Raw genomic sequence first — 144,179 nt, 5'->3', positions numbered from 1 at the left:
GTCCAGTGCTACATGCTTAACTTTCCCATAGACATAAATTGGAACTAAAATGCTGTACTTTGATTCCATCATGACAATGACATGAAATGAAGTTAATTATACATAGAGTCCCTTCTGCAAAATCAGTGTGTTGAGTTCTGCCAACAATGACTTTAATGTATGATTCCCATTTTTGCCCCAACCTTCTGCATTTTAACTTATTAGGTGACTACTTTGGAAGTTTCTGTTAATATCTGTACACAGTAAAAGAAATATGTCCAAAAAAGACTGGCTGGATTCCAGTCAACAGTTTTTAAGATAACTGAAAACAGTCACTGACATCCAGACTAACAAAGCACCAGTGTAGCAACAGTGCTTCTGAAGGGCTCCAGACTAATGCTGTACTGGTGCTTGTGTTTGTGTGTGCGTGCATGAATTTCAAAGACCTCCCCTTCCCCAGGAAGCCTTCTATGGCACCCAAAAATATGTCCCTGAGGTCAGCACAATCCTCAGGGACATATTTTTGGGTGGCACAGAGGGCTTACTGGGGAAGTAAGCAATGTGTTTAACATCTACACAAAACCACTGGGAGAGATCATCAGGAGATTTGGTGCAGGGTGTTATCAGTATGCTGATGACACCCACATCTTTTTCTCCAAGTCAACATCATCAGGAGAAGGCATAACCTCCCTAAATGCCTGCCTGGAGGCAGTGATGGGCTGGATGCGAGGTAACAGGCTGAGGCTGAATCCAGAAAAGACGGATCTAGATTGTGCAGAGTCAGAACTCAGGAGATGATTTTGATCTGGATGGGGTCACACTTCCCCAAAAGGAACAGGTATGCAGTCTAGAGGTGCTTCTGGACACAAAACCCTACCTGGTGTCTCAGGTTGAGGCAGTAGCCAGAGGTGCCTTTTATCAGCTTCAGCTGATATGCCAGCTGCGTCCGTTTCTTGAGATAAATGTCCTCAGATCAGTAATACATGTGCTGGTAACCTCTAGGTTGTATTACTGCAATGTGCTTTATGTGGGGCTGCCTGTGTACGTAGTCCGGAAAATGCAGTTAGTCCAGAATGCAGCAGCCAGGGTCATCTCTGAGAGACCATATCACTCCTATCTTAGAAGATCTACACTGGCTGCCGATAAGTTTCTGGGCAAAGTACAAGGCTTTGGTTATAACCTATAAAGCCCTAAGCTGCTTGAGCCCTGGGTATTTAAGAGAACGTCTTATTTGCTATGAACCACACCACCCATTGAGATCATCTGGAGAGGTTTGTCTGCAGTTGCCACCAGCTCATCTGGTGGCTACTCAGGGACAGGCCTTCTCCATTGCTGCCCCAAGGCTTTGGAACACACTTCCTGCTGAAATAAGAGCCTCCCCATCTCTTACAACTTTTAAGTTGTAAGTTTTAGGTGGTATAAAAATATGATAAATAAATAAATAAATAAATAGGCAGTCAAGAAGCATTTGTTCACCCAGGCTTTTAATTAGATATTGTTTTAATTGTGTTTTAATAGTTTTAACATTTAAAATTTTAATTGTTGAAATGTTTTAATCTTTTTATTGGTTATTGTTATTGATTATTGATTGTTTTTGTGGTCTTGTTGTAAACCACCCACAGAACTTGCATTTTGGGAGGTGTAAAAATGTGTTAAAGAAATAAAGAATCCCTATGAGGATTCATTACACACCAAAGAATCTAAACACCTCAAAAATTCCTAAAATATAAACTGAGTACCCAGTGGCTTGTGGGTTGTGGGGTAGTTGGAACATGGGATGCCACTAATCCCCCACCCCCACCTGCAAAGCAGTGGGGTCAAAAAGTTATTATTCACCAAAGAATCCAAACAACTGAAAAATAACGAATGCACATTTTGCTCCATAACTCCACTTCTACAAGCTCCACTTCTACAAGCTCCATAACTCCACTTCTACAAGCTTAGCTTAAAAAAAAAAAGCCGGGGATCTGCTTTAGGGTTAGAATATGGCAACTTCGAATCCCCAATGTTTGCTATGGCGGAAATGTTCAAAATCAGTAAAAACTAAAAAAAAATCAGTTAAAATCAACCAAGTGTCCCACTGCGGGTGGTAGGTGGCACCCATAGGGACCTACCCACCACCCAAATTTGGTGCCCCTAGGACCTTGTTAAGTGGTCCAAATCTGAATCAAAGCAAAGCAAATACAAATTGAATCTAGGGTGATTTGGAGGAGGTGCATTTTTAAAAAATCAATTTGTGGGTCCCTAATAGGAAGTATACTGATGTACCTGTGTGCTATGTAACATGTGCATTACTGTACCTGTATACATATCTGAACCTGGATACACAGTACTCTCATTGTACAAGTGTTGAATGTAACATGTGAATGGGACTCAAGTCCACCAGCAGTTGATGAACCTCATTTCATCATCCTGCAAAAGACAGTACAGGCAGTCCAGGAATGGCAGAATTCCAAGACCTCCAGGAACACTGGGAAATCTCTCAAGCAGCCACACAATTCTCTTCCCCACCCCACCCCCAAACTTTTGATACAAGTCATATGGGACAAACGCATCTTATTCTCCCCATCCCCATTTTCCCCCTCATTCCACTAAAGTGAATACAATGTAATTTGTGGTAAGCAACCAACATGCAAAGGTGTAGGGGTATGCACAGAACCGGCTGGCCCGGTTTGGTTCGAGTCCGGATCAGACTCGAACCTGACCAGGCCAGTTCAGTCCAGCACCCTTTGAACCCCACCCCCCATATCTGTTCCGTTCCAGTGGTTTCATGAATTTTAAAAAAAAATTAAAATAAATTTTTAAAAATTTAAAATTTAAAATAAATTAAAATAAACCTTATGCCCCTTCGGGGGGCTTCCTATATCTATCCATCCATCCATCCATCCATCCATCCATCCATCCATCCATGACAGGGGGGGTCCACAAACATCCCCCTACCCCCCACAAGTCTCTAAAATCACTGCCACGGCATGCCGGAGTGTTATTTTTTTGTCCATTTGGGCCTCCATAAATTGTCACGTTGGCCAATCTGTCGCACATGCGCAGATGGCCTCTGCGAGGCCTGGCATGGCCCAGGACCTTGCAGAGACCATTTATGCATGTGCGATGGCCATTTTTTAAAAAAACGGCACTGATATAAGAGGCCTACAGATGGTGACTTACTTCAGGCCACCCAATGAATTCACAGCTGGGATTTAAACTGGGGGTTGCTTCTTGGTGACATCTGAACCAGGTTCTCGTAACCACAAGGGTGCTTTTTCTCACACTTCCTCTCTTTGTACTTTTTTGGAACACCCAAAGCAGTTCTATGGCCCTAAGTATCAGGAACAAGAAATCCTGGGATCAGTGCAAGTCTGACCACAGTGCTGCTAAGCAGTCATCCCCAAAGTTGTTAGAAATAATTAGAAATGATTAACAGGAACATTTTCACACTTGAGGCTTAAACTGCATTTTAGCCACATCTGTAGTGTAGAGGCATCTGTTGTATGCTGTCTAGTGATCTTTTGTGTTTTGTTTTTGGGAAGTTGTTTGTCCCAATGGGGATCCTGTAGAGCATATGGGGATGGAATCAGAAAGGAAAGGGAGGGGAAGGAGAAGGAAAAAACAGAGTTGTTTCTGAATAAAGCTTAGTTAAACAAACATAAGATTGCTTTGTGTTTATGATGGAAGCAACTATAAAACAGCATCCTTAGTAGAAGAAATATGAGAGCCCTTTGCAATCACTTCATTCCTCCTGAAGAACATAATGACCAACCCACCCCAGGCAAATCTGGTTTTTATAACCAGGTCATTAAAGCACGGTAATCAACAAGGTAGTTTAATATTGATGAGACCACTAATTAGTTTTGAGAGATAATTCAACAGTTTGTGGGAAATTCTGTGGCTGTGGTTGAGGTTCTCCATCCCTTACTTCACGCCTCGTCATCCCCACCATTTATAGGGATGTGCAAACCGGACCAGGGGTCCGGTGGTTTGGGGGGTTCGGAGTCGAACCGACCCCGCCCTTTGGTTCCATCTGGACTGGTACCAAGCCCCCCTGGCTGGCTCACAATTTTTTTTTAATTTAAAAAAAAATACATTTAATTACCTTCTGCCCCTTTGGGGGGCTTCCTATAGGCCCCCCAAAGTGGGTCCGCGAATGTTCACCTCCCGTGCCGCCGGCTTCTAAAATCACTGCCGTGGCCCACCAGAGTGTTATAAATCTTTGTGGTAGCCATTTTGGAGGCTGCACATGTGCAAATGGCTTCTGCAAGACCTGGCATGTCCCAGGCCTCGCAGAGACCATTTGCGCATGCCCAGCAGCCATATGGTTATTTCACATCTGGATGTTTCACCCTAAGTACCGACTCATTTTCTACATTCCTCTGTTACCAGATAAGGGTGGTTGAAGCAGCAATCTGGCTATCTGCTTTGTCAGATTCTGGTCTGGGGAAGGGGAAAAGTATATATGCACTATGCTGAGAGAGAGAGGTGAAATGCAAAATGGGAGGCTCACTAATGGAAGTCCCAAAGGGGCTACAGGAAAGACTGGAGATGGGGCCATAGGTCCACAGTAAAAGGACCTGCTTTGCATGTAGAAGGTCCCAGGTCTAGACAAACCCAGTGATTTGTCCAGCCAATCACCTGTCTGAAACCTTGGAGAGCGGCTGCCAATCAATGTACATAATACTGAGCTACTGTAGATGGACCAGTGATCTGACTCAGTGGAAGGCAGTTACATGTGTTCAGAACTCCTTAATACGGCTGGAGATTGGGCTATGGAAATTGGAGACCAGGGCCTGGCTGCTCATAATCCTGTATTGGATTAAGACTTATCTTTACCCGGCAGGACTTATACCTCATCTCCTTGCCGCTACCCCACAACCCCGTTGGTGTATGATGGTTGAGGAAAGACTCCGGAAGATGGGCTTCTGCCCAGTACAATTGTTAGAACAGGGCAAGTCAACAGCAAGATCCCTAGTCAAACAAAGGCTTAGGGACATAAATTTCCAGGAGGAAAGGGCCTCCGTAAATAGGCCGCTACAATTCCTAAGCACTAAGAAAGACTGGGTCACAGCCTCCTATTTCTATACAATCTATTCACCAAAGCTGCGCTGGGCGTTTACAAGAGCTCGCTTGAATGCTTTACCCTCAGCGATGCTAGTAGGGAAATTTGAGAGAAAACCCTATGAGGAGAGACTATACCTTTGCGGAGCTGCTCCCGAAACACTGACACATTTACTGTTACACTGCCCACTTTATACAGATGAAAGAGATTTATTTTTATCTCAGTATCTGAAAGATCTCCAAAGCCACTCAGTGGAGACAATTCTTATATGCTTATTAGAAGACAGGGACCCAACAATATCCCTGGCGGTTGCTAAATTTTGTTACACGTTGACCAAACTAAGAGAAGCTAGAGCACAGCAATTGGTTACTGTCAAAGATTCCTGATTTTATATATTTGATGACATTTTAGACTTTGTTTCCATTATTTTCTTTTTACTGTGTATATTCTGCATATATTGATGTTTGATCTAAGATCATAAATAAACAAAAATTAAAAAAACATGTGTTCAGACGAGGGAAAGCAAGATTCTTTAGCACTGATATGAATACTCTCCTCAAGAACTGGAAGAACCATTTGATGAGACATGTTGCATTTTAAGGTAGTGGCATGGAGAACACTCAGTGGAAACTGTTGGAAGTGAAGGACTGTGTGCTGTCTCTTGTCTCAATGACATAGAAGGATAGAATATGGAGAAGATTATGGTGAAACATTTGCACCAGTGGTCAAACACACCACAGTAAGGACTCTGTTAAGTATTGCTGGTAGCAAAGGAATGCATGTTGAACACCTAGATGTGAAAACTACATTCTTGCATGGCGAACTAGAAGAGGACATTTACATGCAACAACCACCAGGTTTCTTAGAGAAAGGCAAAGAGGACCTTGTATGCAAACTGCAAAAGAGCATTTATGGTTTAAAACAGGCTGCCAGAGCATGGAACACAAAACTGAATGATATGCTGCTTCAAGCAAACTTCAGAAGAAATGAAGCCAATCTCTGCCTGTACATGAAATGCAGAGATGGCAAATGGACTTACATTTTGTTATATGTTGATGATTTGATTCTTGCCTATGAGGATCCAGATGACAGCAAGGAAATAATGCATCATCTGGACAGAGATGCGGAAGTCAAGCGACTTGGCAACACTGCACACTATTTGGGCATTCAAGTACAAAGAGAGAAAGATGGAAGTTTCCTCATCAATCAAGAACAGAAAATTAAAGACCTGATAAGCCTGCTCAGACTGGAAGATGCGGACCCCTACACCAATTCCAATGGAAGTGAACTACATAAAGCAAGAAGATCAAACTGAGTCACTATCTGACAATCATAGATATTAGCAATAGCAATAGCAATAGCACTTACATTTATATACCGCTCTATAGCCAGAGCTCTCTAAGCGGTTTACAATGATTTAGCATATTGCCCCCAACATTCTGGGTACTCATTTTACCGACCTCGGAAGGATGGAAGGCTGAGTCAACCTTGAGCCCCTGGTCAGAATCAAACTTGTAACCTTCTGGTTACAGGGCAGCAGTTTTACCACTGTGCCACCAGGGGCTCTTATATTGTGAAGCATTGGGTAAGCTTCTATACATTAGTATACTCACTAGGCCAGATATTAGTACAGCAGTTGGCTTACTTTGCAGAAAGACTGTATCACCAACAGTCAAGGACTGGAATGCGATTAAGAGACTTGTTAAGTATCTAAAGGGTACTGCACACTTTAAGCTCAAGCTGCCAGCTAACAGTGAACCAAAACTAGAAGCATACGTAGATGCAGACTGGGGTGGAGACCTAACAGAAAGGAAATCCACCAGCGGTCACATAATTTTCTATGGAGATGGAGCCATAAGCTGGTCAAGCACCACGCAAGACATAACAGCATCATCAACCACTGAAGCGGAATATGTATCTGCTGCACAGGGCAGTCACGAGATACAATGGCTGTGTCAACTACTGAAAGATCTAGGTATAGATGTACCACAGCCCATACCATTGTATGAAGACAACCAAAGCTGCATTCAACTCTCCAAACAAGAAGATGTAAAGAGGAGTACCAAGCATATTGATGTGATGTACCATGTAGTGAGAAAACTACAAAAGGATGGACTAATCAAGCTGATCTACTGACGAAATGCTTGCAGATATACTCACTAAGCCACTACCAAGACCCTGATTCAAAAAGCTGAGAGAGAAAATGAATCTTGTGAACTGAGTCACAAGACATCGAGAGGGGGTGTTGGAAGTGAAGGACTATGCGCTGTCTCTTGTCTCAATGACAGACTAGTGAATCAGAGGGCTACATGGCTACATTGGTCATCCCTTCTCTACTGCTCTGACACTATCCCTTTGATATGTAGATTGCTAATCATAGGGACTTACTTCCTTCCAGCCACTTCCTTCCTTCCTCTTCCCTTCCTTCTACCTTGCAACATGCAAGCTCTTCTCCCCTGCACCATGTGTGCAGAGATGCAGAATCCATCTGCATCCAGCTAGATAGATAGATTAGAGATCCTAACTCCTAACTCCTCACTTTCCTATCCAGAATGGAGTTCTCTAATAAATACCACCTATATTGATTTGAAACTATGAACTGGCTCCAAATTACTTTACTCTCAGCATACACGCATGCCTAACTAAATTCCGCTGTGTTGTGCCTCTGTGCACTCTGCTATAATGAAAAAGTGTTTCTCTTACCAGAGAGAATTCCCAACAGAATTACTGTTAAAAGTCATTTTTATGTGACTTGTAGGAGAATTGAACCTTGTACACTGCAACTATTAGGCTAAGCAGTGTAATTCTATTATTTCTTATTCGAGGCAAACCGATGTAATAACAGTATTTCTGAATGCTCTGATAGTGACTTCTGTAGAATAATGAAGTTTCCATGGAACCGGTTCTGTTCTTTCCAATTTCTTCTCTTGCCTGGTCTCTTAGAACCAGTATAATTACACAGGAGACTACTTTAAAATTCCATGTTAAATTTTAATAAGCTTCAAATTGTTTTAAAATTGCTTCAAAAAATGATTTAAATTTTTTTTAAATGAAATTTCCAGGTTCCTTCCTAGCAGAAATAACTGAGATAGTTTTCAAGGGAAGTCAGATGAGTTTCTATGAATTTCTCAGGAGTTTTCTGCACATCTCTATTATGTGATGTTCTTTCAAGTTGGTTACAGCTCAGACAATGATCAGGTGTTTTTTTTAATGCTAGTAACAGAAATAATTAAGAAATTGATTTCATTGGCATGGTGAAGAACATATCCATCCACTTGGGAATCCTATGCATGTTTAGTCAGAAATACCTGTATAGCCTATTGCATTCAATGCCGCACAATATTCTTACTTGTAGGTGCATGGGATTGCAGTTCTTAACACTTTTATTTGGAAGAAAAACCTGTTGATTTGAAGGAAATCTATTTCCAAGACAGCATGCTCCAGAAACACAAACAAAAGTTTCTTGTTTGCAAATATTTCACTTAAATACATTCCATGTCATGGAATAAGCAGTAAATCAATCCCAATTTGATGTTTCTTCTTCCTTATGCTTAGATTCCCATTGATGGTACAAATCTACCTCCCATTCGAGTTAAAAGAGAATCTCCCACTGATTTTGGTGGAGCTGGACAGCCCCCTTGAGTGACTAAATGAGACTACGACAGTCATTAAAACCATTTATGCTTCAGATGGTAGAAATCTACATACTTCTCAAATTCATGTAAAAAGTCATGTGAAACCTCATGGTAGTTGTTGTTCACCTGGAGGAAGTGTTTGCTCAGAGAAACTTTTAATTCATTTCCTAACCAGCCAGCAGGGTTATTTCACATCTGGATTTCTGCACCACTCATTTAAACAGGAAAACACCAATAATGTACCTTGGGACACAAATACATACAATATCAATTTGCTACAGACATTTATGTTTTGACTGAGATGGGGGGGGGAAGGGTATAGATGAAAATTGCCACAATTTTCTGTGTTGGGGAGCTGAAGCCTAGGTAACTAAAGGTTGCTTTGTAAAAAAAAATTTTCCATTGAGTTGTGTATTCTTGTAGTCATCTCACAGTAGTATTTCAAGAGGATCCAGCACATATTAGGGATATGAATAGACCTGAATTGGCAGCTTTCAAAAACCAGGTTGCACGCTATGTTGCTTCAGAATCCTTGGGCATATTAAGTACTTCCAGTGATTCAATTCCATGTTCAACCCCAACAGAACAGGACTGAAAAATCTCATGCTGGAAAAGTGATTGTGGGAATCTGCCATGAGACTTTATTCAACAGAGGACTGAAGTTCACAAATTTAAGAAGGGTTTTGCAGATCTTGAATGTTTTTGCTCACCTGGATACAATTTACATTTTAATCCTATGAATTTAACTCTGCTTTTATTTCTTATGCTGTTTGGTGTGTGTGGAGAGTCCCCCCCCCCCACCTTCATTATTTCACTTTTTTGAAAGCGAAGAAGAAGGTAACAAATACTTTAAAAAAACACAAATGATTTTATCACATCATGCATTTCTTTTACTAGATGTTATGGAGGTAAATGCACTAATGTAAATATATTACAGAATAAATGCAGGTTATAGGGAAGGGTGTGGCTCACTAGTACAGCACATGATTTTCAGACAGAAGGGCCCAGGTTCAATATCTGGCATCTCCAGGTAGGGGTGGGAAAGGCCCTCATCTGAAACCCTGGAAAACCACTGCCAGTCAGTACAGACTAGATGCACCAATGGTCTCACTCAGTATAATGTTCAGTTTCATATATTCACTACGTTGGTAGCAACCAGGTACCTGCCATAACATCCAAATAGGCTACTATCTGTCATTAAACTAATGTATGCTCTGAATGATCTGAAATTACAACTTTGCATCACAATAGACATTCATCCAGTGGACTAAATGTAAACAATGAGAAGACTGCACTGTTACAAACTGAAATTTAGGGGCCTCCTTGGCATCTTTCAAGGATATCTCATTAACATTCATCAATAAATGCCTTCGGCCTTCAGGACAGAACATTGTGGGGTGGAGGGTTATACATATTCTTATTGTCTGTGCTGCAGGTATTTGTTGCTGTTTGTATTTATATTTTCCCACACTCTTTCTGGTGCCTCAGGGAATAATTTACAGGGTCTAATAATGGTATACATTATTACAGCCTCCTTAATGACTCCCTATGGCACCACAAGAGCCTGGGAAAATGTAAACAGCAACTCCATGATACTAATGCAAGCACTCCATTTTGAGCTAACAAAATTAGGGACATATTAATTATGGGGGGAAACAGAATCGTTAAAAATGCAGGCACTGGCTGACAGACACATCTGTGCAATGTTAGACGAACTGTGTAACAGGAGCCGTGTTGGTTGAAGTCTGACTCTACATCACAGCTGCCCAATATCTTGCACACTGCGGGGAAAGGGAGCTATTTTCTCTGTTCTCTCTTCCCTCCAAAAAGATTTTTGAGCATCAGAAATATGTCCTTGAGAGTTGCGCAGCTCTCAAGGACATACTCCTAAAATCAAACAGTTCTTTTGGAGGAAAGAGAGAGTAGCAAAACTACTTCCCCTCTATGCATGTTTTACTGCTCAGCAATACAGGGGGCAGAAGTGCGATGCAGAGTCTTCCACTGAAGCTGTTCCCGTTATGCAGTTCTAATACTCTGCGGAATGTCAGCGAATGAGCTGAAGTTCATACTGAGTTGGCAGAAGGGAAAACCTGTTTAATAAATCAAATATCCTCTCCGGAGATGTCTGAGCATGGCAGAAAGTGCCGCTCCTTGTGCTGCACTTGATACATCTTTCCTTTTCTCTCCTCTACCAGGAAGCTATTGCTGAGAAGACTATCAACGGCCTGAGACAATTCTCCTTTTTATATACTGTAATATATTTGTTTTAGTAACCCCTGCTAACTTGGCAAAGAGGCACCTTTTAACATGGTGATTCTCTTTATTTAGCAGGGGGAGAGTGACTGGCCCTCTCCACCCACAGCACAGTACCTCCAGTGACTGTTGCTGGTGTCTATCTTGTGTTTCTTTTTAGATTGTGAGCCCTTTGGGGAGAGGGATCCATCTTATTTATTTATTATTTCTCTGTGTAAACTGCCCAGAGCCATTTTTGGAAGGGCAGTATAGAAATCAATCAATCAATCAATCAATCAATCAATCAATCAATCAAATAAATAGTAACCCACCTTTGATGCCTTGGCCAATGCAGAAAAGCATTACATAAATTCAATTTAATTTAATTTAATTTAATTTAATTTAATTATTTAATTATTTATTTTCTATACCGCCCTTCCAAATATGGCTCAGGGCGGTTTACACAGAGGAATAACAAACAAATAAGATGGGTCCTTGACCCCAAAGGGTTCCCAATCTAAAAAGAAACATGATAGATACCAGCAGCAGTCACTGGAGGTACTGTGCTGGGGATAGATAGGGCAGTTACTCTCCCCCTGCTAAATAAAGAGAATCACCATGGTAAAAGGTGCCTCTTTGCCAAGTTAGCAGGGGTTACATGTCCAGTTATTGGGCCTGCTGCAGCCAGTCAGGCATACAGAGAGGAACCGCTATTTTCTTGACCCATGTTTCCTAGTTACCTCGACCACAGGGAGAACTAGGACCAACAGAGGACAAACCATTTCCTAATCCCAGTCTGTAGTGTTGGTTCAGTCCTGCCTCCCCGGAAATGAGGCTTTCTCCTCTTGACATGATAACCAGCTTCTTCATAAGGACTCCAGAAATGACATTTCTGAACACTCAAACTGACGCCTGCAATAAACCACATGTCTCTGTGCTAATCCCAGAAGCAGCAACCGGGGGGAAAAATGCCTGTGTCAGTTGTTTTCCAGTATTTTCGTAGCCGCTGGTACTAGAGGTTATGAATTTCAGATGGAATGTGTTGACTCTGGGCTATGCGAGTGCTAATAGCAGGTGTTCTGGGATTTGTCTGCTCTTTAGTAGTGAACAACAGTAGCTGGTGCAGCTGAGGCACAATTTCACAAAGATGAGACTAGCAGAGAGGAGGGTTGCCTTGGCCTGGTTCTGAGGACAGGGAGAAAATATCACACTTCCTTCGGGATAGCTTTGTCTTGGGCTGTGGAATTTCTTGTCACCACATTTGCAGAAAGAAGTCAAATGAGTCCCCAAAGCTGACTGCAAGCCCAAATCACTGGTCCTGTGGAGAAATAACTCATCTGTGGAGCTGAGTCCCATCAAAATGGGCTGAACTGCAGTGTCAAACTTTTGCATTTACTCTGCCAATGTAATCATTTGGTCCATGGTTATTAAGCACAAATGAGACCAGTGGTGGCTCAAGACCTCAGTGCACCTGAGGCAGGGTGCAAATGCTGCTCGCCCTTATGTGCATGCTCTTCCATGGCAGGAGAGCTGGACTTGTGGTAGCAAGCATGAATTGTCCCTTTTGCTAAGCAGGGCCCACCCTGGTTGCATATGAATGGGAGACTACATGTGTGAGCACTGTAATATATTCCCCTTAGGGGATGGAGCCGCTTTGGGAAGATTTCTAGGTTCCAAGTTCCCTCTCTGGTATCTCCAAGATAGGGCTGAGAAAGACTCCTGCCTGCAATCTTGGAGAAGCCGCTGCCAGTCTGTGTAAACAATACTGAACTAGATGGACCAATGGTCTGCCTTGGTATAGGGCAGCTTCCTATGTTCCTGTGTTCCCCCCTTTCCATTTTAAAAAAGCAGTTCCTGAGGGGGTCTTGCTGCCTTGCTGGTGCCCTAATAATCTGCTGCCTGAGGCAACTGCCTCACCTGATGGAAGGATGGGAGGGACCACCCCTGGAAAAGCCCTTCTGGATCAGAGTGAGAAACGAGCCCTGTTCAGACGTTATGTTGTACGTGCATTCGGGTGTCTATACACAAGTAGACATTTCTGTCTGAATAACTGTACTGCATTCATTTAAAAAGTGAATCTGTGTACAAATCAGGGGTGCAGTCAGAGGGAAAGCTTGAAGAGCAACTCCTCACTTAAATTGGAGTGGGGTGGAAGGGAGAGATGAAAAATACATTTTGGGAGTTGAAGATATGGATTTATAGGTTTAGCGGAGGAAGTTCAGTAAAATGAGGAGAGAACTCCTCAAATTCTTGGAGGGGGGGGATCTGCACCCCTGGTACAGAACCTCTCAAAAGCAGGTGCAGATAAGAAGTGTGTACAGATATGTGTGCAGCTTAACATGTGAATAACTGTGCATGTGTATAAATGTGTACAATGGTTGACTAATTACTCAAGGGAAATCCTATTGAAATTAAGTAATCTTTTAGAGTAAGTTCTAAATAATACTATTGAGTAAATTAGTCTGGATGTCAGTCACTGTATACAGATTGTACATGCAGTTAACATAATGTATGAACAGGGCTAACATCTAGTCCAGCATTATTTCTGCCCAGATGCTTCCAGGAAGCCTACAACCAGGTTATAAAGGGTTAGTTTTTTCATTTTCAGCTTCTAGTTTTCTATTAATAACTTTTAATGCAAAACTTTTAAAATCTGTAATTTAAAATGTAATTTTAGCCTTGGTCTTTTAACTTGTTTAACCTTCATTAATCTTTTACTTAACATTGTATCTGTTTTGCTGATGTTGGAAGCCAGTGATGTACTGGAGGGGCAAGGCATAAATATTTTAAATAAAATAAAATAAAATAAGTCCTCCACATTGTTTGCCATTGAGCAACTGATATCCAGAGGCATATTGCCTCTGAATATGGAAGTTCAATTTATTTATCGTGGCTAATAGCCATTGATAGACCTGTTCACCATTAATTTGTTTAATTCCCTTTTAAAACCATTGAAGGTAGCAATTATCACTGCATGTTGTGGCAGCAGATTTGTTGAATTCAAATTTGTTTGTTTTTGTAATACTGCACTGTTGAATTTGAATTCAAATTTTATTTTTGTTTAACGTGTTGAAAGTTAGTTAATGTGTTGAATCTCAATTCCAATTCAAGCTTGTTGAATGTGGCAATGAATTTGTTGTGGTGGTGGCTATCACTATAATGTGGCAGTAGATTTCCTGAGTTAATTATTAAAAGCAGTATTATTTACTGAGTTGAAAGCAGAGTTGAAAGCAGTATTATTTTATCTCTGTTCTGGATCTACTTCAAAGAAACACGCTTCTGTGCTATTCTGTATCTCACCCCATCTTCATATATGATTTCTTGGCGCTAAAAAAACAACAGAGGAGCCGAAACATCATAAAAGGTCATTGCACCTTTTCAAACTGCAGGTACAGGAAATGAATATCTGAAGTCTCCCTCAAATAAAATCCTCCTCACACATAGCAAAGTAGCATTCAGCAAGACAGGGCAGCATTTTTTCCTCTTCTGTTTTATACATGCCGAGAGCACTTTTGTACATGCAAAGACCATTTATGGAGGACAGTCTCACATTCATTCCCTCACCTGCCATACCACCTGCTTCTCCTGAACATGTAAAGCAGCCCTTGCCCAATTGTTGCCCTAAAACTTGTTTAGATCTTGTACTCTGAAGCTCAAGGATGGTCACCAATGGAAAGAATAAAATATATGATGCTTTTAACAGCTAGTGCTGTTTTCTGTAAGAGGCTGTACAGTGTTATGATCTTCTCAGCCTGCTGCTTCTGCTTTATATCTAGCTGACATTTCTTATTGGAGTGTATGCTATTTTAATACTTTGCTGAAATATACAGTAATGTGACTGCTTGGCTAGTAGTATAAATTTTAGATGCCTGTGCCTCTGTCCAGAACAGCTAGGCCAACCAGAAGGATCCACCCTCAGCAGCAGCACAAGAAGTTCTAGCTGGAGAGTCCAACTACCAGAAGCACAGAAAGCGGCTAAAGAGGGGAAATTAAAAGCACCCTGCATCTTGGTCTACATCAAGTGGCCTGCACCATGCATACACTATTAAACATAATATTGGCACTGTCAGTTTCCATCTCACAGCCACTGCACCCATTGTCAGCATTATGTGACTAGTGGTTGGTGCATCCCCTCAACTGCTCAGCGAGGATTTTTGGAATTGCAAAAAACGGCAAATGGTGTCTGGCAACAAATGATTGAGAAAATGGTCTCAACAGAAATAATATCTGTTCATATCTTTTGTACTTTTAAACAAGATGTGTAACTTCATAGGAACATAGGAAGCTGCCATATACTGAGTCAGACCATTGTCTATCTAGCTCAGTATTTTCTTCACAGACTGGCAGCAGCTTCTCCAAGGTTGCAGGAAGGAATCTTTCTCAGCCCTATCTTGGAGATGTCAGGGAGGGAACTTGGAACCTAGTAGATGCTCTTCCCAGAGCGGTTCCATCCTCTGAGAGGAATATCTTACAGTGCTCACACTTCCTTTCATATGCAACCAGGGCGGACCCTGCTTAGCTAAGGGGACAAGTCATGCTTGCTACCACAAGACCAGCTCTCCTCTTGATCAAGTGTGCATCAGACCACAGCCTGGACATATGAAAACATGCATGTGAAATAGGACTGCCAAGCAGCCAGTAACATTGTGATCAGTTCTGAAAAGAGAATGGAGAACACGCAACCAAATGACTTTCTAGATTCTGCCAAACCTTGCCCAGCACTCTTCTTCACTCATCAAATTCCATTCCGTCTGCAACCTTGACCTGTGCAGAAGCTTAGTGCAAAAATATTTCACTTCTGGATACCAGCGACATATTGCTGGTGGAAGCTGCATGAAAGTTTGGAAGCCACCCAGAAGGCATTCAAACAGCTCAGGTCGAGCAGACAAGTCCCAATGGACTCAATAGGACTCGTGTAAATTTGCAGGTGCATCTTCATAACTTCATGGAGAAGAGGTCTATCATCGGCTACTAGTTGGAGGGCTAAAGGCCACCTCCAGCCTCAAAGGCAGAATGCCTCTGAGTACCAGTTGCAGGGGAGTAACAGGGCATGCCCTCAACTCCTGCCTGTAGGCTTCCAGTGGCATCTGGTAGGCAACTGTGTAAAACAGGATGCTGGACTAGATGGGCCTTGGGCCTGATCCAGCAGGGCTGTTCTTATGTTCATCTTTATGGCAAGGAGTTTAGGAAGCTGCCTTTAACCAAGTCAGGCCAAGTTCATCTAGCTATACCAAGTTATTCAAAGTTCATCTAGCTCAGTATTGTCTACACTGTCTGACAATAGCTTCCCAAGGTTCTGGATCAAAGCCCAAAGAAACCTTGGTAAATAGGCTAGACAGGGTTTCTTAACCTTGGGCTGCCAGATGTTGTTAGACTACAACTCCCAGAATCCCCAGCCACAAAGGCCATGTCTGGGGATTCTGGGAGTTGTAGTCCAACAACATGTGGGGGCCCAAGATTAAGAAACCCTGGTCTAGACCACGGATTCTCAACGTTGGGTCCCCAGATGTTATTGGACTTCAACTCCCATAATCTTCAGCCCCAGTGACCTTTGGTTGGGGATTATGGGAGTTGAAGTCCAGTAACATCTGGGGACCCAACGTTGAGAACCCCTGGTCTAGACAGATCCCGTTCCTGAATCCCAACAAAGATCTCGATGTCTCCCAGGTGCACCACAAACATGCATGTGCATACAACAACTGCCTGCAATATGTAGCTAGTATCTAGAAGTGAAATATTTTGGCCGTACCAGGTGCTAACTTCCTGCAGTAGATGGGACAAATTCCTCCACTACCACCGGGTTTTTCCCTAGTTGTACCTGTGCTGGTTCATCTCCTGGCCCTGCCCAAGAGGGCAATATTTTCAAAATCCAAAGCTGGAAACCCTAGTATGGAAGTATGGATAAACATTATGTAATGTACTATTGTCTGAATCCTAGCTTCTTATGGTGTCCAAGTCTTTCTTTGTTTTCATCTGTTCAGCAGTATCAGTTTGTTACCAAATATTATAGCTCAGTTTTATTGACTCCAGGGACAGCTGTTGGGGAGAAAATTCTTCATTTCAAGCCAAATATGGAGTTCGTGTCTTAGCTCAAGAATTGGATACTACACAAGAATTTGTTAAGGATTCTTTCCCCTTTCTGCTGCAAGATGTCCAAAACCCCCAGCACTTTACAACAATGAAAAGTACACCCAAATGACTTTTTAATATCAATTTGTTCTAAGTGATAATAGCACATTTAAATTTGGGGGTGGTTGTTGTTTTAAACACGTAAAATATGTGCAGCCTACCTTCATTTAAGTCCCACTGGTTTCAAATGGACATGATTAAGTACTACATACTTAAATCTTTCCCATTGAAACTAAAGGGACTTAAAACACTTAACTTTGGCTGGATTGTGTTCTTTGGGATCAACAACACGTTCATCAGCATTTTAAGAAATATACACAAAATATCTAGCTTCATATTTCAAGAATCTATTAATATTTATAACCTGAAATGAATTATAACCCCTTTCCGATGCTTCCCTCCACGTGTTCAGTCATGGAGGAGAGATGGATTGTGTTGGCTGGTCCCACTAGCTGACCTCCAACTGACTGGGACCATCTAGCACATTGTCTGAAAATGTGGAGAAGAGTGTAAGAAGAATGTGTGTTTCTGAAAGAGCTGGAAATGTTATGATGCTTATCGATGCATAACTAGAGCACCTGTCGGTGAGAAGGAGGTACCAGAAGCCTTGGGGTAATCTGCAGATACATTGGTTTCACAAAAATTGGAAGAAAAAAACCCTAAGGGGGGCAAAACAAAAAAAACCACCCCAAAACTCCCTGCTGTAACTCAATGGAGCAGAATGTTTGTGGACTCAGAGGATGGTTAACAGACAACTAGGTGGATAGAACTAATGGAATTCATGGGAATAGGGATGGAAAGAATCCTTGAACAAAAAGAGCAGGACATTTCTTAATTTGAAGAATGCTCCTTCAAAATAGCCACAACGCCTTCTGCTTCTGAGAGAGAAAGGTGCCTAAAACTAATACACAGGATCAGGTAACATATGCACACCAGGGATATTCTGCAACATTACGTTGCAGTTCCATACTTGTTTATTTTTATTTATTGAATTTCTAGGACACTCAGGGTTGTGGAACACACTTCCTGTTGAAATAAAGCTGCTCCATCCCATGACATTTAGAAAAGTATTGAAGACGCACCTGTTCAGCCAGGCTGTTAGTTGAATTTTTATTGATTTATTGCATACCTGCCATCATGTCCCTATTTTCCCATTTACCCAAATGGCGAAATAGGGACATGTTGGCAGGTATGTTACTGTTTTAAATTGTACATACTGTATGTTTTAAATGGCTGAGAAAAACACAATAATAATGTTGCATATTTATGTATTTCTGTAGCAATAGCAATAGCAATAGCACTTACATTTATATACCGCTTTATAGCCGGAGCTCTCTAAGCGGTTTACAATGATTTAGCATATTGCCCCCCAACATTCTGGGTACTCATTTTACCGACCTCGGAAGGATGGAAGGCTGAGTCAACCTTGAGCCCCTGGTCAGGATCGAACTTGTAACCTTCTGGTTACAGGGAGGCAGTTTTACCACTGCGCCACCAGGGTAATCTTGGAGAAATAAATCTGTAATCTTGGAGAAATAAATTAGAATCTACTAATGAATCCAATGACAGTAATTCATTAGCCCTGCTTCTCAAACTTGGGACCCCAGATGTTGGACTACAGCTCCCATGATTTCCAGCCACAATGGGCAAATGTCATTATGGCTGGGAATGATGGGCATTGTAGTCCAACAACATCTGGGGACGGAAATTTGAGAACCCCTGTCATCCTGAAGCCAGCCCCAAGTACTGACAGAATAAAGGCAGAGATAGGCCCAGATATAAGTTGTAGTGAAAAAAATGTTAAGGTCCATAATAGCACTTGCCTCAAGCTTAGCAACACAGAGGATCATTATAGCATAATTGTGTCTGACCTTAGGGAACCTAGAAAATATGTTTACCTAACTGGAGATTTTGATAAATTGAATGTTATTTACAAAGGATTACACAGGCATTGGTATGGTGGAAACGATGACCACACTGAATTTGGGTAACTGGAAGTTTATGTTACATGACATTCAGATAACAGGGATTCAGCTGCATTTGAACTAGGAGTCATGTCTGTTTACAAATAGGAATAATCGGATTTTAACCATGTTTACTCAGAAGTAACTCATTGATTTCAATAGAGTTTACTTACAAGTATGCAGAATTACTTAGAGTTAAGCCCTGTCGAACAAAGTAGAACTTTTAAGCAAAGTGAATGCACAGAAAAGAGCTAAGGGACTATTTAAAACAGATTAAAATAGTCCTGTGCAACTTCATAGGACTTACTTCAAAAGTAAGCTTACATAGAATTGGCCTGTAAAAGCAATCTGGAAAAGGGGCGATTCTGAAGGAAATAGGGCTTCTTGAAGTGGGGTTGAGGGAAGAGAATTTATGTCTTTATTATTATTAAATAAACAGCCGGTTATGCTTCTCCTAATTAGATTTGTAGATGTTTGTTACTTTGGGGGGCTACATCTCCATGCATTCTTACTTAGGAATAAACTCCATTGGACACAGTGGGATCTACATCTGAGTAAATATCCACGGGGTAAATAATTCAGAAACTAGCAGCATGAGCCTAAGCATGTTTACTCAGAAATAGGTCCCACTGAATTCAGTGGGACTCAATCCCTAGTAGGTGGGTTTATTTTTATTTATTTATTATTATTTATGTATTTAAAATATTTCTGTACTGCCCAAAACCTGTTTCTCTGGGAGGTTTACAATTAAAATCATTTAAAACATCAAATCAATTAACAATTAAAATCATTGAAAACATTGAAAACCCAATATTAAAAATATTAAAACTATAAATCTAATTAAAACCCTGGGTGAATTAGTGTGTTTTAAGTGCCTTTTTAAAGTTGCCAGAGTCTGAGATAGGGAGGCTCTTATTTCAACAAAGAGCGCATTCCAAAGTCCAGGGGCAGCAACGGAGAAGGCCCATTCGCAAGTAGCCGCCAAACGAGTTGGCGGCAACCACAGAAGGACCTCTCCAGATGATCTTAACAGGCAGTGGGCCTCATGGCGAAGACGCCGTTCTCTTAAATACCCAGGGCCTAAGCTGTTTAGGGCTTTATAGGTAATAACCAGCACCTTGTATTTTGCCCAGAAACGGCAGCCAGTGTAGTTCCTTCAACACAGGAATAATACGGTCTCTCCTAGATGAACCAGATGCCAACCTGGCTGCCGCATTTTGAACCAACTGCAGTTTCTGGACTGCGTACAAAGGCAGTCCCACATACAGCACATTGCAGTAATCCAGCCTAGAGGTTACCAGCATATGTACCACCGTTTTGAGGTCATTTATCTCAAGAAACAGACACAGCTGGCGTATCAGCCAAAGCTGATTTAAAAAGCACCTCTGGCCACTGCCTCAACCTGGGACACCAGGGAGAGGTTCAGATACAGAAGCACACCCAGACTGCATACCTGTTCCTTCCAGGGGAGTGTGACCCCATCCAGAACTGGCAGATCAAAATCATCTCCCGAGTTCTGACCCCACACAATAAGTACCTCCATCTTATCTGGATTGCTGCCAAAAGATTCCAAGTAAGAACGGATTGGGGCTAATCATGTAATGAGACCCAAGTGTTACAATTTAAATTTTCCCTACTGAGCCATTTCCAATGCTTTCTGTTTCACACTGGATCAATAAGAACTCGGGGCATTTAATATTTAGGTGTGTGTGCAGAAGTGTTAGGATTTTCAAATATCTGATTCAAGACACTCCAGATGTCTTGAATCAGACACTCCAACTCAAGGATTGCCTCTTCCTCACAATATTCATTCATTCATTCATGACACTTCTATACCACCCCATCCACTGGGCAGTGCACAACAGGTAAAATACTACAACAAACAGCATTTAAAACAAACCGGTTAACACAATATAAAAACAAAATTAAAACAGTTCAGAGCAATTTAAAACCAATTAAAAATTCTTAAACACAATTTTAAAACCTTGGATGGCCAGGCCAAACAAGTAAGTCTGTTTTAAACAAGTAAGTGCAATACATGCACTGCTGCTGCTTTCTTGCATCATCCCATCTGAATGACATTACCCTTGGCACAATGTCCATCGCTGAGCCCAGTAATTTTGTCAAGTGTCTGTCACAGAACAAAGTGAAGGGGAGCTCTGGTTAAAGGGTGAAAATACCATTTGCCCTGTCTCTAGTCTATCCTTTTGATCAACTAGAAAATACAGCATGATTTCAACAGGTAGGTTGAGACCCACAAGTGGGTGGCACTATGCACCAGTGGCACCCCCATTATTTTCTTTCTATAGGTTTCTTTTTAAAGAGAAGACAGAGTAAGAAAAATGGTGCGGGAGAGGTAAACGTGTTCAGATGCAAAAGAGTTTTTTTTAAAAAAAAACCTTTAACAGGTGTGTAGAAGATTGTTTATTTAATTGCACCTTAATTTTTCTTAATTTTCTTAATTTATTTAATGTTTTATTTACATCCATTTTAATTTTTCTAGGCACTGTACATAGATTTAAAAATGCCACAGGACCTGCCTACAGGATATTAGACATGCTACAAAAATGGGGGAAGGGATGGAGAGAGAACAAGGTAAACAGGATAATGGAGTGGCTGTTGCTGTTGTCTATGTTGTGTTTCTGTTTAGATTGTGAGTGCCCTTTGAGGACAGAGAACCATCTTATTATTATTTTTTTTCCTATGTAAACCTCTTTGAGAACGTTTTTGTTGAAAATTGGTGTAGTGATGGTGGTGGTGTTAGGTGATGATGATGATGACAAAATGTGACATAGTTATATAATTCTGCCACAGAGAAGGCAGTTCTGAGAGGGGAGGAACCAGTATGCAGTTGCATGCAGTTGAATCTATGGAGTAGGCTATACCATAGTTTCTCAGCATGTGGGACACATACCCCTGGGGATACGCAGGACATAGGTTGGGTGTCATGCCCAAATCCTCAGTGAAGAGGAAGCTGGCAGTCTGCCAGCAGGTGCAGGAGAACCTGAAGGGCAGAGCCCAGCTGTCAGTCCACAGCAGATACCTGAGGCAGGTCCAGTCGAAGCTTCGGGACAACCGGGACCATCAGAGGTAGCAGAGACAGGGAATGGAGAGCAGAACACTGTAGTAAACAACAAAGTACCTTTGCATCCGTGCAAGAGAAGACTGATGAAACACAGACAACAGGTGGAAGAACTCAGGAGAAGCAGACACCTGCTTTTCAAACCAGATAAATTCAGAATCTGTGTCAGCTGGCTGAAAACAGAGACCAATTAAGCCCGGCTATAAATCAAGTCCAAAGGCTGCAGCTAAATGCTGGAAGCAACAAGTCTCTTTGAGCCTGCAATGGTCAAGCCACTGATTCAGAGGAAACCCCTGCTTTGTGTTGGTCTCTAGAGACCCAGGCTTTTCCTGCTGCTACTCTGCTAACCTAACCAAGTCCTGACAGCTGCCCTAGCTGGAATGCCTTGCACTCCTTTTGCTCTGGAACCATACTATCTGGTGAGCGGACTGAGTTGGGGGGTGGGCTGTCTGAACCTGCTACTTCCAGTAAAGTGTTATCTTCTGTTTTCTTGCAGACTGGGAAGGACTTTTAGGAGCTGTCTTTGACCTTGACAGCAACCTTGACTTGGCTCTTGACACTGGGGTACAGGATGATGGGGAGAGGAGAAAGGAGTTCAATGAGGAGAATGGAGAGAAAAGTGTCTTCTTGCCTTTACTTACTATTTGGTCTTTGCTACTCTTACTACCTAGTCTCTCTCTCACACACTCACACCCTTACATCCTTTTTCTCTAACTTGCCCCTTCTTTCCCTCAAAAAAATGTGGTATGCTGCACAGCACTCTATAGTCCCCAGCAATAATTTGGTGTGCCATGCTTTGCATAGCACTGGGTTCTGCCCTTCTAGCTTTGCCCAGCATCACCTCTAGCCCAGATACACACTTGAGTTGTGCAAAAGATGGCAACCCTAACCCATTTCAGATTGGATATCCATCATATCACAACCCTATATACACAATGTTTCATGCAACATGTTGCACACATTACTGTAAATATAAAATCCACTGGAAAATTTAAGGTACTTCTTGAAATTTTCAGCAGTTAGGGGGCACTTGCTACTCAAAATGTTGGGAAGTACTAAGCCATGTTGTCTCACATTTCCTTATTTTACAGTCAGGAAGCCATTCTTCCTGACTGCAGAACAAGGAAGAGAAAGAACCTTGGGACAAAACAGAAACAAATGGCAGCTGGCCTCATCCAAGGTGTTTTGGTCAGTGCAAGGGTTTCATCCCTGGGTGCAGACATATAGCAATAGTGGATGCAGGCAGTGCAGTGGCAAATGGGCCACTGATGCCTGGGTGGCTGGCCGTCACACACCCCTGCCCCACCAATGGACATGGGACCCACCTGCCTTCACGGGTCTTGCCAAACATCCAGTCACCCATCTGCCCCCTTTGCCGGCTTGTCAGGATGCCATGTTACCTGGATGCTTGGCTGGCCCTGTGGAGTCTGGAGAAGGGTGTGGCATCCCTCCTGTGGGGCTTTCGTTCCCTTCAGGGGGCAGCAGGGATAAGAAGGGTCCAGGCTAGTTAGGTCCCTGTGGGGTTGAGAGGACAAGGCAGGGAGAGCTGCAGGAGACAGCTAGGTTGGGTGTGGCAGGAAACAGGAAGCAAGGTCAGGAAAGGGGTGGGGCTGGAAGCAGGCTTTAAGCCTTGTCAGCTCTGCACTGGGATATTTAATGACAAGGCAGCTGATGAGGAGGAGCTGCTTCTGAGTATGGGAGCCAGGAGTTCTCCAGGAGAGGGAACTGGCTGAATGCAGCAAACCAGGAGGAGGACTCGGGTGACAAGCTAATCTCCTCCCCTGGCTGTTCCTGAGGCTGACCTTTTTGGAGGTTGCTCCAGTCGTTCTAGAGTTTAAGAAGGGCTAGGAGCCCACCTCGTCCCCTGGGAGTCTGACATGGCTCTAACGTAGCCAGCTCACACTGACGTGATGACATCATTAGATTGTATCATAGCCAGCAAAGAAGGCAGATTGGGTGTCCAGGCTGTACATGAATGGTGTGAATGGGGTGAGTGATGCAAACAACACGTGGCAGCAGGGGCCATCCAAAATTTTGCCCCGGGGCCAGCCTCAACATCGCTACATCACTGCCTGTGTAACAATCTGCATTTGAAAGTTTTATTTCTTTTACACAACTATGGAAAATACAGGAGTCCTTCCCTCCTTTACAATCCTCCAAAAGAGAGAAAGAGAAAAATTGTCACAGAATAAAAAAATTAGAATGAAATTCCATGTTGCTGTTTGGGATTAAAGATAGTTCCTGGCTTATGACAGATCAATGCAGTACAATTATACAATAAAATCATGATTAAAGTACATCAACAAGGGAACATTAACTATTCCGATAAAAAAAATATAGATCAGCTATTCAAAACGTCTACTTCAATAAGAAAAGTATTCACTTGTCTTCTGAAGAATGATGATGGATTCTGGTGGGCCTTCATAAGGACAGTTACACAATTGTGGTGGCACAGCTCACAGCACTTTAGAAAAGTTAAAAGCAGAAACACAAGGGATCAGAACTTACCCATAGTTTCTACAATATAAGAGTGGAATGGGAGAAGGTTATACATTGTTCCCTAAAGAACTTTAATCTTAAGCTGTTTGGACCACTGCTCCAAGTCACTGCATTAGGACTGAGACTATTGTTTAGAAATCACTAGATAACAACAAGTTAGCAGGCCTCTTTGCCCTGCTAACTGGGCAAAGAGGCACCTTTTACCGTGGTGGTTCTCTTTATTTAGCAGGGGGAGAGTAACTGGCCCTATCCACCCGCAGCACAGTACCTCCAGTGACTGTTGCTGGTGTCTAGCTTGTGGGGGTTTTTTAGAATATGAGCCCTTTGGTGACAGGGAGCCATCTTCTTTATTTATTATTTATCAGTGTAAACCGCCCTGAGCCATTTTTGGAAGGGCAGTACAGAAATCGAATTGTTATAATAACAACAACAACAACAACACCCAACAACCAGATGATTCCTCCATAGGAAGAGAGCTGGTCTTGTGGTAGCAAGCATGACTTGTCCCCTTAGGTAAGAAGGGTCCACCCTGGTTGCATATGAAAAGGAAGACTAGAATTGTGAGCACTGTAAGATATTCGATGGAGCCGCTCTGGGAAGAGCAGAAAGTTCCAAGTTCCCCTGCTGGCATCTCCAAGATAGGACAAGATTTATTTATTTTTATAGGACAAGATTTTTTTATTGAACCAACAAACTACCAAAGCATACAGTACGTTGCCAAAGCACAATTATATACAAAGTGGTTGTTTGTACATGATATATCTACAAAGATTTACACACAATGATTTGGAAACCCACAAGGTTATGAAGTATATGCAGGTAGTTTCCAATATATTTCCGGGCAAAATACAAAGTGCTGGTTATTACCTTTAAAGCGCTGAACGGCTTGGGTCCAAGATATCTTAGAGAGCGCCCTCTTTTACATGATCCCCACCGCACGTTAAGGTCATCTGGGGAGGTCCGTCTCCAGTTGTCACCGGTTCGTTTGGTGACGACTCAGAGGCGGGCCTTCTCTGTAGCTGTTCCTGGACTGTGGAATGCACTCCCAGTGGAAATTTGTAATCTTGATTCTTTGCTGTCCTTCAAGAGAGCCCTTAAAACCTATCTGTTTGGCCTGGCCTTTCAGGGTTTTTAATCAGTTTTAATTGTTTTAATACCTGGTTTTCAGGGTTTTAATTGTTTTGATAGTTTGTTTTTAAAATTGTTTTAAATTGGTATTTATATTTGTTTCTCTGTTTTAATTGTTTTTAATGTTTTCTGTTTTAATTGTAAACCACCCTGAGCCATTTTGGAAGGGCGGTATATAAATCAAATAAATAAATAAATAATAGTACTGTAACTCGGGGATGGGGGATTTCAAGGCACACCAGGTAATCGGGGGGGGGGTACATCCAACGTCCATTTCCACAATTTGTCCCATTGCTGTTTAGAAGAGATACTCTTGTCTTTTTGCACATAACCATACAAACTTTTCCAGAAGAGATTTACTGTCTCATCTGCGTGAACCTCTTGGTCGCGTCTTCCCTCCCTATTCCTATGCAGGAGCATTGCATAAATGACATACAGGTTTACTAACCTGATTACAAGGAGGGGAACATTCCAATTCCCTAGTATGAGGGCACCCGTTCCATCCCGTTACCTTGAACGTTTCTTTCTGGGACCTCGAAAGGAGGTTCTATCGCTCAAACCCGATGTTAGTTCTTCCCAAGTCTGTTTTTCCAAATCAGGCCACTCTAACAGCTTGCTTACTCCCTGTCACACTCTTTTGGCTACCACACACTCTTTAAAGAAATATGAGTGGGTTTCCCTGAATGTTTTACCTAGCTCACTAGCTTTCTGTTTGCAGGTGATTTTAGGGCACTCTTGCTGGTCCTCTGAGAGCCATGGCTTAGCCGCATTAAGTGGTAGTACTTGATGGTATAAGTGCCACCTTGTTTCCCATAAATGGAAAGGGACTTTTTTCTCCTTAAAGAGAGCGATAGGGTGATTGGGTTGCACCAAGTACTGTGAAGTGCGGTGTTTGTAGCGTTTACGTTCTAAATCAGGTTTTAAGAAACCCACTTCTAGAATCTCTCCATAAATTGTTTTCCTTAGCTACTTAACTGAGGAGGATCCTTTAAATAGATCCAGTTCAACCTTCCATTTTTAAAGTGTGAATAACAAATCTCTCAAGTAGTCCAGGTGTTCTCTTTTTAATCCTTGTGTGATATTACTATTGAAAGATCCTTTCCCCCACCATGCTATGCCCCATGCTGACTTGCGCCAATGCAGAGCGAAAAGCAAGACCCGGGTTTTTTGCAGGAGGTTGGACATATTATGGACATTCATGAAAATCCAGTTTCCAAAATTGTAGGACATGAATTCAGTTACAAAATAGGGTTGCAGGGCAGGTAGGGCTAGGCCTCCCTGCTCAACCTCCTTAAATGCTACCACACAGACCAAAGGGAAGGATGCTGTGTGCCATACTAGATGGAAGATCTGGCTTTCAACTCTCCGAAGGAGATCGAGTGGGGGATGATAGACTACCGCCAGGTTATGCACCGGGGGTATTAGGTAAGTCTGTATGTAAACCGCTTTCTGGTACATGGCGAGGCTCTGTTTTTGCCACATGGTGATTTTAAGCATTACTTTTTCTTCCCAATCTGTACAATTCCCCCCCCCCCAGACTTTTTCCTTAATCCCATATTCAGTCCCCAAAATGTTTACTGTATCTACCCACTTCAGTTTGGACTCTGGGGCCCCTTCGCTTTTACATTCAGAGATGGGTAGGCACGAGAGTTGCTGGCATCCGGGGTCCATTTTAACAAATGCACTTTTGTCAGCATTTAATTCTGAGCCCGAGATCTTGCCATATTCTCAGAAGAGGTCTAGTATTACAGAGATTTCATTTTCATTCGATAACAGTAATGTAACATCATCGGCATGAGCTACAAATTTTACCCTAAACTCAGAGTATAGGGCTGGGAGAGATTCCTGCCTGCAACTTTGAAGCTGCTGCCAGTCTGTATAGACAATACTGAGCAAGATGGACCTATGGTCTGACTCACTATATGGCAGCTTCCTATGTTCCTCTCTCGAATCTGCCAGGCAGTATGATGTCTCTATTTAGTAGGGGGAGAGTAACTGGCCCTATCCATCTCCAGCACAGTACCTCCAGTGACTGCTGCTGGTGTCTATCTTATGTTTCTTTTTAGATTGTGAGCCCTTTGGGGACAGGGTTCCATCTTATTTGTTTGTTATTTCTCTGTGTAAACCGCCCTGAGCCATTTTTGAAAGGGCGGTATAGAAATCGAATAAATAAATAAATAATAAATAATAATGTAGTAGTTTAATATAAATGTTAAATAACAGCACAGCAACACTGACCTTAGCAGACCATTACATCAGTTCCAAATATAAAGCAACAGTAGTGGCCAAGACTTATAAACACCTCGGGCTGGGTACCAATATGTGCCTCCCTCCATGCTTGCACCCACCTCTGCCTCGTCCATGGCTTCTCCTTCATGAAACAATCACCACCACTGCTTGACTTGGTGCACACAATTCCATGACTTCCTCGTGCACTCCTGGCTTGATTAAGATGCTCTGTAAAGCATCTCAGATACTCTATTGCCCTGTCAACCTTTCCTCTTCCTCTCCATTCCCCTTTTCTTAACTGGATGATTAGTGCACACAGGAGGCACAGGAGGAGGAGGAGGAGGACCAGGAGGAGGACCACCATCATTTTGGAGTGACAGTGTGCTCAGGGCAGAAAGGGGGCCTGAGGGGCAAAACAGTGGCCCCTTTTTGCCTGAGGGGCAAAAGCAGTGCCCCTTTGGAATCTGGGTGTCTGCCACAACCCAGATTCCAAAGGAATAGGGCAAAGGGCTCATTTCTTAGGAATTGTTGAAGTTTATGCATCTTTAAGGTTTCCCCCATAGGGAATAATGGAGATTTCAGCAGACCCATAACTCCACCTGGGGGGCACTGGGGTGGCCGGGAGCGAGAGGTGGTGTAGTGCACATAGGGTGCCAACCACCCCCATGAGTTGCTAACCCATGGGGTGCTGGGTTCTGTTGTTTCTGAGCTGTTCTGAGTGTAGATTCTCTGGTAGCATATGAGATTTTTAACGAAAAACCATGAATCCACTCTCATATGCTACCAGAGAATCTACACTCAAAACATCTCAGAAACAACAGAACCCAGTATCACATGATTTAGCAGCCCATGGGGGTGGTTGGAACCCTCTGTACTCTACACCACCACTCACTCTGGGCCACCCCAGTGCCCCCCAAGTGCAGTTATGGGGCTGCTGAAACCTCCATCATTCCCTATGGGGAAGAACTTTAAAGATGCGTAAACTCCATTACATCTTTAAAAATCTGCCCTCTGCTCAATTCTTTTGAAATAATTCTGTCAGATTCCTTGCCCCCACTGGGCACTACCACCCACCCAACTCTGCTCTGGGCCACCCCTCCCCCCCCCACGTGAAGCTATACTTTTGCTGAAACTTCCATTATTCCCTATAGGAAAAATCTTAAACTTCAAAAATTCACCAAAATCAGCCCTTTGCCAAATTCCTCTGATATATAGGTGGTAGCTTCCACCCATTGGGCACTACCATCGCCACCCACTAGTTATGCCCCGGGGCCATTTTTTAAAATCCAAAACATTTCAGATTTGGATTTTGCAATTTTGAACAAAGAATAAAATTGGGGTATTTTGGATTGGCTGATTTCAAACAGAGAACAAAATGGGGGTGTTTCAGATTTGGGCCAAAAACAAAATGGGGGGGAAACCCCACACAACCCTACACTCTAGGCACCCAGCTCTGTGTCTGCTTGGGATGCGTACACACAACCCTGTACCTGGGTAAAAGGGCACACCAACACCAACAGGCAGGTAGGGCTGCCCAAACCTGGGTAGGGCTGCTCGTGTGAACAGCCTCAATGTGTTCCAAAGGAATCTACCAATCCTATAAAATATTTCAGAGCACTCCTCTTGTGCATTCTTCAGAGTTTTGGTCGGTCATTCAGAGTTTTGGTCGGTAATTCATTGCTCCATTGAGCAAGCCGCCTCAATGGAGGCCCCCCACGTTTTTGCACACCTTGCCACTGGAGACTTAATTGGCACCCTCCACACTGGTTTTTAGACATAAACCGAAGACATTTTTTGTTCCAATAGGCTTTTTCCAAATGCCCTTGAATGCCATTAGCTGCTTTTACTCTTACTTGACCCCTTTTTTAGCCTTTTGTATTCACTCTGATGCAGTAGTGGCCAGTGAGGCCTTCTTGTGGGGGGGGGGGTTGATAAGGGTGGGAGAATACAACTCCAAAAGAATCCAAACTTACCCACCACCTTCATCTGGCATCTTTCAGGAAGTGGTGGCGGCCCAACCCAGCATCCCGCAGGGAGGGTGCTTCACCTCTGCTGCTCAGCTGGCCTACATGCATGCACCTCACATCAGTGCTGCCTTGCCCCACAACCTTGGTAGGAGCCAGATCCCTTTCAAAACCAATATTTATAAGCCTTGGATGTGGTTCAGGGGTTGGAGAGGAGGAAAGGATGCTGACAGTCTCCTTTTCCCTCTTTGGGCTTCAAGCATAGTGTTGCCATCTCCCCCGATTTTCTGAGATTTTAAGTATGTCACCTGGATTGCTTAGCCCACCCAGATTCCCCTGGATTTCAGCTTTCTTTCTTTTCTTTTCTTTTTTCTTTTTAAAGCTAAGTTCTAGCCCTTGTAGAAGTGGAGTTATGGAGCAAAACGTACATCCACTATTCTACCCAACTGCTGGACTTAGATTAAGGGAGATAAAGCACAGAAGGCTAGCTGGGAGAGGTTCACAAATATAGTAATCCCATGAGAAGTGTTGTCTTTGTTTTTTATCAGCAGGGGACCTATCGGGCAGTTGAAAGAATAGCTTGCTTTTTATGTAAATCACTACCCGCCTACCAGGCTGTGTATTGTAATGTTTAAGGACTTTGACTTTACATTCTATACATGCCTACTTAAAAGTAAGCATTGTTGGTTTCAATCCCATCTTCTCTCAAGTACATGTGTACAGAATCACAGCCTTAATTGAAAAACAGTGCAATTTTTTTGATCTATTGCTGCTGTTAATATGTCAAGGAAAATAGTCAGGCAAAGCTATCTTCACCAACTATTGTTGGTAGATATAGGGCAATTACAAGTCAACTGGAAAATGCATCTCATAATTTGCCTAATATGCAAATTATTTGCAAGCCAATTTACATAATATGCAAAATAAGGTGCCCAGATTTTTGAGAGCCAGAATATGGCAACCCTATTCTAGTAAGTTTTGCAAAGAGTGTGAGGAGAGGTGCTCCTCACAAAGCTTTCAAAATTCAGATTGGTCCCAAGTGCTGCATCACTGGTGGTAGCAGAGGGAAATTTCATCATCCTGCTGGTGCTCCAATCATCCACTGCCTGAGGTGTCTGCCTCACCTTGCCTCATGAAAGGGCTGCCTCCGAGAATCTCTATTGATTCCTCACCCACCCCTTTCAGAACTACAGATCCAAAAGTTCCTTGGGAAAAGAGAATGACCCTTAAACTAGTTTGCAAGTCTGTGCTCCACTTACTGTTACAAAGAGCAGTTCTTGTAATACCTTCCTCTGATCACAGATTAGGTTTTCATTTCTTGAAATACCTTCCTGCTGGTATTGGAGTTGGACCACTGGAGAAGCTAATAGAAAGCACTGAATTTGCTTACAAGGGAGAGAAAAGATGCAAGTGTTGCTGAAGCTTTTCGAAGGGGTGGGAGGAATCATGTAAACTTTGCTTGTTTGTATTGTGTAAGGGGCCATTTGTTTCTGTAGCAGGAATGATTATGGTGCAAGATTCCCCCTTGGCAGATAAACAGAGTGAACATGCTGGGAAAATGTGTAAACAATGTTTTTGATTCTGTAAAATTAGAAGTAAAACAAGCAGACTTTTCTAAAGGTTAGAACACTCTCACTCACTTTCCCCGGCACGCACATCCACCTCTTCCCCGGAAATCCACACTTGACACTTTCGACCTCGGCAGCCCCTGATTTCATTGTGTAACTGATGGAGTGTGTTGAATGTCAGTGGCAAGAAAACAGGTTGGACAAAAATAACTGCCTATTCAGGTCCTCCTCTCCCCTTCAGAGTGTGGGAAAACGGCTCGTTTTCTCCAGTTTCCTGCAAAATTATTCATCTGCACAGAAGCATTTTTTTTTTTAATGTCAAAGCAAATGAGTGTAATCTAACCGTTCCTTGTTTTGTAACAGAGTGGTTTCTGGGTCAGCAGCATTGCTCAATGTGGTGGAACGCCGGGTTCTTTTAACTGTTTGCATCTGCATTCTGCCCTGCTGACTGAGTCGCAGGGGCAAGCAACCCCAGTGTTCCAGAGCAGCTTTGACGAACGAAAGAGCATCACTAGACACCTCTGAGATATGCACAGTCACATTAACCAGATGCTTCTTCCCAGCCTGCTTCACTCATCCTGGAACTGTGGTACTTGAATTAATAAGTAACAGATATGGACCTGCTACAAGATTCTGTAGCATATCCCACAGGCTCAGATAACACATGTAGTGCATGTGTTTTCTGAGCCTGTGCCTGAGCATGGTAAAAGTTTTAGGCACCCCTCAGCAGCAACAGGAGCTGTGACTTTATTGAGGAAGTATTTTTCAAGATGTAAAATTTCCCAAGTTGTTGTTGTTGTTGAAGCCCTCCTTCCTCTCCATTAAGTTCCATTAGCTCTACCCACCTGGTTATCTGTTTACTGCCCTCCAAATCTGAGAATATTCCATACCATTGTGTTACCATGGGGCATTTGGAGGGGGTGGCCCCCTTAATTTTCTTCTCTCTTCAGGTTTCTATGATACCTACATATCTGTGAGGTTCCCAAGCCTGCTGGTTCTAGCTAAAAAGAACACTGAGCTATCGCTTTAAATTGCCTCCCCACACCTGCGCAGAGGCCATTTAAAGGCTTAGACAGGCAGCCTGGTGTCATTTTGTTGTGAGTGGTCCAGTCACCACCTCCCCACCACTGACAGCTATGCAGTCTAACTACTTCCACCAGGAGCAGTTCAAAGGTGCCTCCACACCTCTTCACCTTAAAAGTAGTGGCCAAGAGCCAGCGTGGTGTAGTGGCTAGAGTGCGGGACTAGGACCGAGGAGACCCGAGTTCAAATCCTCATTCAGCCATGAGACTAGCTGGGTGACTCTGGGCCAGTCACCTCTCTCTCAGCCTGACCTACCTTCACAGGGTTGTTGTGAGGAGGAAGCTAAGTATGTAGTACACCACTCTGGGCTCCTTGGAGGAAGAGCAGGATATAAAATGTAAAATAAAACACCAAAAAATGGCAGCAGTGGGGTGACGGTGCCAGACAGTCAGGCTGTCATCGCCACTGCCTCGCTGCCAGCTCTGCAGGCACCTCCACACCTCTTCCTTGTCAAAAGGGAATGGTGTCGGGTCACTGCCTTCCTCCACAACCCCAGGTGCAGGCTCTGCACATTAAAATTAATGCAGCCCAAGCATTCACACAACCCTGTACCTAGGTAAAAGGGTGCCCTCACACACATTTATCCAAATAAACATGAGGTTAAAATCCCAGGATACCCAGGAAAGCAGCGCCAGGGTCAGCCTAGGTAGGGCTCCTCATTTGAAGAGCTTCATTGTCTAGCAGCAGTTTTCTGTGGTTTCAGACTGAGGACTTTGCCATGCCATGCCCTGCTGCCAGAGAACTTGCAACTGGGAGTGCCCAGGATTTTGGAGCCAATACAAAAAGCCACACACACACACACATCAAATTTTTTATTGTAAATTATTTTTTCCTATGTAAACTGCTTCGAGAACTTCTGTTGAAAAGTGGTGTAGTAGTAGTAGTAGTGATACAAAAATGTTTTTTGAAGCACATTGGGGGAAATTCAAGAATGCTTGAAGGATTTCAAGAGAGGGAACAAAACAGATTTCCGGGGGTGGGAGAAAAATTGCCATAAAAAATTGAGCCTTGATGGTGACAAGGTAGATGATAAATGTCATTTTTATTTTACAGTGCACTCTGCAGTTGTTTAGAGGGTATAGCCGCAGCAGTGAAAGCACTAGGCCTGCTCCCAGAAGGATGTTCCATGTGGCTGCCATTTCCCACTTCGCCCCCGCCCCATCCCCAGAATGTTCCAGGAATGGTACAATTAATGCAGAGGCAGAGAAGGCATCTGCATACAGCGGCAAAATCTGAGGAGCAGTGAAAAACAGAAGCTGTGGGGAGGTGGCGAGAGGAAATTTTTCTCCTTTTACTTTATTTTTTTTTTAAAGCCACGGCGGCAGCAGTAGCTGTAGGGAAGGGGTGAGAGGAAAGTTCCCCCCTTTAATTTTGTTTAAAGCCATGGTGGCAACCGAGCAAGGGGAAGGTTGCCCCCTAAAGATTGCTGGTGGCGGGAATTGGATGGGCCACGGTGGTGGCGGCGGCTGTCTACAGCGAGGGGTGACGAGGAGGGGAGAGTCACAGGGCCCATTTCTGTAACCTCTAAGCCCACTGTGCCGGTGGCAGTGGCAAGTTCCTTCCTCTTCCCCTCCTGCCAGGTGACTGCACGGCTGTTAGATGCTGCAGAATACCAGAAATGGCCTGCAGACAGAGCCCAGAGGCCATGCAGTCATCTGGCAGGAGGGAAGGAAGAAGGAACTTGCCACAGCACTGCCTGAACAGTGGGCTTAGAGGTTAAAAGGGGGGCACTGTGACTCTCCCCTCCTCACCCCTTCATCCCCCCCCCTGCAGCCAGCTGCCGCCACTGTCACACCCCATCTGATTCCTGTCAGCAATCTATAGGGGGCAAGGGGGAACTTTCGCCTCACCAGGTCACACACACCCCCACAGCTATGGCCACCACAGCTTTTTTTAAAAAATAAGTAAAAGGAGGGAACTTTCCTCTCTCCACCCCTCCCCAGATCCTATGGATGGCAAAAAAGTTAATCCACCCCTGGATACATCAGGTTGTAGTGTCAATTCTGAGAGGACGTGCAAGGACAAAATGGCAGCTGGACAGAGCCGCCAGGAAAAGAGCTCTGCTGCCACCCACAGAGAATAGCATAAGATAGTATTTTTTAAAGGGGGCGGGAAGCCCTGTCAGCTAGCCAATGATATGCTCTCTCACAAAATTTCAAGAATTTTGTGCCCCCATTTTTCCACCTGAATATGGGGCACATTTGAATCAGTTCCAATCATGAGCGCTACTAAAGCATAATATTTTAAAAAGCTGTACTCACATACAACTGTTGAAGTGGGGGCTGAAATCCTGCTTGCCTCTGGCATGTCATCCATTCCCCCACACTCCCCCTCCCTGGCTGCTCATAGTTACCATGGTCATTTGAAGAGGCAGCCACCATTAGCATGATGGTGGCTGCTTCTATGATTAGCAGCCTAGCACACCCCAGGGGCTTCTACATACAGCAGGTTTTATTGCGAGTTTACGGGAAGGCTTTACTGAGAACTCGAAATTGTCCTTAAAAACTGCCACAAATAGTGGTGGTTTTTTTACCCCAGATATAAATTAGGCTACACTCTAACACACAGTGAAAAACCTGAATTGTGTGTGTACTGCTGCCCAATAACTCGCAGGGACTTCAGGGTAAATCGATATGTGAATGCACCCCCTCCAATCCGGAGGAGATGCGAGGTAAAGGGCTTCAAAAGCCCCGTGTGAAAAGTTTCCAGGCTGCTGATCACAGAATAGGCCCCATCACGCAGAATGGCCCCCATTACTCTTCAGACAACCATGGTAACCATGCACAACCCTCTGCCTTCTGGAGGGAAGAAGTGGCTGACAAATTTGCCCCCGGATTTTTGTCACCTCTTAGTATGTAGTGCAGAAAATGAGGGGAGGATTTTGGGTCAGCTATAAACTGAATCTATTTTTTACCACTTACTTGTGGACTATCCAGATTAGAGCAACAAAATGCTTCCGTTCAGGCAAATCGCATTCAGAACATAAATAGCAAAGCACCCAGCAGGTGGAGCAATCTCGCGAAAACGAACCACCGAAAAAACAGCAAGCTTTTTATGCCGGACATACGTTTTATCAATAAATCGCAGCGTTTAAATCTGAAACAAGGCATCAGAATGTGAATGGCACCCTGCTATCAGCATAGGGGCGACGGTGTCTCAACACAAGAAGTGTGGAAGCACACTTCAGAGATACACCGTGACCCCATTGCAGAGTCTAATCTGGAAAGCGCCTTGCAAGTTCAGGAGGTAGTTGCATCCCAGCACAAGCCTAATGCATGTTTACTCTGAAATAGGTCTATTATTTATTATTTATTTATTTATTCATTCATTCATTCAATCAATTTCTATACTGCCCTTCCAAAAATGGCTCAGGTGGTTTACACAGAGAAATAATAAATAAATAATATGGATCCCTGTCCCCAAAGGGCTCACAATCTAAAAGAAACATAAGATAGACACCAGCAACAGTCACTGGAGGTACTGTGCTGGTGGTGAATAGGGCCAGTTACTCTCTCCCTGCTAAATAAAGAGAATCACCACATTAAAAGATGCCTCTTTGCCAAGTTAGAGTTTACTCCCAGGTAAGTGTACATAGGACTTCAGTCATCATCTAGTTTCCTCTGAGATTACTCTCATAGGGTTAAACTGTACAGAAGATACATATATGGCTCTGTTGGTATTATCTTTATTTAAAGGCAACTGCGGAGGGCAAGTCCAATTTTGAAAGGAAAAACCGCACTGGGAATGGGTGATTAACCCTTTTCCCCATGCCATTTCCCCCATCTAAATTGTACACCCCAGCCCAAGCTATTTGTCCCACTGAGTAAAAGCATATGATTCTGCAAAATAAGAGGGGTTCTGGAACTTTGTTTAATTAACTTATATATGGCTTCTCTTGGAGCAGAATTTGTATTGCCTAGCCTTACAATTTTAATTATGGTGTGGTTTTGAAATGACTTGAAGTTGCATTTCGATTCTACCCTTCCTCCAAGTAGCCAAGGATGGTGTACATGGTGTCCCCCTGTCCACGTTTTTCCTCAAAACAATCCAGTGAACTAGCTTGTTGATTTTGCAGAGTGCACAGCCTTGGTTAAGCCACCCTTCTATGCACATTTCCAAGCAAACAGATGAAAGTAAGTTACCATGAAATTTGTAGGAAAATCAGCATAAAACAAATACACAATATCCTAGCATTTCCACAGACCACAAGTGTGTACATGAAACATTCTTTTTCTCACATGGCTAATTAAAACAATCAGACCCAGGAAAAGGTTGCCTTTCACAAGGAAAACTGTTTGTAAGCTTTTTTCTCCCTGAATCCTGAAGAGCACTTTTTACCCCAATCTGGCCAAATATATTTGGCTATTAAAACAAAATCGTCATAGGTTTGTATTTAACACTATGCCAGTTGTACGTCACTAACCATGAGCTCAATTTTCCCATTGGTGTCTAAGGCTGCCTCTCATTGATAACATATGCAACCATTTTAGCACAGGGTCATTAATTGCTTGGTCTAAATTAATGAGAAACAGACACAAGGAAGTGAGCTTAAATGGGTACAAGCAAAACTTGTTACATGGAATTTCTTTGCAGAGGGATCTTAAGGGCATTGTTCACTTCAAAAGCTGTCTGTGGTCATCATGTTTGTTGTATTTATATCATACTTCATCTTAAGTTCTTGCACAGCTTACAAAATATTTTATATTTTAAAAAATCACAAAGAAATAGCATTTTCCTAAGTATTCTATGGATGCCTTCATATGCCCTATGTGTAGGTGAAGAATGGCGATTTAGTGCCCAAATAGCAGAGCAAAACCAATTTGTTGAGAAAGCAGCAAAGCAAGAGGTCTTGAGACAGTTCTTTACGACTGAAATAAAACAAGGATATATTTAAAGAAAAGGTTACAGACAAATGTGAAAAAGCCTGCAGCTTATTTCAGCTGTAGCTCATGGCTGAAGAGGGAGACAAAAATGGATACTAACACTGGAAGAACAAAGAGGGGAGGAGTCCAGCACTTTTATCCATGAACCTAACCCCCCACCCCCAGTGGTCACAATGAGACATTGCAGCTGAGAGCTGATGCTGCTAAGCAGAGGTGTGAATGAATCCATTTTTATTTGATTTGTGCCCAAAATCCAATCACCCCTGATTTGTTTTGTGTCCAAATCTGTCCCCCCCGAATCACCACAAATTTGATTTGGATTTTACTCAATTTGATTCAGATCAATTTGTGCCACTTATAAAGGCCCTAGGTGTACCAAATTGGGGTGGTAGGTAGGTCCCCTGGGTGCCAACTACCACCCAAATTTTAAGGCAGTGGGGCACTTTGTTGATTTTTAATTATTATTATTATTTTTTAGTTTTTACTGATTTGGGATATTTCTGCCATAAGAAATAATGGGGATTCAAAGTCACCCTATCCTAACCCTAACATGGATCCCCCATCTTTATTTTTTTTATTTATTTTTAATCAAAGCTCTAGCCCTTGTAGAAGTAGAGTTATGGAGCAACAGGTGCAGTCACTATTTTTCAAATGTTTCGATTCTTTAGTGTATAATAACCTTTCCTCAGGGTTCTAGCTCCAACACTATGATGGTGACTCTGAGAACAGCTAATTCTTACACATGTTCTTGCTGGGAGGGTAGCGGGTTGGGGGTGGATGTGTGTAAAACCAGGGTTGGAGCCTGCAATGACCTGGATGGAAGCTGAGGTAAATAACTTTGGCACTCCAGCTATTGTTGAACTACAACTCCCATTATCCCCAGCCAGAATAAATTGTGGCTGGGGGTGATGGAAGTTGTAGTTATGGAGTGCCAGAATTGCCTACTCCTGGTGTAGGCTAACAAGCTGAGACTTAATCCAGACAAGATAGTGATGATGGTGGTCAGTAGGAGAGCTGATCAGGCCCAACCTGTTCTCAGTGGGGTTGCACACAATCTCTTATGGAACATGTAAGCAGCCTGGGGGTTCTCCTGGACCAAGCCTTGCTCTTGAAGGGTCAGGTGGCAGCTGTGGCTAGGAGTATCTTGGCATAATTTCAGTTAAGTTTACCAACCTTACCACTTTTCCTGCATTGGCAATACAGAGATACTGTAATACTGAGATATCTTACAGGATTACAAGAATTACCAAGATGTAGTATGTGAAGGCTTATGTCTGTGTAGTATGTGAAGCTATGTGAAAACCTGAAATGCACAAAATTTAAAAGTCTGAGCCTAAAGTTCTTTGCTGCTAACTGGGCAAAGAGGCACCTTTTTAAAGTGGTGGTTCTCTTTATTTAGCAGGGAGAGAGCAGCTGGCCCCATCCAGCCCCACCACAGCAGCTCTCCAGTGGCTGTGTTGCTGATGTCTGTCTTGCATTTCTTTTTTTAGATTGTAAGCCCTTTGGAGGACAGGGAGCCATTTTATGTATTTATTTGTTTATATCTATGTAAACCACTCTGGGAACTTTTGTTGAAAAGCTATAGATACATATTGGTCGCATTTGTAGTTGTTGCGAACCTTCAGCTCAAAACTGCAGAAAGATGCCTCTAAACTATCGCCCTGTCTTGTCTTTTTTCACTGCCACCTCCTGTGTTGCAGCAGCAACAGCACTTCTCAAAGTAGCTCATCGTTATTTTTTCTATCCAGAGATCCCCGTCAGCTACCCAGAAAGCCTTGGGGCTGAACTGATCAGTTTCTACTTTGGAAAGTCTGCCCTGGCTGCCTGCCTACATCTTTGTTTACGGTGTTGTGAATTCTAGCCGGTTATTATGGTTCATTATGGTTCATTGTTTGTTTCCTGAGCTGTTGCACTGCTTTTTAACTTTGCTTGCTTGCCTGCCTGCCTATTTTGACATTTGTGTAGCTCAGTGGAAGAACACCTGCTTCGCATGCAGAAGGTCTTAGGTTCAATCTCTGGCAGCATCTGTTGCTAGGGCTGGAAAAGACTCTTGCCTGAAATTCTGGAGACCCCTTGCAGTCAGCATAGACAATACTAAGGTAGCTGGACTAATGGTCTGACTCAGTATAAGGCAGCTTTACAAAATTTAGGCTGAGCCTAAAGTACTTTATTGCTAAGTTAGGCACTTTAGGTTGCCTGACAAGATAAGACAGTATATAAATGTTTCAGAAATCTAACATGTGGGACATAGCTCTCCTGCCCAGAAATGCAAGTTGCCCCTTCTGTGCCCCCCGCTCAAAAAAATGTCTAGTTCCACCACTGCCCTCACACCCCTCTCTCATCCTAGGAGGAGGCCAGCCCTAGAACAGCCAAACAGCCTTCTAAGTGGAGATTTGTTTTCATTTATTATATTATGCTTTTAAACCACCCTGTGTTGAAGATCTCCAATGTAAAACAAATCTAACCACAAAAACCATAATATAGAAAACAATAAATAATTAAGAACGGTGATCAGGCACAGAATAAAGAGGATCAGAATTAAGAGCAGAGAAAGATTCCATTCTTCCGTGCCCAAACGCAACCAAGCAGAACCATCTCTAGTGGTTTACAAAATAGCATGAAGGGAGTACACTGTGTCTCTCTCTTCTGCGAGGGAGCTCCAAGGTATGAGGCAAACACAGAGAAGACCCTGTCCTGAATGCATCACGATCAAGCTTCAGCAGGTGTCAGTATGTGAAGCAAGGCCCTCCCAAAAGATTTCATCAAGTGGGTATTTATGAGGGAGAACTATGGTCCTTCCAGTAATCAGGGTTCTAACGGTAATAACCAGCACCTTGAATTACACCCAGTATAGATCAGCAGCCAATGCAAGTCCTTCTATACAGGGATACTGTGTACGCAGGCAGAAGTCCTAGTTAATAATCTGGCTGCCATATTCTGCACCATCTGGAGTTTCCAAATAATTTTTAAGGGCAGTCCCACACAGAGCACACTGTAGTGATCTAACTGGGACACAACCACGTCCGCTGCTAACTGGGCACCTTTTAAAAGTGGGGATTCACTTTATTTAGCAGGGGAAAAGCAACTGGCCCTATCCATCCCCAGCACAGCATCTCTCCAGTGTCTGTTGCTGGTGGCTGTCTTATATTTGTTTGTTTGTTAGAGACTGTGAGCCCTTTGGGGGACAGGGAGCCATTTTATTTATTTATTTAATATATCTCTATGTAAACCACTTCAGGAACTATTGTTGAAAAGCGGTATATAAATATTCACCATAAGGCAAGGATCACCCATGGCCAGATCTGCCATCTCAAGGAAGCGCTGCAGCTATCACACTAGCTAGAACTGTAGCAACAGTCACCACCTGACCCTCAACAGCAAAGCTGGGTGCAAGAGAATCTCCAGACTGTGCACCTGTTCCTTCAGAGGGAGTGCAATTCTATTCAGAACATGTTCTGAATAGATGGTTTAGATCTGCCTGTTCTGGATGGGGTTACACTCACCCTCACCCTGAAAGATCAGGTACATGGCTTGGGAGTGCTCCAGGATCCAAAATTCTCTCTGGTTTCTCAGGTTGGGCCAGGAGTGCTTTTTATCCGCTCAACTGGTACGTCAGCTATGCCAATTTCTGGAGCTAAATGGCCTTAATCAATGGAACTCCGTCTCCAGGTGTTATAGGGTTCAAACAATAACAATCAGACCAAACAAAGAACCCTAGAAATTATTAAAATACCTGACACAGCTCATTATATATATTAACTATAATATAAACATTTAATAATATCAAAGCAGATATTATTAAAGATAATATCATCCTATATAAGAATGCTGATTCAAACACTGTTGAACATCAGGCATTGATAATGACTTTTTTTACATCAAAACCTTTGCTTTTCTTTACAGAATTTTGTTGGATTAATTTTCTTTTATACTCAGTAAAAAAGAAGGAAGCATCAAAGCAACAAAATTACTATAAACATTCTTATAAACTCAAATATGTCAAATAGAGACCCAAATAGAGATGTCCTTCCCAGATATGGTATCAGATGAAATTCTTCGAGTGAATCTTCAACAGAGAAATTCTTCACACAATGCCAAGTCACATCCCACCATAAATGCGATAAAATACAGTTCTCAGATAAAATGAATGTCTTTTCCAAGTGGAGTGTGAAATGGAATCCAAAAATCTTCATGGGAATACATATACCACATGTCAAGTTGCAGCTCCACCCATTACTGTAAAATCCGATTCTCAAATGAAGTGTGTATGTCCTTCCCAAGTGGAGTGCCAAATGGGATCACATAAGAATCATCTTCATGATAATATTTAAAATGCCAGATGCGTTTTACAATAAGTCTTCCTCAGTGGCATTCCATATATATCATCTATCCAAAAGTACAATACATTGCAAATTATATGCCATTAAAGCCATAAAGACTATAGAGATTGGGTTATACGTAACAACCATAAGTGCTTAAATACATCAAAATATTGTAAACATAGAGCTCGTTATCTACATACTATTTAGATGACCTCAAAACAGTGGTACATCTGCTGGTAACCTCCAGACTGGATTACTGCAATGCACTCTATGTGGGGCTGCCCTTGTACGTAGTCCAGAAACTACAGTTGGTCCAGAATGCGGCAGCCAGGCTGGTCTCTGGGTCATCCAGGAGAGACCATATTACTCCCGTATTGAAGGAGTTACACTGGCTGCCAATATGTTCCCAGGCAAAATACAAGGTGTTGGTCATAACCTATAAAGCCCTAAACAGCTTGGGCCCTGGGTTTTTAAGAAATGTCTTCTTAATTATGAATCCCACCACCCATTGAGATCATCAGGAGAGGTCTGTTTGTGGGATGAAAACTGTCATAGCAAAGAAGAGAATTGACATCTGTTGGTTTTCTGAATAAGTCTGTAGTAATCTTCCTCTTATCTAGATTTACCTCCACATCCAAAAATTGTATCCTTTCTTTATTATGTATTAACTCAATAGATGGAGGCATATCATTTTAAAATGCCACAAAACTGAATAGATCTCCCTCCGATCCTGCCCAAATTATGGATTAATGGGTCAGATCACTTGTGGTAGATGCTCAGTGTGTACGCATTATTTTCAATGTGATGCCTTCAGATCTCAACCTATACCGCAAAAAAAGAAATTAAGACAATTTTTCACATGCTGGTCCAACTCTCCAGTTGCCTCGGGGTTGCTCATGGGATACTCTTTCATTTCACTGTGTACTAACAAATGTATTGGATGAAACAGATTATCAAGACCCATTTCAAATTGGCTTTTGGGCAGGTTATGGGGTGGAGACTGCCTTGGTCAGCTTGATGGATGATCTCCAATTAGAAATTGACAGAGGGAGTGCAATTCTGTTGATCCTTTTTGATCTCTCGGTGGCTTTCAATACCATCAACCATGGTATCCTTCTGGACCATCTGAGGGGTATGGGTGTAGGGGCAACTGTTTTACTGTGGTTCTGCTCATACCACTCGGGCAGATTTCAGGGGGTGTTGCGTAGAGACTGCTGTTCTACAAAGCGAGAGCTTTTATATGGTGTTCCTCAGGGCTCCATTTTGTCTCCAATGCATTTTTAAAAACCAAATAAAAACATTGGGAGAGATCATCAGGGGATTTGGTGCAGGATGCTATCAGTATGCTGATGGCACCAAAATATCTTTCTCCATGTCAGCTTCATCAGGTAATGGCATAACTTCCCTAAATGCCTGCCTGGAGGCAGTAATGGGCTGGATGAGAGATAACAATCTGAGGCTGAATCCAAAAATGATGGAGGTGCTCACAGTAGCAAACCGCAATTCAGGAGATGGGATAGATCTAAAGGTTCTAGATTGAGTTACACCCCCAGAAAGAACAGTTTCACAGCTTGGGAGTACTTCTGGACCCAACTCTCTCTAATATCTCAGGTGGAGGTGGTGGCCAGGAGTGCATTTAATCAGCTTCAGCTGACATGCCAGCTGTGCCCTTTCCTGGAAGAGCATGACCTTAAGAGAGTGGTGCACATGCTGGTTACCCTCCAGGCTTGACTACTGCAATGCACTTTATGTGGGGCTGCCTTTGAATGTAGTCCAGAAACTGCAGTTGGTGCAGAATGCTGCCACCAGGTTGGTCCCTGGGATGTCCCAGACAAACCTTATCACTCCTGTTTTGAAAGAACTACACTGGCTGTCAATAGGTTTCCAGACAAAATACAAAGCACTGGTTATCACCTATAAAACCCTTAACAGCTTGGGCCCAAGTTATTTAAGAGAATGCCTTCTCTTAGACATAGTCTAGATATCCAGACAATCTCCAAGGTGGTTTCATGTAGATACTGAACAACATGGGGGACAAGACTAACCCCTGCAAGTCTCCAAAAGCAAAAGGCCATGGGGCCAAGCAACAGTCTCCCAGTGTTATCTCCCTTCAAGGTAGAACCAGAACCAGTCCAAGACTAAATCTCCCAGCCCCAAGCCCTCCATGTGGTCTAGATTAGAAGGCTACTCTAATCTAGCCAATGATATAAAAAGCCACTGAGAGATCCAGCAGAGATCAATAGGGGTGTACTCCCCCATCTATTTCCTGGTGTAGGATGTCCACCAGGTTTTGGTTTGGGTTTTTTTGTTTTTTTGTTTGTTTTGTTTTACATTTATATCCCGCTCTTCCTCCAAGGAGCCCAGAGCGGTGTACTACATACTTGAGTTTCTCTTTCACAACAACCCTGTGAAGTAGGTTAGGCTGAGAGAGAAGTGACTGGCCCAGTCACCCAGCTAGTTTTTTATGGCTGAATGGGGATTTGAATTCGGGTCTCCCCGGCCCTGGTCCAGCACTCTAACCACTACACCACACTGGTTGACTGGAACACTCTATCCACCATAACACAGTATAATGTAAATAAATATATTACTTACATAAATACTATTACAGAATATTTATCACAGAAATAAATACCAAAAAAGGGCTAATCTACACACAACCTTTCTGCACCCTTCAATTTCTTATTGTTGCTATTTTACTGTGATATTTTAAAAGCCACAGTTTAAATGGGATTTTTTATCTTTTCTTTTAAGAAAAGAAAATATCTTTTTAAAAATATTGTATTTTTTTAAAAAAACAAAACTCTTTGCTTTGAATATGCAAAGCAACTTATGGATAGGTTATACAGGGGACAAGAATGTAGCAGTCCTGGTACTCGCTTCAGACAAGCAGTCCTTTGCCGCTTTCCAGATGCTCAAGAATGCGGTTCTCATAAACTGAGCGTTACTGTCTTTATGCAAAAGGTTCAACTATAAGTTGTTCACTTATAGTTGTTTTTTCTAGCCCTTTCATTCTAAAAATCACATAACTGTTTCTGGCTTGACTCAACTCTGAACAGGCACATCATCTCTACTGCTGCCAGGTTGTTGACATCTCAGGTAGATTTGTGCAGAGTAAGTGACATCCAGTGGCCACTGCAGTTCACTGCTAGCTCTTAAATCTTATTACTGAATAGCAGCCTTCAAGCCAAGCTAAGCCAGTCCTCAGTTTCACAGTATTCTTAATGAAGAACTCACAGGGATTTCAGGAACGAGTTGTATGGAAATTCTAAACATACTATAAAAATCCTCATCTAGATTTCATACCGTCTGAGCTTTTGGCAAATATTCTGCTCTTCAGTCCTCCTATTCAAACACCAAACTTCTGATTAAATCTCCATTCTCTTGTGCTTTTCTTTCTTGTGCTTGTGGCCCCTAATGGTGAAACACTTTCCCTATTGGGCTGGCTTCTTTTGTCCCATGTTAAGAAATGATTGAAAAACTCATCTTTTTGCTCTTGCATTTTCTCCTTGACATTTTATTTAATTTCTTTGATTCCTTTCCCTAGGTTGTTGACTTCAATGTTCCTTCTTTCACAGGATGCTCCATGCAGGTTTACTCAAAGGTAAGTTCTGTTCCTGTCGGGGAAAAGATACAGGGTCTTTCCAGTTGTGGCCCCTTGGTTTTGGAATTCCCTCCCAGATGAGCTTCACCATGCTCCAGGATTTTTAAGGAACACTTAATGACGTATCTTTTTAGAGAAGCATCTTAGTTTTTATTCTTTGTCCATTTCTAGAAGGCTTTTAATTTATAAGTCTGGTTTTAATTGGGTCTTATTTTCAACTAAATTTTATTTTATATTTGCATTAGTTTTATTATCTGTGAGCTGCTCCAGATGTTATTGTATTGGACAAGTGGGATACAAATATTTTAAATAAATATTTAATAAATAAACAAAGAAGCAAACAAGTTACACTGTGTTCAATGGGACTTTAAGGAGTATGTTGCAAAAGTGAGCAACAAGTTTGGCAGAAAAGCTCAAAGACAAATAAGTGATAATGGGGGTGAGTTTACATCAAAGGAAATGGCTAATTACCTAAAGGAACAAGGCACTAAACATGAACGAACAGTTCCTTACACCCCACAACAGAATGGTGTAGCAGAAAGAAAGAATCATTCCCTATTAGAGATGACAAGGTGCATGTTGCAGAATGCAGAACTGACAAGCAAATTTTGGGGAGAAGCAGTTATGACTGCCAGTTATCTATAGAACAGACTGCCAAACAAAGCAACAGATGCAACACCTTTTGAATTATAGCATGGAACAAACCCAACTTAGGAGATACCAGATGTTGTGATCAAAAGTGTATATGTATGTTCCTAAAGAGAAAAGAAATAAACTGAACTGCAAATGCTGTTCTGGTAACTCCAGGTCTTAACACTCACATCAGTTTCGGAGAATGAATACAACTGAAGGAAGCCCAGGCGGGTGCGCGGCTGGAGGAGTCAGTCATGTGACTTGCCTCTGGGGGGCCCTACAAGGCAGTGGGCCCCCAGACAACTGTCTCCCCTTGCCCTATTATAGTTACACCCCTGGTCATGAGATTTGGAAGCACCTGAGCAAAGAAGCAGAAGTGAAAGAACTAGGAAGCCTTATCTATTATCTTGGCATTCATGTAGAAAGATAAGAGGATGGAAGCTACCTTTTCAACCAGGAACAGAAGATAAAGGATCTTCGAGAATGTCTGAAACTGACAGAAGCCAATGAAGTCAGTACAGGTGAAACTCGGAAAATTAGAATATCGTGGAAAAGTCCATTAATTTCAGTAGTGCAAATTAAAAGGTGAAACTGATATATGAGACAGACGCATTACATGCAAAGCGAGATAAGTCAAGCCTTAATTTGTTATAATTGTGATGATCATGGCGTACAGCTCATGAAAACCCCAAATCCACAATCTCAGAAAATTAGAATATTACATGGAACCAAGAACACAAGGATTGAAGAATAGAACAATATCGGACCTCTGAAAAGTATACAGTGTACTGTGCTTGATTGGCCAGCAAACCCGCATGACCTGACCCCATAGAGAATCTATGGGGCATTGCCAAGAGAAGGATGAAAGACATGAGACCAAACAATGCAGAATTGCTGAAGGCCGCTAATGAAGCATCCTGGTCTTCCATAATACCTCATCAGTGCCACAGGCTGATAGCATCCATGCCACGCCACACTGAGGCAGTAATTGCTGCAAAAGGGGCCCAAACCAAGTACTGAATACATATGCATGCTTATACTTTTCAGAGGTCTGATATTGTTCTATTCTTCAATCCTTGTCTTCTTGGTTCCATGTAATATTCTAATTTTCTGAGATTGTGGATTTGGGGTTTTCATGAGCTGTACGCCATGATCATCACAATTATAACAAATTAAGGCTTGACTTAGCTCGCTTTGCATGTAATGCGTCTGTCTCATATATCAGATTCACCTTTTAATTTGCATTACTAAAATTAATGGACTTTTGTACGATATTCTAATTTTCCGAGTTTCACCTGTACACCAATGGAGACAAACTTCCTGAAGCAAATCAGGCCAGTGAGCCATTGCCAGACAACCGTCTATACAGAAGAGCAATTGGGAAACTTCTGTACATAGCAAACAGTCACAAGGCCAGACATAGCTGCAACAGTGGGAATTCTGAGCAGAAGAGTAAGTGCACCAAGAATGATTGCACCACAAACAAAAGGCCAGGAAGATAGCTGAAGGGTACAGCACTTGTGATACCAACAAGCAGCAACTGCAGACTAGTGGGATACATGGACGCGGATTGGGCCGAAGACAGAACTATCACAAGTCCACAAGTGGAAACCTGTTTTTCTGTGGAGGTGGAGCCATCAGTTGGACTAGCTGGAAACAGTCGATTGTTGCACTTTCATCTACAGAAGTGGAGTACATATCAGCTGGCCAAACACATCAAGAAGCCACATGGCTACACAAGTTACTGTTACTTTGGGATTGATAAGCCAAAGCCAACTGAGATGTTTTGAGGACAACCAAGGGTGCATCCAACTCTCTCTGATGGAAAAGATTATGTCTCAAACAAAGCACATAGATGCAAAGCACCACTATGTTCAAGAGGCACAAGAGAATGAGCAAGTTAAACTGAAGTACTGCCCAACTCAAGACATGATCACAGATGGGCTGACCAAGCCGCTACCAAGAGACCAATTCCAGATTCTTCAAGAAAAGACAAATGAAAATGAGAAGGGGTGTCAGAGATGCAGCTCCTGCACAGCGCAAGCAACCCTATTGGCCACTAGGCATAGAGACAGCTAGTAAGGGCATTCCCTCTCTGATCATGCTTTCTCTGCTCTACTTCCCCTTTGTTGGACTGATAGTCTCAGGTTTCATTTTATCACCCGAGAGACTTCCATCTTCTCTCCTTCCTTACTTCCTGTATGAAGCTAGCAACCAAACATTTAGGTCTTAATCTATTTCCCTGATGGATTTCCTAAATGAGCTACTTTATTTAGAACTAACCATGTTTCCAGACAATATTAATTAGCAATATCAATTAACCTTACCTGTGCACTTCTGCTGTAGCTGAGGAAGATTCAGAAATCTCCCCTCCTGAGCTCTAACACAATTAACTTGTTTATTGTAGTTAGCCATACATGGGGGAGGGGCTGTGAATCTTGATTTTACAGCCCTATCCTTTGCATGCTTACCGGGTGGGACTAGTCCTGCAAAGCTGTGCATAAGACTGTGACCTTCAATTGCCTGATGTCTGTTCTGCAGGGATTTTTTTTTTAATTGCTATCTTGTAGTTCAAAAAAATAAATGTGGTTCTAAAAGAACATTTGTGCAGCTCAAAAATTCAAACACCACAAGTTGTATTGTGTTCAATGATATAGAAAGTGGCTGATAACAAGGAGTATAGTGAAAAGTCCAGGCTCCTCTAGAACCAGACCCTGATCACCTATACCCATTTCTCATCTCCCTGCTGAAATCGCTTCCCACAGACTCCACTACTACTCCCCAGTATCTTCACCAATGAATATAAAACCCTTCTGCAACTGTACTGTCAAATTCCCAGTTCTGTGCATTTTCTCCCATTTTGTGTAGGCTTCTGAACATGAACTTTTCTTTAAGCCATAAAGGCTAATAAGGTAAAGGTAAAGTGTGCCGTCAAGTCGGTGTCGTCTCCTGGTGACCACAGAGCCATGTAGTTTCCTTGGGTAGAATACAGGAGGGGTTTCCCATTGCCATCTCCCATACAGTATGAGATGATGCCATTCAGTCTCTTCTTGTATCGCTGTTGCCCAGCATAGGTGTTTCCCAAAGTCTGGGAAACATACCAGCGGGGATTCAAACAGGCAGCCTCTGGCTTGCTAGTCAAGTCATTTCCCCACTGCGCCATTAGGTAGTTTGCTCATAAAAGCTAGTATAGCCCTTGATAAAACTTATCCTCCAGGTATTTGTCCTTTTTAAAGAAAGGCACCTATGCAGATGGCCATCTACACATCTTGTGGAGGTGCATTAATGATGCATCGTGTGAAGTAGTACTTGCCCTTGTCTGTACTTGATCTGCATTAGGTAATCTTGATCACCCAAGATCTCATACCACAAAACCAAATTCCAAGCTCTACAACTTGATTGAACCCACAGCTATCCCCCTCTCTCCTAAACAACAGCAGCAGCCATCTGAATGAGAAACGGGCAAACTTCCACAAAAACAGATTAAGAACTTGAGAATCAAAGACATTCTCCACACAACTGTTGCTTTAAATTAGGACAAATATCTTGGATAACCCAAAGTATACCACCGTTGCAAAATAACTGCTCTGGGTAAAACTGTAGTGGAATTCCAAAGGGGGGAAAGAGACAAATTAGCAGAAACAGTTCATCTAAAGTCTGCATTTTCTTTCTTTTTTTAAAGAGCCTTTGTTTATCTTCCTCATTATCCATCCCATGGAGGAAAACATGCCACTTTAGAAAGGAGTTTGTGATCATTGGCATGGGAAAAAAAGGCCATCCACTAAATTTGAAGATGAAAAATGCATTATGGTTACAAACATACTTTTCACAATTTAATTATCTGTGGGTATATGGGGTGGTAAAGTACGCTGGATGGCTGATTAGCTTCATACCCAGCTGCGATGGTACATTCTGGCCCTCTCATTTAGGAAGGATCACATGCTTGTAGGCTGAAGCTCTAATTAATAGAATTATTTGTTTCTTCCAAGTGACTTCAGACCAGCTGTTTTATACAAGTCACTGCCATGAGAGCAGAGTAATTTTGGTCACCAATCCACAATTTCTGGAAAAGCAGCCAATGAAAACTAGCAGCTCTCAGGAGCTGCATGCTTAAACCCTCTGCCAGTTAACAAGCATTTGAGGCAAGTGCCAATGTACTGCCCTGCCCTGCCCGGCTCCACCCACTGGGCTACAGCTGGTGCTGATGACACCCCATCCCCTGCTGGCCCCACCTCCACACCTCTCATGATCCCAGCCGCTGTCCCCACCCACCCACATTGCCAGAAGGGTTGTGGAATCCCACCATGGCTTGGACACCACATATCCAAGCACCGGCGGCTTCACATGCTGGGATCTCTTCTTGCAACTGAGCTAGAACCAACTCTCTCTCTTCCTCCCTCCTTTCCCTTCCTGCACCAAACTTGTCCAGAGATTAAGCAGACAAGTTGGGTCCTGGAAGGAAGAGACAGTGCAAGACAGAGTATATGAGCTGGCATTAGCACAGCGGCAGGCATGCAAAGCTACTAGGACATGGATACACGCTAACTACTACCTCACGGTGTGGAGCAAGGCTGGTGCACCCCATCTGCCAAGAAGAGGGATGAAGGTCCCTGCGTGGAGGGTGGCCCAAGGGAGCAGAGGCAGGGCAGTGGCAGGAGACAGGGTGACACCCACAGACAGAGACAATATTGTTTAAACTGTTTTAAGAACTTTTTGTTGAAAGGCTGTAGTTAAATTTTTAATTCATGGCAGGATGAAGTGCCTGTGCTTGCCACCTAAGGCAGACACACCTCTCCTGGCCTCATGACAGAGCCGCCCTGTCTGCAAGCGGGTAGCCCCACCATTCCCATCTTCCAACTTCTCTAGTGAAAAAGGTCTGGTAAGTTTGTTCAGTACATGTGCAGGTATGTCAGCAGTAATAAAGGGTTTACTAACTCCTCACACCTGCTTGCTTGAAAGTGTTTTAGCCAAGTGTGGTGCTAGCTAGAGCACCTTTCTTATGAGGCAAGGCTACAACACCTGGGGCTTTTTAGTTTAGAAAAAAGATGACTGCAGGGAGACATGATAGAGGTCTATAAAATCATGCATGGTGTGGAGAAAGTGGATAGAGAGAAATTCTTCTCCCTCTCACACAACACTAGAATCAGGGCTCATCCCATGAAATTGATTGCTGGGAAATTTAGGACCAGCATATGGAATTACTTTTTCACACAACGCATAATCAACTTGTGGAATTATCTGCCACAAGATGTGGTGACAGCCTACAACCTGGATGGCTTTAAGCAGAGTTTGGATAACTTCATGGAGGAGACGTCTATAGGCCGCCTCCAGCCTCAAAGGCAGGATGCCTCTGAGTACCAGTTGCAGGGGAGGAACAGCAGGAGAGAGGACATGCCCTCAACTCCTGCCTGTAGGCTTCCTGTGGCATCTGGTGGGCCACTGTGTGAAAGAGGATGCTGGACTAGATGAGCCTTGGGCCTGATCCAGCAGGGCTGTATTGGTAGCTACCAAGTTCTAGCTATAGGCTACCAAGACTAAAGTGTCAAATCTTTGGGCATTTGTAGATAAGGGGATACTCCATTTGAAAATGGAAGCTGTTTGCAATTACTTCCTCTCTGTCCAGATTACGTAGCTCCCTTTCGTGCTAGGTATTAGCGATTGTAAATGGGTGGTTTAACTTTAGACTGATTACTTCTTCCATGCACTATTATGCAATGCCACCTGCTGGGCATTTGTGGGAAACCCAGGATGAAAATTATTTCTTAAGATTACTTCAAGAGTAGTTTGACTTTTATCACAGATAGAATTTTTTAAAAATTAAATATTAATTTTTCTCCAATACTGAGATTTAGCAATAAACGTCTGCTTGCATTTGAAGCACATACTTGCATTATGTTAACATGCAATAAACAGGACAGTCATTTTGTGGTTGGCTATAATAGAAAGTAAGATGGTAAAAGTTGCTGAAGTATGTAGAATAAAGGAGCAGGTGTCCCAGAAGGCCCAAACTCACTGTCTTCCTACACTTTTCTAATTGCATAGATCAAGATTTGTGAAGGAGACCAACTCAAGTGATTGGTCATGCAAGTGACAAAACTGTTAGTGCAATACAAAAACATGCAAATTAGCACTTCTGCCAATAAGTATCCACACCTGTTTTAGAAGGAAGAAAGTCAGGTATTTGGAGAACACAGAAGAATACTTCAATTTTGTTTGCTTTATTATTATTACTTTTTTTTAATAATTCTCTTCACGTCTCATAATATAAACACAATTCTAGAGTTAACAATAGTATTTCTGGTCCTGTTACAAACTGCTTGTATATCTTAAAATTAAAAGGGGTGGGGGGAGACATTTTAAAAAGTTGGACGCTGCAGCCTTTAAGGCAGCACTCAACATTCCAAGGCTGATGCATCTCTTCTTGGCCACATTATTGTGGAGGTTGTCCAGAAACGCATGGTACAAAAGTTAAGGTCCTGAACAGCTCCTACTGAAACATAGCTGCCCCTAGTTTTACATTAGAATGCTGTGGCTCAAGTATTCTTATTCAACAGAACAACTTAAATATTGTTTTAGGTACTTTTTTCTGAGCAACATTAAAAAATAAGATTTCTAAAAATGCTGAATGCAATCAATCTGAGCGCTTCTTCTGTGCAAGCCCCACTGGAATGAGAGGGTGCTGAACAAAAGACCACTCCTGTTGGTTCAGTGGACCTGGAAGCATAGCTAGATTCGGCCCATGGCCATCTCTTGATGTTCACTATATGGGATCCTCACCATATGAAAAGCAGGAGGTAGCTAAATGGACAAGATTTTCATCTGCTATTAAATTAGATGGTCCCAATAAGCACAATGATAAAAATCTGGATTTATAAACAGTCAAGTTGGGCTAAGTTTAACTCACTTCATAGTAGCCTGTCTTGCCCAGATGTTAAGGCTTTCTAACACAAGTACAGCTATTTATTTTGCTTCTGTCACCACGAACGGTTGCTACATCATTATGCAAACATGACAAATTCATTTTATTAGTCAAACATTTGAGTTCCACTCAAGTGCACTGAACATGATCAAGGCTGCACTGGAAGCCATAAAACAAACATATTTACCACTGAACTGCAGCATTTCAGTGTTATTTTGCTCAGATTAAAAAGGAAGACCAGCAATCAGAATTTTTTTCCCCTGAAGCTTATTGGGTTTCCATATATTGCCCACATGATTTATTAATTTAAAAAGTTATTCTCGATAGACACTCAAATTGCACCTTCTTCCAGCATGTGAAGTACGTTGGACAAAAAATGCCCAGTTCCAGCATCTCAAACACAATTATTTCAAAAAGCATCAGAAGTAGCACACACAGAAAGACAATTTAAAAGGTTGCAGATTAGTCCAAATTTGAAATATCCAGTTAGGGGCCTAAGATTTGGCAATGAATAACCTGCCAAATTAAGTTCTGTATCCACTTGGAATCAAAAGAAGTGAAGTAATAGGTCTATTAGAGCTAGCAGCAACTGCACTGCATACATGCACATTTCCCTTATGTCTTGTGTGACACTAAATAGACGCATCCCTCAAATTCCTGAGTGTCATTGTGTTACATGTGTGGCTACCAAGGAAAGATTCCTGAAATGCACTGCATTCAAAAATAGACTTATTCTAGGTTCCACACTTCCCAAACGAGGTCACCAGGTATCACCACCCACACCCCACCCCTGCCAATTTATACTCTTACATAAATTTTCACTTTATTTCTGGACCTTAAGAACCCTTGACTTAACATTGATGTATATAACACTTTTTGAATTTTTGTTCATACTGGCCAAAGGGTAGCAGGTTTTCTTGGGTTTTGTTTTTTAAACAATTGGTATTTAATTCTGGCCGGACTCTCTCACTTTGGCCTGCAGAGCATCACAAGTCTTCTTAGCATCTCCTAAGAGCATGGCAGTGTTGGGCTTGTAAAAGATCGGATTGTCCACAGCTGCATAGCCAACACCCAGAGATCTCTTCATAACAATGACCTGAAAAGGAAGAAGCCAACATTAGATATAGCTCAGAAATGCAGGTGTTCCATAATAGCTTAACATCACAACAAACTCCTCACTCATTTATGCAGCTTCCTCCAAAAACAAAGCAGATATACACTAATACTGGGCCTTGACAGGCTATGTCTGGACACAGAATTTAGATGTTGGGGCCAAATTTGCCCCACAGTTTTAGAAAGGCCTAGTGTCGTCTACTGCTGGCTAGTACAACCTTTCCCATTTATCCAGTGAGCATGAGTGCATCTACTTGAATTAACAACAATAACCACCACCACCTCCTCCTAAAAGGAAGATTGGATTAGAAAATAAAATCGCCAGGCTTAGATCAGATGCTAGTAAACTGAAATATATGAAAGATGAGAAGCTGGCGAATGAAAACACCAAACAGTATCTGATCCAAAAATACCATCTAGATTCAAAGAAAATTAGCGAAGTCCTGGAAATAATAAAGCAGCAAATAACAGCAGTGTCAAAGAAGATTAGCAAATACGAAGCCACACAGGCAGAATCTCCAATTCCGGTCGCATCAGAGACATTTCTACCAAAGCATAGAAGGAGAAACTGCAAGAAACACCAAATAAAGAAGAAACAGTGCAATTCTGGGGGAAATTATGGGACAATCCAGTAGATTATAATAAAAAAGCAGGCTGGGTGAAAGAGGTCAAAAAATGTAACCAACAAATGCAAGATCTATTAATAACACCAGAATTAATAAGTTAAAGAGCAAAGAAAATTAAAAATTGGACTGCACCAGGCGACGATGAACTGCATGACTTCTGGCTTAAAACACCTAACAAGCCTTCATAAACAACTATCAAAACAGTTTAATCACATTTTGCAAGGAGGTGATATTGAACAATAGCTAACAACTGGGAAAACTCATCTCATAATGAAAGACCCAGCAAAAGGTGCAGTTCCAAGTAATTATAGACCGATTAAAAAAAAAGTTGGGGAAAATGAAGATGCACAAATATTATGGGACTTCCGACTACAAACAAACATCTGCCACACAATACATTAGATATAACTGTAGTCAAAAAGAAAGAAAAACAAGTCAAAATAATCGACATAGCAATACCAGGTGATAGCAGAATAGAAGAAAAAGAAATAGAAAAAATAACACAATACAAAGATCTACAAACAGAAATTGAAAGGCTGTGGCAGATGAAGACCAAAATAATCCTAGTAATAATTGGTGCCCTGAGTGCAATTCCAAAACACCTTGAAGAGCACCTCAACACCATAGGGGCCACAGAAATCACCATCAGCCAATTACAAAAAGCACCTTTACTGGGAACAGCCTATATTCTGCATCGATATCCATAATAATAACAATAATATTGATAATAAAATTCAGTCATCCCAGGTCCTTGGGAAGGACTCGATGTCTAGCTAAAACAAGCCAGTCAATAATACCTGTCTGACTATGTAAACAAGAGATAATAATAATGTTGTTATTATTATTATTAAAGTAGATGCACTCAAAGTACACATGCTCACTGGATAAATGGGAAAGGTTGTATTATTATTATTACATTTTATATCCCGCTCTTCCTCCAAGGAGCCCAGAGCAATGTACTACACACTTAGGTTTCTCCTCACAACAACCCTGTGAAGTAGGTTAGGCTGAGAGAGAAGTGACTGGCCCAGAGTCACCCAGCAAGTATCATGGCTGAATGGGGATTCGAACTTGGGTCTCCCCGGTCCTAGTCCAGCACTCTAACCACTATACCACGCTGGCTCTTCTTAATAACACAATCTTCTTTATTATGTATATAGTTATCCTTTTATTCTGAAAGGTATATTTACAAAATAAAATTTAATATTGTAGTTTAAAATATGTTTTGTTTCTTTCCTACATCTAAGGCCTATCCCATTCTAGAAAAAAGGAGTTTAAAAGGGATGCTATTCAGTTAAAGAACAATTGGTGCTAAAATAATTGTGAGGAGAAGGGTTTTGTTTTATAAAGGGAACTCCACAAATAGTTGGAAGCGAGGGTCCTAAGGGAGACACCACACCACTTTCCCCCTAAAAGAGCATCCAAAGCCACTTACAACAATTAATTAAAACAGAACTACAATAAATCAATAGACACAGAAAATACTAGAGCAGCCAGAAGTCAAACCCACATGGTGCAAACTGCAGAGACCCAATGTGAGCAAGGAGACAAATTAGAACATGGTTGGGAATGTAAGTTGGAAAGCAATTGGCTCCCATTCAAGATGAAGCAAGGAGAAAAGGAAAGAAGTCTCTGTGACTGTCAAAGCCGTGCCAAGTGGAAGAGGGCAGCACACAAAATCCATCACAAGGCAGCAAACATCACACCATACGTGGCTGGAAGGCGCAGGAAGTGGGGATTCAGACGATGCTTGCGAAGCAGTCTTAAGGATACATCATTAGAACCCTCCTGCTTAAGTGGACACTGAAAAGTTGTGCAGGTTCTGTCACTTTTAACACAGACCACGTTCATCCGTGTCTCTTATACAATGTAACCTGCATTGTATAGCCCTTGATTTTCAAGTATGGCAACCTTTGTTTTGAGGACTGTTTAGGTATGAGGTATGTTGGTTGCTAGACATGCAAATAGGTCTGAGGTGAGTATGGGGATATTTATTCCCTCCCTTTCTTTCTACATTAAAAAAAAATCACGATGGCTACATTAGAATAATGGCTGCTGCTACTATAATTTTAAAAAATCATTTTTTAAAATGCCTGAGTGAACAGAAAGGTCTTCATTTGGCATCTAAAAGAACAATGTGATAGTGCCAGGTGAGCTTAACCAGGAAGCTATGCCATAAACGGGGTGTGGCCACCAAAAAGGCTCTCACCCTAGCAGATACTCGCCTCTCCTCGTTCTGCAAGGGTACTCAGAGCAGGGCCTCCGAAGATCTTAAGGTCTGAGCTGAGATATACAGTGAGGGAAATAAGTATTTGATCCCCTGCTGATTTTGTCCGTTTGCTCTCTGACACAGAAATGACCAGGCTATAACGGGAATGATAGGTTTATTGTAGCTGTGAGAGACAGAATAACAACAAACAAACCCTCAAAAGCCCAGTGCCCAAAAGTCAGCGATGGATTTGCATTGTAGTGAGGGAAATAAGTATTCGATCCCTTCACAAAAGATGTCTTAGTACTTGGTGGCAAAACCCTTGTTGGCAATCACAGAGGTCAGACGTTTCTTGTAGTTGGCCACCAGGTTTGCACACAACCCAGGAGGGATGTTGTCCCACTCCTCTTTGCAGATCCTCTCCAAGTCAGAAAGGTTTCGAGGCTGATGTTTGGCAACCCGGACCTTCAGCTCCCTCCACAGATTTTCTATGGGATTAAGGTCTGGAGACTGGCTGGGCCACTCCAGGACCTTCATGTGCTTCTTCTTGAGCCACTCCTTTGTTGCCTTGGCTGTGTGTTTTGGGTCATTGTCTTGCTGGAATACCCATCCACGACCCATTCTCAATGCCCTGGCTGAGGGAAGGACATGCTCACCCAAGATCTGACGGTACATGGTCCCGTCCATCGTCCCTTCGATGCGGTGAAGGTGTCCTGTCCCCTTAGCAGAAAAACACCCCCAAAGCATAATGTGTCCACCTCCATGTTTGACGGTGGGGATGGTGTTCTTGGGCTCATAGGCAGCATTCCTCCTCCTCCACACACGGCGAGTTGAGTTGATGGCAAAGAGCTCGATTTTGGTCTAATCTGACCACAACACTTTCACCCAGTTCTCCTCTGGATCATTCAGATGTGCATTGGCAAACTGCAGACGGGCCTGTACATGTGCTGCCTTGAGCAGGGGGACCTTGCGGGCACTGCAAGATTTCAGTCCTTCACGGCGTAGTGTGTTACCAATTGTTTTCTTGGTGATTATGGTTCCAGCTGCCCTGAGATCATTGACAAGTTCCCCCCGTGTAGTTCTGGGCTGCTTTGTCACCGTTCTCATGATCATTGCAACTCCACGAGGTGAGATCTTGTATGGAGCCCCAGACCGAGGGAGATTGACAGTTATTCTGTGTTTCTTCCATTTGCAAGTTATCGTGCCAACTGTAGTCACCTTCTCACCAAGCTGCTTGGTGATAGTCTTGTAGCCCAGTCCAGCCTTGTGCAGGTCTACAACCTTGTCCCTGACATCCTTCGACAGCTCTTTGGTCTTGGGCATGGTGGTGAGTTTGGAAGCTGAGTGATTGCTTGCTTTTATGGACAGGTGTCTTTTATACAGGTACTGTAACAAGCTGGGATTAGGAGCACTCCCTTACAGAGGGTGTTCCTCATCTCAGCCCGTTACCTGCATATAGTGAAAAGACACCTGGGAGCCTGAAATCTTGCTGGTTGTTAGGGGATGGAATACTTATTTCCCTCACTACAATGCAAATCCATCGCTGACTTTTGGGCACTGGGCTTTTGAGGGTTTGTTTGTTGTTATTCTGTCTCTCACAGCTACAATAAACCTACCATCCCAATTATAGCCTGGTCATTTCTGTGTCAGAGGGCAAACGGACAAAATCAGCAGGGAATCAAATACTTATTTCCCTCACTGTATGGGGCAAGGCACTCCATCAGATAACCCAGTCTCAAGCCATTTAGGGCTTTAAAAGGTTAAAACCAGCACTTTGAATTGGGCCCAGAAACGGACTGGGAGCCAATGCAGCCAACAAAGTGCTGGCATAATATGATCAAAGTTCCCAGTCCCCATTAATAAATCTGTCTGCCCTATTTTGTACCAACTGCAGTTTCCAGACTATTTTCAAAAGATTAGCCGTAATCTAAGCAAGAGGTTTTCAGAGCGTGAGTAACTGTGGCCAAGCTATCTCTATCTCCAGGTACCATCACAGTTGGCGTATCAGCCACAGCTGATAAGAGGTGCTCCAAGCCACCGAGACCACTAGTACCTTTTGCCCATAATGGCAAATTGGTTCAGGAGAATAAAGTGGGAAGGCGCAGTTTTTGAGAGACATTATTATAGAAGATTTTTAACAAAAGGAATTCCTTTAAAGAGATTGTGAAGACATGGGTTTACAACATAGTCATTTGTAACCCTACCTGCTTTGCCTTCCAGACTTCTAGAACCGGCATCCCAGCGATGATAGAGTTAGGATCTTCCTGGGCAGCTGAATTAACTGTGTCATTGGCACCAATGACAAGGACAAGATCGGTTTCTGTAAAACAAACAGGGAAGAGACAACCAAAATAAAGGTTTGCAAATATGAGACTGGATGGCCCCTATGCCAATTTTTACAATTCTGAGTTAATGTTAGTTTGCTTTTGGGGGGCGGGAACCACCAACTTAAGCAAAAACAGAGCAAGCTATCCTCTCTGACCTGGAAAATCTTCATTGATTTCATCCATTTCTAGAACGATGTCATATGGTACACCAGCTTCTGCAAGGAGCACATTCAGTTGTCCAGGCATGCGGCCAGCTACAGGGTGAATACCAAACCTAAGGATGGCAGGAGAAAGAGATGGTGAGATCAAGCACACACACTGACTGTGTCTGTCTGAGAGCGAGAGCACATGCATGACAAACACTCTCTATCTATCTCTCTCACACACACACCCCTTTAAAATCCCCTGTTATTCAGTCAAGGCTGATTTAAGTTCCCGCAGCACTATGGCCAACTAGGGATCTGAACCCAGTTTACCACACAGTCTTCAAAAAGGGGTCTACGGGATATTCTTTGCTTTTAAAAAAGAAGAAGTTGGACCACATTTTAATCCAATATTTTGCAAAGGGCAGTTTATTGAAAGAAGGTGATAGTGCACAGAAATTGCCACAGAAGACAGCAGCCACACACCTAATTCCCTTTTCCCTCTCCATACTGCCTTAAACAATTTACCTGTTCAGGTGTCACAGAAAGTGGGAGTGCTGTACCCACGTATAGCATCCCTGAGAACACACTTGGAAGCGTGCTAAAAGCAGCTGGAAGGGGGGCTGATTTAGCACACATCATGGTGAGGACACGTATGGTCAATGCTCTCTCGGGGGCACTGTAGCTGTGTACAACACCCTCACCTTCTATGATGCTGAGGAGAGCTGATGGCATTAGGCCATGGCCAAGTTGTGAAGTTGTGTGAGACAGTTCTAGTCTGAATTAATCCCAAAGGATTAATTGGATTTCAATTTTAAATGCTAGGCCTTTCATGGTATAACCATTATTTTAATGTGGTCATATTTTCATATGTTACAAGATCAGTCACTCAATTTACAACTCAAGGGAACCACATTTGTCAGATTTAAAACTGTTGAATATGAGGCAAGATGAAATTTTTACTTAAAAAGGGGGGGGGGGAATCAGGCTGTATCAATGATCTTGGCTATTTTTCAAGTAGGGGCAACTTGGGCAAAAAGCCTTCGATATGAGAAGCCTTCATTTCCCACCGTGCTGACCTCCACACAGTGTTGCACTTCTCCCAGTGCTGGGGTGGGGGTGCTTTCAGAACCGATGGCGCTTTCAGAGCCTAAGCGGTCTATGGCGCTTTCAGAGCCCTGTCAAACTTCAGCGCCATCTTGAAAGGTGTGCATGGAGCACTAGAAACTGTAGTCCTTCCAGTGCTTTCCCCATAGAGCTCTATGGAGAAAGCTCTGGGAAAGACTTCATTTCCCAGTGCTCCGTGCACGCCTGCCAAGGTGGCACTGAGGCATGAAAGGGCTCAGTTTCCCTTAAATGAGTCCCACTGGCACGGGGCAAATGTCAGCACCGCACAGTGGGAACCGTTACCTCTGCACACTGCTAAAGGGAATGTGTGGAGTACTGAGCTTCAGCTGAAGCTTGCACAGACCTAGCAAACAATTAAGAGAGCTCCATTTGGGGTTGATGGGAGCCACCACTGGCTCCCAGGCCTTGCAATGAAGAACAGTGGACTATATCATAAAGCCAGTCCCTAAAGTCCTTATACACCTAGCAGCAGCTATAGCTGTCACCACCTTCTAGTCCCTTTGAAGAGCCATTTTCCCCTCTGCTTGAACTTAAATTTAGTTGAACTTGAAAAGCCTTCCACAAAACACCTCAAGGGTAAAAGGCTCTTGTAAGGAAAAAAACCTTCTCTCCACAAGAATTCAATGTGACACACAGATTTTCTTTAGAACACAATTTGGCTCCAAAAGTGAGGATTTGTTTGTTTCTGGATCAAATCTCAAATGCACAAGGAGTGAACTGCTGAATTTATCAAGCTAATGGGGGTAATTGTTGCCATGAAATTACTGAAGAGATTATACCTGTGGCAGGAGGGGGCAGAGAAAGACTAACACATTCGCTTAATTAACTCCACTTGGGCATTACAAGCTTGTTTTTCACAAGCTTTGTCTTCTATTCCTGGAACACTCTGGCCAGTATTTAAGAAACATGCAATAGCCATGGAATGGGAAAGAAATGGTAATAAGATGCCACTCCCATCTTATACAACAGTTGTATCACTGTATATGCCATTTAAAGAAAAGTGTGCCGTCGAGTCGGTGTCAACTCCTGGCGACCATGGAGGCCTGTAGTTGTCTTTGGCAGAACACAGGAGGGGTTTACCATTGCCATCTCCCACCAAGTTGATTTTCTTCCTCCTATAGGCAGGTGCCCTGTATTTTAAATTATGCTTATTTTATTTCTTAAATTCCTTTCCTAATAATTCCCAACCCTTAATTTGCATTTTTTCCACTGTTCAGCACATATTCACCGAGCTTTCCACTATGACCAAGACACTTTCCTTAAGTGGTTACCGCCAGCAGAATAAGTTTGATCAAAACATTATTTTTAAAGAGAATCATCATCTAGGCTTAGTACATGTAATTAACTGTGTAAATCTGCTTCCAAGATCTGGATGCTCAAAGAACTTGAAATTTAAAAAAAGAAAAGAAAAAGATTTTAAGAGTGTTGGAATGATAGGGATAGCATAGTCCTTGTGCAGCTATAACTTGCCCAATAACACATGCTATTGGTGGGGCATAACAGTCTCAGAGCCACAGGCAGGCTGCTAGGAGCAGTGCTACAGCCACAAGCAGACTTTTGAACAGTGAGTGCCGCACCTGGAAAAACAGTGAGGTGATGGAGGAGCAGGTAAGGGCCTGCTTACCTGATTTTTAAAGGAACCGACCCCTGCCCTGTCCTGCCTGCGGCTGCACGAGCCATTCGTACACAATCCTAATCCCCCGTATAGCATTATTGCGGTTTCACAGGGTTTCTTACCATATTAGGATTTAGGAAGTAAAGGCAGTTCCCACAGGCTTTGGAATGCCCTCCCAGATGAGCTTCACCATATCCTTTCCCTCTGGATTCTCAAGGAACAATTGAAAACCCATTTTTAAAGAGGCTTTTTAGGGTGGGTCCCCCCACTCCACCCCCATCTTTTGTCTGTTCCAGTGAGTTTTCAATCTGTCAATCTGATTTTAACTGGGTCTAGTTTTTAACTGCATTTTATTAAGGTATTGTTTTATTGTATTTGCAAGCCACCCCAAGCAGTATCATGCTGGAGTAGCGTGATGTAAATATTTTATATCTAAACTAGTAGGTGAAGCCTGTCGTTGACCGGGCAAAATCACTTTGCATCTATTACACCTATAGGAAAGTTTAAGTAATTAAATGTATATAACACACATTTCAAATTATTTACATTAATAAAAAGTATATGTTTTCAACTTCAAACATTATACGTTTTATTGAATAATGGCCATATATGGTTAATTTGAATCCTAGGAAGAACTTTTATTATTATTATTATTATTATTATTATTATTATTACATTTATGTCCTGCTCTTTTTTATTTTATTTATTTATTTATGTTTACATTTATATATCGCTCTTCCTCTAAGGAGCCCAGAGCGGCGTACTACATACTTGAGTTTCTCCTCACAACAACCCTGTGAAGTAGGTTAGGCTGAGAGAGAAGTGACTGGCCCAGAGTCACTCAGCAAGTCTCATGGCTGAATGGGGATTTGAACTCGGGTCTCCCCGGTCCTAGTCCAGTACTCTAACCACTATATGCCATTTTGGAGTTATTGATCTGACAGTGTTAAAAATCTGTTGAAAACACTTTAAAAATGATTATATTCACATTTTCCCCTAAAAGAGTTTTTTAAAATTAACCATTCAGCAAGCATATTCCAGTGTAAAAAGTAAGGCATTTGGCTAATTTAAGTGGTAAGATAAATAAGTAAATAAAGTAGTTCATCACCAATTCACTTGTGTGTCTTGATGTCAAAACTAGACATGACAAGGGAGGTCTATAGACTGGATCTCTGGTGAATTTTATTTTATTTTTAAGAAATAAACTTTTATGGAACGTTCTCTCTGAGAAATTCGAGATTCTCCTGTTAAAACTCCTGTTTACCAAGAGCGTTGTGTAAGTATTTCTGTGACTTAACACACAGAAGCAGCCATCAGCTTCCAGTTATCTTTTTTGAACCACAGGGGCTAGAAACTTGGTAGGAGGGAGAACATAAGCCCTTTTTTTTTTTTTTTTTTTTTTTTTGCTGCTTACAAAGCACATGTTCAGACTGCACACAGCCCCAAGAATATTCAGAGGGGAAATATCTGCAATCCTTCCAGCAAAGGCCAGATGTAGAATCAGATACAGAACAGCAAAACAAATAGGACAAAATATTAAGAAGCTTAAAGTTTCAACCAGCCAGCCACTCAGTAATTCAAGCCATGTGAAACAGTCCTGCTCTTTCCAGAAACCCTGCTGAAGTGCAACAGTCTTTTCAGAAGACAGACCTCTTGCGTTGAAGCCTGTGTTAGAAACCGGGCAAGGAACAAAGTTGTCCTTTGTTTCCAATATAAATTACATTTAAGCAGTTTTTATTACAATGCAGATTTGGACATGACATCCTACTCCCCTCTCTTCCTCCCCCCCACCAAACAAGTCCAAGGTTTTAAAAACATAATACACACATATGCAAATTGGTTTCCACTGCTGGCTCTCACTCAAAAGAGAAGTTGCCAAGAAGCCTTCATCTTTAATTGTATTACTGCTTATAACAGGGCAGGAGACAAAAGCCAATGTACAACACAATTCTATGCAAGTTTGCTCAGAAAGAAGTTCCACTGTGCTAGTCCTACACCTAGTCCCAGGTAGGTGTGCATAGGATTTCAGCCCAAGAGTATTCTTTTAAACACACCATCCCTGTAACTAGCCCAGACAACTTGGGAACATGTACAAACACAAACCTACTGGTTGCTTCAGAGAACTGGGGCTCTTTTAGTCTTAACTGAGTTGCTCACCAATCGGAACCTGGGACCAGGTTACTTTAAGGAGCATCTCCTTCCACACATACTTTTCATATGTTCAGATCAACAGTAATCCTGCTCCATGTCCAACTGAAGCTTGGAAATAGGTATGAGACACACTGATTGGCATACAGAGCAAAGATGCACCAGTGAAGCAAGCGAGCAGCCTAATGAACTTTCCATTTTTGATACCCTCCCATTCCTCAGGCAGCCCTCTATGCCACCCAATAATATGTCCGAGGGCTGCACAGCTCTCAGGGACATATTTTTGGGTGTAAGCTTCCTGAGGAAGGGGAGGTAGTAAAAAATGACCACTTCCCCACTGCACCCGTGCAGTTAGTTGGGAGGTTCTGTTAGGCTGCTCTCCTGCTGCATCGTTGCTCATAGTGTAGTGAAGACCTGGCTTTCTTGAAAGCTTTTCACTATAGCTTTTGTTGCTGCTTCTGTACATTCTTCCACTTTTGTCTGCTGTGTAATTGTGTTGTGATCTGTTTTATGCCCAATGCTTTGACCATGATTTTTAAATTGCCACTTTGGATTTTTATTTAAGAAGGAAGGCATGATACACATTCTTAAACTCAAAAGAGAAAATCTATGCATCTGTTCAGGCCATCCATATGTAACTAGTGCTGGGTCTGAAACCTACAGCACATTCTGAAGTAGGAACCTGATTTAAACTCAGATTTATTTATTTTTAGCACATGCCTGATGTGTTTGAAGAGCGGTAGTCCCACAATCAGAACCTGCCAGAGGCTGAACTCCTGACCCAAACTGCCTCCTGTCATAGATGCAGAATGAATCTGGGTTTGTTACTTTGTTTTTATTTTGGCTCTGAAAAATTATATAAGGGTACATTTCCCTTTAAATTAATGGAGTCGGTCTCTCTTCTGCCCTGAAGGCCCCCTAGTGAAGAAGCTTCCATTGTGGTGCATTCCCATGCTTGTGTGTGCGTCTGGTATTTTCTTATATCTGAACTGTTCTGCATTGTGGGAAGTGTTAAAGACGACATTATCCTTAAGACAGGGCCTCAGCCTAAATAGTAGTAGTTACAGTGCTAGGAAGGGTTTATGGGTTGTTGCTAGGCAGCGAGTCAGTCTGCTGCTAGATACAGGCTGATGACTTGATACAGAAGCCTTCCTCAGATAAGTTCAGTTTAACCTACATATCAACTGATTGGCTGGGCCCGTCAGTTCGACTAACCAGCTTGAACCAGTTTGAAGTGGTTCACGATTGAACCGCTCGAACCGGCCTGGTTCACGGCGGTCCGGCTCGCACTGGTTCTGCACATCCCTAATATATTGTTATTAATACCAGAAGTCCACAACTTACAAACAGGTTGTGCTCCATAAGTTCATTTATTTATTATATTTATACACTGCCCCAAACTCATGTCTCTGGGTAGTTTACAACATACATAAAACAAATTGAAACAAATTAAAACAGTTTAAAACCACAAGTCTATTTAAAAAGCTTGGGTGAATAAGTGTGTCTCTTAAAAAGCTGTCAGAGATGAAGAGGCTTATTTCAGCAGGGAGCACATTCCAAAGTCTCGGGGCGGCAATAGAGAAGGCCTGTCTCTGAGTAGCCACCAGATGAACTGGTAATGTTTGTAAATCAGATGTTCATAACTCAGAACATATTTAGTTCCCAAGAAAAACAACTTGTTTGGATGTGTGGGTTGGCATTTGTAGGTTGGGGACTTCATTAATGTTATGGAGTTTTGTTTGTAATTAAGGGTACTTGTAAATCAGGGAGTGCCTGTTAAAGTTTCTTCATTAACCCTGCAGTATTCTGATATCTTGTGTGCCGACAACACTATATGAACACACAGGGAATCTGCTGCTGCTGGACCATTTTGAACTCTGCCTTAGCTCCTCACGTCTTGACATAATGAACAGCTACAGATTACAAAACCTTGAACCTCTTATTTCCCTTAACAGTTTCCTATCTTTACCATGTGTCCTCTCCGGCTTTGATTTTCACGTATTCCAAACAAGCTCAGCACTCTTCAGTATGTTCATATATTCTTATTCAGATCATATTCCGGACAATATAGAAAAAGTGTGTTTCTAGGAAAGCTGCCAAGCAAGAGCATGGCGGGGGGCGGGGGAAGAGACTGCACGCACTGGAATAATCAGAGGCAGGATGGCTAGCATGTTATACAGCAAATTTATAACTCTCAGAAATGCTCAGCAATGTTGTTAAGCAAGCAGAGATAGGCATCAAGCAGATGTAACTTAGTAGGATCACTTGTAACTTTGGCAGAAACACAATTGCTAATTGCACACGGACTATTAAATTGTAGCAAACAAACTCTGTGACGGGTTAGATGTAGGCGTTTCTATTGCACTAGTACAGTGAAAATTATATCCTTTCCAGATTTATGCAATAAAGACACTGGCCACACTCACACACACAAGTGGGGCTTCTCCACTACTGACAGTAAAAGGAAAGAAAACGGAGCATTGTTTCACTTACCATGAAGGCTTCTTCTTGCTGCTGAATCCAAGGACATCTCCTGAGTGGCTCAAAGGCAGGACTATGCTAATTAAGAATTGATGCCCTTTAAGAGCCAGATGAGCATGGACCCAACCCAGTTCTTTTAGGCCAAGAGGCCAAGAATTCCTTGAACAAAAACCGCCATTAATAACTTCCAACAACAAGGCGCAAGTAGGAAAGAAAGAAAAAATGGTCAAAAACCACAACCAAGTGGCTCCAAAAGCCATCCGGGGCCTGGACATGTCAATCCTAGTGGGACCATGACTTGGAAAAAGGCCATCAATAAACACTAGTATGCGGTGTGAAAAGGTACAAACAGAAAATCAGGTGAACTCGAGGAGCAGGCGTGGGTGCCAAAGGGTGGGTCGAGATGTCCTTGGATGCAGCAGCAAGAAACAGCCTTCACAGTAAGCGAACCAATGCTCCATTCTCTGCTGCTGCCTCCAAGGACATCTCCTGAGTGGGGACATACTATAGCCCAACATGGGCCACACCCCCTCCTACTCTGAAGAAAGCACCTGTTGGAGAACCCACCTCCCAAAGGCTGCCTGTGTGGGGCAAAAGAGTCCAATTTATAACGCCTGGTGAATGTAGAGGGTTTTTTCCAGGTGGCCGCTCTACAAATATCTTGAACTGGAACGTTAGTAGCGAAGGCGGCTGAAGCAGCCGCTGACCTCATGGAGTGAGTGAATATCCTGGTGGGTGCTCTAAGTTTCTGAGTTTCGTATGCTAGGGCTATACAGGCTTTTAACCATCTAGCTATGGTAGAGGGTGACACCGCTTGGCCCATGGACCAGAGCAAAAATGAAACAAACAGCGACTCTGTCGACCGAATATGTTTGGTGCGCTTTATATATGTCTTCAGGCATCTCCAGACATCCAATTTATGCCATGCCATCTCTGTTAGATGTACTGGCTTTGGGCAGAAGGATGGCAACATGAAGTCCTGTGACACATGAAAGGCGGATGACAACTTAGGGTGGAGAAAGGGGTCAGGAATTAGCCTCAAATAGTCTTCAGGGAAAATGGACAAGTTTTTATGAAAAGATAGCGCCTGGAGATCTGACACTCTACGTGCTGATTGATTGATTGATTGATTGATTGAAGTGCTGACAAGTCAGTGTCAACTCTTAGTGACCCCATAGATAGATTCTCTCCAGGGTGATTTGTCTTCAACTTGGCCTTTAAGGTCTCTCAGTGGTGCATTCATTGCTGTCATAATCATGTCCATCCACCTTGCTGCTGGTCGTTCTCTTCTTCTCTTTCCTTCAACTCTCCCCAGCATTATGGACTTCTTAAGGGAGCTGGATCTTCACATAACGTGCCTGAAGTATGATAGTTTGAGCCTGGTCATTTGTCATTTGTCCCTCAAGTGAAATTTCTGGATTGATTTGTTCTGTAATCCATTTGTTTGTTTTTCTGGCTGTCCATGGTATCCTCAAAAGTCTTCTCCAGCACCAAAGTTCAAATACGTCAATGTTTTTTCTATCTTGCTTCTTTGAAGTCCAGCTTTCACATCCATAGAGTGAAAAACCATTGTCTGAAAGATTCTAATCTTTGTAGGTGTAGACACCGATCTGGAACCAGTCTGTTTCACTATGTTCCGTCTGGACTGTGGCTTCCTGTCCTGTGTATAGGTTTCTCATGAGAACCATGAGGTGTTCTGGGATGCCCATTTTCCTAAGGATATTACACAACTTGACATGGTCAACATAATCAAAGGCTTTTCTGTAGTCAATAAAGCACATATTGACTTCTTTTTGGTATTCTTTGGCTTTCTCAGTTATCCAGCATGCATCAGCAATAATGTCTCTTGTTCCTCGGCCTTTTCTGAAACCAGCTTGAACATCGGGCATTTCCCTTTCCATGTAGGACTGTAATCTATGTTGGATGATCCTGAGCATTATTTTGCTAGCATGGGAAATTAAGGATATTGTGCGATGGTTTGAGCAATCTGTTAAGTCTCCTTTCTTTGGTATGGGTATGTAAACTGACGTCTTCCAATCTGTTGGCCACTGTGTAGTTCTCCAAATATGTATTGAGGTGACAGCTATTAGAAAAAATGAGATTTTTATATTTTTATATATATATATATATATATATATATATATATATATATATATATATATATATATATAAAATACACACACACCGCCTTTCGTTAAAAGACAACCCCAAGGCAGTTTACAAAAGTAAGTTTAGCGATAGGAGACGTAACAGAATGGATTGGAGAGGTTCGAAAGGTGGCCCTTGAAGAGCCTTAAGGACTATATGGAGGTTCCAGGTGGGGAAGCAATGCACCACTGGTGGGGAGGGGAGAGTAGAGTTGCCCCCTTAAGGAAATGCTGTAAGTGGGGATATTTTCGCATGGAGCACCTAGACACCCATGAGATGAGTCCCACCATCGAGGCAGCTTGTCTTTTCAACGTGTTCACTGACAGCCCCTGTTCCAGCCTGTCTTGGAGAAACTGGAGCAGGTGCTTCATGTTGGCTGAACCTCTAAGAATAGAGCGCTTTGCTGACCACATCAAGAAGGCCATCCAAGTATACTGGTAGATTCTATTTGTGGAAAGTTGTCTGGAAGCCAATATAGTATTGAGTACCTTGGAGGAATAACCATATTGACTCAGGATGCGCCGCTCAGTTTCCAGGCGGCTAGTCTTAACCATCCTGGATTTCGATGACACACCAGGCCCTGGTGGAGAAGATCATTTTTGACTGGCAGCATCAGGTGTTCTGCTGTGGTGAGGTTGGTGAGCTCCAAGAACCATGGTCTTCGTGGCCAGAATGGCGCCACTAGGATATCTTGCGCTTTGAGGAGTCTTATCCTTCGAAGGACCCGAGTGAGGAGAGGAGTCGAATGGAAGGTGAACAGAACTTCTGGCCAGGGCACTGACACCGCATCCACTGCTTCCGCCTGTGGACAGGGGAACCTGGTGAAGAAGCGGTGTATCATCGCATTGGCTGGAGGTCCACTGACGGTCGGCCGAAGTGCGCTGCAATGAGGCGGAAGACAGAAGGGTTCATTTCCCATTCTCCTGGTAGAATGTCCTTCCTGCTGAGCCAGTCCTCCACTGTGTTCAAGTCTCCCTGCACATGGTGAGCTTTCAGGGACGCTACATGTTTCTCAGCCCACAAGAACAGAAGTATTGCTTCCGCCTGCAGAGATCTGGATCTGGTCCCTCCCTGGCGATTCACATGCGCTTTCGGTGTAGTGTTGTCTGTCCGGATTAAAACTGGTTGATTGAGAATGATGTGCTGGAATGCTTGGAGAGCTAATCGGATCACCCTGAGCTCCAGCTAGTTTATGCTATGCTGTTCGTCCAGGGACCATCGACCCTGAGCTGACTCGTGGAGACAATGGGCCCCCCAGCCGTATTTGCTGGCATCTGTGATGATAATTCATGGAGGATCCAGAAACTCCTTCCCCACCTAGAGGTGCGGTGGAGTCATCCACCAGCACAGGGAGAGAAGTACTTGAGGTGGAAGGGTGACCTTGTTGGACTTGATGGAGATCTCCGGGTGGAATGGTAGGAGAAACCACTGCAAGGTCCTCAGATGGAAATGCACCCATGGCTCTGATTCCAAGTTAGCCACCATCAGACCCAGGAGCCTGGATAGAGAGAGGAACGGAAGGGTCTTCTGTAGTAGAGCTTGTCTTATTTCTTTCTCCAGTGTGCACTTGCGTTCTGAAGGAAGAAAAAGCTTGTTCTGTTCTGTGTCTATTAGAACACCCAGGTGTGTAAGCTGATAAAATGGGGAAAGCTGACTCTTTTCTTGATTTACTAGGAAACCATGTTCCCTGAACACCTGGAGATTGGATTGCAAATCTTTGTGGGCTATGTGGAGTGAGGGCGATCTTATTAAAAGATCATCTAAATACCCATATATCCAGATGCCCAAGAGGCGGAGGTGTGCTATTATTGGGAATAATATTTTTGCAAAGATCCGAGGTGCTGAGGAGAGGCTGAAAGGGAGCACCTTATATTGGTAAAAAGCTCCTGCATAGCAAAAGCATAGTAGGTGGCAGCTGTCTTGATGTATTTGGACATGCAAGTAGGCCTCTTCTAAGTCTATTGATGTGAGAAAATCGTGAGGTTGGAGGGCTTCTGCTATTCACCTGAGGGACTCCATGCAGAACTTCCTTGTCATTACGTGTCAGTTGAGGACTTTCGAGTCTGACACTGCCCGGACGGAGCCATCCTTCTTCGGCACTATGAAAATAATGGAGTAGATTGCCCTTGCCCCTTTGATCTGCTGGTATCTGCTCTTTGGCTCCTATGGAAAGCAGGTGTTGAATCGCTTCCATGAGAGCCTTGTGTTTCAAAGGAAGGCGGGAGATCGGTATCGGGAGAAAACGTTGGGGTGGGGTGGATTCTTGCTCTATGGAGTAACCCTCGTTGATCGTGGTGAGGACCCAGGCATTGGTGGTGCTGAGCTTCCAGGTGTGCACATGACTGGAGAGGCGACCACCTAGGAGTGACACCCCCAAATCAGGATTGCTGTTTGGGTTGTTTTGCCTGGGTGTTAAATGCTGCCCTGTTGCCAAAACCTTGTCTGGACAGCCTGGATCTATTCCAGGAAACATGCTGAGATCTAAAACCTCGGTCTCTGCCGCCAAAGGAGTTGCGAAAGGAGCAAAATGGCTGTTTCCCTTGGGTGCGCTCTTGTTTCCGAACCGAAGAGGGCATTGTTTTGCGTTTATCTTTTGATTCAACTAGAATGTCTTTTAATGCTTCATTGCCAAATAATTTGTCCCCATCAAATGGAACTGCTGTGAGATTGCACTTTGAGCTATCATCAACTTGCCAATACCTGAACCAAAGATTACGTTGGCCCACCACAGATGTTGCCGCTGCCCAGGAAGGCATCTAGAGTAGAGTCTGCAATAAACGCTTGTGCCTTGTGCATTTGTATGAGTTGTTGCCTCTTTCTAGTCTAGTCAGAGGTGGGCTCTTGTATTAAATCATCTAGCCAAATGAGGGAGGCCCTGGCTACCATAGAGGCAACTGTCAAAGCTCTCATGGCCAGGGCAGTTGATTTGTGTGAACGTTTCATAGCTCCTTCTAGTTGTTTGTCTGTGGAGTCCTTTAGTGCTGATTCCCCATCCCTATAGAGCAGGGATTCTCAACGTTGGGTCTCCAGATGCGATTGGACTTCAACTCCCATAATCCCCAGCCCCAGTGGCCTTTGCTTGGGGATTCTGGGAGTTGGAGTCCAATAACATCTGGGTACCCAACGTTGAGAATCCCTGCTATAGAGGATGGATCCTGACAACATAGCCACAACAGGCACATTGGTGAGAGGTGCATTAAATATCCTCCCGCTTCTTGATAAAAAGCATAGTATTTGTTAATTACAGTACAGGCCTTTCTATTCGTGGTGGGCAATTTCCATTCATTCCTGGCTGTTTCCACAAACATTTGTAGCAGTGGAAGTGCCAAACTGTTTGTTTTTGGTTTAGGAAAAACTAGTGAACTTTTACTTTGTGTCTGGGCCTCAGTAGGTGTGGGAGGCTGGAGCCCCAAAGTATGCATAGTATTATTCATTAGTGGAGCAAAGTCCAGTGATTGAAAAAGTCTGTGTGTGAAAAAGTCTATCTGAACCGCCCAGTTCTTGACCATCTGACCATTCACCCTCCTCATCAGGTTGGTCAGGGTCTTCCTGGTCCTTTGGGGTCTCCTCCAGCGTGATGAATTCCACATCCAAAGGGAAGATGGGTTCCAGGGGGGCAGATGGCCTAGTGGTAGGATCCTGTGGACATAGGGCGAAAATGTAATGTAACTAATGTAATAATAATGTAATGTCAATGTAACTAAATAAGGAAGCTACAATATATACTGTTGGGAAATGGTGACTTCCTTTCACCCTAGTCCTGAGTCAAACAGGTCAGGCCCCAGTGCAAACTCTGAGGAGCAACTGAACTTATTTCAACAGAAATCTGAGCTCAACTGAGCACCTAAATACAGAAGCAGCCCCAGCAATTGCCTAAGCCCTGCCATTACCTGTGCAATAATTAGAATTTAATAGGACAGAATCATGGCTTCAAGTCTAGCACTTGGAGGCACCCTCTCCCTTCATTGATAGGAACTTAAAGAATCCAATGGTTAATTATGGTTCCTCATTCAAGGAGCCCAAAGCCCAGGCTTCAGAGCAAAGAGTCTGGTGTCAGATCAGACTCTTCCAGCTGGCCCAGAGCATGCTCTCCCACATATTGGACTTCAAGCCAGATCTGGTGGGTGGGATCTCGTTCCAAAGCAAAAACCCATCTCCACAGAATATTCCTCTACATCAGAATCACTATCCAAATCCCCTGAGATGGGAAAACCTGCATTGCTTTTTGACCCATACATGTAAGGGAAGTAGGATAAAATCATGCATAGGAATTGGAGAGCAGAGAACTTGAGAGCAGCTCAGTATGGACCAAGGACATGATCTGAAGATGCATTATGCAGCCATCTTAATGAAGCTAAGCAGGTCCAGTTCTGTTTCGATGGGAGACCACCTGGGAACCTCTATGTACTCCTAGAGGCAAAGCGGGATATAAAGGTAGGATGCTAGTAATTCTCTTTCTGCCTAGATCTAACCAACACAGCCAGATTTTGCAACTCCTTGCATACAAGATGTAGACATGGAAGGAGGGAAGCCAGGAAATGATTTGCAGCTCTTTCCAGATGTCTGTGATGGCTCCAGAGAGCAACTACTGCAATGCATCACACTGTCCAAATAGAAAGAGATGTTTTAGGGTACAGGGGCTGGGCCATAGTGGGAGCAATGCAAACAGTTGTTAATTATGTTGTGCTCTGGAGCAGCAAGACACTAAACCTTTGACTTACCAGGTTTGCAGTCATTAGCCAACACCTTTGTTGAATGGGGCATATTTATAACCTACAGCTAAGCACTCAGGAAGAAAAATATGTGTGTGAGATATTATTGGTTCAGATGTTCTCAAACTGTTAGATGAATTCTAAATTTAAGCAGTGCTTAGTAGGCTGTATTACTGAAACATCTGTGTGTTTCAAACAAGACATATAACATTATGTGACGGACATTAAAAATGGGTGCAGATGGTTTACACAGATTTATTTTTTGGAATCCAGCCTTAAAGAGAACCAAAAAGCCTTCGGTGATCTAATATTTATTCATTTTAAAATGTCTACCCTACTTTCCCCATCAACAGAGGTTACAAAATAGATCACGATAAATTAAAACCACACAACAAAAACAGTTAAAAACCCTTACATAAAGGAGTTCAAGAATACTTGCTGAAACAGCAACATTTTCAAACTCTACCAGTACATGGGCAAGAAAAAAACCAATCTTGCATCATGTAGCAAGAAATACATTTATTTATTACATATATCAACTGCCCCATCAGAGGACTCTGATGATGGTGCATCTATCAACCAGGCCTCTGAAGGCAAGGAAATGCAGAAGAAACTCTTCCAAGAAGACGAAGCAGACAAAATCATATGCAGGAAACTGGTCTTTGAAATACTTTGGTTCCAAACTTTAAGAGTTGACAATCATAAGAACAGCCCTGCTGGATCAGGCCGGAAGCCTATCTAATCCAGCATCCTTTTCCCAAACAGTGGCCCACCAGATGCCTCTGAGAAGCCCACAGGCAACAAGTAAGGGCACACCCTCTCTTGCTGCTGCTCCCCTGGTATTCAGAGGCATCTTGCCTATAGCCCACCACACTAGTAGCCACTGATAGACCTGCCCTCAGACCTTGAGACACACCTGGAAACAGGTTGCTAAGCAATGAAGGTCAAACAACAAAGGCATAATGTAAGATCTAGTGCCTGCTAAGACCCTAGCAACCAAAGCTTCTGAAAAGTCTTCAAGGGCAGCCTTATGTAAAGTGCATAGTAGTAATGCAGACATGAGACAACCAAGGACATGCGTAACCATGGCAGTTGTGGCTCAGTATGATGGGCAGTCCAAAATCTGAGGGCCCCAAGGTTTAGGACTCCTGCATTAGCTACAACTTCAAGTGATGCATAGCCATCAAACTGCCACTGACAGAGCTTTATTATAACCTCACCTTGAACCCAGTACTTTCCAGTAAAGCCAACTTGGCATTCCTCTGTGAGCAATTTAGCCATGAAACAGGGCTTGAATGTGCGTCTTCAAAGAATGCACCACACCCATCTTCAAGAAGTTCACTTTAATTCTACTCATCCACAGAAACATACAGAGGAAAACCAAGCAGGAAGTCTTTGTAGCAGGCATATTTTCTTGCCTGATCGTATTAATGCATTAAAGATACAACCTGCTGCAGCTAAGGAGAACCGTATGTCAAATGGCGATGTTAATAAACGTATCCTTAGGCAGGTCTACTTTTGCTGAAATCCATCCTGTAATTCTGATTCAAGGATCTCCAGCAGAAGTATTAACATGACAGGTTACACAATCTCTGACCCTTTTTGGAGCATGTTATGGCTAAAGGCAAGGTTCACCCGAACAACAGTGTCTCGGAATCGCAGACATCAGGCATGCCGTCAGAACAACAGTACGACAGACACAACTTTTCTTGGCATGGCACTGGTATAATAAATTGATGATAATCGTATGTCTGTGCTGGCATTCATCTGCCACATGTGCAAATGTGTCCTCACATCTGGCTGCCAAGAGTATGTTAGTGTCCTGAGGCTTCATAGGCCTACAGGAAGCAGAGGGTGAGCAGCTGCACTCAATGAACACCATGGGCGCGCCATAAAGTGATGAAAGGCCTAACTTACCACAAACAGTAAATACAGATTTCTTTTATTAAAGCCTTCTAGGTAACCATTGAGGTGAACTCTTGCCAAGACAGACCTTAAGAGCTAATGCAGTTACATCAAAAAGCTCCATTCACATGGTTCCCATACAAAGCTGACACACAAAGCCAGGCCTTCTAATGTGTTGTGTCATCAGGTGGTGGTTGTTTTTTTTTTTTTTTAAAGCCCACACAGGCAGGACTGTAGCTCAGAGGAAGACCATGTGCTCTGCATGCAGAAGGTCCCAGGTTCAATCCCTCAGATCTCCAGGTAGGGATGGGAAATATCTGTCTGAAACCCTGGAGGCCATTGGTAGTCAATGTAGAAAATACTGAGCTAGATTGGACCAACTGGTCAGGTTAGATATAAGGCAACTTCCTATGTATGAACCAAAAGAGGGGGCAGGGACAGCTATCACTTCCTTTAGCTAAGGGTTGGTGGGTTCCATCCTGATTTAACAAAAACATAACATGCTCCAGACTTGATTGCTGGAATTATTCCTATTAAAATATTTATATTCTGCTTTCCAACCAAGAGTTCTCAAAAGTTTGCAAAGCAAAAGGAAAAAAGCAGCTGGTTCCGTGTCTCCAAAGGATTCACAGCCCGCCCCCCTCACACAGACAGACACCACACCAGCAACATCCATTGGAGACACTATAATGAGCTAAGTTGCTCTTCCTCTGCTAAATATAAGAGAGCCACTAATAATAATATAAGAGAGCCACTAGAAGGTGCCTCTTACACAGTTTGCATTAACACTGAATTGCCTGTCACAATCCTGTAACAGTAAAATCCAATTTGTTTAATTGCTGAAAGATCTAACAGTAGTCCCAAAGTTTCAAAAAGTTGAAGGGACAGTATGTGTACTTCTGGCATTTGAAGCAGCCACTGAACAAGAACAGGCTGCAACGATGACCTCAAACAGTACAGCAACCTCGATGCCCCTGTCCCTGTTGCAACTGAGCACAGAGCTGCAGTCCTAGCACTGAAGGCCATGAAGAAAGGGACAAGGACAAAAAGCAAGCAGCATTACAAAAGGACAATACTGAAGCTTGGTCATTATCACGAAACTATGCAAGTAATTACTAGAGTCGTAACTACCATATTCTTACAATACAGTCCAATTATGGAGGCTATTTAAAGGACAGCAAAGCCACTTTTCAATGTCTTGGTTACTCAGACAAAATTGCCCAAAATGGCAGCAGAGTGTAACTAGGCGGTCCAAGGGAAAGGTCTTGTTCAGCTGGATACAACCCACAGGTCATGATTGCCCATCCCCATTTTCAACATGTCTGAGCGGATTGAGATGGAATGGGATTTAGGAGAGCATCCACAAGATCTCCCATTCCAGAATCCATCTTACAAGCCACAATGCACTTTGATATTATCTCAATATTATTTTTTGCTTATTGTACCTGCCTCGACCTAACCTCCTCCAATTTGCATTTTCTCCCTCTCCCCATCAGTCCTCCTTCCTCTCCTGCTCAAACAGATGGTTGGGACCCCACTAACACAATACACATTAGGTGGCAGCAAACCAGAAGTTGACCAATTATCTCGATCTGGGCTCAAGTCTTATTTCCACCCAAGAAGTAAAGAGAAGATAGCTCAGTAAAAGAGCGCATAGTTTGTATAGAAAGTCCCAGGTTCAAATTTCAACATTAGACCTGTGGAACCTCTACCTGAGAGAGTCAGAAGGACAGACAATATGGAATTTGACCATTGATATGGCTCAGTATAAGACAGATCCTCTTATTTTTATAAAGTGGCTGACACAGAACACTATAACACACAAGTATATCTTATTTATTTATTTATTATTTCTCTATGTAAACTGCTTTGGAAACTTTTGTTGGAAAGTGGTATATAAATATTGGTTGTTGTAAAAAGGAAAAGCAAACACTTTAGGTAGCATCCACAGCAGCACTCACACAAAAGCACAAGCCATTTCTCCTGCCACCCCCCAAGCCCCTCAAAAGCCATTCCCCAGAGTAGAGGAGCCTTTGACAATGGCACAGGATGCTGGAGAAGGGGAGGATTCCGAGAAGATGGGAAAAAGCACCTTCCAGTCTAGTAGAAGAGAATACTGACCTTTTAAACACTCAAACATAATAGGTTTGGCATACTCCCCTAAGGAGGAAATATATAAAAGTAATGCTACCAACTTTAAAAAAAAAAAACCCTAACAAATGGCCATCATAATGCACCTACCTTTTAAAGGAACGTGCATGACATTGCACAAGAACTCAATGGGCGGCCAGTGTTTTCAATGACTATCCCTCAGACAACTGTGTTTGCACAATTTTTGCATTTGGCACAAGAGCATTCTTGTGCAACTGCATGCATGTTCCATTAAAATGTATCTAACTTTTAACAGAACATGTATGTATTTACACTCCACACTGTGCAATTTGTCAGCCTATCTTTCCCCCTAATTTAATCTCATTTTACTGTTTGTATGTATACAAAAATCACCTCCTCCCAACACACCAGGTCAAAGAGACTGGTAACCACAAAAACTGGTGACGGTTGCCACCAGTTCATTTGGCGGTGACCCAGGACAGGGCTTTTCTGCAGCTGCCTCAGGGCTTTGGAATATGCTCCCTGCTGAAATAAGAGCATCTCCTCCTCTGTTTGTTTTCAGGAAGACCTTCAAGACTCTCCTGTTCTTACAAGCTTTTAATTAGAATTATTTTTAATAATTTGTTTTAATAACTGTTTTATACTATAGTTTTTATTGTGTCTCGTGTATTTTAATCTGTGTTGATTTTTAATTTTTTAAAATTTTGTACACTGCCTCAAGATGTACGCATCAGGAGGTATAAAAATATGATGAACAAACAAACAGAACACTGCTGTTCCCTTATACGCCTTTCTCCTCCCATCCGACCCGGCCACTTACCGGACTTTCTTGCCTTGTTCACTCAGCATTTTCACTAAGTCAGCAATCGGGTACTGAGCTTTTGCTGCACAAAGACCATAACCTGAAAGGAGGGAAAGAAAAATTGCCTGTGAGAGATGTGCTTGAGCAATGCCTCTCATATTCCCCAGCTTAAAGGACTCGAGGCAACGGGTGAACACAACCATGTCTTAACATGCTGGCTACCTCCCACAAGCCCAATCTTGACCAGCAAATTTTCAAGACTAAACTGGACCAGTTTATGTTGGACCAGGATATTTCAGAACACAAAAACAAGCAAGACACATATTTTAGGAGACAGCCAGCAGTCAGCTCTAGTGAAATATTATTATTATTTATTCATTCAATTTCTATACCGCCCTTCCAAAAACGGCGGTTTACACAGAGAAACAACTAACAAATAAGATGGATCCCTGTCCCCTGAAGGGCTCACAATCTAAATATGCATCACTCTGTCCGTCAACTAGACCTACCTAGTCTTCTCCCTCTCTCACAACACTAGAACCAGGAGTCAAGCCCATCAAACTGAACGTCGGGAAATTTAGGACTGACAAAAGGAAGGACTTTTTCACACAGCACATAATTAATCTATGGAATTCTCTGCCATGGGATGCGATGATGGGCCACTAGCTTGGATGGCTTTAATACGGGCTTGGACAAATTCATGGAGAACAGGTCCATCAATGACTACTAGTCTAGTGGCTATAGACCACCTTCAGCCTCCATTTAGAGGCAAAATCTCTCTAAATACCAGTTTCAGGGGAGCAACAGCAAAGGAGGAGGCATGCCTTCAGCTCCTGCTTGGGGGCTTTCCGGAAGCATCTGGTGGGCCACCGTGCCAAACAGGATGCTGGACTAGATAGGCCTTGGGTGTGATCATCTTATGTTTGCATAGAGGAAGGCAGGGTATAAAAAGCTATTGCAATTTTTTCAGTTATGAATTGGGCTGATGAACACCAACTTGGCCCCTAGTCTCCCACAGCCTTGAAGCAGATCTACATATCCACAGCACAAACATGCAAACATTCTTAATTTTCACAGATTATTCAATGAATCTGGTTCTTCAGGCCCAGAGTACACAAACAGTCTGAGTAGTAGCCAACATCCTTTTTACCTGGAGTGATTATTATGTTATTGGCTTCCTTTATCATCTCCACTGCATTGTCCACATTCACTTCTGTATGAGTGCCAGTAATTTCCATTGGTTTTCCACCCGCTGTTGAAGTCGTGCCATATCCACCAAGGATCACATTGGCGAGAGAGCGATTCATGGCCTAATGGGTGGGGGGAAAACAAAAACAAGGTGGTTGTTTTAAACAAACTTGACTTCAATTGTTCAAGTTGTTCCACAAAGGAAAATGCCAGCAATGTTTTTAAGTGTTCTCCTTCCAAGTTTTGACTTACTGTAATGTTCCAGCCTCAAGATGATACAATGATGCAATACTAAACATGATTCTACCTAAAGGCAAAACAAGATAAGACTGGATCCCTGGAAAATATGAGAAGGAAGAAAATGACAGAACAAACTATGAAGATGAAAAATAAAAAGGAGGAGGAAACAAAATCATGCCAATTATGATTTACTGGCACTTATATTAAAATAAAACAAACAGAGGGGGATAATAGAGGGCAAAGTAAGTAGCTTCATTACACAGGTAATCCAGTAGGATTTGATTTTGTCAATGAATTCCAGTGAATTATTGTAGCAATTCATTCATGCAAGTTTGCTGCCACCCAGTGGCCATCCAAAAACTATTACTTAAAAAAAAATCTGTTTAGCAGGTGTATTCCCAAACTAAACAGAATTTATTTAGTGTTTCTATGAAGAGTGCATGGTCTTAACCATTAAAACAAAATTATAAGACTCCATATTCAACATGTAACCAAACGTGACAGCCAAGCATAAAGAAAAACGACATTTGTCCTTGTTATACCAACATTAACCATTTGGTTCAATGCAACGAGGAGTGGGGAGGCAGCAGAAGAACGAGGAGGGGGGGAAAGAGGAAACAGAATTTATTTATTATATTTAGCCTGCCTTTTTGACCCCAAGGTCAGAAAGGTAGGCTAAAATCAACAAATGTGCACTGTCTGTAAATGAAAAGTTGTGCATGGAGAACTGACCCCCAAACCTACCAGAGATCCTAAAATTTCACCCAAAATCAGTGGGCACGTCCCTTTGCTAAGGTAAACCCTCAGCAAAGAACTTATACCTATTGATATCGCTGCCTTTGCACTTTCCTCTTTGACTTTAAAAAGAAAATGCTGAACAGAAATATTCTACAGATATTTAGAGGATCACTTTTGGATTCTCCATTTTTCATCTCCCCCTTGGTTGTCTTAAGTCAAATTCTTCTAAAACAACCTTTACACAATTAGAATGCTTTTCTCATTTAAAAGCGATTCAAGTGGCCAGACATCAGGAGGTGCTGTTTGCATCCTGCTTTTTTACTGGAGTCCCCAGATCCACTCACAACTTTCACAAATGCAGCAGCTCCATTCAAAAGTTTACAATTTATAATTTAAAAATAATGGGGGGGGAGGGAGATCCATGGAGGACAGTCTGGCAAGGCAAGACTAAGACCATCCTTTAAGCCCAGGGTTATCAAACTTGGGTCCCTAGATCATGCTTTTGGTCATTGAGGCTGGGGATGATGGGAGTTGTAGTACAACATAATCTGGGGCCCAAGTTTGAGAACTGCTGCATAAGACTCATTCTGCTTTTAAATGAGGAATGAAAACCCTACTGTTCTGCAAAGCTTTTAAACTTTTGTTTTTTAAAAAAAAACCAATTTGTTATGGGGCAGCTAACAAATAAGGATTTTTATTCATCAATATTATTATTATTATTATTATTATTATTATTATTATTATTGCAGCTGGTAACTTGAGATTGGTTGCTGCTGTTCTGTTTTTATTGTTTTACACTGTGATTTTATGCCTTTTATTGATGTTATCTTCCCTGGGAGGGCTTGTCCTAAAGGGCGAGGTACAAATGCTTTAAAGTAAGTTAACAAGAGAAGAAACCTTTTTTTTTAAAAAAAAGCAGACATTAGAAAAGTGATCTAAGCAAAAACACATGCCTTCCATACATGGAGAATTGTTAGTCCCTCTGAACACTCTGGAGGCAGAGGGCAGGTTTCTATGTTTTCCTTACCACACACATGATATAAGACAGGATGGCACCAGAGGAGCCAATCAGCGCGCCCACGATTGTTAGCAAATTGTTGTTGAGCAGGAACCCTTCAGCACAGAGTGCCCAGCCAGAATAGCTGTTCAGGACTGTTATAACAACTGGCATGTCAGCCCCTCCTATGGCTGCTGTTAAAGTGACACCCTGAGGAATGGAAATAGAACAGACACTGAAAGTGCAAGCTTCAGGCAGGCATATTGGTTTTACTCAAGACATTTCTAAATGACTTCTGAAGCCCAGAGAAAATTCATGGGTGTTCACCCTCTCTCCCCACCTGCTTCTACTTTTTGTTTTATTTAAGTGCTTAAAAATTCTGCAGTGAGATAACTGAACCACTATCGGAGCATATAAATGCCTTATACTGAAACCAGTCCCCTGGTCCTTCTAATGTAGGGCTGAACAACTTCAGTCCTCCAGCTGTTTACAATTTCAATAATTCCCAGTCACAAAGGCCAATATTCAGGAATTATGGGAGTTGTAGCCCAACACCTGCAGGATGGCTGAAGTTGTGCAACTCTTATCAGTGTACATCCCTTGCCAACTGTGAGGGTTCAGTTCTGGGAGAACTTCACGGTTGGCAAGGCATTAAAACCACAGGGAAACAGGGAGTTAGGGGAATTGCAGTCACAAAATACAGTTAAAAATAGGGGGGGAAATCACTCCAACCCCCTGGAAATCACAAAAAAAAACCCACCAAGTTACCAAAAAATCTTGCCAAACTGCAGATACTTGGGTCGCAGTTGGCGAGACCTGCCACAATTTCCAAGTTGCGGATACGCGACTGAGAAACCCGCGGTTGGCAAGCAATGACTGTTCTGTCTACACTGACTGGCAGCGGCTCTCCTGAATTTCAGACAGGATTCTTTCCCTGCCCTATCTGGAGATGCCAAGGATTGAACCTAGAACTATTTGCATGCAAAGCATATGCAATACTATGGAGCTATGACCACTCCCCTAACACTGGATCACAGCCACACTATATTCTGTAAGCTGTGCACATTTTGTAATGTGTTTTAGCTTGTATGAAAGTACTAACCAGTTGCCCAAACAGTTGAATGCCAGCATTCTGATTTCTAACATTTCTTCAGACATTGCATGCACGCTTCCAAGTCCACCTTCATGAAGAACTCAAAATACACTGTGGATGCTTCACATCAACAAAGGTTGTTGCAAAGAGATACCGCCCTACTTTCTTTGCATATCTCATTTTCTGGAAGCAGCCTTTCATTGGTTTATTCCATAAGGAAACAACAGACTGATTTATCTTTGCTATTTTCTTTTGGCCCTGAATATATAGTATGCCTAACAATAAAAGTGAGTATCTGTACCAGTGTTTGCAGTTCACAATTTCTGCTATTGTAGCATGTGCGTGCACACACACACACACACACACACACACACACACACACACACTTACCATAACAGCAGACAGAGCTGACACAGACCCTAAACAAGTCAGCCCAGTTGTGTAACTAGGATCAATCATATAGGGAACCATCCCACCTATACTTGCAGCTAGCAAACTGGCATTCAGTGCATGCCGGCCTGGTAAGAGGAGTGGAGCAGAATTCAGGATACCTGTGAATATAAAATAGTCTCAATAAAGTTCTAGAGTGTACCTGCCAAAGTTATAGATGCACTGGTGGAAAGGAGCTGAACATAAAAAGCAGCAAAGAAGGTCAGGGGGTTGAGGAAGCCTGGAGCCCAAAGGCCTTCTCTCTTTCCATCTGGTTCTTTGCCTTTTATTTTTATTTATTTGACTTATATACCGCCCTTCCGAAAATTTATCAGCTGTATCAAGTTGGCTCTACCCTCTTAGCACATGATGGAAGAGACCAATAGTGGACCATGTCAATAATAACAACACACTTTATTTGTTAGCTGCCCCATAACAAGTTGTTCTCTGGGAGTCTTGCAACACAACATTAAAAAACACCCAATAAAAACACATAACCAACTATAGCACAGGAGCAAGTGTGGGCACTGAAGAGGAGTTCCCTGCAAGCACTCCTTCAGCAGTGGTGAAATACCTTTTGCACATTGTGAGGGTCATTCTCTCTCACTTCCCACTAGAACCATGAGGCCAGGCAACGTGCTCTTGGAGAAGGGGGCGGGATATGAAAGGGTTCTGGTAGAGGACATTTTGCATTGGAATCTGAATTCCAGAAACTGTAATGCAATCACAGCCATGAAGTCCATCTGAATGAGAATCTACTTAAAGATCTTCGTTTGAGTCGAATGCAAACATTGTTCAAAGGGAAGAGTTTAGTTCTCCATGAAGTGTATCTGGGCTTTACCTACATGAGTAGCAGACTCAGGCAACTGAAGGTTCCTGTATGCACACACAACCCTGATTGATTGATTGATTGATTGATTGATTGATTGATTAAGTGCCATCAAGTCGGTGTCAACTCATAGCGACCACATAGATAGATTCTCTCCAGGATATCAGTCTTCCACTTGGCCTTTAAAGGTCTCTCAGTGGTGCATTCATTGCTGTCATAATCGAGTCCATCCACCTTGCTGCTGGTCATCTTCTTCTTCTCTTTCCTTCAACTTTCCCCAGCATTGTGGACTTCTCAAGGGAGAGTATAAAAAACTAGCAAGTCAGGCAGGAGTTTATGCTATAACCCTGCTTAGCAACATCCGTTTTACAGGAATAGGGAATGTGCATGTCTATGGAGGAGAATTTTTATTATTTATATCCTGCTATTCCTTTGAGGAGATCAGAGCAGCGTACATGGTTATTTTATCATCACAAAAACTTTGTGAGGTAGGTTAGGCTAAGAGATTAAGTGACTGGCCCAGAGTCACCCAGTGAGCTTCATGGTTGAATAGAGATTAGAACTCTGGTCTCCCTGGTCCTAGTCCAACACTGCAAACACTACACCACAAAGGCTCTCACACTCAGTCACGAGACCTCATCTGAAAACCGTGGTACAGATCAGACTCAGGTATACCACATCAGTGAGAACTAACCAAGAAGGATTACTGATTTTTAAAATGTCATATATGCATGCATGTGCACGCGTGCGTACACAGAGTACTATCCAAAAAGAGAAAAACAATAATTACCTTGAAGCTTTCCATAAGCAACAAGAGAACCACTAAAAGTTACTCCTCCAATATACGTGCCAAGATAGGCCACAATCTTGGTGAGGTTTGCAGCCGGGTCAGTAGCAAAGTGGGGATACTCAATCATGTACTCCGCTACACAGGTGAGCACAGCAGCCAGACCAACCAAGCTGTGGAAAGCAGCCACCAACTGAGGTAAATCTGAGATCTGGATACGTTTAGCAATTGTCAGACCTGAGAGATCACAAATAAAAGGAGGAAGATGTTAAGTGTGGTATAGCATGCTGTTGCTCAATAAAGAGACATCCATGCTAGAGAGAGTGCACTGTGGTAACCGAGGTTTCTTCTGCATTGCTTTGCAATTTCATGTCTGGAAGGAAATGTCCAGACAATAATACAACCAAAGAATAAATACAACCAATATGCTTAAAAACTATTACAAGAATGCTACTTATAAACAGTCAGGAACTGCGACATAAGTAGCTAAGGAGTTGCATTACACTAACATCAAATCAACGATCTAATAACACCAAACAGCAATCTATGATTTTGAGTAGAGGCCCTTCTCATCCCAGTTTTCCAAGACCTGGTAACTGGATATGATAACTTCAGCCTTACCAAATACAAAAGCAAATTCCATTTACACTAGCCACAGCAAAAGTCCAGAGGAAGGAGTGGCAAACAAGATTCCTGTGGCTTGCCTCGAAGCGGGCAGGGGGGAGATTTGTGCAGACTGTACGAAGTCTAATGCAGACACTATGTTGTACGAATGTACAGATGTCTGTACACAGTACATTTTTTGTGTGTGGGCAGCTGTGCCAGAGTTAATTTTTAAAAAGTCTACTTGGGTACAATTCCCTCAAATGCATGGTATAGACAGGAAGGTACTGCTGAACCTATGTTCAACATGTGAATGATTATACCTGTGTCCAGATCTGTACCTGTGTATACTCACATAACTGTTTAACATGATGTCTGAATAGGGCTTGAATGCAACTTATGAATAGGGCTCTGAAGCAGGTTTAACTGCATGTGTCAACAACGTTGTGCAACCAATCTATATTCAAGTTGTATAAAACAAATAATGTGGTATAAGAAATTTACACATCTCCCTTCAATAAATATCACTAGAATTGTTCACAAAAACAAAGTCATTAAAAAGAGAGTATGAATAGGTTATGTTGTTGCTCTGCACCCACCTATGGTGCCGCCAAGGGCCATCGCACCCGACATCTGGGCCAGGAGCTCAGGGGGTGGTTTTAGACCTCCGAGTGTAGCTGCCAAGCCCCCAGCAACGCCTATCATGCCCAAAGCATTTCCAAGTCGAGCTGTTCCTTGCGTAGAGAGGCCAGCCAGAGCACCCACACAGCACAAGCCTGAACCCAGATAAATCATCTTTAAAAGTGAACATAAGAAAGGTATTATTTGTAACACTCTGAACATCACAAGGCTGCACAAAAATCAGAAACATCACCCCAGGCTCTGCCTGCAGGCTTTCAATCTAAAGGTTAAAAGATGTGAGTGTGGGGGGTGGGGGGAGGCATTAGTGAGGAAAGGGAAGAAGAACAGTAAATGGGATTATTTGTACATGGCATACCCAGCTCTGCTTGTTCTAAATACCAAAAGTTCACTTTTTGCACCAAGCAACACAACACTAAGGCAAAATCGCATGCAAGGATGTAGATTATATGAGCTTATGCAGGTTTTTTAAAATGTTCTGGTACGACAAAGGCCAAGAGATCTCAGCTAAGTTTGGTTTCTGCTGGCCTTCACAGATTGCACTATCATAATTGAAGAGGCTTCTCTTCAACTAACATTTCTTTTCTTAGATGAAAGGTGAGGTTCTTAGAGCAGCTTTGGCAATTATGTTAGCACTGCCAGCTAAGTGCACAGTCGCATCCAGGTTATAGTCCTCCTTGCAACTTTCAGAGGTCAGCTTACACAGCCTGCATCTGTATCTCTAGCCTCATGCAAGTTCCCCTACATCCATTACAAACATCACTGCCAGGAAAGCAAGAAAGCGCTGTATCATTTGTCTGGCAGAGTTGCTTCAAACAGCACCCAAAACACTTTTTGCGACCAGTGTTCTTTGTAACAGGGATTCTCAGATGTTGTTGACATCTGGGAATCAACAACTTCCATCCTCCCCAGCTTCTACGGCCTTTGGCTGGGGATGTTGGGTGTTGTACTCAATAACATCTGGGAACCCCTGTTACAAAGAACGCTGCTCATGACAACACATTTTTAGCATTAAAAATGAACAGCACTAATCCTTTGTTGGGATGCCACGTTACACGGTCGCTTGGGTGGCCCTGTGGAGGCTGGAGAAGGCTGTGGCATCCCTCCTCTGAGGCTTTTGTTCCCTTTAGGGGGCAGTAGGGATGAGAAAGGCCCAGGCTGGTCGGCTCCCAGTGGGGTTGAGAGGACAAGGCAGGGAGAGCTGCGGGAAACAGCTCTAGGGAGACAGCTAGGTTGGGTGTGGCAGGAAACAGGAAGCAAAGTCAAAAAGGGGGCGGGGCTGGAAGTAGGCTTTAAGCCCTATCAGCTCTGCACTGGGGTATTTAAAGACAAGGCAGCTGACGATGAGAAGCTGCTTCTGAATATGGGAGCCAGGAGTTCTCCAGGAGAGCAAACTGGCTGAATGCAGCAAGGCAGGTGACTCGCTAACCTCCTCCCCTGGCTGTTCGAGGCTGACCTTTTTGAGGTTGCTCCAGTCATTCCGAAGTTTAAGAACGGCTAGGAACCCACCTCGTCCCCTGGGAGTCTGACATCCTTACAACTGGGACAATCTAAGCTGTTACGGGAAATGCAACTATCTTAGCCAGTGTAATGGAGAAAATCTCAGGAGCCATTTTATTTATTTCAATGTACACGACTTTGGGAACCTTTGTTGAAAAGCAGTATATAAATATCTTCTAAACCTCTCCTAAACGTACTCATCACTAATCCCATGTGTGGCAGCTCTCGCGGGAGTTTGCAAGCAGCTGCCTGGGGGATAGCAACAAGGTCGGTGAGACAATGGTGGAGGCACCAGGTTGGCTGGAGGCGGTAGCGGCGGGCTGGCAGGAGCAAGAGGCGGTGGCGGGCTGGCTAGCAGGAGGAGGAGACCGCTACCAGGAGCGGGCAAGAGGAGGCGGCGAGGCGGCTTTCTGGCTGTCCAGCCAGCCAGAATGAGCGAGGGATGGGGCGGAGAAGCGGGAGAGGAGAGGAAGCGAGCCAGCCAGCCGGCCTGCCAGAAAGCACGGGGGGCGGGGTGAGAAGTGGGTTGGGGAGAAAGTGGCTGGTCAGCCAGAAAGCCGGGCACGCCAGTGGCGGGGCGGGAGCAGCGATGGTGGGTGAGCCGGCTGGAGGCACAGATGCTCTGCGCTCGGGCCCAGCTAGTTTGATATATTCGTTGTACTGGACAGGTTTTCTTATTAATCTAGTGGAGACACTAGTCAGGACTAACAAGCAAGGACGCAGACTAAAGAATATTTTCCCTTTCTGCAGTTTCTCCCTGGAGCAAGATTTTCCCCCACCTCAATCCAATTATGGTATGTTCACACCAACATTCACTACTGCTAAGGCTGGCCAGGATCTGAAACCATGGTTCGAGTCGGTTTCAGATCTTGGGTTAAGAGGCAACTCTAGTTAAAGGTTCTGCTGAGCCATGGTTAAGATGGAGACACAGATTCGCACCAGGGTGGCAGAAGAATGTGCTCTGGAGACTGACTCCCAATTGCTTAGCAGGAAACCAGTATTAAGATTTACACCAGCCCATTATAATGGATTATGGGAAGAATTTAGTGATGTCAAAAGACTTTTCTTCTATACTGCCTTTCCCCCAGAACAACAACAATTTGAGCCATTAAAATTTGACATGTTCTCAGTTGCCTGTTCATGCAGGGCTGGTGTCAGTCACCAACAGAGTTGGGCAGCTGACAAGGGCCCCCCAGATGAGCCCACCACACCACCTCTATGTCCATAGCCTTTGTGTGATGGCGGTGAAGCAACACTCTTGGGGCTCACCTAGGTAGAAAGGGACCCATGGAGGGAGCTTTGCAGAAGCCCCCTAAAACCTGGAGCCGGCTCTTAAGACACATCTCAACGTTGTCAAGAGATTGTAACTTTATACAATTTTTACATGAAGAACAGGGAAATGGTACTATGAGGAATCTTTTTACCTGTTCAACATTATACCCGCTTTGGAGAGCTGCTCCGTATCCTCCTACAAATACGCCAGCAGGCAACAGGTATAAGTAATTGTACTCTGGAGGATCAGTAGGGCGCTTGAACATGTCCAACATCCTCTGAGTGACCAGGAAGCCACCTTTCCAAAACAAAAAGCAAAGAAAATTAGATTCTGAAACCAAGGGGATAGTATTACCAATACACTAGAGCATATGCGAAGACAGACAGATGGTCGATGCTTCCATTCAGCGAGAGACCCTCACCTTCCCCTCTAAAGCATCCTCATGTTTCCTCATCCATGGAAAGCATCCTCATCCATGGGAGAAGAGAGCTGGTCTTGTGGCAGCAAGAATGACTTGTCCCTTAGCTAATCAGGGTCTGCCCTGGTTGCATATGAATGGGAGACTAGAAGTGTGAGCACTAGAAGATATTCCCCTCAGGGGATGGAGCCACTCTGGGAAGAGCAGAAGGTTCCAAGTTCCCTCCCTGGAATCTCCAAGATAGGGCTGAGAGAGATTCCTACCTGCAACCTTGGAGAAGCCACTGGTCTGTGAAGACAATACTGAGCTAGATAGACCAATAGTCTGACTCAGTATACGACAGCTTCCTATGTGTCATTATGTTGTGATGATATAATCCATGCAGAAGAAGAGGGGCAAATCCAGACTCTTAGCTATTGCTCAGTCATGGCCCACATTTGTGGCACAATAATGTCCGTGCCTACTAAAATGCAGTAACAGAGGTCTCTTAAACTGTCTCCCTGTACCTGTCCTTAGCTTGGGCTGAAAAAGCATCAAGCAAAGTCAGATCTGGGATGGAAAAAGTCCCTTGCTCCCATCGTGGCAAGGGACTTCCATAACCTTAACTATGCCTGCAGTCCACACTGTGAACCCACACCCGTTAGATCCCACTATCATTTTCCAAACCAGACTCAAGTTATTAACAGACAAGAACATGTGGTAAAACACACCTTTTTAAAGGAGACTTTTTAATATCATTTTTATTTTGTTGTATCTGGTAGGTTCTTTAGATTTTTATAATTTTCTGTTTTAATTTGAACCTAATAATTGTTTTTAATCTGACTTTTAAAAAAAAGTATTACTTGTATCTGTGTCTATCTTATTGTTGTAAGCCGCCCCGAGCAGTATTGCACTGGAGGAATGGGGTATAATAATTTTAAAACAAACAAACAAACATCTGGAGAGACAAGTTGGAGAGTTAGTGGAGTCTGGTGGCTAGTGTTGGCCTGAGACCATGGAGACCCAAGTTCAAATCCCCACTCAGCCATGATACTAACCACTTCTCTCTCTCAGCCTAACCTACCTCATAGGCTTCTTGTGAGGATAAATATAACCATGTATACCATTCTGGGCCCCTTGAAGGAGGAACAGGATATAAACAAACCAGGGGGCCAGACCAGATTACAAGTTACTCTTTTTGCTAAGTCAGTTGTCCTCTCCTGCTCTCACAGAATCTGGCATGTAGATGGCAACACCACTGCTTTGGTTTGTATTTCTGAAGGTGCTAAACAAAGCTTCAAACTGTTCAATACCTGCAATGTTGACAGAGGATACGAAAGCAGCAAGAACAGCAAGGCTTTGAGGCATTGTTTCAGGGAGGTATTTCCCCCCCATCAGTGCTAGTCCACCAACTGCAGTCAGCCCTTTAAATTTAAAAACAACATTTAAGTTCTTATGTAGCAGACAGCTCTGGCAGTTATAAGCACATCTGTTTCGAGAACGAACACAAAGCACAACACGTTCATCACTAGGTACAACCACAATCTGAACGGATTATTTTAGCAATTGCAATGTTTCCAATACTACAGGTAAAAGCCATACACCGAGTTCTTTCAGCAACAAGTCTCTAAATATTAGACTGAAATCCAGGTCTCCCAGCCTACTTCCTACACTTCTCTTGTGCTGCTTTTCATTTGCCTTTGCCATCCTTTATGAAATGAGTTGTGGATCAGGAGGATAAGGAGTGGCTAGCAAAGGGAAACAGGCTTCTTGTGGGTCAACTGATGAGCCATTTTAGGTTGTTTCAGGATAAGAAAGTGATTTACATAGGTAGGTACTAGGAGTGTGTAGAGCAGCAGATTTAGGGGGGTAGGTTAAGCCACAGTAATCTCCTCTCCCTCCCTTCCCTTAGACTTACCCCATTGTTGTTTGCCTCCTCCCAAAAGCCCCCCCCCCATAAAGCCTGCTTCTTTATTTGGGGAGGATGTAATTTTTCTAGCTTGTGTGTGTGCACTACAGTGTTACAGATACCACCATGTGTGATACACATAGCATAATAAATAGACCACCCCCAGCCCCACACCCCCTAAATGTGCTTCCTCCCCCCACCCAACAGAGTTAGAGATATAATTGAAAACCCCCAAGATGTCTGAGAGCATACAAAGCAGAGCTAAGAGCAGAGAGCAGAGTGGCAGGCAGAGGGAGGGGGGATGCTGCTGATTGTGGTGGGCGGCAGTGGCAAAAGCCTATTCCCCAAATCAACGTCCCCATAGATGCGGTTGTGATTAGGGCTACCTATCCAGAGCAGCGCAGCTGCCTGTGGCGGCTGAAGTAGAGGTAGAAATGGGGGGCCCCCTCCCATCAGGGAAGAACTTCTTCCCGATATGGCAGCAGAAAAGGTGGTGTTGTCAGCTGCTAGTCAAGCCATCCTCCTTCCCAATCCATTGAGATGACTCACACACACACACACACACACACACACACACTGAGACTGAGGAGGAGCAGGAGGAAGACTCTGTGCTTCCTGGACCTTCTCGGCCCCAGACTGAGGGTGGGGGTGCCTGGGGGTGCCCCCCAGGAGCAGAAGGAACCAAAAGCCCCAGTAGGACCACCACCACTGAAATGGGGCCGGGCCACTGGCTCTTCTGGCTCCAGGTGTGGGACCACTTTGCACTCTGCCCTGGTGACCCTACAGAAGCTGCCTGCACCCACTGCAGGACACAGGTTAGCAGAGGCAAGGACCCTAAGCGTCTTGGGACTTCAGTGATGCTGAGGCACCTGCAACAGCACCACGTGCGGGGAGGGGGGGGGCGGTTCTTGCTGCTGCTGCCAGCACTAGTATGTCTGGTGTGCCCTCAACTAGCAGCAGCAAGACACGTGCTCCTGCTCTCAAGCAGGGGACGTTGCCAGTGGTGCAGTCAGTGGGCAAACCGTCTGGTCAGCCAGAGTCTCATCTCATAACCTGGACCACTGGAGAGATTATCACTCTAGACAACTAGCTATTCCACATGGTGGTGAATGCCAGCTTCTGCCAACTGCTTGCCACCAAGTACAACATGCCCTCATGCAATACCTTCAGCTGTGGGTGGTGCCCTCCCTGTACCGAGCATGCAGGGACATCATGTCAGGGCTGTTGGATGCAGCAGGGCCTGACGCCAGCATGCAATTCACTATGGATTTGTGGACCAGCTGTAGTGGGATGCACACTGCTTTCCTGTCCCTCATGGCACACTAGAGGGGACCGGAGAGCAAGAGGACATCTGCTGGTGGTGGCAGCCCCTCCCAGGCAGCAAAGTGCAGTTGGCAGCTCAGTGTGTGTACGCGCGTGAGATAGATATTTCTTGACTGCTATGAGCTCTTGACTGCTATGAGTCTGGCCTTTCACTTCACTCATTGCTCAGGTCTGCTCTGCAATACGATTCTGCATTTGCAAGGTGCACCACTCTGCCAAAATGTGGCTAATGTTGCTCTAGTTGAGCTTGGCAGCTATATGCTGTAGCAGCTGCAACGCTAAGTAACGAATCATAACTGTGTGCGAGAGAGCACAAAACTTCTGCCAATAATGATGTTACTGCAGCACAGGCAGGCACTGTGGCTGGCAGTGGATTCTGTGTCAATGATTCTTTGGACTATGTTTGAAATGCACCATGTTCTGTGCCTCGAGGGACAGATGAGATTCCCTTTTTTTACGGTATTTAATCAAAACTCATGTGACGTGTGTGGTGTCTACTGTTTCTCCCATAAGAAACAATGGGGAACCCAAACCACCCCATTGTTCCCCATGCATAGCATCTAGGGACACCAAAGCGGGTTGGGAGATAGGGCATGATGGATGCTACCTACCAGCCAAACTGCAAACAAATCAGGCAATCAGGTGGTTTCAACAAATTTTTGAATTTTATCTGCTTGCTTTTATCATATAAAAGTAAACACACACACACACACACCATTAAAAATTGCTTGATTGTTTTGTGCGCTGGGAAACCCATAGTACCAGATAGCAACCCAGGTTTGCCACTTCTGCCTCTATCCTCTATCTATGGGAGGAGAGCTGGTCTTGTGGTAGCAAACATGACTTGTCCCCTTAGCTAAGCAGGGTCTGCCCTGGTTGCAGATGAATGGGAGACTACAAGTCTGAGCACTGTAAGATATTCCCCTTAGATGATGGAGCCACTCTGGGAGCCACTTCATCAGAAGGTTCCAAGTTCCCTCCCTGGCTTCTCCAAGATAGGGCTGAGAGAGATTCTTGCCTGCAACCTTGGAGAAACCACTGCCAGTCTGTGAAGACAATACTGAGCTAGATGGACCAATGGTCTGACTCAGTATATGGCAGTTTCCTATGTTCTATGTTCTAAACCACTTAACAGAGGGCTGTGGCTAATCCTGGCTCTTTGATGAGATTAACATTATACATGTGTTCACACAACATTCTATCATTCACATGCCACATTAGCTGCATCTTAAAAAACAAAGCTTAACCCTACATCTAAAAAGGGTAGTCTGTGAATCAGATTACCCTTCAATAATGCTTCAGACAGAAAACATCAATGGCCAAATCAAGAGCTATCATCGTCATACCTGAGATGGCATTAGTCACAGACATGAGTGGTGAATGCAGTGAAGGAGTCACACCCCACACAGTGTGGTACCCAACAATCCCAGCCAAGCCGAATGTTGTAACCATCTGAGTGAAGGCTGAATTTGGAGCTGCAATACCCAATCCAAGCATACTAGTAAGACCTGAAAGGTAAGAGAACATTGCATCTCTGAAAAATCACCTCCTGGAGCATTCAAATAAGTAAGGATGGTACAAGCCATGATATTACTGACAAAACTTTCTCCCCACTCCCTCAAAAAAACAAAAATCCATACAACCCCCTTTTCTACGATTGCTATGTTCCACCAGCAGCATTTTAGGCTACCTAAGTAACTAGTAAAGCACAGGCTGAGAAGCCTCACTTCAGGTCCCCCACTATAATATATATTTCATGTCTTCTCCCTCTTCCCGCAGTAAACCACCTGTAGGGATTGAGTTGGTGTTCAAACCTGAAACACAGAAGGTAGCTGTCCTAAAATGCACAGAGTACTTCTCATTGCACAAATTTGATTCTCTAGGAAGATACTACAACCCACTATATTTTTCTGGTCCTCTTTAAAACACAGCAGGAATCCAACTCAGTTTTGAATGTGAAAGGTAAAATGGTGTCATGAACATGCACATCAACTTTTATTCCTTCAAGAAAGTGATTGCATGGGCTCAGAAACAACCCCTCCAAATCAAAAGGTTTTACCCTAGGGTTTTATGTTTTCCTTCAATCACAGTTGGGAAAGTGTGGGTTTTCCAAATTTCACATAATGAGAAAGTGTGGTTTATACAGAACCAACAGTGGAAATTATTTACCCTTCATATGCAAAGGAAGAGGGGAGGCAGGTGCTTGTGAACCGAAAGCTTATTGTAGTTAGTTCAACATGATGTAAAGCCCAGGGGTGGTCAACCCGAGGGTCTCCGTTTGAGGACTACAGCTTCTATCCCATAAGTTTACTGCCTGAAGATGACGGGAGTTGTAGTCCAACATAGTTGTAGTCCATTGGAGAGCCTCAGGTTGACCTTTGGGCTAGATTATGATTTAGGTCAGGCATTCCCAAACCTTGGGTCCCCAGGTGTTTTTGGACTACGGCTCCCATCACCTGCAGCCACAATGGCTGAAGGATGATGCGAGTCGTAGTCCGACATCATCTATAGACCCAAAGTTGAGAACCTCTGCTTTAGACGATCATCTAACCCAGTCAGTGGAGCTGTGTTTTAAATCTTTCCCACTTGCCCTCCTCCTTCAAAACACGTGCAGGAGATGCTGAGCTGCAGCTTGTACTGATAACACAGAATTATGCCCTGCACACATGTCCCAGGTCTCATGGAGTTACTGCATTACAGAAAATAAGCCTTCAAACAGAATGCAGAAGAGGCAAGTTAAACCAGCTAGCTCTAATTACACAGGTGTAGAGCAGGGGGTTCGAGAGGTCTCACTTGCTCCTGGCCTTCTGCAAGACAGCAGCAGGTCAAGCTTATTGTCTGAACAGTACAACAGCCAACTTGATGAAAGCACAAAAGCAAACATACATAAGAACCACTTAACAGTATAAAGCAAGACCCATTAGACGCTTGGTGGAGCAATAAGGTTTTCTCTGCCTTTCTGAAAACTAACAAATATGGGGCCAGGCAGGCCTAAAGAAGTGCCAAAAGCATGAGACCACTTCAGAAAAGGCCCTGCTCCGTGCAGCTACCAGTCTAGCACTAAGTAGGATCTCCCCTAGAAATCTCAGAGAGCACGGTATCACCAAATGCTCTCATTTAGACATCTATCTTGCCCCATAGCAAAAGGCTCAGAGGGGACCAACAATCTAACACAGGAGGCTTCCTTATCTTAAATTTGCACAATATCTTCCTCTGGTAGCCAGAAGGAGTTTCTCATTTGGATTTCCATATTGCAAAACTCTGGAGTGTTTAGGGCACTCACTGGCTTCTCACCTGCTGTGTATGCAGAAGCAGTAGTCATGGTTTTCCTGAAAGGTGTCACAGTGGCAGCTTTTTCTGCCTCCAGCTCTGCCACAGACTTCTGCTTCACAGGCACTCCCTGAGGAATGTTTTTCGGAGGCGGCGCTGGGAAAATCACCTTTCCACCCTGAGAAGGAACCATATTGGTTTTATCCAACAAAGCAGAGGGTTATGTATTTAAAATGTTGAATATACCATCTTTCAGACCACCTTCTTGAGGCAGCTTGCAACTTGTGTGGAGTTGGGTGCACCATGGCCAAGCACCAGTCTAGCCTGACCACACCCACGTGATTAGGGAGGTGTGTCAAAGAAAGGACAGCCGAGACAGCCAGGGAAGCGAAAGAATCTGAATCCAGCAGGGAGATGAAGTAGTAGGGTTAGAGAAGCACTGGAAAATGTCAGCAGCTCTCATGAGGACAGACTTGCCTAAAGCAGGGGCTCACCCTCTAAAATCTACAGGGACCGCAGTCAGGCATTTAAAGAGGTGGTTCCTGATGGGGAGGAAAGGCATGCCTGAGGATGGCCCTTCCATCCCTAGTCTGAGTGTCCAGAAGAGGCAAGGGGTGGGGGTGGGGAGGAAGGAAATGGGGATTTCCAATTTCCTCGTGCTTCCTGTAGCCTGCCTCTCTGCTTCTACATCTTTCCCACTGCTGGAAAACTTCCCCATTTCTACATCTTTCCCAAATAACTGAAGTTTAGCCTGAGGTAGAGATCACCACAGACTCTCAAACACCTACTCTACATTTTTTTACAGATAGCGTCTATCTAAAAATACCAACTTGCAAGACAGCAAGAGAGTAAAACCAAGCAGCAGGGAAAACCACAAGCATTAAAGCAGATCAGTTAAAGGCTTTGTGAACAGCAATGGTTTGTGGTGGCGTTTTTTCTAACATCACAGAGATCAATAAGCAGCCTTTGTGTGAAGTCCTAGCCCTCCAATTGGCACCCCAGGATCAAATCTGAGGGAAATCATGTCTATCTCAGGATATGTAGCAGACCCCTTGGGGAAGTGGCAGTGAGGGTGTGGTTCACTATCCTCTACACCAGTGTTTCTCAACCACCGGTCCGTGAACCGGTGCCGGTCCGCGAGGCATTGGGTACCGGTCCATGAGGCATCACTAATAAAAATCACACACACACACCCCAAAAAAACAATTTTGGGCTGGCAGGGGCCACCGGAAGCTATCCAGAACTCATTTCCAGGCAGCCCTTGCTTCTGGATAATGTTCGTTTCACTTCCTTGAAATGAATTTTATGCAGCAGTGAGGGCTGCCTGGAAATGAGCTCCAGAGAACTGCCTGAAATTGTTTTGGGGGGTGCCTGGGGGTGGGGGTCAGGGGGGTGACCCCTTTACTAACTGCTGGTCCAGGAAACGGCACATGTATAATGATATTGTTTGGAGTCCTGATATTGTTTGGAGTCCATGACTCCAAAAACGTTGAGAAACACTGCTCTACACTCTCCCCCAAACCAGCTCTCCAGTAAGTCTACATATTGACCAGGCACGTGTGCACTAGGGAGAGCTGCTCACAAATGTTGGAACAAATAAGAATCAAAGGAATAACTCTTTTCAAAATAAAGCTTTTAATCTTCACATACGCGCACACACAAAACCACTCTTCCAACTAAATGCATGTAACACCTTCTTTGGATTTTACCATTAAACTGGCTTGAATTTTTTGGCTAATGATGCAGTACTCTAGATGAAGCAGTACATCAATGTCACTGTGATATAAGGCCAGTGACAGCAGTACAGAATACTTTGTATGCTGTACTTCAAAACACAGTGAAGACATTTCATTGCGGGAATCTCAAAATATCAAGATGGATGTAGATCAGATGATGACATGAAAGTTTGCACTTCCATCTATCTATACAATACAATACAATACAATACAATACAATACAATACAAAGATACAAATACGTCCACTCACCTTCATTACCACTGTTCCTCTAACAACATGGTCCAGAGTCCCATAGTCATAGTCATCCTTTATGTCAAAGTAGAAATTATCTTTGTCTGGACTGATGGCTTTTAGGAGCTTGGTGATATTGTTGGAATACAGAGTGCTTGCTTGTGTCGCCATTCTGCTGGGAAGGTCTGTGTAACCTATGTGTGTGATTCCCTGTAGAAACCAAAATTAGGGATGTGTGAGTAAATAAGTCGAGGCGCAACTCTAGAACACAGAATGATAAGACAAGCCCATTCTCCAAGAAACCAACACTGAAGTATTTTAATAAGTACTTCTGTTAGCAAGGCGCGCACATGTGTGTGTTTCTTACATTCAAGAAATGTAAGACTTCCTCTGTGCAAGTCAACAGAACAATTCTATCATTTCTTTGACTGCAGTGGAGCTAAGTTAACTTCTCTTAAATACTTTAGAGCGGGTTGTGAATCAGTCAGGCAGCTTTTAAAATGCATTCACAGGGTGTGAAATATTTGTATTAAGTCCCTCTTTAATTTTGCAACACAAGTCCTACCCATTTAAAGGGTGCTACTAATCTAGAGCAGAATTAGCATTAATATTTGAACAGTAAAATCATTTTATAAAACCTAGGTCAAAAAACATAACACTTCTTACAGTTAACCCCAGCTAACTGAGCAGAGACACCATTTAAAATGGTGATTCTCCTATTTAGCAGGGGGAGAACCACCATCTCTATTCAACCCCACCCAGTACAGCATCACTCCAGTGGCTGTTTCTGGTATCTACCTTATATCGTGAGCTCTCTGGGGACAGAGAACCAACTTTAGTATTAATTTTTCTATCTAAACTGTTTGGGGCATTTTGTTGGAAAATGCTATCTAAATATTTGTAGTAGACAAAAGGAACCCTAATACTTGAATAGCAAGCCTCATGCCAGTTTGGTCTAGGGAGACACAATCCAAGTTTGAATCTTTTCTCAGTCACAAAGTTCACTGGGTATTTTGGGGCATGTCAATATCTCTGAGGCTAGCCTATCTCACAAGAGTTTTATGTGAAAATTAAGATGAGAACCATATGTATGGCATCCTAGAGAAAAAGGAAGAAAAACAAAGCTGGGAAACAGATAGATAATTGGACATGTTATGGAGCCCAACACTCTACAAATGGTACAATGAGGTTAGTAATCTACTAAAATGACAAAATATGGCCATTAAGAAACCAATACCTTGTGAACATAGAGTTCTCCTGGCTTAGTAGTTTCAATGTTTCCCCCTGCTTCAGAAGCTAGATCTACAACTACTGAGCCTTCCTTCATCAATTCAATCATATCCTTCCGAAAAAGGATTGGAGCTTTTTTACCTGGAAAGAAAAATAAGGGAAGGGGAGACTTCAAATAACAGTTATGCCACAGGAATAACCAGTGAACATACTTTTCACAAAATAAAGACATATTTTGTTTCTCTTCCCCTACTAAACTGGGCAAAGAGGCACATTTCAAAGTGGTAATTATGTTTAGATAGCAAGTGGTCCTATTCAACACCAGCACAGAGTCCCACCAGTGGCTGTTATTACCACAAATATTTATATTCTGCTTTTCAGTGGGAAGTTCTCAAAATAGTTTACATAACAAAAGAAAAACAGAAGATGATTTATTGTCCCCAAAAGGCCCACAATCTACAAACATAAGGGAAACACCAACAAAGCCACTAGAGAGACTCTATGCTGGGATTGAATAGGGTCAGTTTCTCTCCCCACTCTATAAAGGGAACCACCATTTTATAAAGGAGCCTCTTTGCTCACTTAGCAGGGGTAACTGGCTGTTGCTGGGGTCTTGTGGGATCACCTTTAAGCTGTGAATCCTTTGAGACCATGTGAGTTATGTGAGAACCTTTTCCATTGAAAAGTGGCATACCATACATACAATAGTAATTCTATTTGTTTATATTAGAGCAGTTGCATGGTATAACCCATGTTCCTTGTAACAGGGATTTCCAGATGTTGACTACAACTCCCATCATTCCAAGCCAAAGGCCACTGCAGCTGGGGATGATGAGAGATGTAGTCCACACCCAGGAATCCCTGTTATAGGGAACACTGGCCATGACAGCTAAATGAAACCTCCATATTCGAGCTGTATGCCACTGTATACTAGTTACTAGGGGAGCTAATCCGGATATTCCCTTCATGCCTCGCTTTTGGGTTTTCCAGATGCATCTTCTTGGCTGCTGAACTAGATGTACATAAGAACAAAGGAAGTTGCCTTACAATGTACATAGGAAGCTGCCATATACTGAGTCAGACCATTGGTTCAGCTAGCTCAGTATTGTCTACACAGACTGGCAGCGCCTTCTCTAGGGTTACATGCAGAATCTCTCAGCCCTATCTTGGAGATGCCAGGGAGAGAACTTGGACTCTTCCCAGAGTGGCCCCATCCCCTAAAGCAGGGATTCTCAACGTTGGGTCCCCAGATGTTATTGGACTTCAATTCCTATAATCTGCAACCAAAGGCCACTGGGGCTGGGGATTACGGGAGCTGAAGTCCAATAACATCTGGGGACCCTACTCTGAGAATCCCTGCCCTAAAGGATATATCTTACAGTGCTCACACATGTAGTTTCCCATTCAAATGCAAACCAGGGGAGATACAGCTCAGCAAACAAGATAATCCATGCTTGCTAGCACAAGACCAGCTCTCTTCACTGATTCAGAGCGTTGGGTCCTGCAGAGCAATAGTATCCTCACTGACTGGCAGCAGCTATCCAACATTTCAGGCAGGTGTCTCTCTCAGTCTCAGCCCTACCTAGAGTTGGCAGGAACTGAACCTGATCCTTTGCATGCAAAGCAGATGTTCAACAACTGAGCTACAGCCCCATCCCGCTCTGGTCTGCTCCAGCAGAGCTGCTCTTCTAATCTTAATCCACTCCTCCAGGAGTGTGAGCAATAGATTCCTGGCTATCAGTGTGAGAGTCCACCCAAAGGTTATGGCAAATCTGCCCCAGTTGGCACATTAGCGCATTTTCAGGAAAAGACATACCAGGAATTAGTGCTGTTGTGATAATGATGTCGACCTCCTGGCACTGTTTGGCAAAGAGTTTCATTTCAGCTTCAATGAACTCTTTGGACATCTCTTTTGCGTAGCCGCCTTGACCTTCCCCAGATTCCTTTAGGTCAACTTCCAAAGGCTCGGCCCCTAGAGATTTGAATTGTTCCAGTGCTGCAGCTCTGTAAAGCGGGAAAGAAATGCAACCTATTTACAGTTAGGGGAAGGAAAAATAGAGCAGCAAAAAGCATATAGTGGGGCTTCAACTCACAAAATATTGTGTATCGGGTCTTCAGAATATGAATCATAGGAACACCAGCGCTCCCTCTAATTATTTCCATCAATGAGTGAAATGAGTTTGTTCTGGGCGGCAGCATCAAGGCAGTATGTGCACATGTGCATTATTGTGTGTCACTATAGATACAACACACACCCAATAAATATGGAAGGAAAGAATTGTATTTTACAATTCTATTCTATTTATCTGTCTCCCATTTTAATAGCAATGGGATTTGCCATTGGTGGTTAAAATGGCCTATAAAATAAAATAAATAACTCCCTGTTTAAGTTTTATTTATTCTAATTCATCTTGCTTTTATCCTGTAAAATGTTGATTGGCTAAATATTAGTTGCCCCTATAATTGGATAGTTAGTCACAGTAGGCTTCCAATTTCCTTCCAAATATTCTGGAAATTGAAGATTTGGCAGGATTAGGATTTGTTAGCCCTGATTGGAGATAACACATGCCTTGGATTAACCAAACTCGCTGCTTGCCAGAGTCAGAGTGTTAAATAAGGGCCTTGACTGTAGATTGATTAATTAGCACATTTTTTTTCCCGATTCAAATCTTCAAGGAGGGTAATAACATCAGAAATTTAAAGAAAAACATAGGAAGCTGCCATATACTGAGTCAGACCATTGGTCTATCTAGCTCAGTATTGTCTACACAGACTGGCAGTGGCTTCTCTAAGCTTACATGCAGAATATCTCTCGGCCCTATCTTGGAGGTGCCAGGGAGGGAACTTGGACTCTTCCCAGTTCCCCCATCCTCTAAAGGGTATATCTTACAGTGCTCACACATGTAGTCTCCCATTCAAAAGCAAACCAGGGTAAATCCTGCTTAACAAACAAGACAATTCATGCTTGCTGCCACAAGACAAGCTCTCCTCCCCAACTCAGGACTACAGGAGGAGAACTGTAAGATGGGGCGAACCATAGGGAAATCAGGGAAATGAGTCCAAAATACTAGAAACGCTAGAAAAGTCTGTAGATGGGACTTTTTATACCTTTTGAAACTCAGGTCAGAGGCTACTTTATAATAGCGACCAGCACTCCAGTAAGCCACACATGCAATGGACATGTTTCCCTTTCATGGTCTCAATGCAACTTTGGACTGGAGATTGATGGTGTCTGAAGATGAAGGCTGAGGCATTCCGAGACAGAATGGAAGGTTTCCTCTTTCACATACAATTGTTGAATCATGGGAAGTGAAATTTCCAATACAACCCAGGACCATAGCCATATGTAAACAATCTATATGGTGGCAACATTTAAGATTTGATAAAATAAATGAAAACATGTCAAAACTGCACATTTAACTAGCCAATAATTAATGTGATATTGATAATATAAATAATGCATAACTCATGGAATGCTGCTGTGTTACACACAGTCTGGAAGCCCACCTTGCTGCTTGCTTTTTAAAAAAAATATAACTCTGTTCTTTAGCTCTTCCTTTTACTGGGCAGCCTTTGTCCTGAACTGTTTAGCTTATGGCTATTGAAAACCAACGCATGCACTGCACTTCTTCGTTTTCGCCCAATTTAGGCAAAAATTAGCTATCAAAAGTTCACTCTCACTCACTCTAGAAGATGCTTAAGATGGATTAGGTGATACAATCATGTGGTGATAAACTTATCATGTGTAGATTTCCTTCAACAATGAGTGGCTTAGTAAGGTTATCACAAAAGCAGACAACACACAATGGAATTTTCAAGCACCCAGGTTCTCATGCAAAAGCTGGGGGTGGAAAAAACCCAAACACATCTAGGAGATAAACCCCAAAACACATCTTGGAGATGCCAGGGAGGGAACTTCGACTCTTCCCAGAGTGGCCCCATCCTCTAAAGGGTATATCTTGCAGTGCTCACACATGTAGTCTCCCAATCAAAAGCAAACCAGGGTGGATCCTGCTTAGCAAATAAGACAATTCATGCTTTTTTGCAATTCATGCAAAACACAGCCAGTGTGCATGGTTGGTTAGGCCATAATGGGCCATGGCAGGCACTTATGACTGCAAGTGGGAGGAGGCAGTGGCAAACCCCTCCTGTATTCTACCAAATACATGCTCTGTGGTCGCCAGGAGTCAACACCGACTCAACGGCACAACTTTACCTTTACACACTTACCTGGTATCAAACCCACGGACTACAGCTCCCATAGACCTAGCGGCTCCTGCAGATGCTAACCCAGCAACTCCACCTCCAATGATCAAAACCTGCAACCATATAATATGTTACAATTAAGCCAGATGCTCTCTAGATCAGTTAAGTTGATTAATACAAAGTATTTGCTGGCTTACTGAGCCAGTGTCTTTTAAACATGCTAGCTTGGGGCAGAATCTAATTTTAGCACAGTTTATCACATACTTGAAACTCCTTACAAAGGCAGGAGTTTGCCCACCAATGGTATCAGGTTTCAGCAAGATGGATTCAAAGAATATGCAGTTTTTTTCTAGTGCAGGCTTCCCCAACCTGCGGCCCTCCAGATGTTGCTGAACTGCAATTCCCACCATCCCAGCCACAATAAGTTGAGGTTGGGGGTGATGGGAATTGTAGTTCGGCACAGCCACACCCAGAGGACCACAGGTTGGGGAAGCATGTTCTAGTGCTTTAGCTCCTCCTGTTCGGCAAGGATTCTATCAGGGGAGAAGTTTAGGCTTTTCTTAGGGTGGGATGCCCAATCCCTTAGGAAAGAATTAGGAAGTTGGTGAGAGGTCAAAAAATGAGGGAACAGGATTCCAGATGTCCAGCTCCAATATACATGTACGCCAGTTCTTCGGTCACATACTCAATGTCAATACTGTAGTTTTAAAAATCCAATCCACTCAAAGCTGTGCCCTAAAAAAGTTAAAATCTCTCCATACACCACACTGAGAGAAATTAGGAAGTTGTCTTATACCAAGACAGTCCATTGTTCCAGCTAGCTCAGTACTGTCTACAATAACCAGCAGTGACTCTCCATGGTTCCAAGCAGGAGCCCTTCCCAGCCCTACCTGGAGATGGCAGGGAGGAACCTGGGACCTACAGCTGCTCTACCACTGAGCTACAGCCCCATCCCCTAAGAGGCATATCTTACACCAAACCCTGCTCACGTGTAGTCACCCATCCAAATGCAAAGCAGGGCAGACCCTGCTTATCAAAGGGGACAATTCATGCTCACTACCACAAGACTGGCTCTTGTCCCCAGAAGGGTGGGAGATATGCAGTTAGTGGCTGGCATTCCAACTCAGCGTGGATGCCTTGAAAGACTGTGCAATAGGGATGTACATGGAACCGGCAGGGGCTGGTTAAAACGGGGTGGGGGGTAATTTTAAGGGTGGGGGATGGTGCACTTACACTTACACACACACACACACACACACACACACACACACACACACGTTTCCCCCACCGAAATCGCTAAAGAACTTGTCTGGCGGGGTGGCAGCATACCTCCTTGCCACCCTGTCTTCTCCTTGGACCAGAGGTAAGCGTAGGTAGCCCAAGCGTGTGCGCACATCGACATGCATGCGCAAGCCCGACGTGTGCACTCACATGGGCTACTTCTGCTTAATTCCAGTCCAAGGAGATATGCTGCCGCCCCGGCTTTTTAGCGAGCGGCGGCAGGGGGAAACACGGTGGCGGGGGGAAAGTGTACCCTCCCCCACCCTTAAAGATACACCCTGCACCTTCGAACCACCCGGTGTTCGAACCTGTTTGTGCACATCCCTACTGTTCATGCAAAACAGGAGTCCTTCCACAGTTCTCTTGGTATCCCCCACGTGTGCTGATGTGCAAGAGCCCTTCGAGCCAAGAGCATTCCCTGTGCTCCAGAAGGGTTCTGCAAGGTGGAACACATATCACCGAGGGTCAGTGACATGTTTCTGAACTTGCAGATCCCTTCCAGAGCACAAGGAGCACTCTACGAGCTCTTGCACACCACCATGCATACATGCATGCAGGGTGTGGGTGTGTGCGTGTGTGCTCCCGCCATGCCCTGCAGTCCCTCAAAACATCCACTCTTCATGAGGACATCAGTCATTGTCATTAATCAGCACTGTGATTCTGACTACAGCCACTCATTAGAGACAGCCATCTTTCATTATTACCTCCATGACCATTAGAGTTGTGAGCTGCATGATCAGTAAGCCTAATCATTTACCTAGATCTAATCTACAGAAGAATTTCCCACAAGGACACCCACTCCTCTAGGGAGAGCTGAATGTGCATGAGCATGTATCAAGCATACATTAGAGAGTGTGCACAAAACCAAGTTGCCCGGTTCGAATCCGGACCAGGCATGCTTGCTTTTGTGCACCCCCAAACACCCCCCGGTTCGGTTCAGGTGGATTCATCTTCTTTTTTAAAAAAGCTTTTTTAAAAAAATGTTAAAGTAATAAAACTCACTGCCTCCCGATCTGGGGGCTTCTCTGCAGCTGTGTGTGTGGGGGGGGGGTGCATCCAGAGGTCCCCCTTCCCCCCACCAGCCTCCATTTAGTCACAAAAAGCCCAGTTTGGGCAGTTTCCAGTCCGTTCCGAGCCTCACCACCATGGTGGCAGCCATTTTGGAGGCTGCCGCACATGCCCAATAATAATTTGAATGCCATAAGAATATGCTTTCCTGCTTGCCCAGGGAACTAACTTAACCTTTACTGCCATGTGGTTCACCCAATGCATTCCTAGCTCTTGCTCTCATCCTCTGGAGGAAGCAACACTACCTCCCATTTGACAGGGGACTTCTCCTTGACCTTTGCATGTCCTTGAGACCAAAACTCTACCGTTATCTTTCACAACATGTTTGCTCCTAAACTTTTATTCAGTCCTTACCGTAATATTCCAATATGCTTACAAACATCTAAACCAACTGAGCTCTAATCTAATCTCTGTAATACCCCTCTGCTATCTCTCAGGTCTTCACAAATAGTGCAACAATATTTGAGGAGCAGAGTTTCTGTCAGGGAGGATTCAGACATTCAAGGCCATGCAAAAGGCATGCACCACCTGCAGCTACGACTATAGCCTCCAATCCCCTTAAGAGTCTTTGTATTGGTGAAGAGAAATCCACAATTGTAAAACATTTCTGGGTCTTTATTTGGAGAAACTATGCTGATCGCAACTTCAGAAGCCGATTTCTTTTTGGTTGTTGAGAATCAGGGGATTCTTACTTCCTATCTATTCAAAATGATGGAAATAATGTTTTTGCATGTATTGTATTTTTGTTACAGCCTATCAGCCTACAAATTAAGTTCCATCTATAGCCTCTGACCATGTGGATAAGCCCAGCATTACCAGTCCTCTGCTTTCTCTTGGGAATCTGAGAAAACTGAGGGGTGACAGTACAGTACTGTATAGTCCAAGACCACAAACGATAGCCTCTCTATGCAGTACATGTGCTAATACAGTAAGCAGAACTAATACCGTATTTACCTGAATCCAAGACCAGGTTTTTTCCTAGTTCTTTGATCTTAGAAATCAGGGGGTCATCTTAAATTACAGAGTCCTCTTTCTTTCAGGTAAAGACAAGGATAACCTGTGTTTAACCTGTATTTCTTAAGGGGACAGTCTTAAAATTCAGAGTAGTCTTCTATTCATGTAAATATGGTATATTCCATAATTCCTTGCACACCGGTATGGGGATATCAAATGCAGCATCTAACAAGCCTCTGCTTTCATTTCTTAGCGAAGCCAAGCATCTAGTCCATTATGACAATGGGCTTTCCAGAGCATGTGAACATGTACACAATTCCTGGAAAAAACCCCTGAAGCCCAAAAAAGGGTTGTGCTAGTTTTCCCAATCAGAGGGTGAGGCTACTGTGTCCTGCATAGTTCATTGCCCCTGCAATGATACATGATAAAACACATGCAAACAAACTTTAGTGTGCATAATAAAACACACTTCAGTGTGCATAATTTAGAGTGAACTGAACTCAGCTGGTAAACCAGTATTTTCACTCTGAGAAACAAGATGTCAACTAGCAATTATTGTAATTAAAATACAAGACCGCAGAGAACACATTTTTGTCGGCTGGTGACTCCACCAGCCAACTTCACTACTAGTACAAGTTTGTTTTTATGCCTACCTTAGCAGGAGGGACTTTGCCAGCTGCTGTGATCTGACCCGTGAAGAAACGACCAAAGTGATTGGCTGCTAACACAACTGCCTTGTAGCTGTCAAAAGGAACAAAGGAGAATGCAAGAATTAGTAAACCTCCTTTCTCTTCTCGAGCACCAGCTTGGTGTAGTGGTTAGAGTGTTGGACTAGGACACAGAAGACCCAAGTTCAAGTCCCTGTTCAGCCAGGAAACTCACTGGGTGACTCCGGGCCAGTCACTTCTCCCTCAACCTAGCCTATCTCACAGGCTTGTGGGAATAAACATAACCATGTACACCATTCTGGGCTCCTTGGTGGAAGAAGATGATATACATATAAAATGAAATAAAAAAAATAAAACCTCCAGTTTCCCCAAAGGCAAGTTGTACAGACTAATTTCTGCATATAGCTTGCAATATCTGTACTTGTAGGACTAGATCTAGCCTTGGCTCCCATCCTCACAACCAAACCTCAACTCCTAGCCCAGCAGCATTGGGGTTGGTTTAAATAAGCCTGGCATACTGAATGGATCAGTCAAGAAGCACTGGTAACCAAGACCAACTTTGAACACAATACTGCCTGAAGGGATGGAGTGGGGGGACATAACAACAGCCCTGCTGGATCAGGCCCGAGGTCCACCTAGTCCAGCATCCTGTTTGACACAGTGGCCCACCAGAAGCCGCTGGAAGACTACGGGCAGGAGTTGAGGACATGCCGTCTCTCCTACTGTTACTCCCCTGCAACTGGTACTCAAAGGCATCCTGCATTTGAGGCTGGAGGTGGCCTATAGCCCTCTGACTAGTAGCCAATGATAGACCTCTCCTCCATGAAGTTATTCAAACCCCTCTTAAAGCCATCCAGGTTGTTGGCTGTCACCACATCTCATGGCAGAGAATTCCACAAGTTGATTATGCGTTGTGTGAAAAAGTACTTCCATTTGTTGGTCCTAGATTTCCTGGCAATCAATTTCATGGGATGACCCCTGGTTCTAGTGTTATGTGTGAGAGAGAAATTTCTCTCTATCTACTTTCTCTGCACCATGCATGATTTCATAGACCTCTATCATGTCTCCCCACAGTCTTTTTTCTAAACTAAATAGCCCCAGGTGTTATAGCCTTGCCTCATAAGGAATGTGCTCTAGGCTCCTGATCATCTTGGTTGCTCTCTTCTGCACCTTTTTCAGTTCTACAGTGTCCTCTTTAAGATGTGGTGACCAGAATTGTACGCAGTACTCTAGGTGTGGCCGCACCATGGTTTTGTAGAAGGGCATTAGAATATTAGCAGTTCTATTTTCAACCCTCTTTCTAATGATCCCTAGCATGGAATTGGCCTTTTTCACAGCTGCCGCACATTGGGCTGACACTTTCAGCAAGCTGTCCACCACGACCCCAAGTCCCCTCACCTGGTCAGTCAACGACAGCTCAGATCCCATTAACGTATACTTGAAGATGTGGTTTTTCATCCCAGTGTCCATCACTTTACACTTGCCAACACTGACCACATTTGCTGTTTTGTCGCCCACTCACCCAGTTTGGAGAGATCCTTTTGGAGCTTCTCACAATCTGTTTTAGATTCCACTACCCGAAAGAGTTTGGTATCATCTGCAAATATGGCCACCTCGCTGCTTAACCCTACTTCTAAATCATTTATGAATAAATTAAGAAGCACGGGTCCCAGTACAGATCCCTGGGGGACCACACTTCTTACTTCCCTCCATTGTGAAACTCTCCATTTATCCCTACCCTCTGTTTCCTGTTTTTCAACCAATTAGCAATCAACACATGCACTTGTCCCCTTATCCCATGACTGCTAAGTTTTCTCAAGAGTCTTTGATGAGGAACTTTGTCGAAAATGTTTTGGAAGCCCAGGTATACTATGTCAACTGGATCACCTTGATCCACACACTTGTTGGCACTCTCAAAGAACTCCAAAAGGTCTGTGAGGCAAGATTTACCTTTGCGTAAGCCATTCTGGTTCTCTCCCAGCAGGGCCTGTTGTTCTATGTGCTTTACAGTTTTATCCTTGAGGATGTTTTCCATCAGTTTGCCTGGAACGGACATTAAGCTAACCAGCCTGTAATTTCCCGGATCGCCCCTGGATCCCTTTTTGAAAGTCAGTTCTACATTGGCTACTTTCCAGTCCTCCACTAAAGAGCCTGATTGTAAGGACTTTACCTATTTTTGCTAGAAGGTCAGCAATTTCACATTTGAGTTCTTTGAGGACTCTTGGATGGATGCCATCCAGCCCTGGTGATTTGCTAGTTTTCAGTTTTTCCAGACAGTTTAGAACATCATCTCGTCACTTCTATCTGATTCAGTTCTTTAGTCTCCGTCCCCGAAAAGCCTGGTTCAGGAACAGGTATATGCTCAGTATCCTCTGCCATGAAGACCGACACAAAGAAATCATTTAGCTTCTCTGCAACCTCCATATCCTCCTTAAGAATCCCTTTCACTCCCTTATTGTCTAATGGTCCAATCATCTCCCTGGCCAGTTTCCTGCATTTGATGTATTTAAAGAAGTTTTTGTTATTTCCCTTGATGCTTTAAGCTAAGTGTTCCACAAACTCTCTTTTCGCCTCCCTTATTGTCACCTTGCATTTCTTTTGCCAGAGTTTGTGTTCCTTTCCGTTCTCTTCATTTGGACAGGCCTTCCAATTTTGGAAGGAAGTCTTCTGCCCTTTTATGGCTTCCTTGACTATACCTGTTAGCCATGCTGGCATCCTCCAGAACTGGGGGTGGGTGCGTGCAACACCACCACACAGGATTCCTAAATGCTCAATGAGCCAGTCCATCACTAAGCTAGTCTTCCATCAGTCATCCAGGCACTAAAAAACTTTGGGTCAAACTTGCAAGAGCTTAAAAGCTTCTTCATGCACGCAAGTATCTTTATGCTGTTTTGGTCCTGCAGTCGCCCGTCCTCCTCTTTATCCCAATTTCAAATTTTTTTGACCACAAAGGATGCCATACTAATTCAGAGGTAAGGACTATAGCACATGTTTTGCATACAGAAAGCCCCAGATACAATCTCTGGCATCAGCAGGTAAAGCTGGGAATGATGTCCGAAATCCTGGAGAGCTGCTGCCAGCTAGCACAGACAATACTGGCCTGGATGGATGAATGGCCAGACTCAGTAGGAGGCAGCTTCATGGATTCATGCTCATTCTTTTCCCACTCCCCATAATCTGCAACATCTTCCTTGATCGCACCTTCTGCTACTATAACCCCAGGGCAGGGTCCGACCACAACAACTAGCTTATCATCTTGCATCCTTGTTTGGGGGTACACATTCTGCTTAACAAAAATGAACTATGGTTTCATACCCAGCAATGTTGGCCATGGAGCTAAGCGCATCATATCCCTGAGCAATGGTCACACGTGGAACCTGATCCATAGCCAAGACGGTAGTTTTTCTTTCTGCTAGTTTGTTTAGGAGGTCTGGGTTTTGAGCTGGATAGATAAAACTGACCAGGGTACCAGACGTCTTAAACAGATCGGCCTCATGCACGCCGAGCACAGGATTTAATATAGGGGCTCTCACCTGAAAAAGCATAAAACAAATGCACACAACAATGAATATGCTCTGCTCTCACATACATACGTATCAATATGCACAAATGTTAATGCATACTACTTAGTATCTATATTGTGCTTTAGTGCACAGGTTCCCGAAAGGAGTTCCAGGAGCTGAAGCGTAGACACCACCTGAGAATCTAAGTTTGGGAACCCGTACTCTAAAGCAGGGGTTCTAAACGTTGGGTCTCCAGATGTTATTGGACTTCAACTCCCATAATCCCCTGCCCCAGTGGCCTTTGGTTGGGAATTATGGGAGTTGAAGTCCATTAACATCTGGGGATCCAACGCTGAGAATCCCTGCTCTAAAGCATTCAACATGCTTCACATATCAGCAATCTTTACAGCCACCATCTATGTCAAGACAGTTTTATGCCCATAATGCAGAAGGGGGACTGAGGCGAAGAGAAAAGCAACTCTCCTAAGGCTATCTACCAAATTAAGAAACAGACAAAATTTGAACTGGTTCACTACACAGTCCGTTAGACACTATATTAGCCTACCTCTCACACACAAAGTCATCATTAAGGCCTGGTGCTGTGCGGCTACAATGTATATTTATATACCACCTTTCAACAAAAGTTCACAAAGCAGTTTACACAGAATAAATAAGGTGACAATGTCTCAGGTCTCTAAATAAAGACCCGAACCAAGGTTTGAAGCGCATTTCAGTTCTAGATTTATTTAAATGAAGTTGGTTAGAATAAAACAACATCCATCGGTTCAGACGTCACCACTGGTCTTGGTTTGTTTTTAACATTGGTCAGATGTAGTATTCTTTGGAGGCTCATACAGGCGGTGGAGAAGGGAGCACACACCCCCCCAAGGCTCTGGGACTTTGCACAGAACCCATCTTTAATCATGGTTCTGTGTGACGTCTGAACCAGCTCATTTTTGTTTGTTAGATTTATTTACTGCCTTTCATAAAATTATCCCAAGGCAGTACAAGAGTTAATACAATACAAATCCATAAAATCACATTAAAATATTAAAATCAAAACACCACACACACCAAACACAGCCATAAAAACTAAACAGAACAGCCAGAAAGAGAGACTGGCATCCCCTAAGGGTTAAAAGCTTGAAAAAAATAGAAGCGTTTTGAGTTGTTTTTTTAAAGCAGCCACAAATGGAGACCCACCAGAACAGTCCAGAGCCTGGGGGCAACAACAGAGAAGGCCCTGTCCCACGTGCACGACAGTTGAGCCTCCCTCGTTGTGGGCAACCCCCTCCGATGACCATGTTGGGAAGGCCGTCCTTCAAATTTCAATGGTCCAGCAATCCTCACTAGCTCAGCAATCCTCACAACATGTAATGCAGACTATCACTATCACCTTCACATTACAAAGTGGGAGAATGGGAGGAATGAGAGTGAGAGACTGGGGTTTGCTTAAGACCACTAGCGGGTTCATGGTTCGAGCAAGACTTAAAGGGCTTCCTCATTCCCGCCTCAGACTCTTTAGCCACTAAACACATCCTCTTATTCACAAAACCAGACAGAAATCTATCCTTCAACAAATATAAATCATACAATGTGTTCCTCTAAGTGACTGAAAGGAGGCACGTCACAGCATAACATTAGAAGAGACTAATACGTGAATCAACTTTGTTGAACTTTGTGCATTGGCACTGCAGCAATTGATGCTTGCACTCAGTCTTACTCACACACTATAACCAGGCGTGTGCATGATCCGCAGTTCGAGCACTGGTTTGGCACCGGGGGAGGGGAGCAGGAGCTTAAAGGAAGAGGACAGCAGGTCCTTCCTTGCTCTCCTCTGCCCCATGCAGCTGCCTGCTGGGGCAGTGCTCAGCCCAAGTATCCCCATGCAGTGCCAGCACATAGGGACATAGGAAGCTGCAATATACTGAGTCAGACCATAGGTCCATTTAGCTCAGTATTGTCTACACAGACTGCCAGTGGTTTCTCCAAGGTTGCAGGCAGGAGTCTCTCTCAACCCTATCTTGGAGAAGCCAGGGAGGAAACTTGGAACCTTCTGCTTTTCCCAGAGCGGCTTCATCCCCTGAGGGGAATATCTTGCAGTGCTCACACAATAAAGTCTCCCATTCATATGTAACCATGGCAGACCCTGCTTAGCTAAGGGGACAAGTCATGCTTGCTACCACAAGACCAGCTCTCCTCTCCCATTTTAGGAAGTCAAAAAACAATGTATGGCATTGTACACGCATGAAACATATTGTCCTTATATGACAAGTTGACATAATAGATGCAGCCAGCAAAAGTGACTGAGTTTTCTAACTAACAGGATATTCAATCAGTCAAAACAAAGCTTAAGAGTGGACCCAGTGGCAGTCAGTCGGTTCAGGCAGGGCAGGGGGAGAGACAAGGTACAGGAGTGGCTTGTTTGTACTCCTCTCACTCCGGCTGCCTCTTTGTCTGTCACCTCGCCCTGCCATGGCACTAATCCCAGGCATGCAGGCTGGTATTCACCAGACTGGGGAAAACCCAGGGAATAATCAGCCTGCGTGCCTGGGGTTGCCACACTGAGGCAAGGCAGGGGCCGGGGGCAGACAGAAAGAGTGAGATGAGTATGAACGAGTTATACCTGCAGCTTATTTTCTGTCTTCCCAGCCCTGTTTGTACCAGCCACCACTGCGTGGAGTAAAATACTTTATAGAACGGCTGCACAACTTCAGCCCTCCAGCTCTTTCTGGACTACAATTCCATCATCTCCAGCCACAACGGCCAACAGTCAGGGGCAAAAGGAACTGTAGTCCAACATCTACAAAAGGGCTGAAATTGTGCAGCCCAGTCTTAAGGATTTCCTTCTCCCAAATAAGCCCCCCTCTATAATCCAACATTTGAAGCTCTGCTCTGGGTTAGAGGGGTGCAAACCAATTCAAGCTCTGAACAGTTTTGAGCTCGAAACAAAACACAGTGGGTAGACCAGCCCTCCACCCCGGACTTGGCGTGTTGGCTCACCTTAGAGGACTGGTCTACCAGTCCTCTGAGGCGAGTCAACACACTAAGTCCAGATCAGATAGCTGGTCTACCCACCGATCCCAATTGGTAGACCAGCTCTCCCTGGAAAAACAGGCCTCAAAATGGTGCTCAAAACATTTCGAATGTTTCAAGGTTCATTTGTAGAAACAGCTTGTTTTGGCCGCTGTTTCAACAAATGGATTGAGGATTTTGCAATTCATTTCGAGCGTGAAGCAAATAGCAAAATCCATTTTGTGCACCTCCTCCTAGGCAGTGTTTCCAGACATTGTTCACTACAATTCCCAGCATCCCCAGCTGCAATGGCCTTTGGCTGGGAATTATGGGAGTTGTAGTCAACAACATCTGGGAATTGTTGTTAGAGGGGACACTGCTCCTGGGTGCTCCTGCCAACCAAAAAACAGGGCCTTTCCAGCTGTGGCAATGACACTAGAATGCCCTCCTCAGCAAGGTCCACATCATCCTATGTATTATATGTCTGACAGGACCAGGTGAAAACCTAGCTCTTTTAAGAGGCCTTCAGGTAGAGCTAGATCAATCTAATAATCCACCACTTCTAGAAATATTCAAACTGTATCCTCATATGACAGGTTAATATGCAATGGGGGATGGGGGAGAAAAGCAATAATTACTTTGACAACTAAATCTGAAGCCAGCACTTCCTTGGTTCCTTGGATCTGTGCTCCTGCTTCTCTGTAATGGTCATCAGAGAATTTGGAGGCTTCTCCCGCATTCGATTCCACCACAACATTGAAGCCTTGCTTAACCAAAGCTTGCACTCCAGCTGGTGACAGAGCAACTCTCTTCTCATTTTGAAATATCTCCTTAGGGACTCCCACCGTCAGTTGCTTATAAGGGATACCTGTAAAAAGAGAAAAACAAACAGCAATTATTTCGGCCAGTTTTTTAAAAGAACATTCTCCTGAACAGTCATGCTCTTCCATGAAGTGAGCCTTTCATGTCCACAACACTTCAGGCCGGTTCAGACGTCACATGGAACACCATTAAATTGTGCTTCTGTGTGACATTCCGGAGCTTCAGGACCACACTCCCCTCCCCTTGCCCACACAAGCCTCTGAAGAATTCTACTTCCAACTATCATTAAAAACAAACCAAGTTGAGTCATGTTGTCCAAACCAACCAAACCTTGGTCTCATCTCTCAGTTTATTTCAAACAAGTTGGCGAGCATAATAAACCAAGACTGGTCATTTCAGACATCGTGATTTGTCTTGGTTTGTTTTCAACCTTAAATCGGAAGGAGAATTCTTTGGAGGCTCATGTGGTCAGAGGAGAGGGGAGTTCCTAAGGCTCAAGAATGTTGGGAAGAACCAAGATTTAACCATGCTTTTGTATGACCTTTGAGCTGGGCCTTCATTTGGAAATGTGAAAGAGGGCTACTTTGATTCCTCTATAAGTGTTCCAGACATACTTTGTTCAATCTTGCTAACAACTCACCTCTATGCTATCAACAAGTGGCAGTGTAATCCAATGACATTTTAGACATTCATAATTAACAAACAAAAATTCCGAACGATCTAACAGTCTACTGTTTATTCATAACTAGATCCCACCAAGTTCAATAGGACTTTCTCTTGGGTAAGCATGCACAGAATTGCAGCCAAAGTCCCATGAGAACCATCCGTTTGTTTACTTTACAACCCCTTACAACTTCTTAGACTTTCTAAGACAATTTAATTAGCCTATCAGTAACAGCTTGCTACTATTTGATTCTTATATTAGATTTTTTTTAAAAAAAACTTTTAAGAGAGCAGAGCATTATTTGCAACTCTTGAAACAAAGGTAAGGAGATAATTTTTAATTCTTATATAAGCTAATGAAATTTTTTTTCTTTTTCTATTTTCTTTTTCTATTTTAATTGAGGATTGTAGAGTGTACTACAAGTTTCTCAAGCAAGCAGAGAAGAATTACCAGTGTTAAGCAGAAAGAAATGCTACATAGATGGAACGTTGCCCGATCTGAATAAATGTTTTTGTTGTTTGCTGCCTTTTTTGGACAAACGATTTTATTGGAGTAACTTTAATTCTCTGATAAAGTTTTGCTGGTGAGGGTGTTGGATTTTACTTTTTCCCATTCGGATACACTTAAAGGATTATAATACTCTGGAATATTTACAATCGTTTTGTCAAGATGCTTTTGAAAGGCTTTGAAAGACTCATGAAATCGATTTATTCACACTGCTTTACAGTAGGACCTAATTATCATGCCTGCTCGGAAGGACATTGTGGAAGTGCGAAGGCTTCAAGGCGGATGATCCTACTTTCCCTCTCCTACTTTCCCTCGTAATGATTGTTTTCAAGTCAATTGTTTCCCTATCCAAGGTTAACTGTCCCTCTTTGTTTTGTCTATTGTCCAATGGAATTTTTATGGATTACAATGGCTTGTTTTTCTACAAGGAGAAACCCGAACATTACTAATCTTCAGTATGAACATTTTTAAGTACTCTGAGAAAATTAGTGGTTAAACAAAATACAACTCTCAATAGGAGGGGGCAGTTATATTACAAATATTAATAGACATTAACGGCTTGGTACACTTTGAACTTGATCTTGACAATGTTTTTATCAGACATAATGATTTATTACCTTTTTGAACTTTGAACTTCTCCCCAAAGCATTGCCTTTATTGGATTATGGTTTACAATTGTATGTTTTGCTATTGATTTTGTTTTTGTTAGCAATTAATTTAGGGATTCCTGTTATGGCTTCCTTTTCTTTTTTCTTGTAGTGATTATATATCTTAATGGAAATTTTAAAGACTGAACAGTGGTAGTCCCTGTATAAAATTATGTAACAATGCACAAAATAGGGATTCTATATTGAGAAGTCTCACTTAATTACATAGAGATCGGTGGTATTCCCTGTATAATTTTTGTAGCATTGCATGGAATAGGGATTTGGGTTTGAGAAGTTTTAGTTACATCCCAAAGAAATTTTAACATGATTAATATACTTTTAAATAATAACTAAATTTATCAGGTTTTTAAATTTAAGAAGAATTCTTCTTTGGAGGGACTCAATGTGGGAGAATATGATTTAAGACCAGAGATTAAATCTTTCTGTCACTTTTTATAGACTTTAATATCATCTCCTGGACAGAAGATGACCTATAGTAACTCCTGGGCTTAGAAAATTTCTTGTGGGTAAATATCAGCTGTGCAGATATATTTTCCACTGCAAGATCGTTTTTTTAACTGGATTAGAAAGTGGAGATGCATGAGGAACCACTGGAAGCTGCTTCCTTGGTCTGTCTAGCTTAGGCTTGTCTACACTGACTGGCAGCAGCATTCCAAGGTTGAGGGGAAATTATTGGCATTATCTTCTGGGTGGAAAAAGAATAAGTTTAACTTAGTTTTTTTCCCTATATTTGCTTTAGACTCTAGTAGTCTCTAATAGATACTTATATATTGGTATTGCATTAATTACTTAGTACATACTAAAAGTTTTTCTTTTTCATCATTTACTTTACATATTATCACTTTAGTATTTTTTAACTTGTTTTTAATTAGGTGTTAGATTGCCTGACAATGCAATTAATTTTGTTGCTTCCGTCTCTTTTTTCCTTCTTTCTTTTTTTGCTTTTTTGAATATTTTAGGGGTTTACACTTTTTAACGTTTTTAGCCGTATATCTCTGTTTCCTTTGATTATTGTAATCTTACTTCTCATATGAGGGTTTTTCTCTTAAATCTCATAGATACACTTGTATTACTCTGTTATTTGGGAGTTTTGCAATATGATGGCTATGTATTGGCATTTTGTAATACCATACTTAATTTGTAATGGCTCGACTTAACCAGATTTTTATCTTACCTTTCTATTAAAATTTAAAAATTGGGGGGGGGGGAGAAGAGAACCACCCAAAGCAAGTCTGTCATTGAGTTCTACTCAGAAGTCACTCCCACTGAGTTCAACGTGGTAAGCGAGCGTGTATAGGAATACAGCATTAAAATAGCACGTACTTCAATGAATTTTTATTTATTTAACATATTTATATACCACCCTAAACTTATGTCTCTGGGAGGTTTACAATAAGATGAAAATTAAAACAAAATTACAACTTTAAAAATTAAAATAATTTAAAATTTAACACAATGTTAAAAACTATTTAAAACTGTAAGTCTAATTAAAAGCCTGGGTGAACAAATGTGCCTTAACTGCCTTTTAAAGTTTTGTCAGAGATGCAGGCTCTTATTTCAGCAGGACGCACACTCCAAAGCTATGGGGCAGCAACGGAGGCAGCTCATCCATGAGTAGCCACCAGACAAACCGGTGGCCACTGCAGGCAAACCTCTCCAGATGATCTCAATGGGCAGTGGGGTGCATGGCAACCAAGACATTCTCTTGAATAATTTGACAGACATGGTATTATTTATAGCCTATTTTTCTATTCAAAGGATACATTCATACACATTTTAGTTCTCAACAGGTGTAAGCTTGGTGCCAGAAGTCCATTTTTGCCCGACTTTCCAATAGGCTTATGAGATTACCCAGCATTCCGTATGTGTGTGTCTGTCCCCTGCTATCAACTTGGCAATGCCTGGACCATTATGAACCAAATCAAGAACAATTGTAGGGACACAAAGCAACACCTCAACAGTGTAGTTTGTGATGATGTCATCCACCCCAATTCAAGATGACTGATGCCAGTGTTCCCTTTAAGGAGACACACAAGTTTCTTGATGTCTGCTCAGTTAATTTTAGATCCTGCTCAGATTGAATCAGGATGGTCCCACTCTGAATGCATGTGCACAAACACTGCTTGATACTGCCACCCAGAACAAAATTCATTATGCACACAGATGGAAAAAATGAGAGAGAACACTGGCTGATGCGTAAACATTTGAGGCGCAAGTGGGCTAACTTGTGAACTGCCTAACCAATGTGAACCAAATGTCATTCTGAAATTTGAAATTTAGACTCACTTCATTTCATAGATGAGAAACCCTACCAAAAAGCCAGCAACTTGGCCAACGCCAATTATTAAGTTTGCAGCCAAACTGAACTGCAATTTGAAGCCAGGTCTCACGAGGTTTGACACACCACTTGATCACAGCCGTATTTAAGCTCAGAAGAGTTTCTACAGAATGTCATCATGATTATCTCCAGAACATTATTGACAATTGTCCTTGCCCTTGACATGCTACAGACCAATGCCTATGAAGCATCTCCATTCTCCAAAGAACAAAGCAACTTGGAACATCACTCTCTCCCACTCAACAGATGATTGCAATACAGTAGTTCCCACAGAGATGAAACATGGGAAGCATGTCCTGAACATAACAGGTGGCTATGTAGCCAAACCACATATTCCTAGTAACCTCCCACCAAATACTCAAGAGATTAGAAGAGCAAGAATTTGTCACTGTGGACACACTTCGCACCTATTGGCACTGGTGACCAAACATTCACCTCTGCCCTAGCCCTCCTTCCAAGCAAACAGCCAGAAACAGCAGTGACTAGAGAAGGTAATAAGCTCTACTGAAAAAGAAAGCACATAGCAGCAGTTCCCCCAACAGGTACGTCTTGAATAAATAATGGAAGCAGACCAGTGTTCGCTGTAACAGGGATTTCCAGATGCTGTTGACTACAACTCCCATAATCCCCAGCCAGACCATTGCAGCTGAGGATGCTGGGAGTTGTAGTCAACAACACCTGGAAACCTGTCACAGGGAATGCTGCAGAAGACCAGGTAAGCACAAACTCAGTGGGAAAAGCAGCTGAGGCTTTGGCTCTTGGACATACATGCATGCATTCCACAAATGAGCACTTTTGTGTCTCAACACTTATCCCACACACACAATACTGGGCACATTTACTACTATGCATTCTTTCCATGGAAGGCAAACATCCACCCAAAAACCGTAGAAGCAAGAAGGCTTTCCTGTACCAACTACAAGTTGAGTATCCCTAATCCGGACATCTGAAATGCTCCAAAATCCAGAAACCACCATAGCGTGTGTCCGCAGCACTGACTCATTGTGGCTTAGTTTGCATTACATTTACAGCTACCTGTAGTTATTGTGAATTCAATGCTTATTTGTTTTTATACTTTAAATAAAACCTTAACAGATAAAATACAGTGTACAGTAACCTTTCATGTTTGGACTTGGATCTCATGCCCAAGACATCTCATTAGAAATATGCAAAATCTGGAAGAGTCCAAAATCTGGAATACTCCTCGTCCCAAGCAGTTTGGATAAGGGATACTCAACCTGTATTCACACACTGAGAAACTCACTACTGTAGAGGTTCTCAACCATGGTTCCCCGAGGTTGACTGCAACTCCCATCATCACCACCCACAATGGATGTAGGATTATGCGAGTTGCAGTCCAACAGCTTCTAGGGACCCAAGGTTGAGAACCCCTGCAGTATTGGTTAGCAAAGCCAAGCAGGGCACAATAGACAAGCCCACTATGAATCAACTCCATATTGCTTAAAGACTACATATTAAATATTTACGATATTTGAAGCAAGAAAATCCACTCTCCTTATCCAATTCAAAACTGTTCACTTTCAGTTCAACATTGAAGCTTCAATCCTAGATATACTTGGGGGGAGCGGGGGGAAATCCCACTAAACTCAGTGGAAAATAAGCTTGGCTACTTAGAAGTAAGATCATGCTAGATATGGTGATTTACAGTTCACTAACTATTGTTCAATAGCTTCCCCCAAGTGTTTAGTAAGTCATAACAGCAGCCTGGCTGGATCAGACCAAAGGCCTATCTGGTCTAGCATTCTGCTTCTCACAGTGGCCCACTAGATGCTTCTGAGAAGCCCACAGGAAAGAGCTTAGGGCATGCCCTCTCTCCTGCTGTTGCTCCCCTGCAACTGGAATTTAGAGGCATTGTGCTTCTGAGGCTGGATATGGCCTATAGCCACCAGACTAGTAGTCCTCCATGAATCTGTCCTCCTGTCCTCCATGAATCTGTCTAAGCCCATTTTAAAGCCATCCAAGCTAATGGCCATCACCACATCCCATGGCAGAGAATTCCATAGATTAATTATGTGCTGTGTGAAAAAGTACTTCCTTTTGTCAGTCCTAATTTTTCTGACATTCAATCTGATGGGATGACCCCTGGTTCTAGTGTTGTGTGTGAGAGAGAAATTTCTCTGTTGACTCTCTCTGCTCCATGCATAATTTTATACAACTCGATCATGTCTCCCCATAGTCGCCTCTTTTCCAAACTAAAAGGCCCCAGATGCTGTAGCCTTGCCTCATAAGGAGAGTGCTCCAGGCCTTGATCATCTTGGTTGCCCTCTTCTGCACCTCTCCAGTTCTAAAATGTTCTTTTAAAGATAGTGACCAGAACTGTACACAGTAATCCAAATTTCACCGCACCATAGATTTCTATAAGGGCATTATAATATTTTTATTTTTATTTTCAACCCCATTCCTAATTATCCCTAGCATAGCATTGGCCTTTTTCACAGCAGCCACATACTGAGACAACACTTTCAACAAGCTGTCCACCACAACCCCAAGCGCTCTCTCCTGATCAGTCACTGACAGCTCAGACCCTGTCAGTGTATGTGAAGTTGCGGTTTTTTACCTCAGTATGCATAACTCTGCACTTGCTTACATTGAACCTCGTTTGCCATTTTGTCACCCATTCACCCAGTTTGGAGAGATCCTTCTGGAGCTCTTTCAGCTGATGCAACACAAGAGTGTTCCACAGAATGCTACGAAGGGACCTTCAAGATTTTCTAGTCTAACCTCCTGCTCACTGTAGGAAACAGTGAGCAGTCCAGCCTCTAAAAATAGCTGGCATTCAGATATCATGCCAGATGACAGTCTATGAAGCCAAATCATGATTTGTTGCTATTTTTGAATTCATGCCAGTTGATAAACCAGGATACTATGGGTTGAAACTGGTTTGCAAAGTTTGCTTGTACTAGCTGTGGTCTGCACAAACCATTTGCAAGCCACAGTTAAGGCTGTTGCTCTCTCTGCCTCAAGAGGCTGCTGCACCATGGAGACAGGAGTAAACTTACAAAGCCGAGTGCTGAGCAGATAAAAAAGCAAACTATTAGCTCTAAAGCATGCCTGTTGTACATAGAGTAGCTCAAACTATGGTGTGGGTTCTTAGCATAAGCCATGGTTTGATGTGACGTCTGAACAGAGCCAGCCTCATATTAAATCTCAGAGTTTGTGCATTACAGCAAAAAAAATGTAAGATCAGAACTGAACTAGACAACTTTGGCAAACAAGCATTGCTTTTTATTAATCTCTCCAAACTGGATGAGTGGGCGACAAAATGGCAGATGTGTTGCAATGTTAGCAAGTATAAAGTGATGTATATTGGGACAAAAAAACCAAAAACCAACTTCACATATATTCTAGTGAGGTCTGAGCTGTCAGTGACTGACTAAGAGAGAGATCTTGGGGTTGTGGTGGACAACTCGTTGAAAGTCTCAACACAATGTGTGGCAGTTGGGGGTGGGGAGGCCAATTCCATTCATTATGAAGGGGTTGAAAATAGAACTTCTAATATCATAATGCCTCTATAAAAATCTAAGGTGTGGCCAAATTTGGAGTACTGCATACAGCGTACAGTTTTGGTCACCATATCTTAAGGAAAACATTGTAGAACTGGAAAAGGTGCAGAAGAGGCAACCAAGATGATCAGGGGCCTGGCGCACTTTCCTTCAACAACTGGGGCTTTTTAGTTTAGAAAAAAAAGACAACTGATGGGGCAACATGAAAGAGATCTGTAAAGTTATGCATGGAGTAGAGAGAGTGGGCAGAGATAATTTTTTCTCCCTCTCTCACAACACCAGAACCGGGGGTCATCCCATCAAACTGAAGGCCAGGATATTTAGGACCAATAATAGGAAGTACTTCTTCACACAGCACATAATTAATCTGCCATCGGATGTGGTGATGGCCACTAGTTTGGATGGCTTAGGGGTTTAGATAAATTCATGGAGTAAGGTCTATCAATGGCTACTAGTCTGGTGACTATAGGCCACCTCCAGCCTCAGAGGCAAAATGCCTCTAATTACCCATTGCAGGGGAGTAACAGCAGGAGAGAGGGCATGCCTTCACCTCTTGCCTGTGGGCTTCCCAGAAGCATCTGGTGAGCCACTGTGTGAAACAGGTTGCTGGATTAGATAGGCCTTTGGCCTGATCCAGCACCCGCCGTTCTTATGTTCACTTTTGTCTCATGCATCATCATCAAAGATCATCATGCAGAGAGTGAACTATACTAGACTAAGGAGAAAATCTATGAGGAACTGGGAACCAGAAACAAGGGAAAGGAAGGAAATGGCGATCCCTTTTTGGTCATCTGCATATAATAACAATAACAATAACAATAACAAACTTTGTTAGGCTCCCCATAACCAACTGTGCTCTGGGCAGCTATACGGCATACACACTGAGGAGTGGCAGTAGCAGCTATGAGGTTTAGAAAAGAGGCTTTCATAAAGGCTACTCACTACTTCTAAGACAGGATAAAACACAACAGTGAGTTTTATACTTGTTTACCAACTTACTATACCAACAGCTTCAGAAGAAGCTGCTCACCTTTTTTCAGAGTTCTGCAGGGAAGATGAGACGAAGCCTGATGGAATGAGGTGAAATGACAAAAAGATTCAGTGAGTAGCATGGAGGCTGTAGAACAAAACACTCCCATTCACAGTGACTGCATCTAGATGCAACACCAAACAATGGTGTTTGGTGTTCCACTACCGAGCAGGTACAAGCCTTCAGCTCCCATGATCCCTCCTCCTCTGCAAGGGAAAGAAATTCAAAGCTTCCTATACTGGTTTGCAGCAAGCCACAACTTGATATTTTGTCCAGTCTCAAGCCATGATGGTTTACCAAAACCACATTTTGATCCACGCTTATGGACCAACAATAGACTAGTTCGGATGATACCTTACCAACCCATGCAATGAAGAAATCACCAATCCATTTAAGGTGGGGGGGCTGTTCACCTGCACCTCTGTGCACAATACTAACTTGGAGTGTGTGTCATTTAGATGAACAGGATTCCCCCACCCCCAATGTGAAAGAGGGACATGCAAGGAAGGCATCAGGACATCCGCAGTAGGTGTCAGAAAGGCGCACTCTCAGCATGCCCTCTCATCATATGGGCTGGGTGACGTGTTGTCTGAACTGGCCCTATGATTTGCTGCAAACCAGGATCAAAAGCCTCTAGCCTCTCACCCCTCATTCAAAGAGGGAAGGAAGGTGCTCATGCTCGCACATTCTCATAAAAGCAAACCATGGACGTTGTGTCTGAATCAACTTCTTGTCTCATTAAAAAATAAAAATAGAGCAATAATTAAATTGAATGGCATCAAGCTAACAACTATGCAAACCATTTTCTTTTCAGCTGATAAACCTGTAAACTCCTTGCCACAATGTGTGTCTCTAATCATGCCCTAGGACAACTTTTTAAAAACTCTGCATTCTAGAGAACATGGAATAGACTCAGAAAAGATGGTCATGGTCTAATTAGTAGTATTTGGTCATGCTGCAGTCAATTATTTCTTTGGCATTTTTGTACACAAAGTGATCTACATTCCTCTGTTCTATTATTCCTCAAAACGACCTTGCAAAATCCCTTAACATCTGCATTTTGCCACCACCAGACAGGAGTTTCCTAAATGAAATCTGGGGAGGTCTACTTGGTGCAAGAGAAATATTTGAAACATGAAGCATCTGAAGATTTTGATGACTAACATTACCCTCTTAAGAGATCTTCACCCAGTACTCCAAAGTGTACTGGCACGAGCCAGCGTGGTGTAGTGGTTAGAGTGCTGGACTAGGACCGGGGAGACCCAAGTTCAAATCCCCATTCAGCCATGATACTAGCTGGGTGACTCTGGGCCAGTCACTTCTCTCTCAGCCTAACCTACTTCACAGGGTTGTTATGAGGAGAAATTTAAGTATGTAGTACACCGCTCTGGGCTCCTTGGAGGAAGAGTGGGATATAAAATGTGTAAGAACAAAACAAAAAATGCTGGCAGGGAATGCATGAGAGTGACTTATATCCTCTCAGCGCCCATAACTGCAACCTTCAGAGTCTTGTACAAAGGGGAAAGTAACTCCTCTTCCTCACAGCAGTTCCTATATAGTCACAGTTCCATGCAACCCCTTATCAAGAATGAAATGCCGTCAGATCCGGGGGGAGGGGGGAGGAGAAAAAGTATGCAATACTGAAGCAGGAATCAGCCAGTTCAAAACACCTCATAATTGTAAGGTGGGCCATTTCCAGTTGTGCCCACTTTCCTTGACTTTAACCATCCTGTAACAGCGAATTCTACAGCCACGGGACTGCAGACCTACAGAACAGCTCCCATGTTGCCCTAAAGGCAAAGCAAAGAGCAACTCACACACTTAACATGCCACTCATTTTCACTTTCAGTTTTTAATCACAGTGTTTTCCTTCAGCTACTCATCTCTTAGTCATACAGAGCTACCAATCTGCCTCCTTTCCATGTGCCAAGCTACATGGAGAACTGTCAGTAAACATACCAGGCACAAGTGTAAACATGTATTTCAGTGATGTAATCAGAGAAGAATCTTGCCCATTTTGCTCAGACTGCATAACTTCAATGCTCTTCATTTCTTTTTACAGAGCAAAGGCCCTACAGTGATCTAAACTACTATCCATGGCTACAGAACCTTAAAAGTCAGTGACAAAAGTAGATTACAGATTTTGCTAGAGTTCCATAACCACCTTTTGGTATCTGTCTAACGACTTTCAGCACTATGTACAATAGAGTTTCAATATCAAAGAACAACTAGATTAGATTAAAAATGTCATTTCCCAGATGAGATGTCAAGTGATACGTATTCATCTTGGGAGACAGGTGTTGCCATTTTCCATGTATAAGGGTTCTCCGCACACTCCTTAACAGAAATTTGCTCCATTTCTAATGGCTATTAGGAAAGTATTAAAGAGACACCTGTTCAGCCAGGCTTTTAGTTGGGTGTTTATTGTTTTAAGTTACATATATTTTTAAAATGTTTGCTTTTAAATGTTGGATTGCTTTATTTGATTGTGAACTGCCTTGAGACTTTTATAGGTGCTATATAAGTGTATTAAACAAAGTGGCGATCATGTTAGGCATACTCTTTTTCAGTACAGCAAGATTCCTCACAATGTTCTCTATTGAAAAAATCATTCAATGCAAACTTATTTCTGTAGCATTTCACTGCAGAATTTTTGTTCATGTATGTAGTGACCAGACTGACCTCCCTCTAAAGAGTTAACTGGAAGTGAACCCTTGTTTTGAGTGACAGGCTGGTGAACTCCAGGGCTCAGCCAATCAGCACACCAGGTGGGTGGGACCTAGGGAGCTATTGCCAGGAAGAAAGCAGTTCATTATTAGAGAAGCTAGGCCAGAGGTGCTCAGGATGACATGTGGCCATGGAGGTTGGCTACAGGGGGATAACTGTAAAGCCTGGGAAGAGAGGATTACAGGAGGCTTCAAGTCCCATCAGGAGTTTGGTGAGTACAAGGAAAAGGGAAGTTTAGTCTAAGGAAAAGTTTGTTTAGTCAGACTTTGCGTTAGGGATGTTATATTTCTTTGGTGTGTGTGCTTTTGCATATTCCTGTTACTGTTCTATTATTATTTACCTGTAACGTAATTAAAATAAGAAACACTAGCCTATGTCCATCCAATCTAGGGCATTAAGTCAACCTATTTTTGTAACCCTAAGTATTCTTAACTGTACCTAAAAGCTGAGAAAGCCTCAGACAAAAGCAGTTTGTAGTAATTGAATAAAACGTTTTTATTTTTAGTTCTTTTCTTTTTACAAGCCTCTCCAAGCTGATTTTTAACTCTGGAATACGGGTGGGGGCGATTTCTATGGTGCGAACACATCCTCAAACGTTCAGCAGCTATCAGTTTTCTCACCTCATGTGGGCTTGCACGTGGAAGATTTTTCTACTTATCTAATAGCAAAATAAAGCTTTTTCCCTGGGATTCCACCCCAAGCCCAGAGAGGCTCAAGCTCCGTCAATAAGAGGAGTGGTAGTGGCAGCATCTTGAACCTACCATTCAATACAGAATAGGAGAAGCCCAGCCAGGCAGCTCAGCAGGGATAATTCAGCATTTCTTTCCCTCAGCTTGCTCTGAGACAAAAGCTTTAACCCGCTACAATGTAGTTCAAAAAGAGAATGTAACTCATGCAAGGCTACTTGGTGAGAATGTAGAGCAGGGATTTGAAACCATGTCTCCCATCCTCTGGGTTTCTTTTATTATCTTATCTTTTATTTAGCCCCGAGTTACATTCGTTTAAATTCTTTTAATTATTATTATGCAGTCCATTTATATCCTGTCCTCCTTGCATGCTGAACTCCAGGCAGTGCACATGAATTCTCAAGTGGTCTCTGATCTAGGCACTGGTCAGACCCAAGCCCACTTAACTTCAGCAAGGCGGCTGCCTCATGGGCCTTTATGAGTACCTTCTCTTTCTACTATTTTCCTTCAAGATCATCATATGGACATCAAAAAGATTTATAAGACTCCAGACATAAAGGACAAGAGTGGGAAATGCATACACTGTGTAGACAGGAGAAACTCAAGTATGTAGTACACCGCTCTGGGCTCCTTGGAGGAAGAGTGGGATATAAATGTAAAAATAATAAAAATAATAATAGACAGTGCAGAATGAGATGTGCTATTATATCTAGAAGAAATATATTTGAAGTCATTGCTGTAAGCCAAGTAAGAGACAATGTCAGAATCCTTATTCACACATACATCGCCTCCATATTTTGCTTTTATATGGCACTTTTAATGCACCAAGCACTTCATACACATTCTCTCCAATACAATAGGGATAGTTCATATGCTTTTACTGCTGTACATTAAAATTCCCAAAGCACAACACACTCAACCAAAACAATTAATCATATGAGTTGTAAGCCACCTAATGGTGCAACAGGGAAATAACTTGACTAGCAAGCCAGAGATTGCTGGTTCAAATCCCCGCTATCGGGCAGCAGCAATATAGGAAGATGGTGAAAGGCATCATCTCATACCACGCGGGAGATAGCAATGGTAAATAGGGATGTGAATGGAACCGGTTCGAACGGCAGCCGGTTCGATGACGGGGGTGCTGCTTTAAGAGCGGGGGAGGGTGCACTTACCCCACCCTCTGCTCTTCCCCCACCGGTGCTCTTTTTTTTTTTAAAGTCCATCGGTACAGCAGCATACCTCCCTGCCGCCCCATTGCCCCCATTTACCAGATACAACCGGAAGAATCAGACATGCCTGTGTGTGCCGGGCACAGGCCCATCATGCACAGGTGGATTGGATACTTCCAGGTGTATCCAGTAAGGAGGACAATGGGGTAGCAGGGAAGTATGCTGCCGCCCTGATGGACTTTAGAAAAAAGGAGCACCGGTGGAGGAAGAGCAGAAGGAGGGATAAGTACACCCTCCCCCAACTCTTAAAGCACCACCACCACCACCGAACCACCCCCAACTGGTTCCATGCACATCCCTAATGGTAAACCCCTCCTGTATTCCACCAAAGAAAAACCACAGGGCACCGTGGTCGCAGGAGTCAACACTGACTCAACAGCATGCTTTATCATCTGATATTACAGGTGTTTTCTTGTCCTTTATGTTTTTACTGAATAATAACCTTATGTTATCAGTGGAAGAGAAGGGTTAGTGTAGTCAAGTCAACAAAAAGATTTATCCAGTTTTTGAACAGTTCTATTTTCCAAAAGTGCCCTATATCAATGATGATGTCAATTTTTCAAGTAGGGCCAATTTGGCACACACACAAAAACTTTCAATGCAAGAGCCATTTTCCATTGTGCTGACTTCCACACAGTACTACACTTGAATGAAAGTGAAATGTAAACCGCCTGTGTAGACCATGTGTAAACCACCCTGAGCCATTTTTGGAAGGGCGGTACAGAAATCAAATTATTATTATTATTATTATTATTATTAAATATACACTTTTCTCATTGCTGCAAGGGCCCTTTAAAAGAGATGGAGCCCTCTCAAGAGCTCTGTGAAGAGGGCACTGGGAAGGGCTTTACTGTGCATGCCTTCCAAAATGGTGCAGGCGCTCAAGATGGGTCCATTTTCCTACTGGAGCTGGGGAAAGTGCAGCACGGCATGGTGGGAACTGCTGCCTCCATATGCTGCCAGGGGGACCTCGCCATTCGCAGATCCAACATCCGTGGTTTTGCATACCCACGGTCAAACACCTGACAAACACCTGACCTCGGCATACAGGGGAGGGGGGTTTACAAAGGGTTAATTACGCGTATCCGTGGGTTTGGGGTGGCCAGAAATGACCTCAGAGGTCATTTCCAGCACCATTTTAAGAACTGACGTGACATTTTGTGGCTCTTTTTTTTTTTTTAAAAATGTGATTTTTCTCACACATATAAAAACCAGATTTGGGACTCTTAAGGGGTATTGCTGAACAATTGGAGACCCGCAGAGCATGGTAGGGCACTCCCCACCTCACCCCACATACACACTGGTTTTTAGGGCCCTTTTTTACAATTTCTGCAGCCTAACCCCCTAGTCCCATTAACTTAATGACTTGGTATCCACAGTTCCATTATCTGCAGAGAAGATACCAGGGATCCAGATACCAGGGATCCAGATACCAGGGATCACCTGTATTCAGCTTTGGCCAAAGCTTCACACAGACCCAAAACACAATTAAAGAGCCAAACTTAAGGCTGATGTGGTCCGCCACCTGCTCCCAGGCCTTACAATGAAGAACAATGCTGCATAAGAATTCACCAGACCCAAGTTATATTTTATCTGGTATTCCAATGATATTTTGCAAGCACACCTAAAGCATTTTGTAATACATAAATGAATGGGCTAGGGAAAAAATACTTGATCTCAAAGCTATCTATCTAGCAATCAAGATTGTCAACCACAAGTGACTGTGAGGTTCTCAGAACCATGGCCAAATTCTCCCCCGCCCCCAAAGAGTACAGTCACAAAGTTCCTTGCATTCACTCCAAATGAAATATTTCTATACTCAGAAGTGCTTGATATGTCTAGGGAAGAAGAACTAAAAAACATGATTATATATTCCTTTTGCACTACATCCAGAAAATATTCTGTGGTACACACTGAACATACTAGTGTTTGCATATATCTTTGAACTAACTAATATTATTTAACCCTTACTGAGCACTAACAGGGCACCAGGAGCTTCACAAACTAAAAGAGTGAGATTTTCTGCCCAGTGGTTTATAGCCTATGTTAGACAGTCAAAACAGGGACTGGGAAGATGCAAGAGATTGACAGCCTTTGCTGACTAAGCTGCGATCTGACTACAAAAGTGCACAGATTTGTTTGGATTAGCTCAATTGCACAAAATATTTGCTAGCATGCAGAAGTATTTTTATCTGCCTATCCGCTCGCACTTATCTGTCACAGATTGACTTGAGCAATAGGTCCACCAGGTTATTTTCCAGGAGGATAGTGTTGCCTCTCTTGGGAAATTGCTACCTGAAAGGCTGGTGAGTTAACATATTTTCAAAGAACATTTCCATACCTACAAACATTATTTCTGCCTCTATAAATTACTACCAAAATGCCTATTGTAGTAGGCAGCATGCATATAGAGCAGGGCTGCATAACTCTGGCCCTCTTGCAGATGTTGGACTTTAACTCTCATCACCCCTGAGGATGAAGATAGGAGTTGTAGTCCTGTAACAGCTAGAGGGCCAAAGTTGTACAGCTCTGATGCAGATAGAGTGCTTGTGTACTGCAAGGACTCCCTTGGGGTGCAGTTTAAACCCCTGTGGGATCTTTGTCCGTGAGGACTGGGCCGTCTAGTATCATTATAGAGGGCATGCTTTACTCTCACTGCAAATGCACTCCAATACGCAGCGCTTTATTTTCCCTCCAAAAATGAATGGCAACCAACTCATTTATATTGGAATCATCATCATCATCACTACTACTAATACACCACTTTTCAACAAAGGTTCTCAAAGCCATTTGCATAGATAGATAGATAGACAGACAGACAGACAGACAGACAAATATGGTTTCCTGTCCTCAAAAAGCTCACAGTCTAAAAAGAAACTGAAGGTAGAAACCAGCAACAGCCACTGGTGGGATGTTGCAATAGAGATGAATTGGGCCAGTAGCTCTCTCCTGCTAAATATAAGAAAATCACCACCAGTGTTCCCTCTAAGGCATGCACACACACTTTTTTTGATGTGCACTCAGTTACTTCTAGATCTGGTACAGGTTTAATCAGGAAGGTCCCACGCACAATGCATGTGCACACATACTGCCTTGATACTGCCACCCAGAAGAAAACTCATTACACACACAGATGAAAAAAAATTTGAATGAACACTGATCGCCACTTTAAAAGGGTACCTCTTTTGCTCAGTTCACAAGTGCTAACGTTAAAGACAATGCCCATCTCAGTTGTCAAGAATCATGCCTGCTCTTATCTGCACAGCCTTACCCATTCACCTGCTCTACTCCAGGAGTCGAATGAATTTCGGGAGAATGGAATGGAAGGTAGAGAACTGACTTTCATATATCCCAGAATTGGACTTGTTCAAAATAAATGCATTATTTCAAATTAAATTACATACCTTGTTTGACAGGTGCCTGGCACCATACCACCTGATGGGTGCGGAATGCCCGTAAACATGGTGTTTTTACTGTCTTCACCTTGTGACAAACCACGTTGTTGAAGAGAGGACTGGAGCAATTAGTGACTACTGTACGCAGGAGACTTGCCATGTTGCCAAGATCCAGAATGCAGGATCACCCTGTTACAAAGTTGCCCCACTGTAGACCAAAAAAATGACACCAGAAACATGTTTAGCATATAATAGTGATGGAGACTTGGAAAGCATGAAGTCGCTTATTTTTTAAAAGGGCAGCTTAGAGCTACCAATCCCATCCAGACTTCAGAAGAGTTTGACAAGGTCCACAACCCTTTCTCTATAAATATATAGCATCTAGCAGTATTTTTAGACTTTCGGCATCTTGAGAATGATAATATTCTTTCTAGAAGTAAACACAATACTACATAGTTTCAGCGGCCCATATTCTGATGCAAGACTTGACATCCATCCTTCTGCAGCCTAAACACATTTACCTGGAAGCAATAAGGAACATAGGAAGCTGCCATATACCGAGCCAGAACCTTGGTCCATCTTGCCCAGTATTGTCTTCACAGACTGGCAGCAGCTTCTCCAAGGTTGCAGGCAGGAATCTCTCTCAGCCCTATCTTGGAGCAGCCAGGGAGGGAACTTGGAACCTAGATGCTCTTCCCAGAGCGGCTCCACCCCAAGGGGAATATCTTACAGTTATCACACATCAAGTCTCCCATTCATATGCAGCCAGGGCAGACCCTGCTTAGCTAAGGGAGCAAGTCATACTTGCTACCATAAGACCAGCTCTACTCCTAAATTCTGCCTCATTTCAGTGCACGCCACTTCCAAGTGAGATTATGGAATTAGCCTTCTAATTAGCATTTGATCCTTTCTATGTGTGATCAACAAAAGCAACCATGTCAAAATATAAATCATAATGTATATACATTTTGTCATGCCTACATCAAGCCACAAACATAAGAACATTAAAGAATGCCACTGCTATTATTCAAACTTTCCAATTCAACAACACTAAAACCACTGAGAATTTAAGCCATGTTTTTGTGTTGGAGATGCAACTCCTGTAGGCATAAACTCTTAGCACCAGCGATGCTATTGACCACTAGAGGCATTAGGGAATAGAAATAGTAAGAGATTCCCCTCTGACCACACTATCTCTGTCCTAATTCCCCTTTATTAGATTGAGGTTTCATTCTCTCACCTGAGAGCGACATCAGTCTTCTTCCCCTCTCCTGATGTAGTGAGCAGCTAGGCACATAGGCTTATCTATCTCTCTGATGTATTTCCAAAATAAATTATTGTACTTAGAACTTTTAACTCCATGTCTCCAGACAATATTAATTAGCAGTGCTCTTGTTACTTTTGCACTTCTGCTGCAGGTGGGTATATAAACAATCTAACCCCTACCAATTCTAACATTTTATGGGATCCAGATATTATTATTATTAGTGGCAAGTTGCTTAAATTCAGCCACGTGTATTTATTAAATTTCTCCTTGACAAAGATTGTAAAACTGTACATTGTAATCTTAATCTGTGAAAGGGGGGGAGAGACCAATTGTACACAAAGAAAGGGGTATGCCACAGATTCAGTGAAACCATATGGAAATTAAAACGTACACAAGCAAATCATCTGACTGTCTGTTAATGTTGACAGAACAACAACAAGTTCCCAAGGAATAATGTCACCTTTTACCAAAAATGTGTGTGCTGATCAACCATACCAATCCAAATCATTAAAACAAAAATAACAGTAATCTATACACGCAGCCCTTTAAAGAGGAAGAGTGCATGTAACTTGAAAGTTCATATTCTCACTCCAGCATAAGGTGACCCACTATTTGGGACAACCGTCCCCCTTAACTAGCAGCAGAAAAAGCATACAGAGCACCTAGCTCATGAGCTTCCCAGATCTTCTTTAACAACAAAGCTCAGTTGAACACTGAGAAAAATTAACAACTTATCCATTTTGATTTGGAGACAACAAAGAACAGTGGGCAACATTTAAACTATTTCTTTTTTTAAAAAACCTGAAATACACTGAAATTGATCACTACTGCTGAGCTTCAGGAGGCAACTTCCTTCCCAGCTTGACGTTCAAGCAAAGAGGGGTGAAAGCTTCCAGCAAGCAAGTTTCTAAGGCAATTGCCATAAATAGAAAACACTGTAGCACTGTGAAACAGACTCGTGCCACGTACTCAGATATTCAAAATGCTTAAGAAATACACTCCCCCAAGGGGGGGGGGAGATAGCATTATCTGTGACGCCTTTTGCCCAAGCAGGTAAACAGCTGTCAAATAAGAGTTTCCTGAAATGAATAACCCACATTATTGCCCCTGACTACCCAGGAAACGCAAGAAGCAGGAATCCCCATTCATTAGCAAGTTCCAATTGGCTGCCTGCTGAAGGCAGTAGTGTGCATAATTTGCACCAACACACATGATTGGACATAGGTCCTGATCAGCCTCCAACTGTCATTCATTGAGACAGCTTTCACAGCTCCTTCCCCCAGAGTCATGAACTTTTAATATATGCAGCCTGCTGTCACCATCCAATCACCGCCTAAGGCACATAGTTTAGAGTAAGCATGCATCTTAATCACTGGCATTTGAAACTGAAGGTCAGAACTGTGTTTTATGTCTAACCCCACCCACAGATTATTATTTTTTTGTCCTTGACTGTAACAACATTGCAAGTGCAAAAAACAATATTTCCAATGTCTAAAATACTGAAAGCAGTTTGCTTATTTCAACAGGAAATGCCTGTGCCAATCAACCCTTAACTTTTCTGTAGACAAAAAATACCCAAAATACCCAGGAAGAGAGTTAGAAGAAATACATGGAAAGTTAAAAGATTTTTCCCCAACTATTTCTGTTTCACAAATGCACATGGTGAGATACTTTCATTGTCTCCACTCATATTGTATCTGGAAAATATTCTTTAATTTGTCACCCATGTGGTCTCTCTCAAGAGCCCAGGATCTCAAGCCACAATTGACTAGTTACATTTTAAAATATTTCCACAAGAATGCTGTGTAATCTCTAATGGAATTTAATTCTACAGTTGTAGGCAACTTGCTGAATAAACCTGGCAGAAAAAACTTCATCTTTGAAAGGAGCTCTTATCCAATTCTAAAGATCCTATTAGGAGATAGGGAAAGAGAGTCTGTCTGGGCCAGTCTGCTGTGGTAAGCACTGGTAATGAAAGGAAGCCATGTATCTCCAAATCATTTGGGACAATCAGTGGACACAAGCCAAGAAGTTTTGGGCCAATTTCAACTCTGCATGCGTCCCAAACAGCTTGAAGATACAAGCCTTCCTTTCATGTTTTGTTGTTTAGCACTGTAAACTTCACGGCAAGACAATAGATACAATACAGATTTAGGCCCCGTGGGTATGCTGGGTTCAGGATATCAAGGGTGGTTTATGGAAGAAAACCAGCATTTTGAAAACACCTAGAGAAGAGTTTTTAAATTTGGTTCCATGGGCCAAGCGATCCATGGAAAATATCTGCTGCACTGAATTTAATTTTATCCTGGTAAACCAGAATAATCTTGAATATATCCTGGTAAACCAGAAATATTAAGCCACCTAATGGCACAGTGGGGAAATGACTTTACTAGCAAGCATGAGGTTGCTGGTTTGAATCCCCACTGGTATGTTTCCCAGACTATGAGAAACACTTATATCGGGCAGCAGCGATATAGGAAGTTGCTGAAAGACATCATCTCATACTGCACGGGAGATGACAATGGTAAACCCCTCCTGTATTCTAACAAAGACAACCATAGGGCTCTGTGGTCACCAGGAGACCACACCAACTCGACAGCACAACTTTACCTTTAAGCCAGAAATAACGTGAAAATAACTATCCTGAGTACTTATTTTTCCTCTTATTTCTACTGAAACCTTAGGAAAATATATTATGTAAATGAGGTGGTGTCACATGAGGATCAGAGGGGTCCATGGGTGCACTTAACTCTTATCTGAATGCAGTATCATCTGTTTGTATGTATAACTGTTCAATGATCATAATAAACCTGTTCATTCATAGGTGCAAAATGTTTAAGAACCCCTAGCATAGTGGACTTGTTTGGAGGCTGTTCTGGACTGGATGGGAGCAAACAAGCTGAAACTTAATCCAGATAAGATGGAAGTGCTCTGGGTTGGTAAAGCTGATCATCCGAGTAGTGAGGTAAATCTGGTCTTGGACAGGGTCACACTCCCTCTGAAAGAAAGTCCACAGCTCGGGGGTTTCTGGACCCGACGCTGTCCTTGGAGACACAGGTGGTGTCAATGTGCAAAGGTGCTTTCTACCAGCTACGGCCGGTACACCAGCTGCGATCCTACTTGGAGACATCAGACCTGACCTCAGTCACTCACACTTTTTCTAACATCCAGATTGAACTACTGCCCTTGAAGACTGTTCGGAAGCTTCCACTGGACCAGAATGCTGCTGCAAGGATGCTCGTGGGTGCAAGTCACTTCATGAGTGTTACACCCATCCTGCAGCAGCTTTATTAGTTATCAGTGCACTTCCGGGCTAAATTCAAGGTGCTGGTCTTGACCTTTAAAGCTCTACACAGCTTGGGTGTGGAAGTACCTATCGAACCACATTCACCCATATGAATTTGCCAGGGCCCTCTGCTTGGCATCTCAAATCCTGCTCATGGCCCTGCCACTAACAGAGATCTGGTTAGCGGGGACTAGAGACAGGGCCTTTTCGATTGTGGCTCCCTTGGCTTTGAAACACCCTCCCCAAAGAGCTTTGCCATGTTCCCTCCCACAGTGTTTAAAAAAAAAACAAATGAACACACATCTTTTGAACAAGGCTTTTTAATGTACCATCTCTGTTTATATCTAGTAGGTTCTTTATTTTTTATAGTTCTCAGTTTTTAGCTTTTAGAATAACTTTTAATTTGGAACTTTAAAAAAAAGATTTTAAGTGTGGTTTTAGCCCGGTCTTTTAACTTGTTTAACTTGATTAATCTTTTATTTTATCTTGTATCTGTTTTATTAATGTTGTGAGCCATTCCAAGCAGTAGTGTACTGGAGGGGCAGAGTGTAAATAGTTTAAACAAATATAATAAAATGCTACAAGCCAATGCAGAGAACAATTATCATTATTATTATTTTTACATTTATATCCCGCTCTTCCTCCAAGGAGCCCAGAGCAGTGTACTACATACTTGAGTTTCTCTTTCACAACAACCATGTGAAGTAGGTTAGGCTGAGAGAGAAGTGACTGGCCCAGAGTCACCCAGCTAGTTTCATGGCTGAATGGGGATTTGAACTCGGGTCTCCCCGGTCCTAGTCCAGCACTCTAACCACTACACCACACTGGCTCCTGCATTACTCACAGCTGATTACCAGCCCAAGGCATTGTTTAACAGAGAAGACTTCTCAACTGTCTTCCAAGCAGAGTCCAAAGTAGACTTTGGAAAGCCACACCTATGTATTAATTAGCATCAAATGGTAACACTGTTTCAGTTAGAAGATGCCCTAAACCTGAAATTACCACTTCAAGCTGGTCCTAGAAAAGTTTCTTGTTTTGTTTTTAAGAGAATTGTGTGGATTACCCTCCAGCCATTACACTTTCTCACATCTTAAGGAAAGGGTGTGACTCCCAAGATCCACGGCTTCTGAAGTAATGAGAGAAGCAACCCTAATTGCTTCAATCACCTGTCTCAAGTTTGTTCCCAGATTCTTCATCCCTTCCCATCTTAAATGCCAAAAGGCCTCAGTAAACCCTGAACACTACCGTTTCAGTGGGAAACAAGGTCACCTACACCACTGCTACTGCACATTTGACCTCCACGTAGAGGGAGCATTGTTGACTTTAGCACAACTGTTGCAACTCTCGTGTATCAACAGACCCACTTTCCTTCCAAATCACTGATTTGTTCCACAGCAACAAAAATTAACCGTCAGATACCATAAAAGTCCTTGCAACTGGTACTGTTTTCCCCCCAAATATTCCATTTGCTTTTACATCCGTAAGCTCCAGTTACATCGCCTATCCCAAGCCCAACTGCAATCATTTGACACAAGGGCAGACAGGCCACACGGAGAACCTCGCAGGGGGTTTCAGGGAATCGGAGCAGCCAAAACGGTCCCGGGTGTAGACGCTTTTAGGTCGGAACACAATCTGCTCCAGTAAAAATCGCGTCCCTGCCAGCGTCCCGATCGGAGCCTTCGTCTTTCCCATCTGCTGGATTCCAACAATACAGACACAGAGTGGGAAGCAGATGTTCTCACCTCCCTCGATTCCCTCCCACCCGCACGCTCGCAATTTCGGTGGGCCCAGAATAGTAACAGCCCTGCGATTCCTTGTTGCCAAAGCACTCCTCGCGGCTTGTGCCTGCTATTATATTAGAAGAGCGCCTGCTGCTTAACCCTTCGCGTTTAACCCAGTTGCAGTCCGAGAGGGACACAACGCTGCTTTTCAGCTCGAATTGCCTCCTTCTCTTTTCTCCCCACTCCACTCCCCGTTCTCTTGGGCGTCTCCTGCAATTGTGATGGATGCAAAGCCAAAATGCAAACATCCGAGCCTTTCACTGCATGCTTGCATCCGCCAGAGATGTTTAAAAGGTGAACAGTGCAACGCCTTAATCCCAAACCGCCCGGCCCTCCCCCCCCCCCGCAATTGCAGTAAATGACGTGGAAAGACTAAACCACTTCCCAAACCCCGCAGCCAAAGAAAGAAAGTGGGGAAGGGGAGACAATAGCAGGACCTACCGCCTTTTGCACTGTGCCCACTTCTGATGCTTCTCGCTTGCCAATTGCTGCTGCTCTGACCTTCCCGGCTCGCCAAAGCCGGCGCGAGACGGGAAGCAGAAGCAGAGCGCGAGGCCCCAGCCAAATGGGCGGGGCGCCGCGCGAGGCGGCTGGATCCCAGAATTGGAGGGAGAATTGATGGTAGTTTAAAGGAGGGCGGGGGGAGGGCAGAGAGAGACACACAGGCTGTTCAAGTTGAGGGGGAGGGCTGTGAGGCTCACGTGACGAGCGAAGTCTCTGCAGAGGGAGCGGGCGGCAGAGGGTCTCGAACACGTGACGCGTCTCTAGCTACGCGTAGCGCCCTGGGTTCACGGACTGCGCATGGGCGTGTGCTGCTGTGCCGTAGAGAGAGTGCTAAGCTCGCAAGATTTTGCTTTGGGTCGAGCCGAGACAGTCTTTTTCTATTTTCAAACAGAAAAGTGATGAGGAGAGCTGGTGTTGTGGTAGCAAGTACGACTTGTTCCCTTAGCTAAGCAGGTTCCAACCTGGTTGCCTATGAAAGGGAGATTTGATGTGTGAGCACCACTGTAAGATATTCCCCTCGGGGGATGGAGTCGCTCTGGGAAGAGCAGAAGGTTCCAAGTTCCCTCCCTGGCATCTCCAAGAGAGGGCGGAGAGAGACTCCTGCCTTCAATCTTGGAGAAGCCGCTGCCAATCTGTGAAGTCAGTACTGAGCTAGATAGACCAATGGTCTCACTCAGTATATGGCAGCTTCCTATGTTCCTCCGGTTGTGTTTATACGGCTTCGTCAGGGGGATCCCGCTAACTGGGCAAAGATGCATCTTTTCAAGTGGTCCCTTTTCATCCCGGACCCTAAATAATCTCCCTCCAGTGTCTATTGTTAAGTGGGCAGATAGGCACTTTTAAAGTGGTGGTTCTCTTACATTTAGCTAGGAAAGAGCAACTGTCCCTGTTCATCTCCAGTGGCTGTTGGTGTCTACATTGCTACACTGAATCACTACTTTTAAAAGTTGCCTCTTTGCTCTTTTAGCACAGGTAATAATATTTTATACCCTCCTCATTTCTTCCTTTGTGTGTTTTGTCTTGTCTCTATGAAAAATCTAGTAAAGCCTTAAATTCACCTCTTTGGAAGCAAGGCATAGATATAGGATGTGGTGAAAATAATATTTCTCAATTGAGTAGCAGAAAACTACTCTCCAGGTTTCTGAACTGAATTTGAAAAGGAAGCTGAAGGTTCCTTTATTTCTCTTTCTGATAGGAAGCTCAGAGTCAAGTACACACTAAGATTGTTCTCAGGCATCCAAAAATTAATAAATTCTGAAAGCAATGGCTATAGTTTATCCCAGAATATAGCTTCAATCCTGGAATGTGCCTATGAGAAATTAAAACCTGAAGTTATCATGTTGCTAGTTGTTGCCTTTATTATGCCACTGTTTCAACAAGTCCTGGCAAGGCATAGGTCTCCCTGATGCTGTTTTTAAAGACAAAAACAAACAAATCCTCCTTATTCCAGGTACCCTTCAAAGTCTGTTAACAATGGACTCTGAAAGAGTGAGCTCCTTCAGAGTCACTGCTTGCTCCAGATGAGCGAACTGACACAAAAGAGGCCGCAGTTTAACAACACACCTGCAAATGAATCCCATCTTGTCTCCATTATAGGCTCCTGATTAATATTGGAGTGTGTGTGAGTTTTTTCTGTTGTTTAAATTGGGGTGGATGGAATAGGGGAGCTGTGGGTTTCAGAGACTTGCTCTATCATCTTTTTCTAGGCCATTGTGAGAGGCCTAGAAAACAGTGAAAGGAAGCTGTAAAGGAACTTTCTAGTTGTGTTGTGGTCATTCCTGCAGAGAATTATGCTTTGTGAACAAAATGCTGCAGGAGATAAGTTTTAAGTTTTATGACTCCTTTTCTATGCCTTTAGTTGTAGATTCTGTATTGTTCTGGCTTTTAATTATACTTTATTTGATGTGAGCTGCCCTGAACACTACTGAGGACAGTGTGGTGTAGTGGTTAGAGTGCTGGACTAGGACCGGGGAGACCCAAGTTCAAATCCTCATTCAGCCATGATACTTGCTGGGTGGCTCTGGACCAGTCACTTCTCTCACAGCCTAATCTACTTCACAGGGTTGTTGTGAGGAGAAAATTAAGTATTTAGTATACCGCTCTGGGATCCTCGGAGGAAGAGTGGGATATAAAATGTAATAATAATAATATTGCACTAGAGGGGCAAATAAGTATTTTAAATCAATATAAATATATTGTTTTAATGTGATTATTATTAGTAGCTTTGAGCATCCCATTGCTAAGATGGGAAAGTGTGTTCTTATTCAGATGGCTTTAAAAGGGGCTTAGACCAATTCATGCAGAACAGATCCATCAATGGCTACTAGTCTGGTGGCTATAGGCCACCTCCAGCCTCAGAGGCAAGATGCCTCTAAATACCAGTTGCAGGGGAACAACAACAAGGGCATGCCCTCATCTCTTTGCATGTGGGCTTAATAATAATTAATAATAATAATAATAATAATAATAATTCAGTTTCTAGACCACCCTTCCAAAAATGGCTCAGGGCGGTTTACATAGAGAAAATAAATAAATAAATAAATAAATAAGATGGATCCCTGTCCCCAAAGGGCTCACAATCTAAAAGAAACAAGATAGACACCAGCAACAGTCACTGGAAGTACTGTGCTAGGGGTGGATAGGGCCAGTTACTCTCACTCTGCTAAATAAAGAGAATCACCATGGTAAAAGGTGCCCCTTTGCCAAGTTAGTAGGGGGTTAAAGCCTTTGTCTCAGAGCTAGCTCACTTGAGGGAAAGAAAATCCCAAATCATCCCTGCTGAGCTGCCTGGGTGGGCTTCTCATAAAACTATTCTGTATTTCTGGTAGATTTAAAATGCTGCCGCCACCACCACCACCCCCTTATTGACAGAGCCTGAACTCCCCTGAGATTTGGGAGTGGAATATCACAGGGAAAACTCTCTTAATTTTGCTATTGGACAAGTACCAAAAAAACCCAAAACCCTTCCATGTGTATGCCTACACATGATGAGAAATCTGATAGCTGCTGAGCATTTGAGGACACTTTTGCACCAGAGAAATCCCCTTTCCTGAGTTAAAAACCCACTCTGAGGCGGCTTGTAAAACAAAAAACAGTTTTATTCAATTACTACAGACTGCTTCCATCTGAGGCTTTTAGCTTTAGATACACTAAAAAATACTTGGTAGGTTACAAAAATAGGTTGTCTTCGGCTTCTGTTTTAGGTTGTATTTAGGCATGCTTAGATGTCTACATAGTCTCTTGCAATGCCTTAGGAGGAGTTGAGCATAGGCTAGTGTTTATTTTAATTACATTGCAGGTAAACAATAATAGAACAGTATCAGGAATATACAAAACACACACACAAAGAAATATGTTTGTAATGCAAAGTCTGTCTAAACAAACTCTTCCCTAAACTTCCTGAAGCCATAAGCCTTGGCTCCTTCCCTTGAACTCACCAAACTCCTGATGAGAATCAAGTCTCCTGCACTACCAGGATCTACAGTCATCCTGTTACAGCAAAACTCCATTGCCGCATGTCCTCTGCTCCTCCTGCAGAGGCTTCCTTTCTTCATCCCAGAAGTCCCAGCAACAGCTCTCTAGGTCTTACCCACCTGGTGTATTAATTGGTTGAGCCCTAGAGTTTACCAGCCTGACAGTCAAGACAAGGCTTCACTTCTGGTTAACTCTTTAGAGGGAGGGGAGACTGGTCACTACAGGGGTTCTCAGCAACATCTGATGGGCCATTGTGGGAAACAAGATGCTGGACTAGATAGGCCTTGGAACTGATCCAGCAGGGCTGTTCTTATGTTCATATGTGGTGTAAATTTTCTTACATGAAATAAATACAACTAGCTGACCTGGCGCAGAGCATCTGCGCCTGCAGTTCTTCCTGTCTCCTCTCATTTGCCCCCACCCCCTCCAGTTCACTCTCCCTCTGCGGCCGGCCTGGCCACCCCTTCTCCTCCACACTGCTTCTTCTTTGCAGCCGACCGGGCTGCCACTTTCCCCTTGCAGCCGGCCAGGCCACCACTTCTCCTCCATGGCCGACTGTCCCCATTGCTAATCGGCAGCTGCTCACAAACTCTCACGTGAGTGCCACACAGGGAATTAGCGGCAGGGGATTAGCGACTAGGAGAATTATATATAAAGATAATTCAAAGTTAGCATACATAGAATTGGAGAGACATCAAGGGTGGCAGATGCTGGTATGAAATTCCTTACCTACTAGAACAACATGTGGCAGTTGCCCTTACATACATAATGGAGTGGTACACAATCCCTGAAGACACACCAAGCCCCATCTATCAAAATCCACAAAGGAAGCAGCACACACACACACCCAAGCAGTCCTGAGATCAGGCCCACAGAGTAGAATAATACATATGTTCAAACACCTGTAGACTGTACAGATCATATGTATAAGTGCCTTACAGGTTATCTACAAGAGCAGTGGTAGCTGGGTTTATTTTTAAAATCAATATGCATGCATTCTTACAAATAGTTGTGCTTGTGTACAAAATACTTTGCACATGCATTGAGTATAGTGTGTTACTGGCTGTAATCATAATGCCACACACCAAAGGGGTGTCACATGGAAGGCCCAATGAAAACAACCACCTCTGTTTCTTATGCTACACCATGGGTGAGCTTGTACATACGAATCATGTAGGATAAGGAAGTAAGAGACAAAACAGTGACTGTTGTGGTTAAAAATACAATAATAAGGGCGAGGAAGGATCAGGCACAGAAATGAAAGAAGCAAATATGAGTCAAGGGTAGTCAAGCACCTCAAACTTGAGCTGTATTTTCTCTGGCTATCCATTGGTGTGGGCTTCTTGCCATTTACTGCTGCTGGAGACAAATGGCAACAAGCTGTCCTGCCCACATTGCTGGCTGTGTGCCCCCATCCCCTCTAGCAGGAGCCAGCATTGGAGCTGTTTCACCCCCTCGCTGGCCCTACTCCCACCTCCTGAGCCAAGGTGCTGACTCTTTCTATTCTCAGGGTGTGCCACCATTGCCACTGGCTGTTTGCTTGGTCTGTCCCGCAGAGGGCAGTGTGGAGGGTGTGGGCAACTGTGTCTGTATATTGGCTCCTGCCTCTGCCTGGGCGTGAAGCCAGCAACAGAAGCCTGAGGAACAGGGTGGCTGTTAGTGAGCCTGGCATGGGCACATTCTGCCGTCCCAAATAGAGCCCCAAAGGAACCACTGGAGGCAATTGCCTCAGTTTGCCTCTTGGGGAAGCTGCTTCTGCTATCCATAGCCTTCTAAAACATATGTTTATGCAGAATGTTTGCAACTGGGACAACTGGGACAAAAGACAGGAACACAATTCAGGCTCCTGCCCAAGTTCATAGAGTGCCCTGGTTTTTGCAGTATGGATGCATGTTTAATTGGGGTGTTTTTTAAATTGGGGTGTTTTGTTTTTTTAATTTTAATGTAAACCACCCAGAGCCACCTTTGCAAGGACGGTATATTAATCACATAAATAAATAAATGTTGAATTCATCCAGAAGACTGGGATACATATAGATAACTTCCACAATGGGACTTAAGTCATAACTCTATGCACACTCACCTGAGAGCAAACTCCATTAAACACAGTGAATTATTTGTGACTAATCATGCACTATAAAAATAGTGCATTATTACTCCTAAGCATGCTTACTTGGGACTAAATATTTAAAATAGTGGGACTTACCTGTGAGTAAACATGCATAGGATTGCACTGCACGGTAGAATTCACCTTGAAGAACTAAGAATGGTCTGATTTGTTTAGTTTAGACCACCCTTAGGGTCAGTTAACACAACTATGTGGTGAACTTATTTTTAGTCCATGATGACTTTTTGAAAATATTAAACTAAATTGAATATGCATATGGAAAAGTAGCTGCTTGACTCTTCCAATACACATACACACACAGAGAGTCAATATAATTGCAAATAAAATTCCTCTCTGAGAAGAAGTGTTCCCTCCTGCAGCCATTGCCACCACCAGGTAGTTGTGGATGAGGCAGAGCAGCAAGGCCCTTCTGTTGACCTGAGGCTGGCCAACTCCCAACTGGCATCCCCTCTACAAATATCTGTTTAAAAAATTAGATTGGGATCCCCTTTGGGAGAGAACTATAATTTTAAACAATACAGTAAGGTGCTCTGAGCCTATGTGATAGAGCAGGATATAAACTGATAAATAAAACAAATAGATAAAATACTGAGGTGCCAAGGTTGAAGCTTGCCTGGATGCCATATCCTGCTGTCTGGAAGGCCTCCTATTCCCCAGGGAACAGTGGA

The 144,179-nt window shown here is 43.1% G+C and overlaps 1 protein-coding gene across 1 annotated transcript; it reads right to left on the bottom strand.

The window, feature by feature from the left end:
* Positions 1 to 52,183: 52,183 nt before the first annotated feature.
* On the bottom strand, positions 52,184 to 137,981 carry NNT (nicotinamide nucleotide transhydrogenase). Its single transcript, XM_053298420.1, has 22 exons — positions 137,847 to 137,981; positions 131,081 to 131,279; positions 114,120 to 114,349; positions 110,279 to 110,496; positions 106,949 to 107,036; positions 103,017 to 103,105; positions 100,603 to 100,790; positions 98,794 to 98,927; positions 97,575 to 97,766; positions 95,612 to 95,765; positions 93,664 to 93,825; positions 90,399 to 90,509; positions 88,840 to 88,985; positions 85,876 to 86,071; positions 84,677 to 84,910; positions 83,019 to 83,179; positions 81,566 to 81,745; positions 79,523 to 79,682; positions 78,391 to 78,472; positions 59,334 to 59,452; positions 59,056 to 59,171; positions 52,184 to 53,999 (listed from the first exon to the last, which is right to left on the bottom strand). Exons 2-22 carry the CDS (start codon positions 131,229 to 131,231, stop codon positions 53,850 to 53,852), a joined length of 3,261 nt encoding a protein of 1,086 aa, XP_053154395.1. The 5' UTR covers positions 131,232 to 131,279; positions 137,847 to 137,981; the 3' UTR covers positions 52,184 to 53,849.
* Positions 137,982 to 144,179: the final 6,198 nt, after the last annotated feature.

Source organism: Hemicordylus capensis, chromosome 2, assembly GCF_027244095.1.
Source record: "Hemicordylus capensis ecotype Gifberg chromosome 2, rHemCap1.1.pri, whole genome shotgun sequence".
Classification (NCBI taxonomy): Eukaryota; Metazoa; Chordata; class Lepidosauria; order Squamata; family Cordylidae; genus Hemicordylus; species Hemicordylus capensis.
Note: the sequence above shows the minus strand (reverse complement) of the source record. Positions and strands in the feature narration are given on the sequence as shown.

What these genes read in the sequence shown, in the direction of transcription:
- NNT (XM_053298420.1), bottom strand. Translation starts at nt 131,231, where the DNA reads ATGGCAAGTCTCCTGCGTACAGTAGTCACTAATTGCTCCAGTCCTCTC. An exon ending in GTCCGTGGGTTTGATACCAG is followed by an intron (nt 100,791 to 103,016) that starts GTAAGTGTGTAA and finishes CCCGCTTTACAG; the next exon opens with AGCTGCAGCACTGGAACAAT. An exon ending in TGTGACTAATGCCATCTCAG is followed by an intron (nt 90,510 to 93,663) that starts GTATGACGATGA and finishes TTAAATTTAAAG; the next exon opens with GGCTGACTGCAGTTGGTGGA.